The 144,179-nt window shown below is 41.0% G+C and overlaps 4 protein-coding genes across 6 annotated transcripts; 3 read left to right on the top strand and 1 right to left on the bottom strand.

Annotated features, from left to right (window-relative positions):
* The first annotated feature begins 49,810 nt into the window (after positions 1–49,810).
* LOC116266552 (nitrate regulatory gene2 protein-like) lies at positions 49,811–55,074 on the top strand. The gene is made up of 4 exons (XM_031647797.2): positions 49,811–51,863; positions 52,031–52,182; positions 52,781–53,004; positions 53,830–55,074. The coding sequence occupies exons 1-4, from the start codon at positions 50,669–50,671 to the stop codon at positions 54,608–54,610; spliced, it is 2,352 nt and encodes a 783-aa protein (XP_031503657.1). The 5' UTR covers positions 49,811–50,668; the 3' UTR covers positions 54,611–55,074.
* A 12,859-nt stretch (positions 55,075–67,933) lies between these two features.
* On the top strand, positions 67,934–71,147 carry LOC116266824 (pentatricopeptide repeat-containing protein At2g27610-like). 2 transcript variants are annotated; one of them, XM_031648226.2, is made up of 3 exons: positions 67,934–68,418; positions 68,550–68,609; positions 68,891–71,147. In XM_031648226.2, exon 3 carries the CDS (start codon positions 68,972–68,974, stop codon positions 70,487–70,489), a length of 1,518 nt encoding a protein of 505 aa, XP_031504086.1. In that variant the 5' UTR covers positions 67,934–68,418; positions 68,550–68,609; positions 68,891–68,971; the 3' UTR covers positions 70,490–71,147. The 2 variants fall into 2 exon arrangements, with proteins under 2 accessions (XP_031504086.1, XP_031504084.1); XM_031648224.2 differs by having other exon boundaries at positions 68,860–71,147.
* A 21,950-nt stretch (positions 71,148–93,097) lies between these two features.
* LOC116266825 (replication factor C subunit 3) lies at positions 93,098–105,127 on the top strand. The gene is made up of 9 exons (XM_031648227.2): positions 93,098–93,317; positions 93,436–93,652; positions 100,647–100,726; positions 100,809–100,968; positions 101,225–101,306; positions 102,020–102,149; positions 102,263–102,326; positions 102,434–102,502; positions 104,548–105,127. The coding sequence occupies exons 1-9, from the start codon at positions 93,122–93,124 to the stop codon at positions 104,645–104,647; spliced, it is 1,098 nt and encodes a 365-aa protein (XP_031504087.1). The 5' UTR covers positions 93,098–93,121; the 3' UTR covers positions 104,648–105,127.
* Positions 105,128–107,992: 2,865 nt separating this feature from the next.
* Positions 107,993–138,011, bottom strand: LOC116267047 (protein CELLULOSE SYNTHASE INTERACTIVE 3). Of its 2 annotated transcripts, XM_031648595.2 has the most exons (8): positions 137,901–138,011; positions 137,663–137,749; positions 137,166–137,346; positions 133,741–136,825; positions 130,844–133,388; positions 109,430–109,884; positions 108,796–108,912; positions 107,993–108,714 (listed from the first exon to the last, which is right to left on the bottom strand). In XM_031648595.2, exons 3-8 carry the CDS (start codon positions 137,225–137,227, stop codon positions 108,547–108,549), a joined length of 6,432 nt encoding a protein of 2,143 aa, XP_031504455.1. In that variant the 5' UTR covers positions 137,228–137,346; positions 137,663–137,749; positions 137,901–138,011; the 3' UTR covers positions 107,993–108,546. The 2 variants fall into 2 exon arrangements, with proteins under 2 accessions (XP_031504455.1, XP_031504456.1); XM_031648596.2 differs by lacking the exons at positions 137,166–137,346; positions 137,901–138,011 and having other exon boundaries at positions 137,663–137,874.
* Positions 138,012–144,179: the final 6,168 nt, after the last annotated feature.

Here is a 144,179-nt window from a genome sequence, read left to right as displayed (position 1 = left end):
ATCATCTTCTTGACACTGTGAAGATTCAAAGTTCAGCGATCTTCCATTGCAGACATCCACAGATACCAACTTGACATTGTTCTTCCACACACACTCTCTCTCACCCACTCTCTCGTTCCCCCTTCTCTGTGCCCAAAATGCACGGCTCCTGATCTTGTTGCTGACTTTTGCATGTTTGAAGTTGTGCTGATGTCTGCTTGTTTTTGTTGGTCGTTTCTCTGTGTTCCTGTTGTCCCTTTTCTTCGTTCCATGTTCATGCACAAAATGTGTTTTAAGTGTTTCATAAAATGCTTTTGACAATCCTGTTTCAAACTGTAGTTACGTTATCGCAATCTATTTTGTCCGACTCCTTATCGCCTCTTATCGAATGCCTTTTTATCGTTAAATGAGTCCATAATGTGTTGTCATCGTATTTAAAATTTTTGAGTCCTCATCTCATCCTCGCAAACATAATTTTATTTGAGTGTCTCAAAACGAATGCCATAGTTGTGTTATTGCAATTTGTTTTGTCCAAAAATTTATCGCCTCAAAGTAAACACCTTTTTTATTGTAAAGCTTGTCCATGAATAGTCATTGTCACATTTAATTTTTTCGAATGTTTTTGGCATCCTTGTAAACACTATTTTATTTGATTATTTCCTAAAACAAATCCTATAGTTGCGTAATTGCAATCTGTTTCGTCTGACAGCTTATCAACTCTTAATAACTACCTTTCAGTGTAAAACCAGTGTCATTGTCACATTTAATTTTTCAAGTGTTAAACATATCATCATAAACATGATTTTATTTGAGTTTATTTAAAAATAAATCTTGTAGTTGCATTATAGCAATCTGTTTTGTCTAACTACTCATCGCCTCTTAGTAAAAGCCTTTTATCACAAAAGCAGGCCATACACTGTCATTGTCGCTTTTAATTTTTTTGAGTGTTTATCATGTCCTTGTAAGCACGATTTTACTTTAGTTGCATTATTGCATGATTTTTTGTGCTTATTGCATCTTTATAAACAAGATTTTGTTTGAATTTAGCGTAAAATTAATCGTATAGTTGCTTTGTCCCAAAATTTTTGTTTGACTACAAATTACTTCTTGGTAAATGCCTTTTCATCATAAAATCAGTCTATAATGTGTCATCACATTTACATTTTTTGAGTGCATATTGTGTCCTTGGAAACATGAATTTGGAAGGACAAATCCTATATTTATGTTATCACAATTTGTTTAGTCTGACTATTTATACTGTCCATATAGTGGCAATGTTGCATTTAATTTTTCTAAGAGCTTTTAAGACGACCTTGTAAATAAGATTTTGATTTGAGTGCACCCAAAAATGAATCTTGTAGTTGCATTATTGCAATCTGTTTTGTCTAACCCTTCATCACCTATTGGTAAATGCTTTTTTAGCCCAAAAGCAGTCTGTACAGTGTCGTTGTTGCGTTCAATTTTTTCAATGCTTATTGTTTCCGTGAAAACATGACTTTACTTCAGTATATTGTAAAATGAGCCCTACAGTTGCGCTACCGCATGATTTTTTGTTCTTGTCGCATCCTAGTAAACATGATTTTATTTATTGTAAAACGATTCCTACTATTGCACTATCAAAATCTGTGTTCACCTCTTAGTAAATGACTTTTTATAGTAAAACAAATCCATACAGTGTCGTAAACATTATTTTATTTGAGTTTATAAAAAAATGAATCTTGCAGACCCATTATTGCACTATTTGAGTGTATTGTAAAATGAATAATGTAGTTATGTTATCACAATCTATTTTGTCTGGCTGCATGTCCCATCTTAGTAAACAACCTTTTATCATTAAACTAGTCAATACAGTGTCATCATTGCATTTAATTTTTTGAGTGCTTATCTAGGCCTTGTAAACATGATTTTGTTTTAATGTATCGTAAAACAAATCCTGCAGTTGTGTTATCACAATTTGTCCCACTGCTTATCACCTCTTAGTAAATGCCTTTTTAATGTAGAACTACTCCATACAGTGTCATTGCTGCATTTATTTTTTTCAAATGCTTATCGTGACCTCGCAAACATGATTTTACTTTAGTGTATATGTTAAATGAATCCTACAGTTGATTATCACATGACTTTTTGTGCCCATCATGTTCTTGTAAATACAATTTTATTTGAGTATATCATAAAACAATCCTACAGTTGAGTTATCGCAATCTGATAATGTCACCCATTTAATTTTTTTGAGTGCTTATTGCATCCTTGTAAACATGATTTTACTTGAGTGTTTCATAAAACAAATTATATATCTGCATTAATAGAAGTGATAAGCGACAAAGTGTTGTTGTTGTTGGATTATGCCTCTTAATGTCTTTTTAAAGTAAAACCTATTCACAAAGTGTTGTTCATTTGGTTAATTTTTCTTAGTGCTTATCATGTCCATGTAAACATGATTTTACTTGAGTGTGTCGTAAAATGATTCCTATAGTTGCATTATCACATGATTTTTTGTGTTTATTGTGACTATGTAAACATAATTTTATGTGAGTATATCTTAAAACGAATCTTGTAGTCACATAAATGTAATTTGTATTGTCTCATTGCTTATCGCCTTTTAGTAAATTACATTTTATCATTAAACCCATCCATAGAGTGTCGTTGTTGCATTTCATTTTTCCAAGTGTTTATCACATCCTTTTAAGATGGATTTATTGAGTGTATTGTAAGACAAATACTGAAGTTGTGTTATCAGAATCTGTTTTGTCCGACTGCTTATTACCACTTAGTAAACACCTTTTGATTGTAAAATTAGTGCATGCTATGTCATTGCCACATTTACTTTTTTCAAGTTTTCATCACATCCTTGTAAACACGATTCTACGGGAGTGTATCATAAAACAAATCATGAAGTTCGGTTATTGCACAATTTTTAGTGTTTATCATGTCCATGTAAACACAATTTCATTTGAATGTAATGTAAAATGAATCATGTAGTTGTGTTCTAGAAAATTTTTGTGCCTGACTGATTATCGCTTCTCAGTAAACACCTTTTCATCGTAAAGCCACTCCATAAAGTATCGTCGCATTTAATTTTTTAGAGTGCTTATTGCATCCAAGTAAACAAGAATTTATTTGAGTGTATACTTGAAAGAGTCCTGTAGTTGCGTTATCACATGATTTTTTTGTCCAACTGCTTATCGCCTCTTAGTAAATGTCTTTTTATCGTAAAATCAATCCATATAGTGTCATTGTCACATTTACTTTTTTTGAGTGCTCATCATGTCCTTGTAAACATGGTTTTATTGGTGTGTATCATAAAAAGAATCATGAGTTTGTGTTGTTGCAATCTATCTTTTATCAAACTACTTATCACCACTTGGTTGAGGCCTTTTTGTCATAAAATCAATCAATACAGTGTCATTGCATTACATTTTTTAGAGTCTTTATCACACCCTTGTAAAACATGATTTTACTTGAGTGTATCAAAAAAAGAATCAGGGAGTTGCTTTATCGCATGATTTTTAGTGTTTATTGTGCCCTTGTAAACACAATCTCATTTGAGTGTATCATAAAATGAAACCTGTTGTTATGTTATCACATGATTTTTTGTTTGACTGCTTATTGCCTCTAGTAAATGCTTTTTTCTCATAACACTACTCCATATAGCGTCGTTATTGTGGTTAATTTTTTTTTTGTGCTTACCGGATCCTTGTAAACAAGATTTTATTTCACTATATCCTAAAATGAATCCTGCAGTTGTGTTATTGTATGACTTTTTGTCCAACTACTTTTTCCTCTTAGTAAACACCTTTTTATCATAAGACTATTCCATATAGTGTTGTTGTCACATTTAATTTTTTTGAGTGCTTATTGCATCCTTGTAAACATGATTTTACTTGAGTGTGTCATAGAACAAATCCCGGAGTTGTGTTGTCATATAATTTTTTGTGCTTATCATGTCTTTGTAAACAATTTATTTTAGTATATAATAAAATGAATCTTGCATTGCATTATCACAATTTATTTTATCTGACCATTTTTTGCTACTTCGTAAACACCTTTTTAACGCAAAATATGTCCACAAAGTGTCGTCACATTTAATTTTTTTGAATGCTAATCACATCCTTGTAAACACCATTTTACAATACGGTATTGTAAAATGAATCTCTTAGCTGCATTATCACTTTATTTTTTTGTTTAATGTGTCATTGTAAACATAATTTTATTTGAATCTATCATGAACGAATCCTACATTTGCGTTACCACAGTCCATTTTGTCTGACTGCTTATCGCCTCTCAGTGAAGGCCTATTTACCATAAAACCAATCAATAAAGTGTCATTTTCATTGTGTCCTTGTAAACACGATTTTACTTTAGTGTAGAATAAAACCAAGTATGAAGTTGTGTTATCATATGACTTTTAGTGCTTATCAGAGCATTATAAATACTAATTCATTTGAGTTTTTGTAAAACAAATCCTATAGTTGCATTATTGCAATCCGTTTTGTCCAACTGCTTATTGTCTCTTAGTAAACAACATTTTATCTTAAAACCAGTCCATAAAGTGTTATAATAAAATCCTTGTAAACATGTTTTTATTTGAGTTTCATAAAATGAATCTTGCAGTTGCGTTATAATAATCTATTTTGTTTGATTGTTTATCACCTCTTCGTAAACAACCCTTTATCGTCAAACCTTTCCATAAAGTGTTGCCCTATTTTATTTTTTTGAGTGCTTATTGTGTCCTTGTCAACACAATTTTAGTTGAGTGTATCGTAAAACAAATCCTACAGTTGTGTTATTGCAATTTGTTTTGTTCGACTGTGTATCACCTATTAATAAATGCCCTTTTGTTGTAAAACCATGCCATACAGTGACATTGTTGCATTTAATTTTTTTGAATGCTTACGCATCCTTGTAAACATAGTGTCATTTGAGTGTATCATAAAATGAACCCTACAATTGCGTTATCAAAATCTGTTTTGTTTGACTGCTTATAAACTATTAGTAAATACGTTCTTATCATAAAACCAGTCCATATAGTGTCGTTGTCACATTTAACCTTTTTGAGTTCTTATCACAACCTTGTCATCATGATTTTACTTGATTGTATCATTTGTGCTTATCACATACGAATCTATAATAAAACTAGTCCATATAGTGTGCTTATCACATGATTTTTTGTTTGATTGCTCATTTCCTCTTAGTAAATGTCTTTTTATCGTAAAACCAGTCCATACAGTGTCGTTGTCGTACTAAATTTTTTTGAGTGCTTAATGCATCCTTGTAACCTGATGTTATTTGACTGCATCATAAAAAGAATCATGTTGTTGTGTTATCAGAATATGTTTTGTCAGTTTGTTTAATACCTTTTATAGTAAAAGCATTTTCATCATCCAACCAGTCCATATCGTGTTGATGTAAACATGATTCCGTTTGAGTGTATCGTAAAACGAATCTTAGAGTTGCACTATCACAATCTTTTTTTTATGAATTTCACCTCATTGTAAACACCTTTTTTGTCGTAAAACCAGTCCATACAATGCCGCTGTCGGATTTAGGTTTTCCAAGAGCTTAACATATCCTTGTAAACACGATTTTATTTGAGTGTATCATAAAACGAATCTACTTTATAGTAAAAGCATTTTCATCATCCAACCAGTCCATATCGTGTTGATGTACACATGATTTCATTTGAGTGTATCGTAAAATGAATCTTAGAGTTGCACTATCACAATCTTTTTTTTTTTATGCATTTGACCTCATTGTAAACACTTTTTTTGTCGTAAAACCAGTCCATACAATGTCGCTGTCGGATTTAGGTTTTCCTAGAGCTTAACATATCCTTGTAAACACGATTTTATTTGAGTGTATCGTAAAACAAATCTACTTTATTGTTATCGCAATCTATTTTGTCTAACTGCTTATCACCTCTTAGTAAATTCTTTTTTTATCGTAAAAGGAATCCATACAACATAGTAGTCGCATTTCATTTTCTCGGGCGCCTATCGCGTCATTGTAAAGATTATTTTACTTGAGTGTATTATAAAAATGAATCTTGTAGTTGCAAGATCGCACAATTTTTTTGCTTATGCCATCTTTGTAAAGATTATTTCATTTGAGTGTATCATAAAACAAAATCATGTAGTTGCATTATCACAATTTGTTTTGTTCGACTACTTTCATGACTTAGTAAATACCCTTTTATTAGAAAACAAACACATAAAGTGGGGGCATCCTATTTAATTTTTGAGTATATATCATGTCCTTTTAAACACGATTTTACTAGAGTGTATCATAAAATGAATCCTATAATTGTGTTGTCACATTTTGCTTATCATATCCTTCTATTCATTATTTTATTTGAGTGTATCATAAAAGGATTCCAGCAGTTGTGTTGTCACAATTTGATTTGACTGCCTATTGCCTCTTAGAAAATGTCTTTTTATCGTAAAACTAGTCCATATAGTGTCATTGTCACATTTGATTTTTTCAAGTGTTTATCGTAACCTTGTAAACATGATTTTTCTTGCGGGTATCATTTAATTTTTTTGAGTATTTATCACATCATTGTAAACACGATTTTTGTGTTTATCACGTCCTAGTAAACATGATTTTTGTTTTCGTTATCGAGGCCTTGTAAACATGATTTTCTGTGAGTGTATCATAAAATGAATCCTGCAGTTGTGTTATCACAATCTGTTTGGACTAACTCATTGTGGTCTCTTACTAAATAAAATTTTATCATAAAACCAGTTCATACATTGTCGTTATCGCCAAACCAGTTCATACATTGTTATTATCACATTTGGTTTCTTTGATTTTGTTTGGATATACCTAAAACGAGTCCTATGGTTGAATTATTGCAAGCTGCTTTGTATGACTGTTGATTGCCTCTTAGTAAATGCCTTTTTATGGTATAACCCCTCTGCAACAAGTCATTGTCACATTTAATTTTTTCAAGTTCCTAGTAAACATGATTTTATTTGAGTGTTGATAAAACAAATCCTATAATTGTGTAATCACAATCTATTCTGTCTGACTTATTATCGCCTCTTAGTAAACACCTTTTTATCGTAAAACCAGTCCATATAGAGCCATTGTTGCATTTAATTTTTTTGAGTCCTTGTCGCATCCTTGAAAACATGATTTTATTTGAGTGTATCGTAAAACAAATCCTACACTTGCGTCATTGCAATCCATTTTATGCAAATTCTTATCAACTCTAAGAAAATGCCTTTTTCGTCAAACCAGTCCTTACAATATCTTTATTGCATTTAATTTTTTTAAGTGTTTATCGCATCCTTGTCAACACAATCTTATTTGACTGTATCTTAAAACAAATCTTGTAATTGCATTATTGCAATCCGTTTTGTTTGACTATTTTTTGCCTCATAGAACATGCATTTTTTCGTACACTTTTGACACATTCAGTTGTGTTATCACATAACTTTTTGTGCTTATCGCATCCTTGCAAACATGATTTTATTTGAATGCATTGTTAAATGAATATTGCGGTAGCGTTATCATCATCCATTTTGTCCAAGTGCTTATCGCCTTTTAGCATTTGCCTTTTGTTAGAAAACCATTCCATATAGTGTCGTTGTCGTATTTAATTTTTCTGAGTGCTTATCGTGTCCTTGTAAACATGATATTACTTGAGTGTATATCATAAAACAAATCATACAGTTCCATTATCACAATTTGTTTTGTTTGACTACTTATTGGCTCTTAGTAAATGCCTTTTTTTCATATAACAAGTCCATACACTGTCAGTGCCGCATTTAAATTTTTCGAGTGCTTATCACATCCTAGTAAACATGATTTTATTTGAGTGTATCGTAAAATGAATTGTATAGTAGCATTATCACAGTTTTCTTTGTCTAACTACTGATCACCTCCAAGTAAACTCCCTTTTATCATTAAACCAATCCATACCTAGCCAATGTCACATTTAATTTTTTTGAATTCTTATTGCATCCTAGTAAACATGATTTTATTTGATTGTATCATAAAATGAATCCTATAGTTGTGTTATCACATTTTGTTTTGTCTGACTTCTTATCACCACTTAGTAAATGCTTTTTTATCATAGATCTAGTCCATATGGTGGCATTGTCACATTTAATTTCTCCAAGTGCTTATAGAATCCTTGTAATATAATTTTATTGTAGTGTATCGTAAAACAATTCTAGCAATTGCATTATCATAGTCTGTTTTATTTGACTGCTTATCATCTATTAGTAAACCCCATTTTCCATCAAACAAGTGCTTACAGTGTCATTCCCGTAGTTAAATTTTTTGAATGCTTATCAAATCCTTGTAAACAATATTTTATTTGAGTGTATCATTAAATGAATCCTACAGTTGTGTTATCATAGTCTATTTTGTTGGACTACTGATCGCCTCTTAGTAAATGCTTTTTTATCATAAAACCAATCCATACCATGTAATTGTCGCATTTAATTTCTTTGGTGTGCTTATCACGTCCTTGTTAACACGATATGATTTTAGTGTATCCTAAAATGAATCTTGCAGTTATGTTATAATAATTTGTTTTCTTCAACTGCTTCTCACCTCTTAGTAAACCCACTTTTATCATAAAACCAGTCCATACTCATGTCATTCTATCTCTTAATTTTTTGCAGTCCTTATCGCAAACTTGTAAGTCTAATTTTACTTTAGTGTATTGTAAAACGAATCGTGCAGTTGTCGAACCACACCATTTATTATGCTTATTGTGTTTTTTAAAACATGATATTATTTGAGTGCATCATAAAATGAATCCTACTTTTGCGTAATTGCAATCTGTTTTGCCCGACGGCTTATCCCCTCTTAGTAAATGCCTTTTATCATAAAAAAAAGTCCATATAGTGACATCATCACATTTAATTTTTTTGATTGCTTATTAAGTCTTTGTAAACGTGATTTTATTTGAGTGCATCGAAAAACAACCCCTACAGTTGCATTATCACAATTTGTTTTGTCTGAAGTCAATAGAAGGACGTGATAGCACTTGAAAAATTAAATGAGACAACAACATTGTATGGAATGGTTTTACGGTAAAAATAACATGCTTTTTTAAGAATTTTTTTTGTCTCATATCTAATTATCAAGTTGTTATATTGTGGTTAAATGTTGCTTTTATATCATCGTAACTTGTATGCTTATCATTTTTAATTGTTTTTTCATATATTTTTCATTAGTTTTATTAAGTTTATATGCTGTCTTGGTTTGGTCAAGAAGGTCACACTACAGCCCCTCAAGGCTGATGCATCATCTCGCAATAGCCTTTATGCCTTTTTTATCCTCAAAGCCTCTAACAACCTCAATACTAATATGCTAAATGCTAATTATAACAACAATTAGTTAACAAGGGAAAGTCAGTGCATGTTGTAGAATGTTGCTTGAATAATTCGTTACACGTTTTTCAGTACTAACAAGGGAAATTCAGTGCATTTAAGTGATTGACCAACCATGTGTTGGTTTCTTGGTTTAGAACGGAGTAGTCAAAGATCTATATTGATGGTTGTGCTAGTCTTCGGTGACGACAAATACATGTAATAGGCTATTGATATTACAAATGCATTATCATGAGTACTTAAGTTTCAACAAATCTCTAGCAAGTATCTTTTAAATAATAACAATATTTATAATTGCTTGTTCTGTTGTGGCAAGAATATTATCAAAAATATTTTGAAGTTGCAGTTCTTTCAATTCCAAGGTTCCAAAGAAGTTTGACATGATTGCAGGGACAAGTGAAAACATGTGTTTGCATAATGTGAATGAAATAATGACAACATTGGATGGTAATGGTATCATAAAAGATGAAGACATTGATGTGGATGACAAAATTAATGAAGAGGAGAAAACAGATGCCACTGAAAGTGACACAACAAATAATTGTTTCATTGAAAGACTGCATATGAGATAAATTTAGTTCCAAATATTGGCAATGAGTGTCTATCAAAAATTGAAATGAAGTTTGATAGTTATGTTGAAGCTTATCATTTTATAATTTTTATGCTAGCCAAGGTGATTTTTGTGTCAAAGTTTGCTTGTAATTAAGGCAACAAAATTAGCTTGTAAAGAAAATGTTCAAAATTCACGTCCCGATCAACCTAGGCAATAAATACAAGTTTTTTTATGTGCACCTAATAACATTTTTAAACAAGCAAAACATTGTAAACCACTAATTATTTACATTTATGTTACAATATTATTAATCTTCAGCCAACTGAAGTCCTTGTAACTTTGCCAAGCATGTTTAGCTTTATCTTTGTGCACTCAATCATGCATCGCTCTTCGAGGATGGTTTAATTGGTCAATCAAAAGGATTTCATTCTCCTCTTTTACAACATATGAACCATCTTGTTTATGACACCCTTGAAAATGTCTTCGAAACTTCATTGTACCCTAACATAATGACAAAATACATGAATAGATAGCATTCTATATCTTACTTCTAAAAATAATTAATAGGAATTCATGGAAGTCACTTACATAATCTTCATACCCATAGAAGAGTTTTTCCGAATTTGGTCCACATTTTATAACTTTAATTAGTGTTGCATGTCTACATTTACAATGATACAAGTGGTAAATAGAGGAACTTGTCATTTCACGTGTGATGTGAAGCCACTTGTACCCTATTTGCATCCCAAAATTTTCATTGCTTTTGGAGTGCTCCAAAAAAATGAAGTTTTGTTGTGAAATAGGAAAGAAAGTGACTCGCCCGTCGGTACAAGAATTAACCGTTCCTGGCGCCTTTACCATAAGAAATCAACACAAGGGCTATATTTATCATTGATGCATTTCGTTTTAACCTAAACATCTTTTTGATTCTATATGTGGTGTAGAGAAATATTGAAAGTTTGATGTTTCAAACTTTTGAAAAGATTTTTGAAGAGTTGCTTGAGAATATGAAATATTTTAAGAAAAACGAGAATTGGAAAGTCTTTGTAAATATCATTTAGAAAGCTTAGGAAATTGTTTTGAAATCATTTTAGTGTTCTCTTAAGACTTTAAGTAGGTTTGAGGTTTTGCTCTAATTCGGTTACCATCTAGTTAGAGCTTCATCTCATCTTGCTTAAGTTCTTTTACAGATGTGATTGTGCTCATTTGTGATGTGAAGTGGGTGTGCATGCATTAATGCATTGATCCTATATATAGAAGATAATAAGACATTCCTACCATAACATTTATCTATGAGCATTCCTACCATAACATACATCTAAGGTTCTTGTAATAAATATTTATTGTATATAAGAAGGAAAAGTTTTTTGAGAGAGGATTATGATTGTAGACCATCAAGCATGATTTCAATAATGGGTCATTACTTGGTTTGTGGTTTTAATGAAGTCGGTAAATAAAAAGATCATGAGAGGAGAATGTTAAAAAGAATACAAGAAATAAAACACTCTTATGAAAAGAAAGAGAGAGAGATAGAGAAAGACATGCATATAAGTGTCAATACCACCACATATACACATATCAGAAAGTTTAAGAGGAAATGATGTATTAGTTTGAAGAGAAAGAGAGATTTTAGAGCAAAAGAAAAATATACATACGTATATATGGGTATGTATAAGAAATTTTGTAATGGAACATATTTGTCTTGAAAAGAGGAATAAAATATTCGAAAGAAAGAAAATAGAGCACATGTGCATACGCATTCATGCACATATGAATATTTGTAAAATGAAAAGTGAAAGCATAGAGAGAGAAAGATAGGGGGATCACGCATGGATGTATATAACACGTATATACATATGTGCCTTCACAAGATTAGAAATTAAGAAATAACTTAAAATTATCAACTTCAAGTTTAATGTGGGCCAGAGGGAAGCTTGGACCATGCAAGAGTCTAAGCTAAGTCCCAAGGCTGCATTAAAAGATTTCTTTTGAAAATGTGTTGGAAAATATGATTTAAATAAACATAGAATGTTGTTGTTTAGTTTGTTACAAGGGGTACATTTCTCCCACCGTTGGGTATAGAAGAAAAACAAGCAATATAACGAGGCACTCATTAGTGTTCTTAATAGGGTGATTAAGAAGGAAACTAGCGCAAAATTACATGCAAATGCATATTAACATGTACATTTTCGCGAGGGTTTTCCCTGAGTTGGACAAGTCTCAATCTCAAAAACTAATATGAAGACAAAGATAAAGAACCCCAAACCACACTCTCATTCTCACTATACATTTACATATAAATAGAAAACCAAGCAACTATGCATTGATAGTATATAGATGATATTCAAGGAAAGAAAGAGAGAGAGAGAGAGAGTGATGATGATGGAGAGAGAAAGGTTCAACTAGGAGAGAGGACATGATGTAACTATAAAATGATATACCATCTCATCTTCCTATGCACCTGGTGCACTTGAGCATAGCCTCTTGACTTTAAAATAGAGATTGAGACCTATCTCCTTTGACCATGGAGAAATGAAGAAGAGAGAAAAATAGGAGGAAGTAAAAGAACAACAATTCTATATTCAATAAAAGAGAAAATATGATTCAATCATGAGATGAAAGATCACATCATCTTTCGATGCTCCCGGTACACTTGAGCATAGCCTCTTGTCTCTAAAAAGAGATTGAGTGCTATCTCCTTCACATCATCTTTCGATGCTCCCGGTACACTTGAGCATAGCCTCTTGTCTCTAAAAAGAGATTGAGTGCTATCTCCTTTGGCCATGGGGAGATGAAGATGAGAAGAAAATGAAGAAGAAAGACAATGCTATATTCAATAAAAGAGAAAACATGATTTAATCATGAGATGAAAGATCATCTCATCTTTGCATGTTCCCGGTGCACTAGAGCATAGCCTATTCTCTCTAAAAAGAGATTGAGTGCTATGTCACACTGGTGCGGATATGGGGATACGGTTGCAGATACGGCAAGTTTCATAATTTTCGGATACGCGAACACGACAAATATAATATTCTCAAAAAATTATAAATTGAAAAAACAAACAAACAAAACATTGTTTATCACATGTATCCGTGTGACTTAGCTCAAAGCCTATGGTTTAAGGACTCGTTTTCTCCCTAGAAATGAAAATTTTGATACAATCTGAATGATTCTCTTTTGTCTCGCCTTAAACCGATGAACCAACAAAGAAGAGGCTGGACTCGTTTTCTCTTTTGTCTCCTTTGTCTTTGTTTATGTGTTCATTTATTTAGTAGATCTTGTCTCCATGATGATTGTGTTAACTTCGTTCAGAAAAAAATGTCTTCATATATATATCAAAGTTGTATATTGAGAGGGAGGGAGAGATGGCCAACTTTAGTCCTATATCGAAAATATCTAAAACAGTTAAATGGGATATAATCTTGCTGCCCGCTTCACATAACAGAGAACACCTCCCGCTTTGGCAGTGGGAGACCTCGATGGGTGAAAGTGAGAAGAGCTCAATCAGTTTTAAAATCGGGTTTTTTGGGTTCGGATCGCATTTGACCCACACCCTGATCCAAAACGTATCTATGTCGTATCCATGTCTGAATTCTCGTATCGGCGTATCGATATGGATACGTGGGCTAAACCGATGTATCTGTGTGACTTAGATTGAGTGCCATCTCCTTTAGCCATGGGGAGATGAAGATGAGAAGAAAATGGAGAAAGAAGGACAGTGCTATATCCAATAAAAGAGAAAACAAAATTCAATCATAATATAAAAGATCATCTCATCTTTTCTTGCTCCCGGTGCACTTGAGCACAGCCTCTTGTCTCAAAAGATATTGAGTGCTATCTCCTTTGTCTGTGGAGAGATGAAGATGAGAAGAAAAGAAAATAGGAGACAAATGAGACGGATGATAATGACATACCTCTAAATGAGAAATGACTTAGTGAAAATGAAAAAAAACCTTGCTTGAAATAATCTTGGACTCACATGGAAAGAATCTCCAAGATGAAGAGGATATCTCCAGGAGAGTTATAGCTTGCTCCAAGTTGAAGAGGAAAAAGAGAAATGGAAAGAGCGAGAGGGAGAGAGAGAGCTAAGGGAGAAACTCTAAGTCTTCAAGCGAGAATACACTAGAGTTTCTTCAAGGGCTAACTCTTGCCCAAGATGGAGGAAAGTAAGGGGTATTTATAGAGAATTTTGGAGCCAAAACCCAAAATTCAAATTTTTTGAAATTTAATAATATTTTCATCCGAATTTCAACTAATTTTGACTTATTTTCAATTTTTTTGTAAAAGAAATAGGCTTGAAATAGATGGGATTAGCCATTAGGCCTGCAAGAAACATTAGGGCTGTTGCCCACCCAAAAAGACTAAAATCACCTCTTGGAGGGTCTTTTTTTGTCAAAAAGGAGGGGGGAAATGGGCAAATAACAACGCCGGAACGCAACAACGCCGGGTGCTATCCTGCCCAACCATGGCATGGGCAATCGTGCTTGCCAACGCGCGACCGCAACAGCTCGTGCTCGTGGTCGCACAATGTTAAATCAAATAAAATTCAGTAAAATCTTATAAAATGAATATGAAATAAGAATATTGTTTAAACGTTCATTTTTATTTAAAATATGCAAAAAAAGTTCGTTGTTAAAGAAAAATGGGTGGTTGATTCCATTTTGAGCGACTCTGAACTCGCTCCAAATCTGATTTTGGTTTAACCGGCTGTCGACTCGTTCAAGCGTGTGACTTGGGTTTAAAACTCATTTTGGTGTGAGAAAGGAGTTTTTTTAAAACAAAGGGAAGGTCTGTGCGTGCGCGACGCTCAAATTTTGTCGTTTCGAATGTGATTCGAATTTTGGGTCTGAAATGCTCGATTTGGATCTGAACTTAGGTTTTTTCTAAAAATTGAATTTTGTGTTTTTATAAAAGGGCGTATCATTTTGAAAAAAATTGGGGTGATTATAGATGTCCCTCTTTGTTGCTAAGCCGGTGTTAGTCATGCTTAGTGACAAAGATAAGCACCACAAATTTTTCAAACAAAACATGTGCAGAGTAACGTTTCAGGCTTACCCCCTCACCTCAAAGGGTTGTTTGGGCTTAAATTTGCAGGTTTGACCTCTTAACTGCGCGGGTTTGCCGATTTCAAATTCAGGTTTAACACCCCTTGAATGAGTTGCCATGACTTGCATCACAAATTGAACCCTTTAACTGTGTAGGTTGCTTTGGCTAGTAGCACAGGTTTAACCCCTTTACCTGTATGGGTTGCTTCGGCTAGCATTGCAGGTTTAACCCCTTGCCTGCATGGGTTACCTTCATATTTGCATGTTTAACCTTTTACCTGCATGGGTTGCTCTCAAGTCTTGAGCGATAATAATAAAAAACTGCCCCAATGTAATTGTCATGTTTTACGACTGGGAAGAATCTACATTGAATGGTAGATGTGGAAACACAAATACTTGACATTGATTGGAAAACAAATACAAGAGGACTAGGCATCAAATTTATTGAGGTGAAGGGCATTAACAGGATCGGCAAGTTCCACCCATCAGCATTAATCAGTCGATATGAATTACGGGGTAAGACTTCCTGAATGACATATGGGTCTTCCCAGTTCGGCACCCACTTGCCTCATGGTCGTCCTCCGAGGTATGCCACTGATCATAGAACTAAGTCATTCACTTTGAACTGTCTCTCAATAACTGATTTGGCAAACTGTCTGGCTACGCTTTGGTGATAAGCTTCAGTGTGTTTGGCTACTTTTAGCCTCTTTTCATCTAGCAGATCGAGCTGCATTAGTCTTTTCGACTCATATTGATTTAGATGAAGCTCTATAAGAGAAACGAACGTCAAAGCAGGTTTTAGCACATGTAGTGATAAAACTACTTCTGTTCCATTGACTAGCTCTGCTGGAGTAGCATTAGTTTGAGTTCTCATAGTGGTGCGATATGCCCATAAAGCGTTATGCATCTTTTCATGCTAGTTCTTCCAGTTTCCACTGTTCGTTCCAAGATGTGGATCAGGATTTTGTTGGTAGCCTCTGCTTGTCCATTGCCTTGGGCGTACTAAGGAGCTGAAAAATGGTGCTTGATGTGGTATTTGCTGCACAACTGTCTCATCTTTTCATTCTTAAAATGGGTCCCATTCTCAGATACTATATCATGAGGGACTCCAAATCTGTAAAGAAAATTTTTGTGAATGACTACATGATGTCCTTCCACTGTTCTGAGTGTGATAACTTCTACCAACTTGGTAAAATAATCCATTGGAGCCAAAAAATACTTATGGCCATTAGAAGCTGTAGGGGATATAGGTCCGACAACATCAAAGGCCCACATAGAAAATGGCCAAGGCGATGTCATGGAATGCAATTGAGAGGCTGGTGCATGAATCACTGGAGCATGCAGTTGGCATTCTTTGCACCTTTTGACAAATTGGTAACAATCCTTTTGCATAGTAGGCCAATAATATCCTACTCAAATTATCTGTTTGGTGAGGGTTTGGTAACCAACAAGGCCTCCACAGTCTCCTTGATGTGACTCTTCGATGACTTCCTTTGCCTCATCTTCATCAACGCACTGTGAATATTCAGTGCTAAATCCACGTCTGTATAATAACCCTGCAATAATAAACTACCTTGCTGACATACGTTGGATTGCTTTTGTTCATTTTTGGCCATTTTAGTCGAGAATTCTCTGCTTTCAAAGTACCTTTTGATGTCATGGTACCAAGGCGTATTCCCCTCTTGGATATGATGAACATGCATCTTTGTTTCAAAAGCAGGGTGTTCTAATCTTCTAATCTCAAAAGAACGAATCACTTCAATTGTTCGAAAAGTGATGGTGGATCCTAGGCTAGCGAGGCCATCTGCAATAGGGTTACCTTCTCTCTTTATGTGAGCCAGTTGTACTTCTTCAAACTGACGGATTAAGGAGGTAGCGATCTATTAATATGGCACCAACTTTTTGGTCTTGGACTTGCCATTCTCCGTTCACTTAGTTTATAATAAGCTTAGAGTCTCCAAAGGCATGCACCCTTTTCACTTGAAAACTCAATAAATAACAAAGCCCTTGTAAGGGGGCTTCATATTCAGCCATGTTATGGGTACATGAAAAATGGAGTTTCAAAGAATACGAGATCATTTCATCTTTCGAAGTGATGACTAAGATGTCTATGTCTGCTCCCATCACATTTTTGGACTCATCAAAGTACATCTTCCATGTCAGAATCGTCTCCAATCTTAGAGCATGTTCATCTGAAAACTCATCGTTTGTTTGGATTTTCTCGTATTAGGGAAAGTCTGCTAACTGATCCGTAATTGTTTGTCCTTTGATTGATTTTTGTGACACATATTCAAGATCATATTGCATTAGCAGATCTTACCATTTGGCGATGCGTCCATTAAGGAAAGACCATTCCAAGATATACTTGAGAGGATTAAGCTTGGAGAGGATCTTGACTTCACAAGCTAGTAAATAATGTCTTACCTTTTGACACATCCAAACCAATGTTAGACAAGTTTTTTTTATTGGAGAGTACTTCTTTTCGTACTGCACAAAAGCTTTGCTAATGTAATAGATTGCATGCTCGATGTGACTTCTTTCCTCATATTATGCCAAAAAGCCACCACATGTTGACTCATTTACCGTGATATAAAGCAGTAATGGTCTACCGAACACCGAGGGTTTTAGAATTGGTGGATTCAGAAGGTATTTCTTGATCCTTTTGAATGACTATTGGCATTCAAAATCTCATTCAAACTTGATGCCTTTCCTCAGAAGCTGGTTCAATGATTTGCATCTCATGTCTAAATTGGAAATAAATCATCTGATGGACTGGATTCACCCTTGCAAACTTCGCAACTCCTTGTTATTGGTAGGTGGTGGCATATCGATGATTGTTTTAGCCTTGGTAAGATCCATTTTGATCCCCTTCTTACTGATCATGAAACCCAAGAGCTTGCCTAACTCAACCCCAAACAGACACTTTTGAGGATTCAAGCAAAGCTTGTACTATAAAAGTCTCTTGAATACTTGGGCAAGAGTTTCGATATGATATTCTCTCATCTTCGATTTAATCAATATGTCATCGATATACGCATCCATGATTTTGTGCATGCGGTCTTAGGTTGATCTTTGACTGCTAATTTGATCTGATTATATTTGAATATCCATCCATGAAAGAGAACATTGTATGACCTACACTACTGTCTAGCAACAGATCAATGTTTGGAAGAAGATAATCATCCTTCAGTGTGCTTTGTTCAAGTCTTGAAAGTCGATGCACAACCTAACTTTGCCATTTTTCTTGGGGACCACCACGATGTTCACCAACCATTCGGGGTAATCGATGGAACAAATGAATTTGCCTTTAATAGGTCCTGTTGCTAGACTGCAAGCCAGTTAAGCAAAGGAAAAAATTAGATGAAATTAAAATTGACAACAAAAGATTATTTGCATTGTGTATAAAAAAGAAGTTCTTAGTTCATAGAAGGGGTCCTCTCATGAGACCAGACAAAAAAGAAGTTTAAGATTACAAAATTCATGAAATGATTTGAAACAAAAGTGAATACTATCAGCTCTGGTGTTCATCTGAAAAGACATATGGATTGGCTCTAGGATGCCATCTTTGTTCTTCTCGATGGCCAGTGAATGGATGGTAGCCATCTTTCAGAAGCAACTGAAATCCCTTAGGGTTTTTCATGAAATGAACATACAATGGGTGTTTTTTGTAACTTGCATGACTGCTTGAAACAGTATGGGTACTTCCAGATGATTCACCTATCTTTATGTTCTGCATCCATTCTTCCAAATGTCTATCTTTTGTTGTTATTATGTTGGATACATCCACCGACTCAATCGACCTAAGGAGCATTAGTTGTACTAACCTTTCAATCGGATCCTCAGCACGTATGGTGATGACCGATGGGCCGGAATTCTATTTGAGGCACTGATAAAGAGTGGATGGGATTCCTTAACCTTGACGGATCTAAGGTCGTCCTAGAAGCAAGTTATATGATGGTGGTACATCCACCACATGGAACACAATGCAATGACTGGTGTTCTCAATGATCACGTTCATGTCGAGGGTACCTTTGTTGTTCATGCCTCAGCCATCATATCCGTAGATTTTGATATTATCAAAGCGGTATTTGTCTTCACGAAACCCCAATGCTTTGGCCGTGAGATCAGGATAAATATTCAGGCCACTTTCTCCATCAATCAACACATATGGCACAGTCATCCCATTGATCTGAACGACGATGTAAAGAGCATTTTCACAGTAATATCCCTATTTTGAGAGGTCCTTCTCTGAAAAGGTAATTGATTAGTCTTTATAGGGTCGAATCCATGCTCCCTCAACCATACGCTCTTTCAAGGGGAGAACATTCAAGTAGCATGGATCTCCATCCGAGGAGTCATCTGATGATTCATCGCCTTGTAAGATAAAAGTCTTTGAAATCATGGGAAGTTTCTTAGGTGAACTTTATGTCATGTCGTTCATCATAGCAATGAAATCCAAAGGATTTTTACCTCGATCTGTCACCATGACTTGGTGTGAACTGCTTCCATTGCAAGGTCAGATGTGCTCTTGTGGATGATATGGGAGTGGAGTGCCTTTGGTGATTGTAGCTACTGCCGCCTTCCCGTGATGAGGAAATAGATTTCTTAATATCTCAGGGGTGCTATCATCACAAATCTTGAGATTTTTGTTGATGAAGTCTTGAATAACATTTTTGAGGACAAAACAATCATCGGTGTCATGACCAGGGATACGATGAAACTTACATAGTTTCTCTTTATTTCCTTCCATCATTTTCGGAGGCTCTGAGACTTTCGGCAAGATGATAGTTCCTTTGGCGAGGAGGTATTTCAGGATCTTCTCACGAGAATGACTAAGAGGAGTGAATTTCTGGTCATAGCCCCAACCTGGGTGCTTGTTTTTCCTTTCATCGTCGCCTTTGGGAAACTGTGTGTTCTTCTTGTGAGTAACTTCTTTGTCATGCTTATAGCTATTACCATGGTTCTTTCTAATGCCAGCATTGGCTATGAAGTATGCAAGCAACTGTGTCATTCCTTCTTTCTTTTCATCTTCTTTGTACTTAGGAGCAATAATGCCATCAAAATCTCCTTCCTCAATTCTTTCTATTGAGTTTGCTTGTTCAATTAACTCAGCAAAAGTCTTGATCGGGGCATTGCGGATAAGACTTTTCAAGGGCTGGGCAAGATTTTTCCTGATGAGTGACAAGCCTTGTGTTTTAGAAATGGGCTCCTTCATCATGTTGCACTGAATTCTTCATTTTTTGACCAATTCTCGAGCTTTTCTCCCTATTTCTTACGGACACTGCAAATAGTACTGAGGATTGGAGCCATAGGAGCATTTTGTTCAAATCTTTTGACAAACATGTTAATCAATTTATCAAATTCCTTCAGCTCGACTGGGTTGACATTTTCTTTGTAGCATTGTGCGGCGATGCCTTCAAGACTTCTTGAAAAATATCGAAACAAAGCTCTGTTATTTGTCCGAATTTTGTAGCAATCATTGAAAAAGTTTGAAAGATGAATGTGTGGGCAAGTGGTTTCATCATATTGGACGAACTCTCTGGGCAAACTTCTTTCTCTCATTCAAAACCGTGCATGAGACTTTCATCTCACCTTTCACGTCTTCGTCCCTTTCAATGCCAAGGTAGTAGTCCTCACATGAGTATGAACATTTTCCTCTTCCCCTAAGCTCAAGATTGTTCATTCTTTTCTCCATTTCATAGAATCTGCGCTTAGTCGGACTTTCATAATTACTTGATTCGACCAATTCTGGCTTGGCCTTTTTCTTCTTGCCCTTCACCTCCTTTACTTTCTCTTTAGAACTCTCATTGTTTGATCTACTATTAGAGATGTGCTTCTTGGTCTTTTTGCCTTTCTTGGTAGGCTTTCTCTTCCTTTTGGGTTTATCTTCCAAACTTTCAATGGTGATAGGGCTATGTGAACTGCTTTCTGTCATAATTTCTTTTTCCTTTTTGCTTTTCTTTGTTGTCTTTTTCTTTGAAGAAGAAACAGTTCGGGTTTTTCCTCCTTACTAGTTATTGAATCTGAGCCCATATGATTCTTATCTCGATCTGTAGGAGAAGATTTGTTGTGTTTTTTCTTTCTCTTCTGCTTGGAAGCTTTTTCTTTTTCTGGTTCTGGAGTAATCATCAAGGCCATTTGTTCTTCTTGCTCCCTCATGAATCACTTCATGAACAACCGGAACATATAATAACCTTCTGCATCGATTGCTGGGAGGCCAAGTGTTTCTGGGCTAAGCTTGAAAGGTGAAGCCCCATTCTGAGGAGCCTGTTTAGCTTGCGATCTGGTTTCAACCATCTTGTTGGCTTTCAAGTATTCACCTTGTGAGACAGGAAAATGATGAGTCATTGGAAGGAATTGATGACAAAATGAAGGTTCATATTGCATTAAGAGTTTTTAAAAGTTACATCCAAAGAAAATACTTACAAAAATGACAATGACCGATAATGACATAAGGAATACAAGATTGACAATGTAAACTTTTAAGGAAGTATGGATGGTGGTCGGTTGGCATCCCACCACTCGGCGTATTCCTTCTTTACCATTAGGCATGCGAACCAATTTTATGATATTTGTGTCTTCTATTCTTGTCGAGCCACTGCGAACAATGCCACCCATTGAGAAGTGCTGAGGTCAAATTCCGGAATAGCTCCAATTAATGTATGTACGGAGACCATCTTCTGCCTTTGAGAGAACTGTCTCATGCATCTATCAGCACAATAATTAGTTATGAAATAAAGGCCCAAGAGTACAGTACGCCCATGAGGATGGTGAGTGTAACGAGGTGGACTCTCACGACGATCACGATAGTCCCAAATGATCTCATCTCCATATAATCGTTCAATCAGACAGCATTCTAAGACTGAATGCTCCATCAACGTTTCTAAATAGACTGGCTTGGGATCCCGCATGCTTGAGAAACCATAATTGCAAAGTCTATGTGCATCCTTCTACGAAGTCAATATCTCCAATGGTGAAACGGGTGAGTCCTTGATAAAAGAAGGCTAAGGCTGTCATTGCTACTAACAACTTTCGGGTCTCACTATGCCCCCATACCCAAAAAAGTTGGGCAATAAAAACATCTATGAGGTCATTTCCATTGGTGAAAATGGTCACTCCCACTGTGCAAAGCATCATACAATATTTGATTTTTTTATGGCTTTTCGAAGTAAAGTGGAAGGTTCAACATAGGCTCCTAATTCTTCATACAAATTTTTCAGGTTGATGCTTTGATTTTCATGGTTTTCGACTGAAGGTCAAGTTTTTTCACCCAATAAAGTGAGCAATTAGGTCATTTGGATCACAAGTTGGGGTATGGAGGTCTAGTATTTCAGCAAATTCATCTAGTAATACTGTCATTTCTCTCCATGAAAACCAAAAAGAGGAGGTCCTTGGGTTCCAATGCTCGGCGATTGCATGTACCAAATTTTCATCAACTGACTACATTCCTCCAGTTACCACTGTATCGAGCCCACATTCTTCAAAGTAAGAAAGAAACATTCGAGAGAAGGTAGAATGCCAAGACTGATATCATTCAGGAACCAAAGGTTTATACTCAAGAAAGATGTACATAGATCGTTCAGATCCTTCCCCGAAGAGAATATGATCATAAGGGAATGTGACGCCACGTTGGAAGGAATACATCTTAGAGGATGACTCTAAAGGATACAGATTTAGATTAGAAAAAAATTGACTAGGTTGACAAAGACAATATGAAGCAGAGGTACACAATGAGTTTGTAAAACATCACACAAGGTTTTATGCACATCCATATGTCATTTAAAATAATTTTTGTAGAAAAATGGGTATAGGGACCTAATTGAGATAATTTTATGTCACGATGGTCCAATGTCAAGTTATGTTTGCGTACCTTAGCAAAATATCTTAGTACTAGCATAGGTTCTTCTTTAGGCAGCTAAAGGTAGTGTTTATCAACTTCTTCTTAGACAGTCATCGATATACCACAAGTTACCACTCATGGTACTAACGAGGGTCTTTCCCGCTAAGGTGTGGTTCAGTTGTAAGGCTTAGTCTTGTGCTACTACCTAAGACCAAGCCCCGCAACATGATGACCAGGACAAATAGGTATGAGGAATTTTTAAATATAAGAAATCATGCAAAATCAGTTGTCTCTAATGCAATGTTGCCTAAGATGATGATTAAAACAAATAGAAGAGCAAACATTGTCTTTAAACAACTCTTAAATTGAGGAGGGTTTAATTTGATACTAAATCTAAGTGAACATAATTGATCCTCCTCAATTAGTCTTATATGTAAGAAATCAAATACAATCACCAAAAAAATGTAATGAAATGCAAATGGGGTTAAGGCCAAAGTAGGGAACATGCTCCATCATCGACAATATAGAAGATGTTCAAGTTAGTGAAAAATGCATCAACTATCATCATTGCCAAACGATTATGGGTCCCATCACGGTCGCCATCTGTTTGCATCCCAAAATTTTCATTGGTTTTGGAGTGCTCCAAAAAAATGAGGTTTTGTTGTGAAATAGGAAAGAAAGGGACTCGCCCGTCGGTACGAGAATTGACCATTCTAAGCGCCTTTACTAGGGAAAATCAACCCAAGGGCTATATTTATCATTAATGCATTTCATTTTAACTTAAATATCTTTTTGATTCTATATGCAGTGTAGACAAATATTGGAAGTTTGATGTTTCAAACTTTTCAAAAGATTTTTGAAGAGTTGCTTGAGAATATGAAATATTTTAGGAAAAACTATAATTGGAAAGTCTTTGTAAATATCATTTGGAAAGCGTAGGAAATTGTTTTGAAATCATTTTAGTGTTCTCTTAAGACTTTAAGTAGGTTTGAGGTTCTGCTCTAATTCGGTTACCACCTACTTAGAGTTTCATCTAATTATACTTAAGTTCCTTTAGAGATGTGATTGTGCTCATTTGTAATGTTAAGTGGGTGTGCATGCATGAATGCATTGATCCTATATGTAGAAGATAATAAGACATCATACCATAACATTCATCTATGAGCATTCTTATCATAACATACATATAAGATTCTTGTAAATATTTATTATATATAAGAAGAAAAAGTTTTTTGAGAGAGGAATGAGATTGTAGACCATCAAGCCTGATTTCAATATTGAGTCATAATTTGGTTTGTGGTATTAATGAAGTCGGTAAATAAAAAGATCATGAGAGGAGAATGTTAAAAAGAATACAAGAGATAAAGCACTCTTATGAAAAGAAAGAGAAAGAGATAGAGAAAGACATGCATATATGTGTACATACCATCACATATACATATATATATATAAGCTTAAGAGGAAAATATGTATTGGTTTGAAGAGAAAGAGAGGTTTTAGAGGAAAAGAAAATATACATACGTATGTATAAGAAATTTTGTAAGGAGAGGTATTTGTCTTGAAAAGATGAATAAAATATTCGAAGAGAAGAAATAGAACACATGAACATACACATTCATGCACATATTGAAATTTGAAAAACAAAAAGTGAAAGCATAGAGAAAGAAAGATGGGGGGTCATCATGTGTACATATATGTATATAACATGTATATACATGCGTGCTTTCACAAGATTAAAAATCAAGAAATAACTTAAAATTATCAACTTCAAGTTTAATATGGGCCAGAAAAGAGCTTGGACTCATGCAAAAGTCTAAGCTAAGTCCCAAAGGCCGTATTAGAAGGTTTCTTTTGAAAATGTTTTGGAAAATATGATTTATATAAACATAGAATATTGTTATTTAGTTTGTTACAAGAGGTACATTTCTTCCACCGCTAGGTATGGAAGAAAAACAATCCATATAACGAGGCATGCATTAGGGTTCCTAATGGGGTGATTAGGAAGAAAATTAGCGCAAAATGACTTGCAAATGCATATTAATATGTACATTTTCGTGAGGGTTTTCTTCGGGTTGGACAAGTCTCAACCTCAAAAATTAATATGAAGGCAAAGGTAAAGAACCTCAAACCACACTCTCATTCCCATCATACATTTACATATAAATATAAAACCAAACAACTATGCATTGATAGTAAGGAAGGAAAAAGAGAGAGAGAGAGAGAGAGAGAAAGAGAGGATGATGGAGAGAGAAATGTTCAACTAGGAGAGAGGGCATGATGTAACTATGAAATGATATGTCATCTTATCTTTCCATGTTCCCGGTGCACTTGAGCATAGCCTCTGAACTCTAAAATAGAGATTAAGAGCTATCTCCTTAAAATGAATAAAGAAGGACAATGTTATATTGAATAAAAGAGAAAACATGATTCAATCATGAGGCATAGCCTTTTGTCTCTAAAAAGATATTGAGTATTATCTCCTTTGGCCATGGGGGATGAAGATGAGAAGAAAAGAAAATAAGAGAGAAATGAGAGGGATGATGATGACATACCTCTAAATGAGAAATGACTTAGTGAAAATATAAAAAAAATGCTTGAAATAATCTTGGACTTACCTTGAAAGAATCTCCATGATGATGAAGAGGATATCTCCAAGAGAGTTGTAGTTTACTCCAAGTTGGGAGAAAAAAGTGAAATAGAAAGAGGAATATTGAGAGAGAGACCTAAGGAAGGAACTCAAAGTCATCAAGTGAGAATACACTAGAGTTTCTCCAAAGGCTAACTTTTACCCAAAAGGGAGGAAAGTGGGGGGTATTTATAAACAATTTTGGAGCCAAAACCCAAAATTCAAATTTTTTGAAATTTAATAATATTTCAATCCGAACTTAAACTAATTTTGACTTATTTTCAATTTTTTCGTAAAAGTATAGGCATGAAATAGATGGGATTGGCCATTAGGCCTGCAAGAAAATATTTTTTGATGTGGGAGGGCTGTTGCCCACCCAAAAAGGCTAAAACTGCCCCTTGGAGGGTGTTTTTTTGTCAAAAAGGAGGAGGGAAATGGGCAAATAACAGTGTCGGACGCAACAGCTCCGGGCACTATCCCGCGTGACCACGGCCTGGGCGGTCGCGCGCGATGCAACAGCTCGCGCACGCAGTCACCTGCGTGTCGCAATGCACGGTCGCAGGACTGCGCGTTCGGGACGAGCGAGAACTCAAACATTTTTTTTAAATCAAATGAAATTTTAATAAAATCTAATAAAATAAATATGAAATAAAAATATTGTTTAAAAATTCATTTTTATTTAAAATATGTAAAAAAAAGTTCTTTGCTAAAGAAAAATGAGCGGTCGACTCCATTTTGAGCAACTCCAAACTCGCTCCAAATCCGATTTTGGTTTAATCGGTTGTCGACTCGCTCAAGCGTGTGACTTGTGTTAAAACTCATTTTGGCGTGAGAAATGAGTTTTTTTAAAACAAAGGGAAGGTCTGTGCATGCGCTGCGCTCAAATTTTGTCATTTCGGACACGAATCGAATTTTGAGTCTGAAATGCTCGATTTGGATCTGAATTTATGTTTTTTTCGAAAATTGGATTTTATGTTTTGATAAAAGGGCATATCATTTTGGGAAAATTTTTGGTTGATTACATACCCATAACTCCTCAAAAAAGAAAAAGTTTTACAATAAAATGAAGGATTTCATATGCGAACAACCTGCCATGCGTCAATTTGTAAAAGCCATTTACTTTCATGCAAAAATTGATCCTCCAGGGATAAAATAGCCTCTGATCAGCATCTTCCTCCTCAAAAGCAGAGGACTATGCTCATTAGCAATATGTAAGAACCATAATCAACCATCCCATCAAGCTAGTTTGTTCTTCAAATTATAGAATAATTGAGATGTCTAAATGACAAAAATGGTGATTGAGGTCTTTTGGTGGATGATCGCAAAATCATAATGAACATTCAGTATTCATTAACAATAATATGATAATTACATAAGAGAAAAAAAATAATGTTTAATAAACTAGTTGTTTAGCCAATTACTCATGATCTCAACTTTGGCTTACTGAACAAGTGTTGAGTCCAAAAAGTACTAACTCCAAAATTCTAACTCCAAGCTACCCAAATAAACATGCAAACTAACCCATATTCAATCTACAATCGGAAATCCTCCAAATATATATTGTTACAACATGCAGAGATCGAGTTCATTATTACCACCAAGGTCAGGTAATTTGTCGTTGAATGAAGTTTCTAGTTTTTTCTGTTGTCTTTTGAACAATTTTTTGTTGCCCACTTTTGAAAATTTGTAGAGGCATGTCATATACATCGGACAGCCAAGGTCGATCTCAAGGAACATCAAATGTTGATTGTTTTTGAAAATCTAGCATTATTACCACCAAGGTCGTTTAATTGTAGAGTCACTGTTCAGGGAATATATATATATATATATATATATATATATATATATATATATATATATATATATATATATATATATATATATATATTACATATTTCGATGTCGTTGCTGCATGTATGAAATGTACGGATGGATGGATTGTTGGAGGACGAAATTTGAAATCCATCACTAAAAATCTTTCGTTGCCATAAAGTCATTAGCAATTGCTGATAATATAGTGAAAGTTTTCGTCGATTATAGTGCTTTTGGCACAATTTTAATGTCAACTTGTCCCATAACATCCAGCCTGTTGATTCAATTCCTCTATATGTAGGTGTGTCTTTGACTTTACAGGAAGGAGGACTATGAGTTACAAGGACATGAAATTTGGATTCTTACATTTCTGGGACCTAAGTATTGTGTCTGTGTATATCTCTTCGTTTATTCTAATAAATCATAGTTAATAAGGAGTGAACATTCAATGAAGTAAATGAATTATAGAAGTCAATTATCTCAATAATTAGTCATTAGAGTTTTTTTTTCTATTTTTTCTTTAATATTTATACTTTTTTCTTATTAAAAAGATAAAAAAAAATGGGCGTGAATCATTGATGGTAACCATGTTTTGTTCTAGAGTCAGCGATTTGACCTCTTAGCTGAAGTCACGCAAGAGATGATGCTTCCTTCGATCGATGGGATTCTCTCTCTAACTAACTCAAGATAACAAATTATTAGAAGAAACTAAATGACATTTTCCATATGTTTCCTCATTAAATAGTTAAAAAGTAACCATTAATGGGAATTAACAAGAAAATTGGGTATAAGTTTTCAAGTTGGGTGACTGTTAGGACCACACCGGCAGGGCTAGAACAATCCGACCAGTGCGACCCTAAACCTCCCAGAATCTTCTTGAGGCCTAATCTAAAAACCGAAAAACCTAGGCAAATTACACAAGAGATCTACCCGGCCGGACAGGACCCCGGCGCAATCCCAAATAGGTAGAGGTGTACAAGTGTAGGTTACCCTTTTTCCCAAAAATCCTAACTATGGTCTGCCTACTACACAAAGCTAGAAGGGTTTTGAGGCCTTACAATTCGCGAGCGATACAAGAATTACTCTCAATCTCACTCTCAAACCACACTAACGCGCAAACCACACCCAACAGGAATAAATAGGTGGTCTCGCTCCTTGTGGTCGTGTCTCGGGCGCAGTGCCCTCGAGGTACCTCAATGGGGAGCTAGGCCGAAGCCAAGGCTAAAGCAATAACTGAAATAAACTATGATGCTTCCTAATGCTTGAAGTAAAATCCCACTCGAAGCTACAAGGGGGTAAGAGAAACGATACCGGCCAAGGTTTACCCTTGGCGTAGCCGGATAAGCGTCTCGGGGCGAGAACCAGCCCCCGAGCACTGCAGCTTACGGATCAGGAAAACCAGCTGAGGAGAGCCTTCTCGTAGCCTGCTGCTCGGACTGGACGGCTGAGGGATGGGCGCTGGCGGGCGGCCGCGCGCTGGAGGACTGGTCGACAGCCGAGGCCTGAACGCTGCTCGCTGGCTGTGGCCGCTGCGCGATTGCGGCTAGATGGTCTGCTCGAGCGGGCGCGGCCGTCGGAAGAGTCCTGCTGACAGACGCTGAGCAGAGCTGGAGAATGCGCACTGAGAACGAAGGCTGCGGCCGACGGGCTGCTGCGGTCGCTGCCGGCGACGTTCGCTGAAGGGCGCTCGCCTGTGGTCGGGAACGAGAGGGCGCCGATCGGGTGGAGGCCGAATATCACCAGTCTGCGTCCGGTTGCCGCTGTGCGCTGAAGACGAAGGAATCGGGCCGGAAGGGTCGCCCGGAAAGCTGAGGGGGGTTGCTGTCACAGCGACAGCGCCTACCTGCCTGTCTCCGGTGTGTGGCTCGGCCACGTACGCCGGTAGGTGCCGACGGAGGAGGAGTGGCCACTGCAAGGGCCGGGCTGGGTCGGCAGGGCTCTAATAGGAGGTCGGTCTAGTCAAACAGGCTCGGGTTGAGGTAGGTTGAGTAAAAGAGGGCTTAGGTGTAGGAGAGGGTTGACCTAGCTATAGGAGGTCCGCTTGGGGTAGGCTAGGGTCGAGCCTAGGCTCGCGGGTGAAGGTCAACATTGACCAAGAGTGGTATGGTTGACTAAGTGGGTAGTTGACTAAGTGGGCCTAGCTCAGTGGGTCCGGGTCAATTAGGTCAAGGGTCACTCGAGGTAGGCTCGAGTCACTAAGGGGGGTTGCCAAAGAAGTGGGCTCGGTAGGTCGCACCTAGAGTCGGCTAAGGTGAAGAATAAGATGGCGGCTTAGGACAAGGGCGAGGGAAATGGGGAACCTCGGTAAGGAGGCGGCGCGTGAGGGTTCCTAACTCGGTGGGGTATGGCTTGGTCGGTCAAACCAAGAGGGGCCGCTGATTCTTGCCACGTGGCAAGATGAAGGGACCGAGACAGAATTAGCTAGGAAGTGGCTAGCTATTAGGAAAAGATTCGAACTCATTCCTAAATGATAGGGAGGAGCTCGACAAAGAAGGAGAGGGAGATTGTGGCGAAGGGCCAGGTGTCACTCTCGGGTGAACTCGGGCTACTCCAGGGCTGAGATGGGGACACGTGGAGGAGATCAATGGCTGAGAGGGAGTGCGGATTAGGTCAATGGGGATAGGAGATTTGCGGCTGAGGAGAAATAGGAAAGGTGGCAAGGTGGCGATGCTTTCCTAAAACTAAGGAATGAAGATCCAGAAAGGTAGGCAAGGGGGGATCTCGCAGGGCCTATCCGGCTGACACGTGGTGGAAGGCGGGATCAGGGCGAGGAGCTGGAGGGCGAGCTGGCAGGTGAGGTGGCGGATGGCTGAGCAAGATCTTGACACGTGTATGGATGAACACGTGAAGATCAATGCGAGTTAGGGTTGACGCGGTGGGGGGATGCGACCAAAGGGGAGAGACGCGGCTGTGCGATGAGGTTTCCTAATCTGATGGAGCAGGGGATACCGAGGGGATCTCGGTCTGGGACAGGTGGCAGCTGATGGCGGAAGGTCTGGGGAAGGCTGCTGGATGGATGACAGACGTCCAAATGGAGGGCTGAGATCGAACGAGAGAGGACTTACCAGATTCGGACGTGCGACCGAGGAGGAATCTCCAACTTAGCACCGGCGGCTAGGGGTTGGTCCGAACGTCCAATTGACCAGTGTGCCCCTATCGAATTTAACTAAAAACGGTAGGGAATGAAGGGCAAAACGGTCTTCCTGCCGGAATCAATGGTGACCACCGGAACTTGCAGCGGTGGCCGGATTAATACCTTTTTCCGGCGGAATTCGATCTTTACTTTCTAGCCGTCGAATCTTACCCAAATTATATTATTTTGAAGAGCTCGATTGGGCGATTCTTCTGAGCTAGTCCTCTGCCTCAGATCTAGGCCAGAACCTTGATTTCTTATGATTTTTAGGCTTCTGGACCGAGAGCTCGAGAGGAAGATTCCAAGGCCGAGAGTTAATTCTTTTACGATTTTGATTTCTCTCTCTCGGCCGAATTCCTACTAAGGCCAAGACTAACGATTTCCAACGTGCGACCAGAAGTGTAAGCTGCGGTTTAGATGCAGCTTCACCCACGCCCGTAACTCCACTCTCGGGTACGCCGAGGGAGGAGCTAGAGGAAGGTGATTCTGAGTCTAAACCCGAGCAACACAGATCCCATAGCAAGAAGAAGATCGGAATCTTGCCCTCTTCGGTGTCGTATTGAAGCCGGCGGTAGAACACGCGCCTTCAATCTTCCCTACACCAGAATTAGCCTCTCGATTCCCTCGTGATCAGGGAATAGGCACTAATTCCAGATTTGCAAAAGAAACGGAAGGGGTACTTACGTGAGCAGAGGAGGGATCGCCGCCGGTGGAGGAGATCCGCCTAAGTCTTCAATCCTTATGCCGGTGTCATAGGGACGGTAGCTCCTCAAGGATCTTCTGGAATTGGAGGCGCCGTGGTGGTAGAGGACGCGAGGAGGGAGGAGACGCCTGGCTCACGGGTTGAGCAAGGTGGGAGACGAGAAGGGAGAAGCCTCGAGAGAGGAGAGAGAGTGAAAACGCCAAAATGGCCAATCTCATTCAATTTTTTTTGCATCCCCTGTACATTGTTTTACAAAATATTTATACTAACCCTAATGCGAGCCCTAATTACATCCTAACCTAGCTCGCTAACCCGCCCCATTACAAAAATGCGCAAGGCACAACCCGCCTTGCTAGGTCTCTTATTCAAAACCTGCTATCAACATGAAATGAAAGACGCATAATATAAATCGGGCCTAGCGCCCAGCACATAAGTCAAATGTGGAAATCCCTAAGTCTTGTGGACTTAGGGCGGGGACCTTGTGTGGGTTGCCGCCCACACTTCAGGTGTTGGTGCACGGGTCAAGTCCAAGTGACTTAGACCTGAACCTAAGCTGTTCGGCTTTAGAGAGGCTCAAGCGTTCGGGGGATTTGGACTCACGCTCGGATTGGTCTGGTCAAGCTCGGTGAGCCTCGCAATGGGTTCTAGAACGTCTAGAGTTCCACCTGGTTCGAGCACTCTTCTGGACCTAGCTGCTCCTTCCACTCCACCCTCTGCAACTGGTTCGGGTGCCGACTTAGCCTCGCTTGGGACTTCTTCATGCTGCCTTAGCGACTGAGCCCATAAGTCCGAGGCTTTATGCCTTGGCCGACTGGTTTCGGCCTGCTCGTGCCTTGTTGGGTCTGGACCTACAAACTGGTCCGTATCAGATTCCCCCTCCCTAGAATGCGCTTGTCCTCGAGCGCTAGAGGAGGGAAAGCGATGAGCCACTGACCCAAACTCTTCCCAAGAGGTTCCTCTGTCTGGCCCTTCCCATTCCACTAGTACCTCATGCCTTGTCATCCCTTGTCTCTGAACATAACGATGTTTGAGAATGCGATAGGGAGTGGGCAGGTTATCTTGTTCCGGTATTTGCTCTATAATCGTAGGAATATCACCATGATGAGGCTTGAGCCTGGTGATATGAAAAACGGGATGTACCATAGCTTCATGTGGAAGACCCAGTCGGTACGCTGTTTTTCCTACCTTCTGTAAAACCGGGAACGGACCATAATACCTTGGTAGTAGTTTAGAATAGGGTTGGCCCATTAAGGATCTTTGTTTGAGGGGCAACCTCTTTAACCACACGTAATCACCCACTTCAAATTCACGATCTTTACGCCCTTTGTTGTAGACCTGTCTCATTCTATTCTGAGATTTGGCAATATTTTGCTTGAGGGAGTCTAGCACTTCCTCACGAGTGCGTAACTCGCAGTCTACATTATCATCGCCTGCTGTGCCTCCTTCATATCTAGGGATAGTTGGAGGAGGGGTCCCATATACACCTTCATAAGGTGTCATCCCTGTAGATGAATGTGGACTGGTTTTGTATGACCACTCTGCCCAAGGTAAAAACTTTACCCAAGTGTGTGGTCGCTCCCCTGCGAAACATCTCAGATAGGTCTCTAGAGATCGATTGACAATTTCACTCTGCCCGTCTGTTTGTGGGTGATGGGCTGTACTAAAATTAAGCGTGGTACCCATGAGCTTCATGTACTCCTGCCAAAATGCACTGAGGAAGATCGAATCCCTGTCACAAACGACTGACTGTGGCATCCCGTGGAGCTTTCCTACATACTCTTGGTACACGCTGGCCACCATTGGCCCTTGATATGATCGAGGCAAGGGAGCGAAGTGGCTGTATTTTGTCAGACGGTCCACTACCACTAGCACAGCTTCCTTGCCTTCTGAGCGGGGCATTGCATCTATAAAATCCATGGTTACATCGGTCCATGGTTTGGTTGGTATGGGGAGGGGAACCAAGTGTCCCGGAGGTCTAATGGCCTCGTATTTTTCCCTTTGGCATACCAGGCAAGTCCGTATGTACCTCTGTACCTCTGCTTTAATGCCTCGCCACCAAAACTGGGCTTTAATCCTGCTAAGGGTTTTGGAAACCCCCTCATGACCAGCGGCAGGTGTGTCATGGAAATGACGCAGGAGTTCCTGCTTAAGCCCTGATTCTGGAGGAACCACTGCACGGTTCTTCCTGTAGAGAATATTCCCTCTGACTGTATAGAAGGGAATGGATCCTGGATGTTGCTCTGTTGACGCTCTGATTAGCCTCATAGACTGATCCGCTTGTTGTTCTTGTGCTAATATATCCCAAACATCAGTTTCCACTACCGAAAGAGTCATGAATTGCTCAGTCAAACGAGAGATAGAATCGGCCGCTGTATTTTCCGAACCTTTCTTATATTCAATTTCGAAATCGTATCCAAGCAGCTTCGCCAGCCAACGTTGTTGGGTCGGCGTGGATACTCTCTGTTTCAACATATACTTAAGAGAATTCTGGTCCGTTTTAACTACAAATCTGCACCCTATAAGATAAGGCCGCCACTTCTCAACTGCCAATACTATCGCCAAAAGTTCTTTCTCATAAGTAGAAAGAGGCTTCGCTCTACTCGTGAGTGCCTTAGACATATATGCGATATGGTGGCCTCCTTGGCTGAGAACAGCCCCAATTCCAACCTCACAAGCATCTGTTTCAATGGTGAATTGTTGATTGAAATCCGGAAGTGTAAGAACAGGCGCTGACATAAGGGCTGATTTTAATTTTTCAAAGGCCGCCCTAGCCTTGTCCGACCACTGAAAGGCTCCTTTTTTAAGCATCTGGGTCAAGGGCTGAGCAATAAGTCCATAACCCTGGATGAAACGCCTATAGTATCCAGTTAGGCCAAGGAATCCTCGAAGTCCTTTCAGGTCCATGGGCAGTGGCCACTTCTGCATGGCTTCTAATTTTTCGGGGTCTGCCCGAACCCCTTGTTGACACACTATGTGCCCTAGATAACCAATGGAAGGTTGTCCAAAGCTGCATTTGGACATCTTTGCGTATAATTGGTTATCCCTTAAAACTTGAAGAGCAACCGAAAGATGCTTTTGATGAAGTTCTTCAGACTGGCTATATATCAAGACGTCATCGAAGAAGACCAAGATGAAATCACAGAGGTATTGTCTGAAGACGTTGTTCATGCACCTCTGAAAAGTTGCTGGTGCGTTAGTCAGACCAAATGGCATGACGAGGAACTCGTAGTGCCCGTCATGTGTCCGAAAAGCGGTCTTGGGGACGTCGTCCTTGCACATTCGAATCTGATGATAGCCGGGCTCGTAAATCGATCTTGGAAAAGATTGTTGCCCCGGCTAATTCATCCAATAACTCATCTATAACCGGTATGGGGTGTCGGTCCTTCACGGTGGCTTCGTTCAAGGCGCGGTAGTCTACACAGAAGCGCCAAGTGTTGTCCTTCTTCTTCACTAGTAACACTAGGGAAGAGAAAGGACTGCTACTCGGTTGCACAATGCCACTCTCCAACATCTCTTTAACCAGACGCTCAATCTCAACCTTCTGGTTATACCCGTACCGATAGGAACGTACATTAACTGGTTCGGCCCCCTGAGTCATTATAATTCTATGGTCATAAGACCTTTGTGGCGGGAGACCCTTAAGCTCCTCAAAGACGTCCTCGAAACGGTCCAGCACCATTTGTATTCTTTCTGGCACTATCTCTTTCTGCTCTTCCTTTTCTGGCACATCCGTTGCGAGTGCCATCACCCAACAAGCAGGCTGCTCGGCCTCAATTGCACGTAATGCAGCCTTGGGACGAGTAGTGCTGGTTAACCCCTGTAGTGTCATGGGGTCTTCGTCGCCGTCGGGAGTGAAGGTCATACTGAAGTTCTTCACATCCCAAGAGATGATGCCAAGCGTGAAAAACTATGGCATGCCAAGAATAAGGTCTACTCCATCTAAGGGAATGACTAAGAAGTCAATCTTGAAGGGTTTCTTCTTTATCACCACTTCCACGTCTTTCCCTTCATTGTGGCATTTCAATCTCATGCCCCCTCCCACGATTATGGTTTGGGGGTTGCTTGACTCCAGAGCAACATTACATCTCCTTGCCGCTTCCTCGGTTAGGAAGTTCTTTGTCGCCCCGTTGTCTAGCAATATCAAGACCTTGTGGCCGTTTATTTTCCCAAATACCTGGAATGAGTTGGGTTTGTTGGGATCCTGCATAGAATGTAGAGACTCGGCCTCAGTGGGCTTCTCCTCTTTGGTGGGAGTCTCTTCTGAACGGCTCTCTTTCTTCTTCTCGGTAGACTTGGCTCTCTTCTTCGCAATTACTTCCTCATCCGACGAGGATGAACTAGTTTCATACGGCGTTGTTGAAGAATCACTACACGAGCTGGATTCATCATCACTCACCACCTGTACCCTGTAATATGTTGGGCACTGATGGTTCTTATACCATTTACCCTCGCATCTGTAACACAGGCCCTTGCGCCTGAACTCTTCAATCTGCTTTGGCGTTAGGTAACGGGTGGGTGGTTTTCGGCCCTGCCCTTGATTTGGGCCTTGTTGGGGCCTATAGTCACTCCCTCTTCTGAAGGGAGTCAGTTCCTTCCCTCTAAAACGAGAACCAGAGGAATAGGAAGGCTTCCTCCTCTGCTTATCCATCTTGTGAGCCTTTTTCTCGGCTCTTTTCTCCTCTATTTGTTCCTCATAGAGTCAGGCCATGGCAAAACATTCTTCAAGCCTGTCAAAACGGTGGATTTTCAATTCTCTTTTTATCTCGCTTTTAAGGCCGCCCTTGAACGCTCTGATGAGGGCCTTTTCTGGCCACTGGACCATGCTGGCTAACCTCTCAAACTGACGTTGATAAGCAGCCACGGTAGTAGTTTGGACCAGATTTTTGAGGTCCTCATCATAGTCTATGAATGTGGAGTCCCGAAATTGGAGTTGGAGACTTGCTTTGTATTTCTCCCAGGTAGAGTCTGCCGTCTTATGATCAAACCACAAGTAATGGGTTGTGGCCTCTCTTGTCATGTTCGCTGTGGCAATCTCGATCCATTCGTCCTGGGGTACGTGATGACATAAGAATACCTTTCGGCAATGAAAAGCCATTCCCGTAAGTGTTCCCCATTGAATTTGGGAAACTCATATCGAACTGTGGGAGTTCGCCTTTCCCCTTGGGGATTCCGTTGTGCTCTTCTTGGGTGTAGAGGAGATTCGTCCTGTTCCCCTTCTGAATCGTAGTATGTGCGATTCATCCTGCTACTAGCAAACCTTTGAACTCGAGGAGTCCTGTAGTATTCGCTAGTGGGCTCAAGTGGCTGCCGCTTTGGCGAGGGACCCATCTGCAAGAGTCTGCCCCCGTCCGTGCTCGTACCGATGTGGGAGAGGTTATTCGGGTCAATCTCAGTATCGGTGGGGTAGGTATGCGCACCTAACACACCTTTTCCTTTATTCGGACCCTGAGTGGTCCTTTCCCCCCTGGGGCTTGGTTGGCAGTCAGCTGCCTAAGAAGTGCCCGAATTTCTTCCACCTCCTTTTGCCGCTCTTGATTTTGTCTATCCAGATCTCTTTTGCGGAATTGTTCCATTTTATTCATGTCACTGCGCATCTGCAGCAGCTCTTTCTCTATATTCAAAATCCTGCCCATGGCGTAATTGGGAACGGATCCCGTTTGAGTGCCCGGAGCCTCTTCCTGCTAGTCGGTGAGGTGTTCCTCAACGACGGGCTCGTCGGGATTAAACTGTTTCTTTGACTTGCCCATTAGTACGATTTGGGCCGGTGTACGTCAAAGAAATATACGAAAAGGGAAGTCCTAACTAAAATCCAAAAACTGAACAAGCTGCCACTCTTAAGTGAGGTGTCGCTGTTCGCCCTAAACTGCCGACTGATTTCCTGCCCGAAGACTCCGATCTGCCGACTGACACTGACCTGAAAAACCCAAACTGCCTAGCTGTCCTACGCTGCCGCTGCCTTAGCTGCCGGTAGCGAGTTTAAAGGCAAGGGAGGCAGGTTGGCCCGCCTAGTGCCGCGCTTCACCTAAGCGCCTCGGCATTCCCACTTCGCCCTCGGCCGGGCTTTTTCAAGCCTAAATCACCGCACCCTCCTGGTGCCTCGGTGACATACCGAGAGCTCGGCTGCCCTCGGGTGCACGGAATGTACAGCCCTTTACTTGCTAAGGAGCAAGCAAAGCCCTAAACTACGCACGATATTGGAAGCCGTGGGGACTTCAAATCTGAATTCTGCCACTAAGAAAACCGTAGACACGCTGACTCGAAAACCAAAAGAAACCACTGCCAAAGCTGAAAACCCTCTAGAAAAAACCGTCTGCACTGCCGTTGATGAAGACTCTTCAAAGGTCCAAGTGCTCAAACCGACGGTGTTCCTCAAGATTCGCTCTGATACCAATTGTTAGGACCACACCGGCAGAGCTAGAACAATCCGACCAGTGCGACCCTAAACCTCCCAGAATCTTCTTGAGGCCTAATCTAAAAACCGAAAAACCTAGGCAAATTACACAAGAGATCTACACGGCCGGACAGGACCCCGGCGCAATCCCAAATAGGTAGAGGTGTACAAGTGTAGGTTACCCTTTTTCCCAAAAATCCTAACTATGGTCTGCCTACTACACAAAGCTAGAAGGGTTGTGAGGCCTTACAATTCGCGAGCGATACAAGAATTACTCTCAATCTCACTCTCAAACCACACTAATGCGCAAACCACACACAACAGGAATAAATAGGTGGTCTCGCTCCTTGTGGTCGTGTTTCGGGCGCAGTGCCCTCGAGGTACCTCAATGGGGAGCTAGGCCGAAGGCAAGGCTAAAGCAATAACTAAAATAAACTATGATGCTTCCTAATGCTTGAAGTAAAATCCCACCCGAAGCTACAAGGGGGTAAGAGAAATGATACCGGCCAAGGTTTACCCTTGGCGTAGCCGGATAAGCGTCTCGGGGTGAGAACCAGCCCCCGAGCACTGCAGCTTACGGATCAGGAAAACCAACTGAGGAGAGCCTCCTCGTAGCCTACTGCTTGGACTGGACGGCTGACGGATGGGCGCTGGCGGGCGGCCGCGCGCTGGAGGACTGGTCGACAACCGAGGCCTGAACGCTGCTCGCTGGCTGTGGCCGCTGCGCGATTGCGGCTAGATGGTCTGCTCGAGCAGGCGCAGGCGTCCGAAGTGTCCTGCTGACAGACGCTGAGCAGAGCTGGAGAATGCGCGCCGAGGACGAAGGCTGCGGCCGACGGGCTGCTGCGGTCACTGCCGGTGACGTTCGCTGAAGGGCGCTCGCCTGTGGTCGGGAACGAGAGGGCGCCGATCGGGTGGAGGCCGACTATCACCAGTCTGCGTCTGGTTGCCGCTGTGCGCTGAAGACGAAGGAATCGAGCCAGAAGGGTCGCCTGGAAAGCCGAGGGGGGCTGCTGTCACAGCGACAGCGCCTACCTGCCTGTCTCCGGTGTGTGGCTCGGCCACGTACGCTGGTAGGTGCCGACGGAGGAGGAGTGGCCGTTGCAAGGGCCGGGCTGGGCCGGCAGAACCTAGACCTAACTAAGGCTGGGTTGACTGGGTTCAGCAGGGCTCTAATAGGAGGTCGGTCTAGTCAAACAGGCTCGGGTTGAGGTAGGTTGAGTAAAAGAGGGCTTAGGTGCAAGAGAGGGTTGACCTAGCTATAGGAGGTCCGCTTGGGGTAGGCTAGGGTCGAGCCTAGGCTCACGGGTGAAGGTCAACGTTGACCAAGAGTGGTATGGTTGACTAAGTGGGTAGTTGACTAAGTGGGCCTAGCTCAGTGGGTCCGGGTCAATTAGGTCAAGGGTCACTCGAGGTAGGCTCGAGTCACTAAGGGGGGTTGCCAAAGAAGTGGGCTCGGTAGGTCGCACCTAGAGTCGGCTAAGGTGAAGAATAAGATGGTGGCTTAGGACAAGGGCGAGGGAAATGGGGAACCTCGGTAAGGAGGCGGCGCGTGAGGGTTCCTAACTCGGTGGGGTATGGCTTGGTCGGTCAAACCAAGAGGGGCCGTTGATTCTTGCCACGTGGCAAGATGAAGGGACCGAGACAGAATTAGCTAGGAAGTGGCTAGCTATTAGGAAAAGATTCGAACTCTTTCCTAAGTGGTAGGGAGGAGCTCAACAAAGAAGGAGAGGGAGATTGTGGCGAAGGGCCAGGTGTCACTCTCAAGTGAACTCGGGCTACTCCAGGGCTGAGATGGGGACACGTGGAGGAGATCAATGGCTGAGAGGGAGTGCGGATTAGGTCAATGGGGATAGGAGATTTGTGGCTGAGGAGAAATAGGAAAGGTGGCGAGGTGGCGATGCTTTCCTAAAACTAAGGAATGAAGATCCAGAAAGGTAGGCAAGGGGGGATCTCGCAGGGCCTATCCGGGTGACACGTGGTGGAAGGCGGGATCAAGGCGAGGAGCTGGAGGGTGAGCTGGCAGGTGAGGTGGCGGATGGCTGAGCAAGATCTTGACACGTGTATGGATGAACGCGTGAAGATCAATGCGAGTTAGGGTTGACGCGGTGGGGGGATGCGACCAAAGGGGAGAGATGCGGCTGCGCGATGAGGTTTCCTAATCTGGTGGAGCAGGGGATACCGAGGGGATCTCGGTCTGGGACAGGTGGCAGCTGATGGCGGAAGGTCATGGGAAGGTGGCAGGATGGATGACAGGCGTCCAAATGGAGGGCTGAGATCGAACGAGAGAGGACTTACCAGATTCGGACGTGCGACCGAGGAGGAATCTCCAACTTAGCAACGGCGGCTAGGGGTTGGTCCGAACGTCCAATTGACCAGTGTGCCCCTATCGAATTTAACTAAAAACAATAGGGAATGAAGGGCAAAACGGTCTTCCTGCCGGAATCAATGGCGACCACCGGAACTTGCAGCGGTGGCCGGATTAATGCCTTTTTCCGGCGGAATTCGATCTTTACATTCTAGCCGTCGAATCTTACCCAAATTATATTATTTTGAAGAGCTCGATTGGGCGATTCTTCTGAGCTAGTCCTCTGTCTCAGATCTAGGCCAGAACCTTGATTTCTTATGATTTTTAGGCTTCTGGACCGAGAGCTCGAGAGGAAGATTCCAAGGCCGAGAGTTAATTCTTTTACGATTTTGATTTCTCTCTCTCGGCCGAATTCCTACTAAGGCCAAGACTAACGATTTCCAACGTGCGACCAGAAGTGTAAGCTGCGGTTTAGATGCAGCTTCACCCCCGCCCGTAACTCCACTCTCGGGCATGCCGAGGGAGGAACTAGAGGAAGGTGATTCCGAGTCTAAACCCGAGCAACACAGATCCCGTAGCAAGAAGAAGATCGGAATCTTGCCCTCTTCGGTGTCGTATTGAAGCCGGCGGTAGAACCCGCGCCTTCAATCTTCCCTACACCAGAATTAGCCTCTCGATTCCCTCGTGATCAGGGAATAGGCACTAATTCCAGATTTGCAAAAGAAACAAAAGGGGTACTTACGTGAGCAAAGGAGGGATCGCCGCCGGTGGAGGAGATCCGCCTAAGTCTTCAATCCTTATGCCGGTGTCCTAGGGACGGTAGCTCTTCAAGGATCTTCTGGAATTGGAGGCGCCGTGGTGGTAGAGGATGCGAGGAGGGAGGAGACGCCTGGCTCACGGGTTGAGCAAGGTGGGAGACGAGAAGGGAGAAGCCTCGAGAGAGGAGAGAGAGTGAAAACGCCAAAATGGCCAATCTCATTCAATTTTTTTTGCATCCCCTGTACATTGTTTTACAAAATATTTATACTAACCCTAATGCGAGCCCTAATTACATCCTAACCTAGCTCGCTAACCCGCCCCATTACAAAATTGTGCAAGGCACAACCCGCCTTGCTAGGTCTCTTATTCAAAACCTGCTATCAACATGAAATGAAAGACGCCTAATACAAATCGGGCCTAGCGCCCAGCACATAAGTCAAATGTGGAAATCCCTAAGTCTTGTGGACTTAGGGCGGGGACCTTGTGTGGGTTGCCGCCCACACTTCTGGTGTTGGTGCACGGGTCAAGTCCGAGTGACTTAGACCTGAACCTAAGCCGTTCGGATTTAGAGAGGCTCAAGCGTTCGGGGGATTTGGACTCACGCTCGGATTGGTCTGGTCAAGCTCGGTGAGCCTCGCAATGGGTTCTAGAACGTCTTGAGTTCCACCTGGTTCGAGCACTCTTTCGGACCTAGCTGCTCCTCCCACTCCGCCCTCTGCAACTGGTTCGGGTGCCGACTTAGCCTCGCTTAGGACTTCTTCATGCTGCCTTAGCGACTGAGCCCATAAGTCCGAGGCTTTATGCCTTGGCCGACTGGTTTCAGCCTGCTCGTGCCTTGTTGGGTCTGGACCTACAAACTGGTCTGTAACAGTGACCTAGCGATTTTTATCTTTTCACACACACAAGTTATATTAACACACTTCGCCTGTCCACTAGTTTTCAATCATTACGGATGTGTTTGGTAGCTGCGGATTTAAGACCTGCAGTGATTTCTAAGAATCTCATATCCGCAGACCTAATATATTTTGACCCCCTTCCTCTTTAGACTTCATATATTGGCCTTTTATTGAGATCTTCTGCTTGTTTAAACAGTAGATCTCATGTATCGTAGATTCTATGTGTCTTAAGCAGTAGATCTCATGTATCGTAGATTTTATGTCAGTCTGGATATGAGGTCCGAGGCTAGCAAATACCAATTAAGAGTACTCTAAGGTTGAAATTTTGACAAGATAACTGTAAAAATGATTTCATGTCTATGATAATTGACTGTCCCATAGGTTGATCAAATTGGAAGCCACTGTTTTTCATCATTTCAGTCAAACCTTTGGTGGGGGAAGGCGTTATCTTGCCAAAGAAGGCTGCATGTCCGGTGTCCCGCTGATGTTTCACACAAATATTGATGCATTTGCTTGGAAGGGTTTGAAAGGGAACCCTTGTCTCAACCTTCCATAGGTTGTCCTCTAGGCATCGTCTTATATATTAGTATTGAACAATGGCTAATAGCTTCATGCAAGCAAAGTCTCCACCACCTCGGGTTTTTGCACAAATGAAATTTTCAAACCGTGGTTGTCAAAATCAATTCAGAAGCCAAATCGGTGAGGCTGTCACTTGGATAAATAATAATAAAAAATCATCCTTAGAAAATAAATAAACTTAAAAGATCGATAAGAAAATTTTTGAAATATTAAAGATTATACATGTAACGCACTTGAATCGACCACGGACTTGAAACAATTTTCTGCCAATTCGATCATAATTAACCGATTCAAGCTGATTATAATACCTTTCATTCAAACATTTAGGAAAAGAAAAAAAAAAAAAAAAAACTTAAAATATCAGGCCGCGCTACAGTGAAATCTTGACCAACTGTGTATACAGTACGTTCTACGTCAAAGAATAATGGCGCACATATTGCTCTTGGTGAGAACGGCCCCAGTATACTTTACCGGGCAATGCGTTTGGTCCCGTGACGTTTAATAACTTTAGGACTTTACCGTGCTCAAGAGACGTGGTCCGCACCCACTAGTTATGGCGGTTCTATTGCCGAGGCTTTTGCTGCCTTTCTTTCGCTTTTTTTCAGTTTACGCTCTCCATTCATTTTTTTTATTGGTCCTCTCTGTAATTTACATTGGCTGTCTCCACTGTTCCTCACTATCTTGTTCTTGCTTCCTTTTCCATTTTTTTTTTCTCTCAATTTTCTTGTTTGTGTACGTGATTGTCGCTCTGAATTTCATATTTGAATTTTATAGAATGCTCACCGACACGGGATTCCCATTTCCTTTACAGTAGAATTTATGAATTCCCCACCAAGCCAATTTTCTCGTGGTCGAAATTCCTGCACCATTCTCAATTGAGATTACATAAATTTCAGAGGAATTGGCTTCACCACTTCCTGTTTCTGAAGCCGGTAGCAGATGCCACAGAAGTTGTGGTCGAGATGGTTTGTGGATTCCGGCTATAGCAGCTAAACCTAATAAAATAGAAGTTACAACTCATAGCCAAAAATGTACCTAGTGCCCCATAGCCAAAAATTTCTGGCTCCGCCACTGCACTAGACACAGGCCGGTCAATAGTCTAATCGATGGGCCCCTAGTCTACTGGCCAACATATGGCTACAGTTTCTAAATGCAGGTAAAAAAGTCCCAACACGGCGCGGTGTTGTTTTTGGAAGCTGTGGCTTTCTTAGGATTTGCTCCTCAAGTGAACAATGGGCCCATTGAGCAGTCAAGTCCTTAGACTTTAAAGTCCTCTTTATTCTTTATAATCGTGATGCATATACATAGTTTTCTACTCTGTAGTGTCTATATTAGTTTAGCTTTTTGAACTCTAAGCTTCCAAAATTAAGTACTAGTTTCATTAGAGACATACCCATGAGCCATGGTATTTCTCGTAAACTAGTACTCATGCAGCATATAGATAAAGAAGAAACCATAAGGTTGCATTTGGTAGCTTTATATCTTAGACTTGAGGCTGCATAAAAATGTGGGTTTGAGGGATTTTCAGTTTGAGTAGCATGGATTTTAAATTCATGTATCTTAAATGCATGTACCCTAAATTCTAGGGATCTCATATCACCTCAGATCTGAGATCTGTGGTAAAACAAACACAACTTAGCGGAGTTTGGTATCAGTAACAAGTTGTTGTTGTCTCACGACTTTGTTCCCAAAGACTAATGGAACTTGTTATAGTGTTCTATAAATCTTTCCTACATAGCAAAAGTGTTACTGTTGCCAAATAGCTCCTAATTCCCACTTAATTAACTTATCTTGGAAGAAGAAATTGGAAAAGGACTTCCTTTTTGCCCCAAGCCTGGTGGTGCTTGCGCTTGGGTTAGGTTTGAGGAACCGAGCTAATTGCCCAGTTGAGTTTGACTTGAGCTTGTGGAAAGTTCAATATTAGAACCAAAGCATATTCTTAAGTTCGCCTTATTACTACTTGCTGGTGCCAGTTGCATGATCCGCTGAACCTACGGCTAGTAGCAGAGCAAAAAAAATTTTGGCTAAGGAGTTCTAATTCAAATTCAAGCTAAACCCTTCAAATGCATGATGAAATAATTGAAAGGCACTAAATAAATGAATCAGGGCCACTAATGTATGAATAAGCAAATTATAGATAGAGACAACCAAGATGTAAATAAATAAACTTTGTGGGACTGTGTGGGCAACTGCCTCACACATGCCCACTGACGCTCTGTCTTCCTACAGCAGTCGTGTCTTCAGTTGAGCTTCCAAAATGAATTTTGCTTTTGAACCTGCATGAGAACAACAGCATCAAAATCCTTCAAGCCTTTCCAACTCCCGGAGGTACGTTTAGCTTTTGGCTCCCATAAAAGGCACTCACCGGGTCAGGTGTGGGCTCGTGTACGCAGTTGCCCACATGGAGCTGCATAATCTAGTTTATGTACAAATAGGTGCTTTCACTTAGTTTAGTTTATTAAGTATTGGTACCCTTCAAATATATTTAAAATTAAGTCATTGTATATTAGTCTCCCTGCCTTAATTTTCTAGCTCCTCTGATAAGAGGCGAAGCCCATGAGAACCGACCTCATTTAGTAACTACGACTACTACCCCAAAGAAATTTGGTGGTACGTGCTTTGCTCTCCATTTTTATTTCAAACCCAGCAACTCTGAGATAGCATATTGGGGTAATTAGGAGGTGTTGCTTGGGGACTTGAAAATTTCATAAATGTAAGTATGAACTAAGTTTCATTTAATTAGTTGGATTATTAAACTCTAATATTAGCTGTATGTTTCCTTTCTTTTGGATGAAAGAGCTTTTTAAGTGTTAAGGTGGTCTCAATAGAGTGCAGTAAACGTGCATCTACCAAGTTAGCAGGTCTTGCAGATGACAAAGAAAAAAGTCACTGATTTTCATCTCTCACCTAAAATAGAAGAAGACATTCAAAACTTTACTATATGAATGTTGGAGCGCTTCAAAATTGTTTTCTTTTAGTACTGCGAGATTTTTTTGGGCATATATAAGTCTTTCCATTCTTTGCCAGTCTTCGAAATGTTGGAGCGCTTCAACCAAGGTTTTAAATTAGTTTTGAAAACATTGTTCTTTTGTTTGGGTGATACATCCAAAACCTGGCTTTGAATAACTTAAAGAAAACCAGGTTTTTTTTTTTTTTTTTTACAAAACCAGGTTTTTTTTTTTTTTTTTTACAAAACCAGGTTTTGTCAAAACTGGGTCTGAAGATGGCACACAAACTTTCAGAAAACTTGAAGGGTCACCCAAACATTTCCATATAAGTTTCAAGCTGATGAAAAGATGCATTCTATAATAAAGGAAAGCCACCCAATGGGTGGTGGTAAGAAGACGCAAGAAAGTTGTACACGACGTAGAATGCTCTACCAAGTGAGGATCTATGAGGGATTTGAACAAAAAGCAAGAAGGAAGAGAATAGGCTTGGCAGAGAATTTTGATGTCCCGTACTACTTTCTTGAGTCTTCTTACCACCACCCATTGGGTGGCTTCCTTTTAGAATGCATCTTTGGATCAACTTGAAACTTATTGGGAAATGTTTGGGTGACACTTCCAAACCAGTTTTAGAGTGTTTGTGTGCCATCAAAACTAGTTTTGACAAAACCTGATTTTGTAAAAAAAAAATGTGAAAATCCTGGTTTCCTTTAGGTTATTCAAAATCAGGTTTTGGATGTTTCACCCAAACAAAAGAACAAAGTTTTTAAAACTCATTAAAACTTGTTTTCTATAAAACCTATTTTTTAGAATGCTCAGTTAGAGGAGGGTGTCATAGTGAAAAAAGTGGTCCGCTTTAGGTTATTTGAAACTAGGTTTTAGATAAAACCAGGTTTTGGATGTGCCACCCAAACAAACCAAAAAAAAGGTTTTTAAAACTCATTAATAAAACTTGGTTGGCATACAAACGCCCCCTAAAAGTAAAAACCTAGTCCTTTTTAGGATATTCAAAAGTTCATACTAACAAACGTAAAAAGAAACTAGAACTGAAATTTCATTTTTTTTTTTAGATGGAATTTTGTTCATAGAATTTTAATTAGAGAATCAAAATTATTCAATGTCATCAAATGCCCTCTAAAGGAAAAAGTATAATTAAAAGAAATAAGTCCCTATAAGAAAGAAAACAAAGAACATGGGTTCCCGATTAACACTTAAACCGCCTAATGATCTCATCACTGAGTCCCAAACGTGAAAGCTTCCCAAAAATATATTTTATAATACGTGTTTGGTTAAAAGGTTGAGAAACAAACCAAGTAGCGTCAGCCTTGGGAAGGTGCTTTAGGTATATATATATATATATATATATATATATATATATATATATATATATATATATATATATATATATATATACTATTAAACATGAAAGAAACCTAGAACTGAAATTTCCTTGGGGGCGTTTGTTACGCTGGAAAAACACTGTAGTAAAGGGAAAAAATTTCAAATTTTTAAATTTTTTTCATTCCATTCTATCAAACGTGGATAAATTTTTTTGACCGTTGGAGGTGATTCCGAAAATATATTTTCGGAAAAATTTTTCCAACCAAAGGTGTGGAAAAGTTTTTTCAGAATTTTTTTTTTTACGGTTGGAGGAAGGAGGAAGAATGGACCGGGAAGAAGACGAAGGGAGGAAGGGAAGGGGGAGGAGGAAGAAGGGAAGGGAAGAGGAGGAAGAAGGGAAGGAAGGAGGAGGAGGAGGGAGGAAAGAGGAAGGGAAGGAGGGAGGAGGAAGAAGAAGGGAAGAAGGGAAAAAGGGAACGAGGGATTTTGGAACCCTCGGCATTTCCTGCCAAGGGTTTCAGCAGAGGGTTTCACCAGCACAGGAAGAACGAAGGGGAAAGAGGAAGAAGAAGGGAAGGAAGGAAGGAGGAGGAAGAAGGGAAGGAGGGAGGAAAGAAGAAGGGAAGGAAGGAGGGAGAGAGAAGAGGTGGAAGGAGAGGGCTACACAAAGGAGGAGGGTGAGACAGAGAGAAGGAGTGGGTGGGATACAAAGAGAGAGAGACGGAGAAAGAGGGTGAGGACGAAAGAGAGAGCGACGGAAAGAGGGCGAGACAATAGAGAAGGGAGGAAGAGACAGAGGGAGATAGGGCCGAACCTTAGAGTTGAGAGCTGCTCCTTAGCTGACGATGCAAAGAACCTCCCTTCTCTTCCCTTCTTCTTCCTCCTTCTTCCTCTTCCTCCCTTCTTCCTCCTTCCTCCCTTCTTCCTCCTTCCTCCCTCACTCCCTTCTTCCTCCTTCTTTCTCACCATTTCCACCAAACGAAGAAATTTTTTTCTAGAAAAATAATTTCTTCATAACAAACAGAAGCTGGTTTTGGAAAAACGAAAATTTTTTTTTATTTCATCAATTCCAAAAAAATTATTTCTGAAAATTTCAGAAATAAATTTCTGCCTTCAAACGGCCACTAAGTAGAATTTTGTTTGTAGAATTTTAATTCTAAAATCAAAATTGAATGTCATGAAATGCCTCCTAGAGAAAAAAAAAAGTGTAATTCGAAGAAATAAGTCCCTATAAAAAAGAAAAGAACGAACATGAGTTCCCGGTTAACACGTAAATCGGCCTAGTGATCTCACTTCCTTTCAAATTATAAGCAAACACAGAGTCCCAAACGTGAAAGCTTCCCAAAAATATATTTCACAGTACATGTTTGGTTAAATGGCTGAGGAACAAACCAAGTAGCGTCAGCCTTGTGAATTGAAGCTTTGTCCTATACATATGTTTATATATATATATATATATATATATATATATATATATATATATATATATATATATATTCTTGATTACGCTTGAACAGTACCAATTTGGTCAGTTCCGACCGTTCTGATTGTTAACCAGCCCGCATCTAATTAAAAAAAATAATTTTTTGGTGGCCCGCGCCTTTTAGGCAAACTACCAACCAACTGCCTCTTAAACAAAACCAGAGGATGACCATAGGATATGTCATCCTTGAAATAACATTATTTGAAATTTCCAAAGAGCATGCTCAAATTTTATGGGCTAAAGATAAAAATGAGAATATGAGGCCAACTTCCGTGTCATGGCCTTTCCTGTCGGATGTGAAATGAACGGTCCCTTTTTAATGCAATACATGCCATAGTTAGCAAATTCACCGGGTGATGTGGGAATAACTCAAGTCAGCCAGATTGCCAACAAATTCAGTTATAAGTTAAGGTTTAGTTTGACTTGGCCTTGACTCACCCTTAACTCGACCCGACTCACCCTTGACTCAATCCCACTCAGTTTTGGCTTGCTTTTGCCTCATTTTTATGCACTCAATTTAGCAGACATAATTTACATTATGGTTATTTGGATACTCAACTAAGTCGATGAGTCAACTTGTTAGCCCAGTGATGGCGTAGTCAGATGGTGACTGGTAGCATGCCAATATCTTAAAAGTTTTTTATTTTTAAATAGAAATATATATATATATAAGTGCCCACCAAATTTGAGTATTTTTAAACGAGTACCCTTTCAACCAATTTTCCTGACTCCACCACTACGGATCATCTATCTATGTGATTTCTAGTTCCGAGTTTTACCAACTATAATGTCTCCCAATGTTTGGAGTTTTACCAACTATAATTTTTCCCAATTAAACGCTCAGAAGCCTTCTCGCTGAATATGTTATGTTAAGAGAAATTAAAATTTTAAACGGCGTTTGATCTTTGTAAATAATAGTTCAAATATTTTTACACAAGTAGCGCAAGAGTAGGGATGCCTTTATTTGCAACTAGTGCGAAAATGGTGGCAGCGCAGAAGTAAACGATGAGGTGCTGCGTGGAAACGATAATGCACGCGGGAGGTTGGAACAGGGATACAAACAAGCACGGTGGTTGAAGGAAAAGCACGAGCCGTTTGCTTTCCCTTTCACATTTAAGAAAAACATTTATTTTAGAGCCAACCAACCTTTTGCCTTTCATCTGCACGAACTTTTACGACTACTTTTTTTTTTTCTTACATCCATTAGATTCGGAGATTTTCAGCTTAGATTTTTTTTTTTCAAAATTCAAAACTGTAGTTACAGTTTTGTTCACGGTACCCCATAAAGAATAATAAAATTAAGAATAAATGCAGAAAATTTGATTAAATCTCATGTTTCTAAGTTTTTTCAAAAAATAGCAGGGAAACCACTTTTGGACTACGCTTCTAATTTTCTTCTCATTGATAGAAACCAAAATTTTTTACACTTGTTCTTTTAATTAATTTTGCTTTGCAGCCTTCTAAATTCTAAAACATGATTGAATGAAGAGAACAGCGACGTTTTTATAGTCTTTAATTCTTGTTTCAAATAAGATAGGAACAAAATTGACCTCGATCAATGCTCCCCATTTCATAAAATAACGGACCGCACTTGCGCGACCCGGCCCGACTCGATAAGCGCTGCCGGTTTGAATTCAGCCACCAATTTAGTCAGAATTACAGGACCGAAGCCCGTGACCACATTCGGAGTTGGATGAAATGTTTTTTTATTGGATCTGTTGGGTTCGAATAAGACCCAAAACAAATTGCACTGTGAAAATTTGGTTTTTTTTTTTCTTTTCTTTTTAAAAAAAAGTTTTGATGCATCCGAAATCAAAAGGTCCGATTAAGAGTCCCACCGATCTAAACTAGTAGTATCAAATATCCGATCTATGTAACTGCGACTAGCAATGTCGTGAACTGGTGAGGTGGTACTTTGCCTTGGGTGGGAAAACGGAAGCTGCGGGACCCGCTGGATTTGGGTAAGCCCACTTTCTGACTTCGAGTTTTCTACGTCGGGGAAGTTGCAGACTTGGCGTTGCATCTGGGGGCGGAAGAGAGAGGGACAGAACGAGGGAGAGGGGGAGAGAGAGAGAGATGGCGGGAGGGAGGAGTGCTGATAAGAAGGGCGAAGGGCGAAGGGCGAAGGGCGGTTCGCCAGAGAAAGAGAGAGACACAGTTGGAACAATTTTGGTTTGGACTGGAGTGCCAAACAGGAGACAATTCTTCTTCTTCTTCGTCTTCTTCTTCCGTTCTTGTCGCAAAGCCTTCTTTTTTTTTTCCTACCACTTTCTGTCATCGGTTTTTCGTTTTGTGGAAGTTTGGGTTCTTTTCTGAAGGGCAATCGTCTAAGAGTGGGAGCTTTTGTTGGTATTTGTTGGTGCCTTGGGTTCAGGTAAGAGTTGCTCCTGCTACTGCTACCAAGCATATGAGATGATATTGGAGCGACATGGAGTTGGTTTTAGGATCAAACTGACTGGCCTTCGAACGTTGGGCGGAGAGAAATTTTCCTTTACTGCGTCAATAACAAGATGGTTCGCCACAAGATTTTGAAGATGATTCCGGCTATTCAATTTCCTTTTATGATCCCCCGGATTAATAATAATTGAACGCAGAGAGAAAATTTTCCACCATGGTATTGTTTTCTTGCCGGTTTTGTTAAAGAAATCATATGTTTCCTCCTCTGCATCCTCACAGATTTTGTGGGTGTGTGTGTGTGTTTGTGTGTGTTGCCGTCTCTGGTATCTTTATGGTTGAGCATTTCAGAGAATTCTGTTTGAACTTTTTACCACTTTTTCCGGATTATACCGCATGAATTGTGTGAAAATCAGTTTTCCTTTTTCCTTTTTGTTTGACGAATCGCGCGAACTTAGGATCTGGTTTGGGGTTTCTAACGGGGAATTAGGATTTCCGAGGAGAGTGTGGATCCGAGATTAGGGATTCTCTATAATGGGCTGCGGACAATCGAAGCTGGAGGAGACAGACCTGGTGAGGCTCTGCAGGGAACGGAGGCAGTTCATTCTCTCCGCAGTCGACGAGCGGTACGCTCTCGCCGCAGCGCATTCCGCCTACATTCAGTGTCTGGTGAGAGTTGGCGAGTTGGTGCACCTGTTCGTGAACGAGAGGTTCGTTCCTGTCGACCCGAGCTCGTCGCCCGTCCTGACGATTCCCGACGACGGTAAGAAGGTGTCGCGCAAGAGCTGCTCGGCTTCGACCTCGCTTTCTCACTCGTTGTCGCACCGTTCCTCTCAGGCGTCTCACCTGAATTTCAATTCGGACGAGTCGGATGCTGAGACGGATTCACTTCTGCATAGTCCCGTGGTTGTCTCCGACCACCGGAGCTCGCCCGTTCATGAATCCCCGGCTCGAAGCCTTCAGGCTACGGTGAACCACATGAAGTCAAGTGCGATCCCTTCCGTGGTCTTTGTGGAGCAAATGCCTCCGTATGATCCGGAGACGGTGATGTGGGGAGGCTCCGACTGGGCTTTCTCAGAGCCGGCGAAAGATCCGGCGGTGCAATCACCATCCCTGAAGCCGCAGCCCCCTCCTTCGCCTCCGAAAACCTCTCACTGGGATTTCTTCAATCCATTCACAGGGTACGAGAACATGTACGAGTACTACGCTGGAAACCAAAATTCAAATGGCAGTAGCCCCGACTTGAGTGAGGTGAGATTGAAGGAAGGGATTCCTGATTTGGAAGACGAATTGGAGGTCGGAGACGTAAAAGAAGTGGCCAAAGACCAAAAGCCAGGTGTGGTCACAAAGAAGGAACTGAGTGGTAATAAGGGCTCGGAAAGTGGGCATATTTTGATGGTTGAAGAGGATGATGAAAGCGATCACAGTCACCATCTTCTGGCGGAGAAAGAAGACGCTGTTCCTCCGGCGGCTGGCGGGGAACTGAAAACTGCTGCAGCTTCTGCGAATCATCAGAGAGGAGTGAGTTTAACTGAAGCGGCTTTGGAAGGGGATGGTGAGTCGACGAAGGTAATTGTCATGTCAACGACACAGTGCACAAAGGGTATATTGGATGCCATTGCTGAAATTAAGGCTCAGTTCATGGATGCTTCTCAGTCGGCCTCAGAGGTTTCAGTGATACTTGAGGTGGGAAAGCTGCCTTATCGTCCGAAAAACATTATTGTTAAAGGTAAAATCTTCACGTCTGTGAAATTTTGAGAATTTCTGCAGGGTTTTGAACTTGGTTTTCTTATATTAATTTATCCTTTTCCTTTGATAGGAGAATGCAATAAGAGTTATTTTTCATGGCAGTCTGGATTTAATAATTTTCTTCTGTGTCATGCCATCATTCATTAGCCAAGACGCCACAGTTCTCCTTCAACCTACTAAGCAACTCTCCTTCCGACGTCGTTGATTCTGGTGAAGATTTTCCGATGAAGTCCGACAAGCTTTCAGCAGTTCTAGAAGAGATATGCACATGGGAGAATAAACTATACAGAGAAGTTAAGGTATCATTCAGATATATCTTTTAATAGTTTGACATGTGGGCATGCAAACTTTTAATGGCGAAATATACAGATGCCTATTTCTAATGTCTATAATCTTGAGTTTTACGGCAATCGCAATGCCCTGTTCTTATTGCATTTTATAGTTGACTGAGGATATCATGAAATCCGTTTGACGCTTTTTTACGTTATGGTCAGAAAAAGAAAAAAAAAACATTTTATGATATTATCACCATATTTTGCATTTTTACAAAATTTATTATGTCAGCTTTAAGTATAGTAATCTTAAAAACCATCCATGTTTGTCCTTTTATGTTTCTGGAAGAAAAATTAAAAGAATAAATTATTCTTCTTGGTTTTTCTGTCATCCTTTGTTGATTTTATATTTTAAGACCTCCAAATTTTTCCCAAGAAAAAAATGACATTTTGAAAGAGCTCCTGAAGGAAAATTTTCTGAGAAATTCCTGAATTGTTCTTTACATGTTTGGCACACAAAGACTTAGAAAGCAGAAATTGCCTGCTTTTGGAGCTTGCCTGAATAAAAGCAATCCATGAGGCTTTTTCCTGAAAATCTTTGTGCATGTCTGTGCTTTTGTCTCAGGTCGAAGAGAAAATGCGACTTAATTATGAGAACAATCTCAAGCGATTGAGACATCTGGAGAGTAAAGGTGCAGAACCTCAAAAGCTTTTTGCTATTCAGGCAACAATACGGAAACATCTCACGAGGATTAGCATCAGCATGAAAGCCATTGATTCCACATCGGCAAAGCTTCATAAGCTTAGAGACTACGAGCTGCAAGACCAACTTACTAGACTGATTGAAGGGTACAAAAATATCTTTTCCTCAAGCTTCTTTCATTTGATAACCTTATATGCATGTGTTCCTTTCGTGGTTCTGTTATACCTTACATCGTAACCTTTTTCTCAAGAAAACGCCAAAATAGATGCAAGCATATGTACTTGCTTGGTCTACATTAAATTAATTAGTGTTCTTTTTTCTGGATGATTCACAGGATGGGCCAGTGTTCTTTTTTCTGGATGATTCACAGGATGGGCTTTGAACTCAATATGATTTGTTTATAGATCCCACTTTTCCGAAAAAGAACAACGGCGTATAATCATGCTTTAGATTTTTGTTGGTTCAGGTTGTAAGATTAAATGGACCTCAAAAACTGATCGCTGCATGCAGCTTTAGCTTAGTGCAGTGTTGTAGGAATAGAACCATTATCATTATCAAAACTGATTGTGTATCTCCTTCGCTTTCTATTTTAGACAGGAATACCTATTGGGATATCTTGCATAAAACCTCCCTTGATATCACAAGCCCTGCGATTATATATCAAGGATATTGATGCAGAAGTAAGATAGGAAAGAAGTTATGTCTCTTGCTTAGATGCTGTAGAAATCTTGTCGCTTTGATAGTATCTCCAAGTTGAAGACATATATCGGCACAAATTTAACCAGAAGCATATCAATGTCATGGTGTTTTGCACATTTAAATAAATTGTTAATTTTGTATATTCTAACCAGTAATTGGGAAGTTCTTGGTTTGTTTGGTAATGTGACTGATCTCTGGTGATGTCACACTTGATGGCGGTGATTTCTACTCTATCTTCCTGCATCTTGATTACATCTTGATAATCAACACAGGATGACAAAAATGTGGAAAGCCATGTTACTCTCTCATCAAAAGCAACTACAAGCTATTTCAGAAGGCAAAACGAGCAGCATCATGTGGAGAAGTATGTCAAGGGACGCAATTATGAAAGGAATAATGGAGTTGGAAAAAGAAGCTTCACACTGGTGTTCCAGTTTCATCGACTGGATGAATGCTCAGAGAGTATATATCGAGTCCCTGAACAATTGGTTATTGAGATGCATGCATCAGGAACAGGAAGTGACAGCAGATGGAATTGTGCCCTTCTCTCCAGGCAGAATGGGAGCACCACCAGTGTTTGTCATCTGCAACGATTGGTATCACATGACTAAAGGCATTTCAGTGGACCAAGTTGTAGCAGCTATGCATGCATTTGCAGAAAACATGCATAAACTATTGGAACAGCTGGGGGAGGAGCAACGCCAGAGTATGAAGACCGACTTTCTCTCAAGTGACCTAAAAAAAAGACAGAGATTATTGCAGGAGGAGGAGAACAAGATGCAGGGGAGCAATGGTGTAACAGATAAGCTGGCTATTTCGGTAAAGAAAAATAATAGAATTCCCTTGGCTGATAGGAAGATGGCCCTTGATGCAATGATGAAGAGATTGGAGGAACAGAAACTAAAGCACGTAGAGGTGGCGAAGGAAATTCAGGACGGCATCTTGGATACCTTAAGGACGGGCTTATCTCAGATCTTTGAGGCTATGAGAGATTTGGCTTCCTCAATCGTCAAGGGCTACGAGGAGATCAGAATTCCAAAAGTAGGTCAGTAGGTCTTAAAGTGTTCGGCCAAGTCAGTCATGTAGACGAGATCACAGGAGCTCGGTTGCTGCAGAATTTGATGACAGCCCTTCTTTGAGAATGACACAGCAGGGAGGAGATGGATTTAGGGCACACCCTTTTTTAAACGACTGAGCCAGTTTGAGCTTGGGATGCAGGTTACGTGGTTCAGGTTTTCTGTTCTTGACATACAGGATATACGCTCAGCCTACGCAATAAATAGCAGTACTTAATTCTTTCATTAAATTATTCTTCGTCTTCTCAGTTAGGTCACCAACGCTGGTTGGTTGAAAAATACCTGACATAAAAAATGTACAACCAGAATTTTGATACAATAGGCTGTACATTCTAGCATCTACCATGACCGCCAATGTTCGCCTGGCCCTGTATCACATCCTGCAGTCGTGTAGCTACATATTCTTCAACTTTTACTTTTACTAATAATTTCAATACAAAATGTCTCTGTTTGTGTGGTTGTGTGTGTGTGTAGAGAGAGAGAGAGAGAGAGAGAGATTATTCAAAGTACAAAGACAGACGGTAATTTTGTGGATGGGAAGTGTTTTGTGTAACAAAGTTTTCTTTATCTGGTTAGGGCATGGACAGACTCGACTACGAAAGTAAGACTTCTGGATCCAGATCTAGATCCAGATCATTTTCCTTTCATATGGAAAGAAGAATCACACCTAAGGGTGTGCTAATTGCTAAACCCAACCTGCGCCTGGACCCCGTACCGAGCTGGGCTCGCTTGAACCTGACACGGGCTTGATCAAAAACTTGAATGACTAGCTTTTGGCTCCACCCAGGCTGACAAGCTGATTTTGCCACACTGGTCAGTAACAGAAGCTGCCACTCCTAACTTAGTGTCCCACTGCCAGGAGGCCCACCTCTGTTAGGGGAAAGCGATGGCAGTTTGGCACCCATCCTCCCCCAAAGTCTCTGTTTTAATCTAAATCGACAAGCACTTCTTTGGCCTCCCCTCTATAGGAAGAGTTTGCAAATGTGCTATACACATGTCCCAAACCCATTGGGCGACATATTTAAATCTTTATCGTCAGACTGCCGTGTCTCTACTCGCTCCCAGATGATATGTACAACAAGAATTCTACATTCCTTCGGCCCACCTCTCAGCTCGAGCCAGAACCTGAAAGCATCACTAAACTCGAGATACGCGAATCTGAAGCACCCAAAATGGCCAAGTAGCTTTCTCCAGATTTGTCTAGAGACTCCGCAGTGTAAGAAGAGGTAAGGAATAGATTCACGAGCTCTGCTATATACGGAGCTGCAGGAAGCTAGCAAGACGCCCCTATGTTGCAGCCTGTCCTCCACAAGAAGTTTGTTGTTGCAGGCTAAAAGCATGGTCCAACAAGCCCTAGAGGGAGTCCACCAAAGCCAGATTTGTTGTCTCCATCTAATGCGGTCTTTCCTTTTATCCGATGGACAGCCAAATAGTTCTATAGGAGATGGGGACCGACTCTTGATGCTGCCACACCAGCCAAGCTTGCCGTGCTTGCTGAAGCTCCTCTCTGGATGGGATTTGGGCATCAGGAACGATGGTTCTAAACAGGCCTTGGACTACATCTATTTTGGTAAAAATCGCCGCCCTCACAAAAATAAAGTCCCCAAGATTGAGGTGTTGTCTTAGCTCCTCCGAAATCTGCCGTCCCAAAGGAACCCCAAGCCACAGGTCCAGCTAGAATTTTAACGACTTGCCATCGCAGGTTTTCCACTTAATCTTCCACTTCAACACACTCCAGGCCTTGAAAATGGCTCTCCGTCAGCTAGAACTTTTGGAAACAGTTCTATTAACCCATAAGCTGCAAGTGGAGACTGGAGAGGTATTCTTTCTGACACAGTTGCTCCACTCTAATGGCTCGTTGCCGCCCTATACACCAAAAAGCCCAACCTCTCCTGTTAGCATCAGTCTGGTTCTTCAAACCTATTCCCCCTTCAGCTTTGGGAAAACGTAGATCCCAACTGACGATGGGTCTTCATCGCACATGCTCTGAGCTTCCCTAGGTAAATTTGTTGGAGAAAAGCAGCAGAACAGCGTCTCAAGCTCCTCAACTGGTTCACCACCAGAGACTTATGCTTCAAGTGACTAACAACGACAGTCCCCTGTGTGGGGAGAAGAAGAAGAAGAGCAGAGTTTTGTTTTAAGGGTTTGCTTTTAAGAAGATCTTTACGGTAATCAGTTCAGTAACCCTAAAACAAAGAGATGATGGGCTTAAATAACCAGCTCCTTAGGTTTTCCCATAGCCGAGCAAGTGGTTCTAGGGGAGAGATTTTAGGAGAAAAAAATTGTTAGAGATAATGCTTCCACATTAATCTTGTAACTGCAGGGCAATTACTAGATATCAGATATGGTTCAATGACCACTATCCAACATCTCTCACTTGTCCATGAGACTACCAGTTTGCTTCCTATATATGTGGGTTTTTTTCATTTAACTAGTTACAAGGTTTTTTATAATTGGTTTATTCATCGTAACACAAACTTTATTCAAGGTTTACAACGAGGTTTTCTATTCAGTGGTTTTTCCTACGCAACCTTTCAAATATATCTTAACCACATATGGGCTACATGTTTTTAAAACAAGTCTTTAGATATTTCCTTAGTTAAGGGATCAACTACCATATCATTGGTATTGGTAGGCAAATAATCAACCGAGATTTCATTTTTTTCAATCATTTCATGAACATAATGCTATTTCACCATTATATATTTACTCTTTGAGCTAACTGCTCTATTCTTCATAAGAGATGTTGCTGCCTTATTATCACACTACAGTTGAACTGGTTCATGATCAAGATATAATTTCAAGAACCGATTTATCCATACATCAAAGGCAGTTTACATGCTACATACTCTGCTTCTTGAGTCTGCTGAGCAACACATCCTTGTTTCTTACAGGACCAAGCTATCGCTCTACCTCCAAAAAGGAAAACATACTCCGAAATAGACTTACTGTCATTTTTGCATCCTGCAAATTCTGCATCGAAATAGCCAATTAAAGTTAGCTCATCTGTTTGATAAAACAATTTCAGTCCTTTCATTTCTTTAATGTAACGAAAAATCTTTTTAACTGTTTACTAGTGAGGCCATTCATGATTACTTTGATAACGAGTCACCAGACCAATAAGAAAGCTTATGTCTGGTATGATACAAAGCATTAAATACACGAGACTGTCAATCGCTTGTGCATATAGAATATTTAATTTTTGTTTTCCTTCACCAGGACAATCACTCATACTTAAGTTTGCTCCTTTAGCTATAGGAGTTCCAATTGGTTTGCAGTCTAATATACGAAATTTCTTTAAGATATAATCAATATATCGTTGTTGGCTTAAACTCAAAATTCTTGAGTTTCTCTTGAGTGATATTTATTTCTAATATATAGGATGTTTTACCCAAGTCCTTCATTTCAAAGTTCTTGTTCAGCCAAGTCTTCATTTTAAATATCATGTCGTTATCATTTTCTGTTAGTAATATGTCATCAACATATAATGATAGGATACAGAAGGGGCTCTCACTCTTCTAGGCATATACACAGTGGTCTAGTTGGTTTGCAACGAACCCAAGTTTTGTAATTGCTTTGTGAAAAACAAAAAACCACTGTCTAGGCGACTGTTTCAATCCGTACAATGATTTATTCAGCTTGTACACTTTGTCTTCTTTTTCCTTGATGACATACACATGTGGTTGAGTCATATATATAGTTTCCTTCAACTTACCATTCAGGAAAGCAGTTTTCACATCCATCTGACAAATATCCAAGTCATAGAATGCTGCAATAGCCAAAATTATTCTAATTGATGCAAACTTTGCAACCGGCGAATAGGTTTCTCAGTAATCAATTCCTTCCTTTTGGAAAAACCTTTCACCACTAGTCTAGCTTTGAATTTCTCAACTGATCCGTCAGCTTTATACTTCTTCCTTAGCACCTATTTGCATTTAATGAATTTTCTATCATTAGGAATATCTACTAATTCTCAGATTTTATTTTTTTCTGTGGATTCAATTTCTTCATTCATAGCATTCGTCCAATCCGACGATTCATGCGAGCTTATGGCTTCGTCATATGTCAGATTGTCAGATATTTCGTTAATATCTGCTAAATAGCATAACTGCTCTGCCAGATTTACATAATAATCATTCAAATATGAAAGAGGAGCTCTAGGTATTTATGACCTGATAACGTCTGAGATGACAAATTACTCGGATCAGTTGGTTCATTACATAACTGATCTTCAGTTAGTTCATTACCTGACTGTTTCTCAAACGATTCCAGCTCAGTTGGTTCATTGCCTAACTGACCTCCAGTCGGTTCATTACCAAACTTGGTTGGGACTGCTTTGTAGGACATTCGATTTATTGTATACATAGATGTTAACACAACTTCACCTCAAAAAACTTTTGATAATTGTGCACCTGCCAACATGGATCTCACCATGTTCAAGAGGGTTTTGTTACACTTCTCAGCCACACCATTTTGTTGTGGTGTCTTAGACATTGTCTTTTGCCTATTAATTTCAAGGTCTTTACAGTATTCAAGGAATTCATTAGACGTGTATTCTCCTCTTCGATCAGACCTTAAAACTTTGATATATCTTCCAAGTTGTCTCTCGACTTCATATTTATATTCCTTGAATTTCTCAAATGTTTTTTACTTGAACTTAATCAAATAAATATAGTCAAATCTTAAGAAGTCGTCAATAAATGTTAAGAAGTATAACTTGCCACTATGACTTTAGACTCTAAAAGGTCCACAGATATCAATATGAATTATTTTCAATAATTAAGTGGCCCGAATTACTTCAGACGGAAATGGTTTCCTTGTCAATTTTTCGTATACACACGACTCGCATTTCACAAAATCATTTATATTTATGTCAGGTATTAAACCTTGTTGTGCTAGATTCTTCATCTTTTTTATGCTTATATGGCTTAATCTTTCATGCCATGAGTTTACATGCATACTCATTGCACAGTCGAAATAAGCAGAACTAAAAGCTTCATTCATATCATTAAGTTTGAACATACCATGTTCTTTTACAAATTTTTCATTGAACATGGATCTTTCATGTTTTTCCACGGTTACTTTTCCTAAAATAAAACAAACGTCAAAACTTTTCTCAATAAGTGCGAGACACTAGATTCCTCCTCATAGAAGGGACATACAAAACCTCGTTAAGTATGACACTAGTACCCCCAACATTTAGTCCATATGCCCCAATTCCCATGACACCACAATATAAGTTGTTTTCCATGTAGACCTTGTTTGTTCCTGGACTCAGTTCTTCCATGTGAATCATGCATTCCTTCGTCTTCGCAATGTGACGAATAGCTCCTGAATCAACTTACCAACCAGTCAAATCTCCATCTCCAAACAAACATTCTGACACGACATAGATGACTTCTCTGTCGGAGTCCCCTTGCGGCTTCCTCCTGTTGTTGTTCTGACCATTTTTATCTTTCATATTCGGGAATTTTGCGCTGCAGTTCTTTCTGATATGTCCAGGCTTTCCGTGTAGCATTTCACTACAATTCCTTGAGATTTCTTAGTACCTACAAAATTACCCTTGAACTTGCCATCGTTTCGATTTTTAAATTGTTTGGGTCTTATAGAGACATGACTACTAGCAGATTTTTCCTGGACTGTCATCAGTTCTGCATTCCTTCTCTTGACCAGACGTTGTTGCTGTAGAACTAACTGTATAGGAATCTTTTCTAAAGTAAGATTATCAAATTGGAGACTCAATGCAGTAACTGCCACATCCCAGGAAGGAGGTAGACTGTTCATGATTGTGTTAATCTGCATGTTGTCAGATATGACATTCCCTACTATGGCTAGATCTTTTGTCATGACCAACATCTTATTAACATGGTCCATAACACTGTCTGACTCTTTCATCCTATAAGAATTATATTATTATAACAGTAACTGTACATGCATCGCAGTAGTGGTGTTATATTTGGAAAAAATAGTATCAAACATTTCCTTGGCCTTTGGACAATCCTCAAATACCCTGACCTGATCATCTTCCATGAAGGCTAACATGATGGTTTTAACTATGAGGTCATCAGTGATAAAGGACTCATGTGTCTTTCTTTTCTCATATGTAGATTTATCTTCTAAGATAGGAAAAGGCTGGTTGATCACATAAACAAGTTTTTCCAAAGTCAAGACCAATATAATCCTACGTTTCCATGCATGGAAGTTTGTCCCATTTAATTTCTCAGTCTTGGTTAATTCAGAGGCTCCCACATGTCATTTCTAAATTAATTTTGATGACAAGTAAGAAACAACAAATAAACAGAAAATATCACAATGAATATTACATCAAGAGATCTCATAGAACATTCTAAAATAATATTTAGAACAAAAGAGCTTACAATAAACTTAGAATAAGCATTTCTCTTTTCAAAGTTGGTTTAAGAACCCTCTTACTATCATTTTTAATAAGTTTGAGGGTGCCTATGTGAAATTATCCATAAAACCGCAGTTTTTTGCTGAAATTGCAAAACAATTTTTCGGGAACCCTCTTTTAGAAATTTGTAAAAACTCTGAGGGTACCCCAAAATAATTGCTTATAAAATTCTTGGATTCTGATCAAAATAACTTTCGCGGGCCTTTTTTGAATTGTGGCTTTAATTTATCAAAAATGTAACAACATTTTTGAAAATAATACCTAAAGGGTGGACTGTTTTTGTAATTTCTAACTTTTAACTATAAAAGCCCTTTGCAAACGATTTTTCCTCATTTTGGATTTCGTTCTCTCTCTCCTCTCGAGAGCTCCTCTCTCTTCTGCGACCGGTTTCGCCCGCAGTGCCTTCGCCGCTGCTCGTCGTCTGGCCATTTTCCGCCATTACCGAGAGGAGGACGCTTGTACCACTCAAAGAGCGGCCGGAGCTCCTCCTGACAAGCAGCGAGCATACGAAACCCCTTTTTTTTCAGATTGGGTTTTGGGTGGTCGCTAAAGAAACAGGGAGAACTACCAAGAAAGACGCAGCAAAGAAAACAAGAAGACTCCGGCTGCACGAGTGACGACAACCGTCTGCTCACCAGGAGAGAAGAATTTCAGAGATTCTCCCGATTTCGACTCTGCCTAGGCTTCTCCTTCTGTCACCAACGATATGCAAAAAGAAGAAAGAAAGCAAAGCTAGGCAACAAGGACGAAGCAGGTTGATTTCTGATTTGGGTTCTTCGAAAAGAAGCAGTGGTGGGTTTTCCGGCTGCCATAGAGGGTCCGTTGAAGAGAAAAAACTCGGTCAAGGTATATTCTCTGCCCTAATTTCGCACATAAGGTTTTCCATCCAATCCCATTTTAAAAGTGTCAATCAAGGTTGAAACAAGGTTCAGAGCGGTCGTTAGCGCTGATTGTCACCAGAGGGTTCTGGTCTATGGTGCCATAGACCAGAAACCCTTTGTCCTCTAGAAACAGAGCCATAGAAGTACGTACGCATGGAAAAAAAAAATCATGACAAAAAAAAATTCCTTGGCAGAGTATATTAGAACGCCTTTACCTTCTAAAATTACAATGCACGGAGATTGTTTCAAGAGAACTACAGACGACATGCTTCATACATTCAGATTAACTAGCAATTTAGCATGCATCTGATATCATTCCATGTGTGCAGCAAATGCAAATTACTTAGTCTAGCATACTTTATGTATAGAACATAACTTTGAATATAGCATGCTTTAGTCATTTGAGTTACTACTCTGTACTATATCACCAGAAGACAACTTACATGTTTTGAACGTTGATCTCCTGGGCTCTGATACCACTGTTGGAGAGAAGGCAGTGGAACAGCGTCTCAAGCTCTTTAACTAGTTCACCACCGCATGCTCTCTCAAGCTCTTCAACTGCGTCTCAAGCTCTTTAACTAGTTCACCACCGGATGCTCCAGACTTACGCTTCAAGTGACTAACAGCGACAGTCCCCTATGGAAAACAGCAGAACAAGAGGAAGAGGAAGAAGAAGAAGTAGAGTTTTGTTTTACAGGTTTGCTTCTAAGGAGCTCTTTAGGGTAATCAGTTCCGTAACCCTAAAACAAAGAGATGCTGGGCTTAAATAACCAGCTCCTTAGGTTTTCCTGTAGCCCAACAGGCGGTTCTAGGGGAGAGACTTTAGGAGAAAAAAACTATTAGAGATAATGCTTCTACATTAATATCGTAACTGCAGGGTAGTTATGAGATATCAGGATATGGCTCAATGGCCATTATCCAACAAAATTAAGACCATATTTGGTCTAAGAGCAGAAAAATGGACCACCATACCCCAATAGCTAGGAATGGTAGTAAGAACTTGTTTAACTAGGCACATCCTACCCATGAAAGATATTGTTTTCTTCCATTCCATGAACTTGCTCTCCATTCTCAACATTACTTGAATTACTGTTGTATGTGAACAAACCGAGTGAGTGGACCTTTTTCCTGATTTCAGGTGATAAGCATTTAGCAATGTTTCCTGCTTCAAAGATCAAGAGTGTGGATGCAGCCAGTGAGTCTGGAGTTTGGATACGAGCAAGCTCATTGAAACTCTGAAGCCACATTCTTGAAGTTTATGAGTATCCCTCTATTTCTCTGCATCCGTAAAATGTTTTCATTGATAACACTAAACTTTAAGAAGTGATGCTTTGTCCGGATGCAGTTCATTTTAACTGTTAATCAATTGCTTCATTGCTTGGGGAGCATTGATAATGTAGAGGTCACATGTTTCATTCTGTTCAGCTAAGAAAAAAATAGGATTACTTGCAGTATCGTTTATGTTCACTATTTATGGAATAAAAGAGAAATGCAACTGTTTGATAACTGCATCCAGTTGATAAGTGAAGCTTAGGTCTCTTTTTGTCAATTTTCATTGTGCAGTACTGATCTTTTCAGTCATCTAAGGCATCGATTCTATGAAGTTCACTTTTGCATCTTCCAGAAGCTTGATGGAATTTAGAAAGCTATTTCCAGTTTCATTAACTGCAATGCTTCATACAATCCCAATCGTTCTCGTTTCTTTATAACTTAATTCCTTCCATGTGTTTTTAGTTTCAAACTCACCAGCTTTTCTCTTATGAAAGTGGCGACTCCTGATTCTGTTCTCTTGTGTAACTGACTGATTTTTCTGCCAATATACTTTTAAGGCATTTTTGTCTTCAGTGGAACAATCTTATTTGTGTTTCGTCATTGATGATAGAGCTTTTGCTTGTTACTCTTGTTTATGTGCGCTAGATCAATCTTTCTCTTCCTAGAAAATCTGGAAATATGTTTCTTTTATCAAACTAAGAAATAATTTTCTGGAAATATGGAAATATGTTTCTTTTTCATCAAACACAAAAATAAATTTCCCGAAATTTATTTCTCAGTCATCACACACACATCAAAATGAGAATCGGAAAGTTTTTTATCATTCCACATTTCCAGCACATCAACCGGGCCCTTTAAGAAACCAAAAAGTTATCCAACGGTCATTGTGTTTAGAATTATTTGCTTTCCTTAACATGTAAATCGAGGCAATCTTCCAAACTCCCGCCCACACACTCTCTCCCTTTCCTCTCGATTAAACCTCTCAGCCACAGGCTCTTCCCCTGCGTCGCCTCTCTTCTTCTTCAACTGCCATGCAACCCGTCTCCCTCCGAGCACCCGCTCGTCTTCAAGGTATGCATTAAACCTTCTTTCTCCATTACCTCTCCCTTTCTCTCGCTCAATCTAGGTTCTGAGTAGGCCATGGCCGACACAAAACGCCTTTCTCTACTTAGATACTCATTATTTGTCTCTGGTTTACAGCCCTGACCAGCGGAACGAAGGTGGTCCAGCCCTAATCGCTGGTGGGTATTCTCATATGAGGTTGTTTCTGAAACATCTAGGTTAACTTGTTCTCTCTCTCTCTCTCTCTGGCTAAGGCTTTGCGTTTGCCATGGCTGACGCAGCTTTTGTATGTTATCTTTTCCTGTCTCTCTCACTCATTTGTTGTCTTCAATGTGCTAGTCCTCCAGTCTGTCTGCAGCTATACATTTTTCTGATTGATTCTGAATTAGTTGTTGACTGATTTGAAGATTTGTGTCAGTACCAATTGCTGTGGCAATTAGAAGACTGGTTGCATATGTTACAGTTTTTTGACAACAAGTAGATTGAATCTTGCTGCTGCTGATTAGGCTGAGAGGATTGAGCTGTCAATTGTCATGTTTGTTTTTCATTTCTAGTGTGTTATATCTCTTCAATAATCTGAGTTAATTTATTCTATATGAAATGGAACTATGGAAGGCAAAGAGTACCTTTTCCTCCGACCATTCCTCAAAGTTGCACCTACAAATTATGTGTCGTGGGCTATGGAATCCATCCTTTCATCTTATCAACCTTCGACTTTCGCCTCAGCTTTGGAAGTGGTGTTTTAGTTGGATAGGAGTGCTGGAATTAACTTTTTCGCCTAGTCATTTTTTTCCCTTTTTCTCAAGGAACCCTTTTAATAGGAGAAGTATGAGGAATTCATCTTGTTATGAACCCTTCCACCACGGCAGTTCAAGGGGAATGATTTCTTGGGATGTCTAGTTTGCAAAAACCAACCTAGTCAGTTTTCTACTTCCAACCATAGGTCACTTGGTGTTAACAACGTACTCATTTTGAAGGAAAAGGGAAAACAATCTAGGTAATATATCACTTGACGTCAATAATTTTTTAATAAACTTTACCAACTATTTTGAAAAGGAATTTTGCTGCACTACGATGTACCTTCGCTTTGTCTTAGATATTCCTTTGAGGGTAAAGGAGGAAGTTTCAAGCCCTTGCTATCAGTCAATTGAAGGAGAAGACTGGAAAGATTCTTTGTGTGAGCTATGAAGATGGGTTCAGAGATGTCGAGGAACTCAAGGATTAGGAAATGCTATTCGCCTTTGCAATCAAACATCTACAAGAATCAAACATGAAAGTGTGATGAGGTGGAAGCCCGAGTGTTCTTTGAAACCTTGGCATGTAGCAAAATTAGTGTTGAGAGATGGGCTCGGGGCGAGTGTAGTTGTTCCTCTAGGTTAATAATCGAGAGTATTGGGTATGCATAAAGGTGATTTATGTGTATTCCATGAAGATAGCAATCTATGAACATTTTGTCTCGTTGAAACTCACAAGTTGAAGTGGGTATGACACGTGACAAAGCTACACAAAACCATCAAAGAGATGGCGTTTTGTAGTAGCCTTTGGGGTGGTGAGGTGTTTCCCTCAAAGGTGAAGGTCGGCCTAAAAAAAAAAATCAAAACGACAAAGAAGGCAAGCAAAAAAAAAAAAGAAGCAAGAAAAGAAAAAAGAAAATCAATGACAAAAGAAAGCAGGAAAAAAAAAAGTGCCTGCCAAGGGATGAAGGACATGAAGGCTGAAGTCTCTAGCAATGATTGTAGATCCTTTGTGGGCAAATGATTCAAGGTTAATATCCGCTCCTTTCCTTTGGTTTCCTATGAAGCTGAGAACAATTTCTTTATTCTCATACCTTGAAAATGGAAAGAAATCCCTTCATGAGATTTGATAGCATCAGTGCGATTCCAAATCCTATTACTTCATCGAATACTTTAGGTAAAAGAAAGTTATGTCTTTTGCACGCAACATGCACTAAAAGCCTATGGTGAAAACTTTTGCAAAGAATAAGCCATTTCAAAGTTCAATTCTTTGCAAAGAAAACTTGACGTCTTTTGCTATATTCCTAATTGGTGAGTATACGAGGCAATACTGTTTTAGTTGAGGTTTGGTCTTATTGTTGAATGTCAACCTGGTTTAGAGTCATTAGACTTTGAGACCCATGTTCAATATTTATTTATGGTCATGCTTATTTATGGCAATACTGTTTTAGTTGAAGTACTTATTGTGTATACTCTAGCATAGTAGGGACATGGGTTAAAGTAGTGTTGTGGTTCCATGCTTGTTTGGATCTTAATTATAGTAGTTCTTGTTTGATTGTTAACTGTCGTGTTCTTTTCATTGAGCATTTGATTCTGTTTAAAACCATGTAGCTAAGTTGCACATGTCCTAGCTATACCGAGGTATGGTTCAGAAGAACTGTGAATGTTGGAGTTGTTAAACCTTGGTATTGATTTAATGTGTTTGTTGGTTTCACTAGGATTGTCAGAAGTTAGAGCATATGCTTATTGATTGTATTTTTTAAGGCCTGAACCAAGTTAGTTAGCTACTTAGCTGAATTATTTTTTCATCACTTGTTCACTGAACTTATGTATGTATTTATGTTCTTAAGGTGTTGCTGGTTTTGATAGTCTGGTTTGTAGTTTAAGATAGTTCAAATTTTTTATTGAACTTAGTATTATACTTTGCCAAGTTGAGTTGTCTAATAGTGCTTTTGATCGGTTTGGTTTCAAATTTTATAGAAAGTTAGTTTCTAAACCATCATGAAGCATCTCTTGTTTGAACTTTGCCTGAAGAGAATTTATTTTCTGTTTGCCTTTTTTGGGGTGTGTACTAACTACTAAGTGCTCAGTTACTGTTTATCACTTTATTGTTCTTGGGTAATAGGTTAGTCTTGTTGATGGAATAACATTGAGAGTTGCAAGATCCTGGTGATATGATTGAGCAAGTTAAGGGATTTTCCTATTCTGCTTCTTCTCTTCTTGGCACAAATCTTTGCTTTCCTCTTCTGGCTGCTGATGATGAATATGGAAAACATAATACTGCGGAAAACCGACAGAGTGCTAGTCCAGAAAAAAAATCATGGTGGCAGATCTCACTGGCATCACCTAGAGTTCGTGGTCTTGATGTACTGAGGTAGTCTTATATTTATATGTTTGTTTCTTGTAGTTGCTCGCTACATTTTGCTAGTCGGAGAATTTATTGGAACTATAGGCACCACAACAACTATTCATATTTGTTGATTATGCAACACTATTGGTGTTTTTGTAAGTTGTATCTGCATGTTTGCAAGGTTGTGATACGCTTGGGTGGTTTTTGGATGCCACCCAAAACCTGGTCTTGGTAAAAAATCAGGTTGTAGGCGTCAATGATGATCGGATTACCCAACTGGAAAATAAAATGGTTGGAATGGACACTAAGTTAGACCGTCTAATAAACCTCATGGCAAACGTAGATAGCGTCAGCCAGCAACTTAACCGTCGGGTAGAACAGGTAGAAAAGACGACCCAAAGTGTCCTAGCCCGTGAGACTAAGAGGTCGTTTGATGGTTACAGGACACGCGAAACAGGACATGTGTGTCCTGTCTAATCGATTTTACCATCAAACAATGTCCACTAGACACGCTGGACAGAACGGACAACTGGAGGAGAGTATAAATTACTTCCTGTCCTAAACTGTTCCGAGCTAACCCATGGAACAGGCTAGACAGGACACCATCTCCTGCCCCGAGCTCCCACCCCCGACCTCTCGAGTTGCCCTCGCATCGAGCTCCTTCTCCCCCCTTCTCTCTTCTGAGTCTGCCCTTGCCCCTGTCTCTCTCCCTTCTCTCTTCTGAGTCTGCCCCTTGCCATGAGTCTGCCCTTGCCCCTGTCTCTCTCCCTTCTCTCTTTTGAGTCTGCCCGTTGCCCCCGTCTCTCCCCCTTCTCTTTTCCGAGTCTCCCTCTCGCTCCCGCAGAAGAAATGGCGGCAAGAGCCAGAGGAGGAGGGGGTGTTAGGGTTGTTGAAATGCTGGCGAGGAGGATCCGGGAGGCGAGCCCCAAGAGGACGAAGGTCTGGATGGAGAAGAGGGCGCCGAGGCAGGAGCGTGGGGTTCTGGTGCTTTACTACCTCTGCAGGAACGGTCAGCTCGAGCATCTGCATTTCATGGAGTTCCTCTGTATTCCGTCGAGGGGCTGTACCTTAGAGGTGAGATTCTCTGAGAACCTTCCGTCCTTCTTCCTATTCGCTGTTTGTTTCCGTGTTTTTCTCTTTTGTTTTTGTTGCTTTCGTTTCTTCCCACTTCCTGAAATCGACCCCGATGGTTCTTATTCTTACAGACATGACGAGCCGTCTAAACTTCCTCAGGGGAAAGGGAATCACTTATATGTACTCAAGCAGTATGGATCCTCTATTTTCTCCTTGCTTCTGGCTCGACTTTTTGTTTCCTTCTTGTCTTAATTTTTTTGCTGAAGTTACTGTGTCTTACTCAACTTTCGTATTTTTTAAACTTACTGAGCATTTTTAGACTTTTTTTTACAGTTGCTTCGTTGATCATTGTGTATCTTCCTGATTCTTAGTCTGTACCATAGCATTTGTTTCTTTTTCTCAAATTTTAAGTTTTTATCCTTTAATGATTAATTTCTGCAGCACAAATGGTTTTTGATGGACTGTCGAACAGGAGTTCTATTTCTTGGAATGCTATGCTCACTGGACTCGTACAGAATGGGTTTCATGCGGAAGCTTGGAGATTTTCCATCAGATGAGAATGGACGGCGTACAGCTCACTCAGGCAACATTCACAACGCTCATAAAAGCTTGCGCTGACAACAGAGAATTAGGTTTCACAAGACAGCTGCATTCATGTGCATTTAAAACTGGATTTGCTTCAGATACCAGCACCTTAACTGGACTCGTGATTGCTTCTGCTAACTGCAAGCAAATGGAGGTTGCCCATGGATTGTTCTCCCTGGTGCCCGAAGTACATACTGTGGTTTCATGGACTGCAATGGTTGGTGGCTATTTGGAAAATGGCATGACTGAGCAAGCACTGCATGGCTTCAGAAATATGTGGAGAGAAGATATCAAGCCAAATGAGTTCACATTCTCCACGATTCTTACCGCTGCCCCTGTTTTGCCACCTTCTCAGTTTCATGCGCAAGCCATCAAAGCCGGTTATGAGAGCTCGCCAAAAGTGGGGACTGCGTTATTGACTGTGTATGTAAAGCTACGTTGCATGGAGGAGGCAGCAAAAATTTTCAGTTTAATGGATGAAAAGGATACAGTTTCTTGGTCAGCAATGCTTACGGGTTATGGACAAATAGGGGATTCAGAAGGTGCTGCAAGGCTTTTCCGCAGAATGACCCAACAAGGATTAGAACCAAATGAGTTCACGTTTTCCGGCGTGCTTAATGCATGTAGCAGCCCAACTGCAGCAGTGGAACAGGGCAAACAGCTTCATGGACTTCTGATCAAATCTTGCTTTGATAATGCCATTTGCGTGAGCAGTGCCTTAGTTACCATGTATGCAAGACGTGGGGACATTGACCATGCCTTCAAGTTGTTCGTGAGGCACACTGAAAGGGACATAGTTTCGTGGAATTCAATGATTTCATGTTATGCTCAACATGGGCGCGGTAAGAAAGCCCTTGAGGTCTTCTCTGAATTAGAGAATGAAGGCTTGCAGTTGGATGGAATCACCTTTGTTGGCGTCCTCACTGCATGTAATCATGCAGGTCTTGTAGACGAAGGTTCTCGTTATTTCAAGTCCATGACCAGCATCTACCATGTCCAACCAACAATGGAACATTATGCTTGCATGGTCGACCTGTACAGTCGAGCAGGTCAACTTGAAAGTGCCATGAGTTTTATAAATGAAATGCCTTTCCCAGCAGGTCCTACTGTTTGGCGGACACTCTTAGGTGGCTGCAGAATACATCGTAATCTGAAACTAGGAGAACTAGCAGCCGATAAACTCATGTCACTTGAGCCTCACGACTCTGCTGCATACGTCCTGTTATCGAATATGTATGCTGCAGCAGGAAGATGGAACCAGAACCATAACCAGAACCTGAACCTGAACCTGATGCTGAATGAGAGATACATCCAGATGATGTACAACAGGTCTTCTCTCACCCCACTTGCTACCACTTCCTACTACAACTATCAGCCACAATCACAGATAGCAGAGTATGCTACCTATTTGTTCAGTGATGATAACACCAGCAGTTGTGCCATCGTGCGAAGGGGAAGGGAAAAAAAATATCTCATGTTCTACTGATGAAATGTTTGATCTATGGGACTCTTTTGACAAAAAAATATCTCATGATCTTGCTGTGATTTTTTTTGAAAATTTTAGATTCATAATGTTGGTCCTTGATGAATGATTAAAATCTCACTCTGTAAAATCAGTTCCTGTAAAATCAGTTCCTGTCCATGCGAAGGAAGGAATTTTTATCACTCCAACTGTGCCTATAAAGCGAAGAAGCAAAATCAGTCAGTTGCCACTCTTGGCTTTCACTCTGCAGACATCTTAGATTTCCGTCACACCAGGCAATACCACATTATCATGGACCAATTTCAGAAAGGAGGTTTAGAAGCTCCCCTTGAGTCCTTTCCACCAAAGAAGGGAAAAGTGAAGGCAAACATTTGAAAGAAAGCTCAAGGAGATTCATGATTCCATGGCTGCTGTAAAGTATTCTGGGTTGCCATCGTCATCTTTGAAGGGTAAAAGTGGACAGATATTGAGAGAAAAACTATAAAATACTATGTTCTTTATTTTTTCTTTTGAATGCAGTCCGTATGGAATCTTAGTGAAAATTTGGTGATAAACCAACAAAAATTGTGTAACGCGTGCTTTTGTACTGTGCCTTATACTCTGGATTCTTGTAAAAAGGGCATGACTTCGTTCAAGTCTCAGCAGATCATTGTTTTTGTTTATTATGTGAACAAACGTCAGGACGAACAGAACAGACAGAACAGACGCCGGACAAAAGGAACATTGTAACAAACGCCGGACAAAAGGAACATTGTGTTTTGTACCTAAAGTCATCAAACGGTGGACAAGGAACACCATTGTCTAAGAGGACAGGACAGTAGTGTAATGGACAGGACGTCCTGTCCTGTATCAAACGACCTCTAAGGGGACAAATGGCTCAAACTCTCCAAGCACTTCTTATGATGCAGGTAAGGAGCAAGTAGACACAGAAATCAGAATGTAGACACAGAAATCAGAATGTTTTGGACTGAAGATTGTTGAACCAACCACAACCTCAACTGGAAGCTCAAGTTGAAATGAGACGGAATGATGCAAGACAAACCACGGCTAATAATCGAAACCAACGTGAAAGACCAAACCAGATTCCCGAGGCCTATATACAAGATTCCCGAGGCCTATTTACATGATTTGGACAACATGGAAGATGATCAAAGGCAATTGAACGGCCGCCCAAACCTTTCACCCCACAAACTCACTATATCACCCAGCAAGAAAGGGAGGACCGAATTAAGAAAGGCATCTGTTTCTATTGTGATGATAAATGGCAGAAAGAACACAAATGCAAAACCTTGAAGATGTTTGTGTTTAAGGATGAGGATGAAGAAAACGAACAGCCATCTAGAGCTACCAGCTGAAGAGGACAAGTCTTGCCATTCCTTAACCGATCCTACTAAGCCCAAGGCTATGCAAATGGTAGGGTACGTGAACAAGCAAAGACGGTTGGTTCTCCACTCGGAGACACACAATTTCATGAGCCTAAAAGCAGCTCGAAAATTGGGATGTTCAATCAATCCCCAAAACCCCTTTCCAGTAAGGTTGGTGACGGATCAAGACTTTCATGTGTGCGGGGTTATGCAAGGACATCAAGTTAGTGATGCAAAGGGTTCCGTTCAATTCAAGGTGGACCTTTTTGTGCTACCCATTGGAGGTGTTGACATCGTTCTCGACGTGCAATGGCTTGAGACCTTGGGGGTGATTGAGTGGGACTTTGCAAACCTCTGGACGAGCTTTCCTAAGGAGGTAAGGAGGGTGGCACTGACCGCATTACCTTATCAGCAGTTAGTTCTAACGTTGAACCCAAGGCAGCTCTAAAAGCGCTTACTGCCCAACAACCAGCGTGGTGGCTGGTCGCTATCGCCATTGAAGTGCCAGCAGTTGAGAAGTCTGAAGAAGTCGTTCCCATGAAAATTCAGCAGGTTTTGAATGTCTATGTCAATATCTTTGGGGAACCGAAAGGGTTGCCTCCAAGGCGGTCCCTTGATCACCAAATCAACTTGTCAAATAGGTCGAAGCCTGTCAATGTCAGACCATATAGATATGGATTTGCCCAGAAGGAAATAGAAAGGTTGGTTGAAGAAACTGATGGGTGTTGAAAATGTGCTGATTTGGGACTCAGCAGGCCCTAAGTATTTTTGTAGTCATACATTTGCAAGGTAAATATATGCAATTCCGGACCCTTAAATCCAATCTTCATTATCTGCCCAACATGTTCGGAAAGACGATATAAAGTTTCACTGAAAGGCATGTGTTTCTATTGTGATGATAAATGGCAGAAAGGACATAAATGCAAAACCTTGAAGATGTTTGTGTTTAAGGATGAGGATGAAGAAAACGAACAGCCGTCTAGAGCTACCAACGGAAGAGGACAAGTCTTGCCATTCCTTAACCGATCCTACTAAGCCCAAGGCTATGCGAATGGTAGGGTATGGTAGGGTATGTGAACAAGCAAAGAGTGTTGGTTCTCCTTGACTCGGAGACTCACACAATTTCATGATCCTAGAAGCAGCTCAAAAATTGGGATGTTCAATCAATCCCCAAAACCCCTTTCCGGTAAGGTTGGTGACGGATCAAGACTTTCTTGTGCGCGGGGTTATGAAAGGACATCAAGTTAGTGATGCAAAGGGTTCCGTTCAATTCAAGGTGGACCTTTTTCTGCTACCCATTGGAGGTGTTGACATCGTTCTCGACGTGCAATGGCTTGAGACCTTGGGGGTGATTGAGTGGGACTTTGCAAACCTCTGGACGAGCTTTCCTAAGGAGGTAAGGAGGGTGGCACTGACCGCATTACCTTATCAGCCGTTAGTTCTAACGTTGAACCCAAGGCAGCTCTAAAAGCGCACTGCTCAACAACCAGCATGGTGGCTGGTCGCTATGGCCATTGAAGTGCCAGCAGTTGAGAAGTCTGAAGAAGTCATTCCCATGAAAATTCAGCAGGTTTTGAATGACTATGCCGATATCTTTGGGGAACCGAAAGGGTTGCCTCCAAGGCGGTCCCTTGATCACCAAATCAACTTGTCAAATAGGTCGAAGCCGGTCAATGTCAGACTATATATATGGATTTGCCCAGAAGGAAATAGAAAGGTTGGTGAAAGAAATGTTGGAGAGTGGGATAATTAGGTCAAGTAACGGCCCGTTTTCCTCTCCCATTCTTCTTGTAAAGAAGAAGGATAGTACTTGACACTTTTGCATTGATTATCGGGCCAATATGAAGCAACTGTCAAAGACGGACATCCCATCCCGGTTATCAACGAACTTCTAGATGAGTTAACGGGGTCATCCATCTTCTCCAAACTTGATTACACGCCAGATATCATCCAATAAGGATGAAGGAAATGGATGTACCGGCGTTTAGGACTCATGATGGACACTATGAGTTCCTAGTGATGCCGTTTGGCCTCATGAATGCACTAGCTACTTTTCAGCGGTGTATGAATGATATTTTCCAGCAGCACCTATGGGATTTTGTCTTAGTGTTTTTTGACATCCTTGTTTACAGTAAGAGCATTGAGGAGCACGCATCACACTTAAGGCAGGTCTTGCAGATTTTGAGGGTCCATACGTTATATGCTAAGAGGTCTAAATGCAACTTTCGGTAGACCTCTATCGGCTATTTTGGTCATATTGTGTATGAGGAGGGAAAAAAAGCTGATCTCAAAAAGCTTCAAGCGATGAAGAAATGGCCATTGCCTAAAGACCCGAGAGTACTTCAAGGCTTCCTAGGCCTAACGGGTTACCATAGGCAATTTATTCAAGGTTATGGCCTGATTGCCTCACCTCTGACCCGTATGTTGAAGAAAGAGGCTCGTTTTCATGGACGGAAGAAAGACTCGTTTTCATGGACGGAGCAGTCACGAAAGGCATTTGATCAGCTGAAGACAGCCATGCTATCAGCTCCAGTATTAGGCCTTCTCGATTTCACCAAGGAATTTGTGGTAGAAACCGACGCTAGCGACACGGGTGTTGGTGTTGTCCTTCGTCAGTCCTGCCATCCCATAGCCTTCATGTCTAAAGCCCTTACTTGCAGAGCCAAGCTTCTGTCAACATATGAAAAGGAGTTATTGGCGATAGTGTTGGCATTAGAGAAATGGTGTCCTTACTTGATCAGTAGGAAATTCACAATGAGAACCAATCACAATAGCCTGTGCTACATGCTAAAACAACGGGTTTCAACTCCTACTCAGCAAAGGTGGCTAGCCAAGCTACTTGGCTTTGATTTTAGCATTGAATATAAGCGTGGGCCTGAAAATACAGCAGTTGATTCGCTGTCACGCCTAAACGAGCAGTTGATGACATTTTCAGTCTTGGAGACCGATGTATGGAGTCGGATTTTAGCTGCACTTCCAATATATGGAGTCGGATTTTAACTGCACAAAACGAACGAAAGTTTGAGATTATTGATAGTTTCCTTGCTCCAAAACCCAAGATCTATACCCCATTACAGCTTGAAGGGCGAGTTATTGCAGCACAAAAAATGAGTTGTTATACCTAAGGGATCACCCTTGAGGCATGAACTTTGCACACTTCCATGCTTCGGCAGCCGCGGGCCATGAGGGTATGGCCAAGACCTTCAGCCGCATCAAGGCACAATTCTGGTGGGAAGGCTTCAAATCGGATATACGTGAGATGGTGAGACAGTGCCAAGTCTGTCAAAGGGAGAACAAAGGGAGAAATATGAGACAGTCAAGCCTCCCGAATTATTGAATCCCTTAGCTATACCGACTAGGCCTTGGGTAGACGTCCCGATGGATTTTATAGACGCCTTGCCTAAGTCGGAATACAAGGAAGCCATGCTTGTAGTCGTGGATTGTTTAACCAAGTATAGTCGCTTTGCTCCGTTGCCCAAGCATTATCATGGGCCTATGGTGGCTGAGGTATACCAAGATTACATTGGGAAGTGGCATGGATGCCACACACTATTGTGTGCGATCGTGATTCCATTTTTCTGAGTGAGATCGTCCATCGCACTCTAGAGACATGGCTGAGATGCTATGCAGTGGATAGGATAGACCGAACACGTGGGTTTGGTATCACTTTTGGGCTGAGTGGTCATACAACACCAGCCAACACTTCAGGACATGGGTAACCCCATATGAGGCTTCGTCCACCGATGATCACGAGGTATGAAGGAGGCACGGCAGTAGATGATGAGATCGATAGCAACCTGCGTACCCACGATGAGGTATTGGCTTCTTTGAAACAAAACATCTGCAACATTGGATGAAACAGGCCTACGACCGAGGCGGGAAGGATGAGGAGTTTGCAGTCGGCAGTTGCGGGAAGGATAGGGAGTTTGCAGTAGTCCGCAGTTACGTTTGGTTAAAGAGGCTTCCAATGAGACAAAAGTCCCTCTTAGGCCAGCCATATTCCAAACTCCTCCCACAATATTATGGACCATATCTTGTGCTTCAGATAGTCGGCAAGGCTGCCCATAGATTGGCTTTACCTCAATCAGCCATGGTGCACCCTGTATTTCATGTCACTAGGCTGAAACCACATTATGGCCAGCTACCGGGTGAGGTTGAGCCAGTGCCCAACCAGCAGCCGACACCATACCGCATCCTACGCCACAGGCATGTACATCATGATGGTCGACCAAGGCACGAGGTGCTGGTAGAGTGGGAAGGACCTGACAGCGGGACCTCATGGGAAGAAATGGATCAGATTTGTCTCCAATTTCCGGATGCGCGAGCATGGGGACAAGCTCTTTCTAAGGAGGGTGAATTTGTTACAAGACCACCTAGGACTATGCCGAGAGAGGCCAACGAGTGCCGAGAGCGAGTACCGCAAGTAGGCAAGGCCAAGGGCACCGCAGTGCGTTGGAACGAGGATGTGGGTAAGGTCTACAACGGGCAGACTGCGGAGAGCGCGACACCAACAACAGGAGATAGCAGCATGGAGTGTCCAGGGGGCAGTGAGGCTAACAAGGCTGCAGGTTCAGCCGAGGTGCGGGGCCGAACACATTGTGAGGCTATAGTGCAACAGGTGGCAATAGTCGCCTACGCCGCGAATCAAAGTGAAGTTATACGGGAGCATGAGCACCCAGCAGCCTTAGTAGCGACAGTCCAAGGTGCAGGGGGGTTGAGTCAAGAGCACAACGAGATAGTAGTCAACAGCAGGTCAACGAAAACCAGACCGCCGAAAATGGGTTCAAGTCAGCGGAAGACTCTGGCAGCCTAGGGCGAACCTAGGCAAGTGGCGAGCCTTGTGCTCACACGTTCAGCGAAGACCAGTCCGAGGCACGGACTCAGCAGGACATAGAATAAAACAAACCGGCTCGGTCGGTCCGGTACGGTTGTAAATGATTTACTTTGAGTTTTGGTTCCTTCTTTCCTTGTATCGTCTCGGAATGAGGCACGGGCTTGACCCAGAAGGACGTAGCACTATAAAAGCTATAGTTGATGTAATAACCTAATCATCTTTTAATCATAATGAAGTTTTGAGTTCGTTTTCTCCCGCGGGAGTTCTCCCCTCTTGGTGGCAAGCTTGGCGCCAGCCTCACCCTCGTCGGAATCCCATTTCCGTGAGGAGAGATTGGCTGAAAAACCAGAGGGGCGACGCCAGACATCGCCACATCGCCACCAGAATCTCAGGCAGCGTCTTTTCCCCGATTTCGCTTAGAAATTGGGTTTTGAATGCGATATGGTGACTTGTTCTACTATCCCTTGATGTTAATTGATGATCTGAACTGTTATTAACTGATTTTGTAATCGATTCGGGAGAAATCCCCAAATTCTGCTGAAGAAGGATGAGAATCGTCACGGGAGCTCTCTGTTCGTCATCGGGCAGAGACTGTTGTTTGAGGCAGGAGTTTTTCTGCACATGATTCTTCTGGAGAGCTAACCTGAAGCTGAGCTTTGGGGTGTCTAGTCCTCATCACTTCGGCAAGCTACTGTCCAAATTTCAGAAGCAACGGTGCAGGGATTGAATTTATAAAATTCGGAGAGGATCTACGATCGAACACCCTGCGAGGGGGGATCCTCGCTTGCGCCCCCATTCTATAATCTGTTTGGGTAATCTTTGAAATCTGGTGATTGTTAAGACGTGTTTATACTCAGTATTAGGCTTGAGAGGGCACTTGTGTAATAATGTTTCTTTTTAATGACTTTCTTGTAACTTATCCCTCTCCTCTAGTCTATATAAAGAGGAGTTAGGGATTCTTTCGATGTGAAACAAAGTTTAGCTCTCTTAAATTCATCATGGTATCAGAGCCCCAGCCGTCTCCTCCTCAGCGAGTTGTCGCCGACTGAGCGGCGGCAGCTGACGCCGATCTCCTCCTCAGCGAGTTGTCGCCGACTGAGCGGCGCCGGCCGCCGCCTGATCGGCGTCAGCTGCCGCCGCCCTGCCCATTGCCGCCCTGTCCATTGTCGCCCGACCCCGCCCGACCCAGCCCTGCTGCCCCTCGTCGCCCTACCCATTGTCCGCCTGCGCCGCCTCCGCTTGCGCCCGTCCGCCTGCACCGCCGCCGCGTGTGCACTCTACCGTTGCTCCGCCCAGCAGACTGAACGCCTGCGCCCGTTGCTGCTTCGCCTGTCATCTTCGCCGTCGCCTCAACGCTGATTTTCCTCTCAGCGTCTTTCCGCTGCTACTGCTCCGCCGCTGCTTTGCACGCTGCTCCTCCGCTGCACGCTGCTCCTCCGTTGCACGCTGCTCCGCCGCTGTTCCGCCGCTGCTCTGCCCGAGGTTCTGCACGCTGATTTTCTTCTCAGCGCCGTCTCTGGTATCTCTCTTCGTTCAGCTCTGCTGTTGCCTCTTCCCGCCGATCAGACTTCTGGATTGCTACATGCGTTAACTGCATATTGCTTCATGATCAGCATGTTGTCTTTCGATATGTGATTGTATTCTTTTTGCCTGCACTTCCTATTCCGTGGCTCGGTTTCCTCCTTGTGTTGAAGGATGTCTGAAATTAGTAGTGGCGCTAATCCCTCTTCCTTTGTATCGTCGGGAGAGATGAAGAGTTCCCCATTTTCCAGCATTATCACCAAAATGGATGGGGGTAATTACGAGATGTGGGCCATGCAAGTAAAAAGAACCTTGATCGCTCATGAGAAGGAACATCTCATATTGGAGCCCGAGCCCGTACAGAAGGTAGGAAAATATACTACTTGGTTTAAAGATAATTCGTTGGTTATGGTATGGATTGTTGGTACTCTCTCTCAAGAAATTGCAAATGAAGTCTTGCACAAGGACAGTGCAAAGGATATGTGGGATTCCCTTGCTGCCACGTATTCACAGGCGAGAAATGAAACGCGCATAATGCAGCTTCATCATGATATTCATCAGATGCGACAAGATGGCCGACCTCTTCACACTTATTATTCTAGTCTCAAATCCATGTTTGAGAGACTGAATAGCTACTTTCCCGCATGCAAGTGTGAACAACAAAAGGCATACAGAGATATGCTTATGGTAGGAGTCTTTCTTTCTGGTTTAGACTCTGTTTATGAATCCGCAAAGAACCAAATGCTTACTAGTCTCTCGATTCCTCCTATTGATGAGGCTTACAGTAGGCTCAGCAGAATTTCGATCTCTGCATCGACTGTTCCTGATACCACTTTTGCTATGCTTGCTACTCGTGGCAGAGGTGGACCCTTTTTTGCCAGAGGACGAGGGGGCCGTGGCCGTGGCAATACCCCTTCACGCCCTGTATGTCAGTTTTGTCACCGCATTGGTCATACTGTGGATAAGTGTTGGCAGAAACATGGTCGTCCAGCTTTTGCAAATCAGACTGTATCTACTGATTCTTCTGAGCAGCCTAAGCCTCAGCACACTGCCTCCTCCAGTGAGCTGCATGTAGATGACATTCTCTCTCAGTTGAGGCACTTGATTGGCGACAGCGCCCATCAAGCCCCTGGTCCGACCACTTCTACTGTTCCTACCGCTGTGAGTGCTTCTTCATCTGGTATGTATTCTGCCTGTACAGTCTGCTCTGCTCCTGACACTACAGATTGGCTTATTGATTCTGGTGCATCGACACATCTCTGTGGGGATAAGACGCAATTCACCTCTTACGTCCCTACTCCACCGGGTCATTCGGTTATTCTAGCAGATGGAAAATATTCACCAGTTGTTGGACATGGAGAGGTCCAACTTACTTCATCATTGCCGCTGCAGCACGTTCTTCATGCACCAGAATTCCCCCATAGCCTACTTTCTATCAGTCAGATTACCAGAGAATTAAATTGTCGTGCTATATTTGACTCTTCCTCTCTTGTGTTTCAGGATATACTGACGGGCAGGGTGATTGGCAGTGGCTGTGAACAGGGAGGTCTCTACAGGCTAGTGCATTCCTTTCCCTTTGCTGGATCTACCTCGTCGGGGTCGTCCTCATCCTCGGCTTATACTTGGCATTTACGTTTTGGACATCTCCCGTTTCAGAAACTGCTGCATGTTCTCCCTCAGCTGTCTCATAAGTCGTTTTTTCAATGTGAGTCTTGTCAGTTAGGCAAACACCATCGGTCATCCTTTCCTCCGCGGTCCAGTAGAAGCAGCCACTCTTTGTTTGAGTTACTTCATTTTGATGTTTGGGGCCCGAGTCGTACTCCTGACCTTCAGGGTCATCGGTATTATCTTGTTGCTGTTGATGATTACAGTCGTGTTAGTTGGGTTTTTCTTATGAAACACAAATCTGAAGCGGGTCATGTAATCAAAAATTTTATCAATGAAATTCTGACTCAGTTTGATACTTGTGTCAAGATTGTGTGCTCTGACAATGCTCTTGAGTTCTGTGCTTCCTCTTTAAAACAATTTTTCAGGGATAAGGGTATCATTCACCAAACTTCTTGTGCCTATACCTCTCAACAAAACGGGGTTGCTGAGAGAAAACACCGCCATATTCTTGATGTCGCCAGAACCATTATCATACACAGCCATGTTCCCCATTCTTATTGGGGAGATGCTGTTCGCATGCCGTCATCTGTGTTGGGAGATCTTATTCCTTTCTCTGTTCTTTTTCCTGACAGAAAATTGTTTTCTGTTGCACCTCGTATTTTTGGATGTGTTGCCTTTGTTCAGTTGCTTGGTCCTGGGAGAGATAAGTTATCCCCTCGGGCTATCAAAACGATCTTTGTTGGTTATTCCCGCACTCAAAAGGGATATCGTTGTTATGATCCTTCTACTCGTCGATATTATGTGAGTGCTGATGTTACATTTTTTGAGTCCACCTCTTATTTCTCTCCAAATGGAACTCAATTAAGGGTGCCTGAATTTAGTGATGAAGTCCACATTCCTTTACCTCTCATGAGTTATCCACAACCCGTTGCTTCGCGTTTTGGGGCTATCTACCAACGTCGCACTAAACCTGTTCAACCTGCCCCCTGTGCTCCTGTGCCTTCACCCAGCATGCCCAAGGTACTTCCTGAACACACAAATCCTGCTGACCATTCTTTATGTGATGATGACACAGGGGACTCTCCAGAGCATGCTCTTGGTCCTCATATTAATGAACTTGATATGCCCATTGCTCAAAGGAAATGCAAACGCAGTTGCACTTTGCATCCTCTCTCTGGTCATTTGTCCATGGCTAGACTCACTCCTACTTACCGACAGTTTGTCAAGGGACTGTCGGCTGTAGCTCTTCCACAGACTCCCATGGACGCTCTTTCTGATCCCAAATGGGCCGCAGCTATGCAAGAAGAGATGGATGCCCTTCAGTCTAGAGGCACCTGGACACTAGTTACTCCTTCATCTGATGCAGCTATTGTTGGTTGTCGATGGGTATTTACTGTTAAATACAGAGCAGATGGCAGCATTGAGAGATATAAGGCTCGCCTGGTTGCTAAAGGCTATACTCAGACTTATGGGGTTGATTATTATGATACCTTCTCTCCTGTGGCACGACATGCTTCTTTACGGGTTCTTCTCGCTGTTGCCGTCAGCAAGAATTGGTCTCTATCACAGCTTGATGTCAAAAATGCCTTTCTGTATGGTGACCTACATGAAGAAGTGTATATGCAGCAACCACCAGGGTTTGTTGCTGAGGGGGAGTGTCAGAAAGTGTGTAGATTGAGAAAGGCAATTTATGGTCTGAAACAAAGTCCTCGAGCTTGGTTCCAAAAATTATCAGAGAATATTGAGAATGAGGGCTTCAGACGTTCTTCGGCTGATCATTCCCTTTTTGTCAAGAAAACTTCTACAGGTACAGTGATAGTTCTTGTCTATGTTGATGATATCATTGTTACAGGGGATGATATTCAGGGGATTTCCAACATCAAGGGCGTCCTTGGACGACACTTTGTCACCAAGGATCTTGGTGAGCTACGCTATTTCTTAGGTATTGAGTTTGCCAGAAATCAGAAGGGTCTTATCATGTGCCAAAGGAAATACGTTACTGATGTTTTGCAAGAGACAGGTATGCTAGGATGTCGACCTGCCTCTACACCCATGGACATCAATACTCGCTTGTATGATGATGATACTGAAGATGTTGATGTTAGACAATATAGAGGGATTGTTGGGAAGCTCCTATATATCACTGTTACTCGACCTGATATTGCCTATGCTGTCAGCAGAGTGAGTCAATTTATGGATAAGCCCAAGAAAGTCCATTGGGATGCTGCCATGATGATTCTCAGGTATCTAAAAAATTCACCAAGAATGGGACTCTTCTTTCAAAATGGTACATCTCTCACTATATCTGTGTATGTTGATGCTGATTATGCGGGATGTCACCTTGACAGAAAATCCACTACTGGGTTTTGTGTGTTTATTGGATCCAACTTGGTCACATGGAAGAGTAAGAAGCAGACAGTGGTTGCCAGATCAAGTGCAGAATCTGAGTATAGAGCTATGGCTCAGGCTACTGCTGAAGTTATGTGGCTTACTGTGGAAGTGCCTCTTCCTATGCAATTGTTAGGTGATAACAAAGCTGCTCTGTTTATTGCTAATAATCCTGCTTTCCATGAGAGAACCAAGCATGTTGAAGTAGATTGTCACTATACCAGAGACATGATTCAAAAGGGGTTTGTAAGTACCTCCCATATTTCAACTACAGGGCAAACTGCTGATATTTTTACTAAAGCTCTTGCAAGAGGACCATTCCAAAGTTGTTGTTCCAAGTTGAGCTTGTTTGACATATACGCTCCAACTTGAGGGGGAGTGTTAAGACGTGTTTATACTCAGTATTAGGCTTGAGAGGGCACTTGTGTAATAATGTTTCTTTTTAATGACTTTCTTGTAACTTATCCCTCTCCTCTAGTCTATATAAAGAGGAGTTAGGGATTCTTTCGATGTGAATCAAAGTTTAGCTCTCTTAAATTCATCAGTGATGACCCTAGCTTCTGAGCATTTCATTTCTATTACATTGTTTGGATTTGATGTTGTTATGTTTTGGATGCTGAACCTATCCGAGAGGAGTGCTGAAGAAGAGGACGAGCGCTGCACTGGACCTGAAGATGGAGAATATGCGCTCGCCGGTGCTACCGGCAGTTGCCACGCCCCAATTCCGAAATCTCCTGGGGTTCTTTACTATCTCTGGTGACGTATTTGTTGATTAAATTGCCTAACTTATTGTAATCAGTAGTGACTTCTCTGCTCATTGTTTTGGGAGAATCCTGCGGCTGTTCAGGAGCAGGGAGCTTGGCCAAGTCGTGGGACTGCAGCTGCATTGTGTGGAGATCGCAGCGTTCGCCGGCGCTTCCGGCAATTGCCTGTTAGAATTTAAAGATTAGACATTATGTAAGTATACATATGTATATTTCATATATACTGTCATACATCTAGTTTCATGTATGATTTGTATATATGAATATCTATGTATGCATAGGTGTTTATGTATTTTATTTTATTTGTTTCTTTTTCTTTTTTTATGTACCTTTTTTATTTCTTTTCTTTTTCTATTTTTACTTTTTCTTGTTTTGTAAAGGGGAGCTAGCTGTTGGGCCAGCTTCCAACGGCTAGATTTCTAGCCGTTGGAACTGGCCCAACAGCCAACTCCTCCTTCTTCTCTCCCTTACATTGTACTATAAATAAGGGACTATTGTCCCTTGTTTTGTTAAGGCTTTTAGGCCTCAGTTGTGTTCTCCTCTTGAGATGAATATATTTATCTTCTCCTCAAGTTTGTGGTTTGGTTGTGCATTTACCTATTGAAGGTGTTGGGATCTTCAAGAGTGTATTTCTTGAAGTGTTTGCATTCTCAAGATTGGGACTGATTTACATGGTATCAGAGCAAGGTTTTGGCTCTTGGTCTTGCTGTCTTTCAAGCTTGAAGATCCCCGGTATTTCTGTTCCGTTGGAGCCGTGAAGCACTCCAAGTGTTCGATATATTGCTGCTTTGAGTTGACACAAGAAGGTGTTGTTATTTTACTGGCCTCTTTTGGTGATATTTATGACAGGATAAAGCTCCCTTGGTGGTGAAGATTGTGGCAGTCTTTGACGCGTCAAAAGCTTCATTTTGTGTGGTTGTTTTTCATCCTAGCACTACCTCAACTTCTCCTTTACAAGGTACACATTATGGATGAAAGAACTTCTTCTACTCTTCTTCCTAAATTAACTTCATCAAATTATGTTTCTTGGGCAAAAACTATGGAACATTTTATTAGAAGTAAAGGCTTATGGGGACTTGTTGATGGGTCTAAAGGTGAGCCTCAATTAGTCCTCACCAAGACCATAGATGGTAAAGCCCAAGAACTAGATGGAGTTGAAAAAGACAAGGTTATGAATGAATATGAGAAAAAATGGGAAGAGTGGAAGATAGGACACCACAAGATTATCACTTGGATTATTGCTTGTGTTGATACTACAACCATGGGCCAAATAGCAAAACATAATTTTGCTGATGAAGCTTGGGAATTCCTCAAGAAAACCCACACTATGAAGGATGTGGCCTACATGTGCAATCTTCAAATGAAGATTGCAAGTCTCCAACAAGGGGATAAGTCTATTAAAGAATACGTTGGAGAAATGGAGCAATTATGGGACAAACTTGCTCTATTTGAACCCGAATGGTATGATCCAAGAGACATTGGTGTTAGAGAAAAACAAATCCAAAGGGAGAAATTTTATAAATTCATTCTTGGTCTTAGATCGAAATATGATGGAGTCAAAACTTCCTTGCTCCATAGGCATAAAGTGCCATCTATATCTATGAATGAAGCCATAAAGGAACTTCAAATGGAGGAGAATAGACTCAATTTTTCCAAAGATAAAAGTGAGAGTGTTCTTGCTACCTCAAGACCCGGTGCTCATATGAGAACTTATAGGTCTCCTTACTTTAATCGAAACTATGAGCATAACAATATTGGCAACAAGAAGATCATATGTTTCCATTGTCAAGAAGAAGGACATACTAAACTTAGATGTCCTAAATTGAGGAGATTTGATAAAAAGACAAGTGTGGCTGGGGCAATGTATGAAGAAAACAATCGATTTGACCTAGACAAACTTGTAAGTGCCCTCCAACCAAAGCTTATTGATGCTCTTCAACCGCTTTTCAAAGGAGGAGGGACTTCTCCAATCTCCGGAGCAACGGTGGCATCTACATCATCAAGTAATTACTCTTGGATTCTTGATTCCGGAGCTTCATTTCATATGACCCCTTGTAGTTCTTTACTTACCGAATGCACTAAGGAAGAAACTTGCCCATTTGTTAAAACCACCGATGGAACTCCTCTTGAAATCAAATGTGTTGGGAATATTGATCAAAATTTTAATTCAAAAGTTTTTAAAATACCAAAAGTTAGATTTATTCTCAAACTTAACTTAAATCTCTTGTCGGTTTCTCAAATAACAAATCATGGATGTGATATTATCTTCTCACAAAATAAATTTTTGATACAGGACCATCTTTCCAAGAAGACGATTGGGGAAGGTTCTAGGAAAAATGATCTTGATTTTTTGGATCTTTCCAACCCTACTTGCAATGTAGTCAAGAAGAGTGACATTCAAGTTTGGCATCAAAGACTTGGGCATTCAAGTTTAGGAAAAATGTCTTGGATCCATTTTTTGAAAGAGAAATGTAAAGAAATGATCTATTGTGATGATTGTATTAAAGCCAAAATTAAGGCTTTACCTTTTGGAAATAGAAATTTTGTTGCAAAGGCACCTTTTGAATTAGTGCATTCGGATGTATGGGGTCCCGCTCCTATTATGTCTAAAGGTGGTTTGCTTTATTATGTCATTTTTGTGGATGATTACTCTCGATATGCTTGGGTTTACTTTCTTAAACGTAAATCGGAAGTCTTTATGAATTTTAAAAACTTTTACAACATGATCAAAACTCAATTTGATGCAAAACTTAAAATTTTTAGAAGTGATTCCGGGGGAGAATTCATTTCCAATGAATTTGAAGAATTCCTAAAGGAAAAAGGAGTTATACACCAAAAGTCTTGTCCCAAAACCCCTCAACAAAATGGAGTTGCCGAAAGAAAACATAGACATATTCTTGAAACAACAAGAGCTCTTATTATATCAAAAAATGTTCCAAAAATTTTTTGGGCTGAAGTGATTCTAACATCCATTTACTTGATTAATAGAATGCCCTCTAAAGTTTTAGAAAATATTTCACCTTTTCAAAAACTTTTTAATTTGAAGCCAATTTATAAAAGTTTCAAAGTCTTTGGTTGCAAATGTTTCATTTTAAATGACAAACTTTCATATAGGGCTATTCAATGTGTCTTTATTGGCTATTCTGAAACTCAAAAAAGATATAGATGCTATGATATTGAAAAAGATAAAGTGTATGTTTCAAGAAATGTGATATTTTTAGAAGAAGAAAATGGCTTTAATGAAAATAAAACCAAGCATGAAGATGACTATTCTTTTTTATGGATAAATGATGATGATGATGATAATGATGATGATGATGATGATGTTTTGCCTTCTTCACATGATGATGTTTTGCCTTCTTCACATGATGATGCTCTAAATGAGGTTGAGAGTACTCCTTTTAGATCTCCACCAAGAGAAGTTATAGTTTATAAGAGAAGGTCTCAACAAAACATCCAAGAGTCTCAACCTACTCTTAGGAGATCTCAAAGAGTTTTTCATCTACCTCAAAAATTTGTCTTCTACGAGTCTTTTTCCCCAAAACATAGAACTTGCTTATTAGCTATTCACTCTCATGTTGAACCTTTGAAGCCAAAACTAACCCACATTGGATTGAAGCAATGAACAGTGAACTCAGAGCCCTTGAAGACAATAAAACTTGGGACATTGTGTCTCTTCTTATAGGACAATAGGATGTAGGTGGGTATACAAAGTCAAGACTAGAAGTGATGGATCACTTGAAAGGTATAAAGCTAGACTTGTTGCCAAAGGATATGCTCAAGAATATGTGATTGATTACGAAGAAACTTTCGCCCCTGTTGCTCGTATGACCTCTGTTAGAGCTCTTATTGCCATTGCTTCCATTAAACAATGGTCAATATATCAATTGGATGTCAAAAATGCATTTTTGAATGGATACTTAAATGAGGAGGTATACATGGATTCACCCCCTGGGCTTGATTTACCTCAACGAAAAGTTCTTTATCTTAGAAAGGCATTATATGGCTTGAAACAAGCTCCAAAAGCTTGGTTTGACATGTTTAACAATGTTATGTTTAAACAAGGTTTTAAATCATGCTATTCTGACACTGCTATGTTTGTTAAAAATACTGTTGTAGGTATAATTGTGTTACTTTTATATGTAGATGATATGATTATTACAGGTAATGATGCCAACGGAATTATGCAGGTAAAGGATTTTCTAAAGAATGAATTTGAAATGAATTTTCTTGGTATTGAAGTAGCTTATAGTAGAAAATGATACTTACTTTCACAAATGAAGTTTGATAATGACATTATAAACAGATCAAGAATCACTGATGACAAAGTGGTGGACACTCCTGAAGCCTTAGGAGTAAAGATGAAGATTGATGATGGAGAAATTCTAGAAAATCCCACTCCATTTCGTCAATTGGTTGGAGCTCTCACATATTTATCCATCGCAAGGCCTGACATATCACATGCTGTACATGTCATAAGTCAGTTTCAACAAAGACCCACTTCTGTACACATGGGAGCCGCATTGAGGATTGTTCGATATGCCAAACACACAATCACTAAAGGACTTTTTCTATCCTCCTCATCAAACTTGAATATGATTGCCTATACTGATGCTGATTGGGGTGGAGATCCTAATAATAGGCATTCCACCACCAGTTTTTGTGTTTTTCTAGGTGACTCTCTTATTTCGTGGAGGTGCAAAAAACAAAATAAGGTCTCTCTATCATCAACTGAAGCAGAGTATCGAGCCATGGCCACCACCACCATGGAGATTGTATGGTTAAAAAGCTTATTGAAGGACATTGGAATTGACTTAAATGAAACAACCAAGCTCTGTTGTGACAATAAAAGTGCCATCTACATTGCTAGCAATCATACTTTTCATGAAAGGACAAAGCATATTGAAATGGATTGTCACTATGTGAGAGAAGAATATCTTAGCCGAACAATCGATATGTCCTTTGTCCCTTCCGAATTTCAACTTGGAGATTTCTTCACCAAGGCACTTGCTTCAGCACGATTTCAGTTTCTTCTTGGCAAACTTTCGGTGATCACACCGTAAGTTTGAGGGGGGGCGTTAGAATTTAAAGATTAGACATTATGTAAGTATACATATGTATATTTCATATATAATGTCATACATCTAGTTTCATGTATGATTTGTACATATGAATATATGTATGCATAGGTGTTTATGTATTTTATTTTATTTGTTTCTTTTTCTTTTTTATGTACCTTTTTTATTTCTTTTCTTTTTCTATTTTTACTTTTTCTTATTTTGCAAAGGGGAACTAGCTGTTGGGCCAGCTTCCAACGGCTAGATTTCTAGCCGTTGGAGCTGGCCCAACAGCCAACTCCTCCTTCTTCTTTCCCTTACATTGTACTATAAATAAGGGACTGTTGTCCCTTGTTTTGTTAAGGCTTTTAGGCCTCGCTTGTATTCTCTTCTCTTGAGATTAATATATTTATCTTCTCCTCAAGTTTGAGGTTTGGTTGTGCATTTACCTATTGAAGGTGTTGGGATCTTCAAGAGTGTATCTCTTGAAGTGTTTGCATTCTCAAGATTGGGACTGATTTACATTGCCTCCCCTGGATCAACACTTGACTGGGGTTCAATCAGTCACACGGTGACGATCTCCACTACTGAGGTTCATCCTTTGTCATTCTACCAAACAGTGACTTGCTGTGTTCTTCAAGCGACAGCCATTGCAGCAAGCGAAGGGAAAGCTGCTGGCGGTAGCCATGAACCGGTTGTGGCAGAGAGAAGGAAGGGCATCCGCCGGCGCCATACCAGCGCCCGCTTCCCCCAAAACGTTAATCAATTTGGGGCAAACTGGACGGTAGTGAAGTGCATACCCTTCTCTCTCCCATAGTAACTTGTCAAACAGTAACTATTTGCTCCTCTTGTGCTAATCAAGGACCTGCGGCAGCACTGCCCGATTGTAGCCGAGAGCAATCAATGCCGAGGAGAGAGGATTTTGCTGGATACCAAGGAACAGCTCGTGCTGTGGACTTTCTTCCTTGGTGGCGTCGCCGGACTAGCTCCGGCAGGTGAGCTCTAAGACACCCTATAGCTGCGGGGTGGGAGTTATTTGATTTCAGCTTGCCTTCTTGCCTTTTAGCCAGGCCGGCAGGGTTCCCTCCAAAGCTATACACGAATCCGAGCTACTTTGACCTTCTTTGAGCACTTGGTGATGGGTTACACGCACTAGGGATTGTATAGCAGGATTTATGTGTGTGGACGGAATGCATGGGAGTGAGCTGAGTGATATTTAGTAAACGTTCGCACTTGTAAAGCCTTGCAAACACCAGCTCTTGTAGTAGGTTGAGACCCGGTTTTGGGAAAACCCTTCTTGTATCTCTCACCTACGGGCTTCATTTGGCTGGGATTGCTGTCCAACTGGGTAGAAAATAGCCGTCTTAGCGTCCCACTCCAAGAGATCTTGTGCAGGAGTGCAGTCTTTGGTGTCATTTTTGGCAGCTACAAGGCGACACCCTAACAGTATTTCACCATGAAGATGAACTCCTCCTGGATGGTACTGTCGCAAAACCCAGCTAGCGGTTGGGCGAGTGAGAGATTAGTGGAGAAGTAAAAAAAGGTAATGTTAATCTTTGTTTATCAAATAAGATGTTCATTTGAAAACAGTTTTCATGTTGATCTCTTAACTGTGAGTGGGCCCCCTCATAGTTACGAGATGAGAAGGGTAGGGCTTAGGGCCACTATCCAACAGCGTACAATCATCTTCTTGGAGGAAATGTAGAAAATGGCTGCTCTAACTTGAGCAATGACCCATTCTATTGGTGGTCAATCTCAATAGAGAAGATAGTTGAACCAAAGTGGAAAAAAAAGTTGCTTTAACTGATATTGTAAAGAATGGGTCGATTTTGAAACTTTTTTTATTTTAGAAATTGGGGATTTCAAACACCTTTGCCCTTTTCTCTTCCCATTTCATGAGACACCGAGAGTGGGGAAGAGGGAAAACGTGAGGAAGGAAAGGGAGAAGGAGAGAGAACACAAGGAGTGGGGAGAGAGAGAGAGAGAGAGAGAGTTTGGGGTTGAATTTGGTAATACAAAATTTTCTCTTCATTCCTTTTTAATTTTCTTTGATTTTTCTTGTTAATCATCTTATTAGATTGAGTGGCTTATAGATTGTGACAGAAAATTTCTATTGTATTAAGCATAAGTAGAGCATTTAGGATTTATGGTTTGTGTTATTTTCTTTAATTATAAAAAAACTTATATGTTTAGAAAATTAGAGGGTTTAATTCTAAATTTGTGTGAATTAATTAGAAAATAATAATTAATAATGATGACGGTTTTGATTTCAATTTCCTATTGGTAGTATGACTTTATTATGTAAAAGAATGTTTTAAGGGTAAATGTGCTTTTTGGAGCATCTTAATTGAGGCTGAATTACGTGAATTGGGAACATAGAGTTAATTAGGAGGGAAAATATGATTTTAGCATGTTGGAATGATACTTATGTCTTGTGAAAGGGTTGTTACATTTGGGGAATCTTCATTAGAATCAATTTTCTTCTTATTTATGGTGGATGAGATATAATAGAACAATACCTTATTAAAATCTGATTTCGTGTGGGAATGGAGCGAATAAGGGCATTCTTTAACTCACGAGATTAAGGCTCCTGAAAGTTTATAAAGTTAGAATGGTTAAATGGATTATAAAAGTTCAAAAGAAAGATGGTATAGATTTGTAGACTTGAGAGAGAATTCTCAAGGTAAAATTTGTGTTAAACTTACAAGGTTGACATGTATAGGTGGATCGGCGCATGCAGGCATAGGCGAAGACATGCCCAAACATCCTATTGAGTAGAAAAGCTTATTTTTGTTGAGCAGAATATTAAAATAATTGGTTCTATCTAGTGATCTTAAATTTCTAAATTGATGATTTGATTTATGAAGTTGAATGTTGGTAGCAGATCTTGTATAATTAGAATATTTATTATGTATAAGTCCTCCTGTGGATAATTAGCAAGTCATTACATAAGAGGAATCTATTCCTGAGTTGATGGAACTTCTTATACTATTTGAGTTGTAGTTCACTGCTAAGGAAGAGGAATTAAAGATTGCAATAGGTTCTCATGGATAGAGTTGAGTTGAATATCTAAGCGAGTAGATTTAGTGTAACTAAACCTATTGCTCATTATGAAATTGTTAAATCATATGATTGACTTACTATAATTCTTGATTATTTATAATCAACCTTAATTGGTGAAGTTACCTTGTTATACATATAAGTTACATCAGAAAGATGATTATGAAAGAAGTTATTTTAATTTTCCAAGTTACATATTTCAGCAGCAATTATCATGTTAGAGAGTAAATGTATAATAAGAGAAATGAGAATTTTAAATAGCAACAACAATTGGAAGTTGATTAAACCTCCTAACATTCCTCTGCAGTCTAAAATTGGAGGTGAATGATTGATAAACCTTATAATATTCCTTGGAAGCATAAAAACTAAAGATATACCGGTATTATGCCTCTTAACACTTCCCTGAATTAGAGGTATATGAATGTGAAAACCTCTTAATATTCCTTGGAGTCTAAAAACTAGTGATGGATGAATATGAGTCATCCTGACAGTCCTTGGAGTTTAGAAGTTAGTGGTGAATGGGTCTTATGCCAAGGGAATGTACCTTTCAAAGATGACAATTCCATATGGACAAGTGAATTGTTCTTGTGCTAATATAATAACTAAATGAAATCATAAGGTAACCTAAGATAACAAGGTTTCTGCCAATGAGAGATTATGAAGGTCGATAGCATAATACAAGCTTGTTCATGTTATACTTGCATTCTTCTGCATAGTGTGTCCGTTCCTTGTTTAGATTGTGTTATGTGTGTTTGAAGCTATGTTCGTCTGTGAACTACTCACTGGGTCATGATGACTCATGGACCCATGGTTTATGCATTTCCCCTTTTTAATGGAACGTGGTAGGATGCTGGGTAGGGCTCCGGCACACTTACCGCCATCTGAGTTTCATCTCCTTGGTTTCGATAGATTAACGATTTTGCAGTCTTTTTTTTTTTTTTTTTTACGTGGCATGTAAAGGAACAAATACGTTCTCTTTGTATGAGGAAAGGGCTGGTTGTAAATGCAAACTTCTTTTTGGTAGATGAATGCAAAATGATTGTTATATGTTGACTTTTCTATTCTTGTTACCATTATAGTTTGAAATTTTGTTTACACTTACCAAATTTGTATTGAAGGCTCAGTCGGTAATCTGGTGAATATAACTGAGAGTCCTGTCCACATCCACTCCGGCTCCTGGAAGATGGTTGATGATACCTGAAATGCATCATATCTTCATTTCATTTTTCATGCATTCGACCATGTTTTTGTACTAAAAGCCGTGTTTACATTGCTTTTGTTAATAAGAACTTATGTTTGAAATTTCACGTAAAACAAGCTAAAACTGAGACCTGGCGGCGATACAGGTCTTCAATTCACATTGCCTTACCTTAAAGAATGTCTTCCGTTATCGAAACCCTTGACTTTATCCATCGCATCCCACCATTTCCGGATGCCCAACTTCCGAGTCTCATCGTTAGGGAAACTGGGAAAGGGTCCTCAGTGTTGGCGGCCCCCTGCCATGGCTGATGGCCCCCTCACCAGAGGCCCAAAGCTTCCTGTCTCCGTCCTTCATATCTTGTCTCTCAGTTTATTATGATAAGAAAATTAAGATGTAAATTGTTAAATTATTGAGTAAGCACATATTTTATGTCACTTAACCAAACGTGAACCATGCGAATCTTGAAACCAGTTGTAGGTTATGGATCCGATTTGGATTCGATGTGGCAATTATTATATGGATCTTTTACGTTGTTGTTCAATTTGATTCCAAACCAGATCCACATATGAATACCAAAAACACAAAACTGTATGGGAATTTTACAGCGAGCTGGATATCTATAAAAACCAGATATTTGGTAAGATTCGGTGAGAAAAATCTTAACTACTGTCTGCATCCGATTGCCAATGGGATGTGAAATTTCTTACTGGATCCAATTGCTTGACTGGAAACACTGACATCCCTTTGTCGACAGAATCGGTTCGCATGGACCCGGGTCCACTAGTGCACCCTTTATATAAAGTTGGGGAGGGAGTGCTTGAGCGAGGGAGGGAGAGAGATGGCGGGAAATGGGGAGTCTGCCATGGAAGTGGAGGAACCCGAGCCTCAGCCGAAGTCCGCCGCACCGATGGAGAAGGGCAAGGCCGTGGTCGTGCCCGCCGGCCTTCCTCTGCACAAGGACACGCCTTGGGTGGAGAAGTACCGTCCCCAATCTCTCGCTGATGTTGCTGCCCATCGCGACATCGTCGACACTAGTAAGGGCTCTTATTCTCTTATTCCCTTTGTACTTCTTCTTCTTCTTCGTCTTTTCCCTCCTGGGCTATTGGAGTGATGTTTGTGGTCGGGTGTCTTTGTGGTGCTTCGGGGGGGAAGTCGATCGGCTGACGAGCGAGAACAAGCTTCCCCACCTGCTACTCTACGGGCCGCCGGGGACAGGTAAAACCTCTACAATCCTTGCCGTTGCTCGAAAGATCTACGGTTCCCAGTACCAGAACATGATTCTTGAGCTCAACGCGTCCGACGATAGAGGGATTGACGTTGTCCGCCAGCAGATTCAGGACTTTGCTAGCACTCAGAGCTTCAGTTTCAGGTGAATCCTCTCTCTCTCCATTTGTAGGTGTGCATTTAGATATCATAGTATCCTTGTTAGTGCATTCCTGGACGACAGTTTGCTTGCTTTGGCCGAGCGGTCATTGGGCATGCTCTGTATCCTTTTAGTTTCCGAAAATTAGTAGGAATGCATTGAAAATGTTTGGTATAATGTAAGTGTCCATGCTGGAGCTGCTGCAGACGTGATTCTCCCTGTCTTTGATGCCTTTTGTATGCATTTAGATACCATAGTGTCCTTGTTAGCGCATTCTTTTGGGAGGACAGGTTGCTTGCTTTGCCCGAGCCGGCATTGGCGATGCTCTGTATCTTTTTAGTTTTCGAAGTAGAAGGAAGGTATTGAAAATGTTCGGTATAATGAAAGTCTCCACCGAAAGTCACCATGCTAAAGCTGCTGCAGACGTGCTTCTCCTTGTGTTTGTTGCCACCCCAGACGGAGTTCTAAGTTAGGGTCTGAAATACTTGAAACATAGTGCGCACTTTTTCGTCAAATTATACAAGATTCTAGTTTGCATCTAAAGTCGATTATGCATTAGTCTGTGCACGTTATTCTTGATTTCTGGTTTAGAAAACGAAATGTTGTTTTTTTTTTTCCGTTCACTCTTGAGTAGTCTTGATATTATGGAGCATTCTGATTTTTTCTATTGAACAACGGATGAGATCTAGAGTTGATCATGAAAAAGTACTCTTGCCAAACTTTGGTTGGAACCAGAGCCCTTTCTTGCGGTGTCAAAACTTTGAAGCGATTAACTGCGAGCCTTAAGCCCGTTGGCCTTTCTCTACCTTGTTGTCTACACGATTGATCACGTAACCCAAAATTAGTATGATAAAACTGTCCACGCATATGGTGGTTTCCTTAGTTTCATGATAGACGCTCGGCTACCTGGAGTCTTAGCTTAGATTTGATCAACTTAATTCCTTGCAGCTTTCAGCTGCAACCTCAGCCATGTTTATGCTTTACTGTTGCTCTTAGTTTATTTTTGTTCAATCTGCAGGAACTGTGATGTTAGGCTTTTTTTATAGTCTTTAACTGTTAGTTTCATGATTTGTCTGTTTCACCTTATCTTGTTTTTGTTCGTTCTCACACTTTCTCTCTAGATTTTCCTTTTTTTAATTTAATGAGGAAATCATTTGCTCTTTGTTGATGATATTTGGACATAACCTGAAGTATCTGGCTCAGGCCATGTTTTTGATAATCATTCATTCAGATGGATTAGAGTGTGTTGCACAAACGTTTTATATTATAGAACAGTTGTGTTATGTAATGTAATTATTAGAAAATGATAAGATGCATTCCTAAAATTACTTTCATGGGTATAACTATATCATATTGGATGTAACTTAAGACACACCTCTATACCCAATTTTATGGTTGAATACGAGGTATGTCTTGCATTACCTCTTCGAAACATAAAAAGTAATGCAAAAGATTTCCTTTCTTTTAACTTTTACCTAAATTTCTTATGCCTTAAATATTAAGCTCATTATAAAAGGATTTTTTGTGCATTTAATGTAAATTTCCTTTCACAGTTTTTTCAAGAGCCTATATTCATCCTCCAGAATTTAAAAACTCAAGTTGTATGGCTATTATTTTTTTTAAAGACTCCAGAAAGAGTCATACACAGTAAAACTTATTTTATTTTGATGCACATCTAAGTATTGACTATTGAGAGTAATTTTCCTGGTCAATTTTAGATACTGCATGTAGAAATACGAACAAGGAGAGGAAGAGGAACAACGATCACGATGTAACGTGGAAAACCCTCAACACGAGGGAGAAAAAACCACGAATGAGGAGGAGTCGGTGCCCACTAGCAGCCAGGCTCTCTCTCTTTAGATTATCATTAACTCATAAGGATTAGGGTTACATGACTTAAGTAGTGCCCAACACGGGCGACAAGATGGGTCGGGTATGGATCCGGACCTGAAACATACGATCTATCAACACTCCCCCTCAAGTTGGGCATACATATCAAACATGCCCAACTTGGATACATTCCTCTCAAATGAAGCTGAAGGAAGAGCTTTCGTCAGAACATCAGCAGTTTGGTCTTCAGACTTCATGTAAGGTAAGATCAACTCTTTCGCATCAATTCTTTCCCGAATGAAGTGACGATCAATTTCAACATGCTTTGTTCTGTGGTGAAGAACAGGATTGTTGGCTAAGTTGATTGCAGACTTGTTATCACAATACATCTTCATAGGTCCTTCAATCTTTATTCCAATGTCAGTCACCAATATCTTCAACCATAGTAATTCTGACACTCCCATAGCAACTGCCCTATATTCTGCCTCTGCACTAGATCTAGAGCAAACATCCTGTCTCTTGCTTCTCCATACAACAAGGTTTCCTCCCAAGTAGACACAGTACCCTGTAGTAGATCGTCTGGTATCACCACAACCTGCCCAATCCGCATCAGAATAGCCCTCGATTTCCACAGTCTCTTGTTTCACATACAGGAGTCCCTTGCCAGGATTTTTCTTCAGGTAGCATAGTACTCTGTCCACAACCTTTAGATGTGCATCGGTTGGTGCATGCATGAATTGACTCAAAACATTCACCGCAAAGGTGATATCAGGTCTCGTGAGGGTAAGATAAATCAACTTCCCAACCAGATGTTGATATCTTCCCTTGTCTTCTTCACAGAGAGGCTCTCCATCTCTAAGACTCAACTTGTGCCCAGTGTCAAATGGGGTAGGAGTAGGTCTACATCCCAATACTACATCCCAATTTACCAGTTTCTTCCAGCAGATGTAATGTGTATTTCCTTTGGTTTAATACAAGGCCAGTGCTAGACCTAGCAACCTCCATACCAAGAAAATACCTTAGCTTCCTCCATACCAAGAAAATACCTTAGCTTGTCAAGATCTTTGAGATCGAATTCTGTAGCCAGTAACCCTTTTAGCTTGATAATCTCCTCCTCATCATCTCCTGTGACAATCATGTCATCTACGTAGACCAGCAGGAAAGTAACCCTGCTCTCTTTCTTCTTCACAAACAGAGTGTGATCTCCATTTCCTTGTTTGTATCCATGACGTATCATCACTCTTCTCAGTCGTTCGAACCACGCTCTGGGCGATTGCTTAAGGCCATATAAGGCCTTTTTTAGCTTACAACATTTTTCTGGTTCTTCATATCCTGCAGGCATGTGCATATATACTTCTTCTTCGAGGTCACCATTGAGGAATGCATTCTTAACATCTAGTTGATACATCTTCCACTCCTTCATCACAGCTAGGGATATAACCACTCTCACTGTCTTCATTTTCGCAACAGGAGCAAAGGTTTCCAGTAATCAATTCCATATTTCTGGCTAAATCCCTTGGCCACAAGTCGAGTTTTATATCTTTCAACACTCCCATCTGGTTTGTACTTGATGGTATACACCCATTTGGATCCAACTAAGTGAGCGGCTTCAGGAATCTTCACTTCCCATGTCATATTTCTTCTCAGGGCATCTATTTCTTCTTTCATTGCATCAGCCCACTTGGAGTCACTTTGAGCTTCAGCAACAGTCCTGGGGATCACAGCCAAAGAAAGAGTAGAAACAAAACACTTGTAATCTTTTTCAAGTTTGGAATAAGATACAAAATTACCAATGGGGTGTTGAGTACATGACCTGACACCCTTTCTCAGGACAATGGAAAGATTTTCATTATTCTTTTCAACCTCGTCATGAGTCTCCACAGTCTCCACGGTAGGATTTGGTTCATCCAGGGAAGAAGTAGCATTGGGATTGAAAGTAGATCTAGCATCACAAGGCATCATCTTTGTCCGAGTACCTCGTCTAGAGTAGAACTGTCCAAACAACCGAGGGCCTTCCTTCTTAATGCTAGTGTCACACCTTTCCTCCTTCTCAGGCACATCAACAGCAGTAAGCGATTCTGCTTTCTTGTAGTCCAAAAAATCTGTAAACTGAAGTTCCTGTTTCTGAGAATACTCTTCCCTGCCCACAGACTGCTCCCCCTGAAGAGGATTCTCACCAAAGTAAGAGGCATGTTCCAAGAAGGTAACATCCCTCGTAACATAAACTCGACCAGTAATAGGATCAATACATTTGTATCCTTTTTGCGTAGGAGAGTATCCAACAAAGACACCTTTGATAGACCTAGGATCAAGTTTCTTGACATTTGGACTGTGATCATGGATAAAACATACACAACCAAAAACACGAGGAGGAAGTAGGAATGGTGGACGACTGCCAGGAAGTAACGAGTGGGGAGTCCTACCATTCAAAACACGACTGGGCATGCGGTTAATAAGATAGGCACTAGTAAGAACTGCATCACCCCAATAGTGTTTAGGAAGATTTCTCTGAAACAAAAGAGCCCTGGTGACATTAAGAATTTGACGATTTTTCCTTTCAGCTACTCCATTTTGAGGGGGGGTGTAACTACAAGATGTCTCATGAACAATCCCCCTTTGTCTAAGAAACTCCTCAACAGACTGACACATGTATTCACGGGCATTATCGGACCGGAAAGTTTTAACATTCGCACCATATTGGGTATGCACAAGAAGAATGAATGTCTCGATGATACGAGGAACCTCACTGCGGTCTTTTAACAGGTACACAAATGTAGCACGAGAGAAATCATCAATGAAAGTGATAAAATATTGAAAACCTTGACGGGTATGAATTCCCAAAGGTCCCCATATATCAGAGTGAATCAGGGAAAAAGCTTTATTAACACAACTAGTAGAAAGAGGGTATGAAGCCCTCACATGTTAGGCAAACTGACAAACATCACAAGAAATGGAAGACAAATCAAAGGAGGAACACAAGTCTGGAAACAAATGTTTCAAAATCCCAAAAGGTAAATGTCCAAAACGTTCATGCCAGTACATAAAGGACTGAAGACAATCTTCTCTTCTCTTATCTGCAAGAGAAACACGTTCCCTTCCCGAGGACAACATATACTCATGAAACAATTTTGGATTACCTGTCATGTGATGAGTAGCACCACTATCGACAATCCATTCCCCCACAGAAGAGTTACCTTTATCGCCAATAACTGCAAGAGCATGATTAGTTTTAGTTTCCTCTGATATCTCGATCTTGTTGACATCGATCCTGCTCAAATAAGCCCTTAGTTCACGAAGCTGATCAGCCGAAATAGAGAGTTTTTCCCCACTGGATTTGGGCGCCTCAGGCACAGGTGTCTTCCCACTAGAAGACCTTCCTCTATTTTCTTTCTTGTCTGGATGGAGATCCCAACAGTAATCGACGGTGTGACCCGTCTTCTTGCAGTGTGTGCATCGGCGAGGGGGTCTAGCCAAGCCTCCAGGTCCACGGCTCACAAGGGCTGATCTCTCATGAGAGAGACCAGGATCCCTCTGGCTTTCATTGATGACCAGCCTTCTCTGTTCTTCTGCTTCAACAACCGAGTATACATCTTCAATACTAGACACCTCTCCAGAATTCAGAATCTGGCTCCGAACACCTTCAAACTCATCATTTAAGCCAGCTAGAAAGAGGAACACTCTGTTTTCCCATACCTGGGCAATGTGAAGTGCCTGATCTTGGGGACAGTGCCATGGAATATCAGAGTGATAGTCAAGTTCTTCTCACTTGGCTTTCAACGCCCCATAGTATTCTGCAACAGAAGAGGTCCCTTGGCGGAGGTTATAAACAGTTTTCATTACTTGATAAGTGCGAATGGTCGTCTTCTTCTGGCCATACATTTGCTCAAGGACCACTCACATGTCCCGTGCAGTCTTCTTCCGAAGGATAAGAGGCTGAATCTCAGCGGAGACAGAGTTGACAATCCACGTTTTTACTTGATTGTCCTCAAGGAACCAAGTGGGCCACACACCACTTGTTCTTGCTGGTTCAGGGTTGCTCCTGTCGATATAGGCCATCCGACCACGGCCAGCAATCCCCATAGTCATAGCCGGCGACCACGAGAAATAGTTCTCCTTTGTGAGGCGAAAAGTAATAACCTGCACAGGAACGTTCTCGGGTCTCACAGTTCCGATTTCAGTTTGACTGACCATCGACGAGGAAGAAGAGGCTGCTATAATGACAGACTCACACAACGAAGAGAGCAACAAGGGCAGGGAGCAACTGCAGCGTGGAAGACGGCGGTGTCGGCAGAAGGGCGGAGCGTGAGGCGCTTGGCGGCAGCGGGAGCAGAAAAATGGCGGCGGGAGCAGAGAGCAGCGCAGAAGCCCTTGGCGACGCAAGAGCAGAGGGCGGCGCTTGGAGGCGCTCGCCGAGCACAGGAGGACAGACGACGGGAGGGCGGACGGTGGCAGACGGCGGACGTCTTGGCGTCGGACAGCGGCGATGAGCAGTGACTCCGTCGGACGATAAACAGTGCAGGGCGCCTCCTCCAACATGTTAATGCCGGAACTTCACGGCTCTGATACCATGTAAAAATACGAACAAGGAGAGGAAGAGGAACAACAATCATGATGTAACGTAGAAAACCCTCAACACGAGGGTGCTAGTGGGCAGCCAGACTCTCTCTCTCCTTAGATTATGGGGTTACATGACTTAAGTAGTGTCCAACACGGGCTACAAGACGGGTCGGGTATGGATCCGGACCCGAAACATACGATCTATCAACACTGCAAATGAAGGTGGCATGTTTTATGTAGCACATTCTTGTTATTTTGTTAGGTTTAAGCAAGTTATGTTTTTCCATTGGGAGAATTTTTTCCATTTTTTTAATTCTTTCCATTACATATGTATCTAACTTTGGATGCAATTTTGATGGATTATGTTCCATGTTTTACAACACTGGATTAGACAGCCGGACCTTGGAATTTTTTGGTGTTTGCAGTTGGATTTTATTGTACCCTTGTATCCTTCCAATTGTCTTTTAACTTGTAAGTAATGAGTTATCAGCCTGACCATGTCTCTACCTAACTGCTACATTTTGGGTTATAGCACTAAGTATATTCTATCTCGTTTTGCATATTTTTCATGTGATAACTCATGTTCTCACTAACGACACATTTTCTTCTCTAGTTCAAAATCCTCTGTGAAGCTGGTACTCTTAGACGAGGCTGATGCTATGACAAAGGATGCACAATTTGCACTGCGAAGAGGTAAAACTTGTTCATGTTCTTGCCTTTATGCTCTCTTTAATTATCATGCTAACAGCTTCCTTGTTACTTCTGTTGTCTGTAGTGATTGAGAAGTACACAAAAAGCACTAGATTTGCTCTTATCTGTAATCATGTTAACAAGATTATCCCAGCATTACAATCCCGGTGTACACGGTTTCGTTTTGCTCCTCTTAATGCTGCTCATATTACAGAACGTGTACAGTTCATTATAAAAGCGGAGGGGTAGGTAATTTCTCAATTGAATAACTGCCATAGATCTTCCTAACAGAACTTTTCTCTGTTCTAGTAAGAAATACTTTACATACCATTTGCACTGTTCCTTCTGAAATTGATAATGCCAAAAGCTGCAGCCTCCAGTAGTTTTCTTGTTTAGCAAGAATTATACAGGGAACAATGTTATCCACCTCATTTATTTGCCTTTCGTGTTTGTATGTGTGATTTTCTAATTTTTTCTTAGTGGCTTCTGATTGTTGGGCAGGATTGATGTAACAGATAGTGGCTTGGCTGCGATTGTGAGGTTGAGCAACGGTGATATGAGAAAGGCTTTGAACATTTTACAGGTTCTAATATCTTTCTAGATCATGTTCTTTCAACTTCTTTTGCTTACGAGAATAACAGGAAAGTGGTTTGAACTGTTCGCATGTTCTTTCTGAGAGCACTTCATTGGAAAACTTGGCCATTTTATCACTGACTGCATGGTGATACTGTTTCGCTGCATATATGAACTCATCGTAGTAATAATATCAGTCTGGTAGAATGGGACATCACCAGTTTGGTTCCTTCTTGATGCCTCGTGATCCTTATGTAGACCGAGCTTGTCCTGCCAATGTTTTTGAGCCAATAATCAGATAAGGACTATAGATTCTTCTAGCTTATCTTCCTTTTGGCTGGCGAGTTAGCTTAGCTTGAAGTTGTAAGCCGAGATGATTCAACTGACACCAGAGAGAAGCTAATTATTTAGGTTTGTATATTGGATGAGAAAGAACCTTGATAAAATTAAAGTCAAAGCCATCTGAATCAGGATCTAAAACAAGTGATTGATATACTGTGAAGGAGAATTAAGGTCATATTCATACCAAATTGCATCCTCCCTTATGGAAATCCATTTTGTGAGATAACTAGGAGGCAGAGAATATCACATGATATGGGATCGTGCCATTGCATTTACTTCTATTATTGCAAGTGTTGTTGTGTGTTCATTATTCCCCGCTGGTAAGCTGGTGCATCCTTGTGTTTGTTCTAAATTCTAATGGTTAATCTGCTTTTCTTGTAGTCCACGCACATGGCTTCTCCGCGTATTACTGAGGATGCTGTTTACTTGTGTACTGGGAATCCAATGCCTAAAGACATTGAGCAGATTTGCTTTTGGCTTCTAAATGAAGCATTTGCAGCCTCTTTTAGACGTATCCTCACATTTTAATTTTTTTTTTCTTTGACTTTCCTCTATACATGTAAAATTTGTAACTTTTATTATATATGACAAATTTTATTAGTTGTATTCTTAGCTTTTCTCTAGGTATATCTGAACTTAAAACCAAGAAAGGCTTGGCATTGATAGATATTGTGAGAGAGGTGACCGTGTAAGTAAAATTCATCGGAAAATTTATCAGTTAGCAGTGCCATGATTTGCATCTTTCCTTTTCGTTGCTTCAATTTTGTTCCTTTGTTTTCCTCCCCTTGTCCACAGGTTTATTTTTAAGATAAAAATGCCATCAGATGTACGAGTACAATTGATCAATGATCTAGCAGATATCGAGTATGTATTATCTGCCATTTTTTTCCTTTTGATTTGTCTTTGATGGCTGAGTCATGTCCTTAATTTTGTGGGTCTGAGTTGTTTATGATGAGAATGACATGCATCTCGACTTTCATTTGAAACTCATATGTTTTATACTTATTTAGACTCTTAAAGTAAGGTGGTTGGAAATTAATGAATTCTCATATGTGCCTGGAGATTCATGGGTAGGTTTTATTTCTTCTAGTGATTTCACTTGTACATTGAGAATGAGGTACCACCATGAAACTGAACCACAGTGATTGGATTGAGACCAGGATCCAGCCAGTAGGGCCTTTCTATGGACTTTTCTTGGTTGATGGCTCTTGGTGGACTGCTCAAAGTGGCCAAGTGATGGCATTTTGATGCAGCTAGAACCTGCATCCCTTGTAAAAATGTGAGAAAAAGCAGTTTAAAATGTGCCTATTTTCCAGCTTCTGAACATGGTGTGACTAGACTAGAGGCTGGACAGGGTTATGCAGTTTTGTCTCATTATTTTAGCAATTTGGTTGTAGAATAAGAAATTCTAGTTATTTAGTGAAAATTACGTCTATTTTCTGTGGTGGCTGATTTAGAGACATATGGACAATGTTGTAAAAGGTATATCATAACGCTTATTAGTCAAGCCAACATATACGCAATATCGGTCAGGCCGACCTATACGGTGTGTCGTAATGTAATGAAAATGTAGCATAGCGTATCATAAAATTAATTCTTTAATTCAAAAAATAGAGAAAAATTCAATAAAAAGAAAAAAAGTGTTCCATATAAAAATCTCATCTCACATAAAGAACATTCATGATTCATAATCATTCATAAGCCATGATAATAGATCAACAACACATTCAGAAATGAGAAATCCTAGATTCAAAATAACATAATAAACATCTATCACAAGTTTAAAACGTTTTAGATTATATAACAAGTTCACAACATATAAATTGTTCACTGTCAAGTGCCAAATATCATGTTTATCATCAATCAACGATAATCTTCATCATCTTCATATTCATCCTCGTTTTCTTCATTAATTGTTTCAATGCCTTCAAATGGAAGATTTTCACCAACATATGGTCGATTTTTTAGAAAACTAGTAAAACCTCCCCCTTCCGTGGCTCTTAGAGATGTTTAAGAAGCCGAAGGCAGGACCTATTTTAAAAAGAAGCACGAAAGAATGGGTCTCGCCCCTTTTTTCATTTTGTCCATGTGAGATAGGGGCCATATCACCCTAGCGTATGATACAGGCTCCATGTCGCACGATACGGGTATGCCTATGATACACACGTGTATCGCAGGCATCTCGCATAGGTTTCTCGAACCTATGCATGATTTGGGCCCATGTCATGCGATACAAATAACACTGCATATGGGATTGGTGTACAGAAGGAGGCAGAGGATACTGATGGATCAGTGTAATAATTTCTTCAAGTGCTTGTCATTGCATGGTGGGGAAGTCAAAGCATTTCTTGGATTGGATCTCCTTTGTTCAGTTTCTCCAATTTGTAATTTTGTAGATATTCTTGTGTACCACTTCATCTGTTTTCTGGTGATATCTTATGCCTTGGAAAAATATAAGTAAATTGAGGTATTTTTCCACTAGCTTCTTATATGTTTGTAAAAAAGCCCTGATGTGGTGATGCTGCAGACAAGGGAAAGACTAATATTAAGACATTAAGATGGGAAGGTGAGTTTTGTTTGTAATGAACTTCCTCGCTTGTCGGTGTGCAACGAGTGGGGTTGAAATCTTTAGAGAGGGATGGCACAAGCAGCTGAGACAGGGATAGATAGAGAGGGAGAGAGAGAGAAGTACGGCATACATCTTTCTTATAGATACAGATATAGGTACATAAGGTACAACCTCCACACTCTAAAAGCTGGGGCATAGGAAACTTCTCTTGACAAGATGGCAAAATATTTGCCATTCGGTGTTGGCTCATTTATTACTTTATACTTAGTTTGTGAAGGAAAAGTTTATTCTTATACACTTTTGCTTGATTTGTGATGGAAAATTTAATGATTTGATGCAGATATAGGTTGAGTTTTGGATGCAATGATAAGCTGCAGCTTGGTTCCCTTATCAGTTCTTTTACACATGCAAGAAGTGCAATGGTTGCAGCTGCAAAATAGAAGTCACTTTGGGTATCGTGCAAGGTTTAAATGCTGCCTTTTGTTTAAGTTCTTCTTATGTAGCTTTTATCAATTCTAAGATGAAGCTCAGGCTATTCTGAGGGGCATATGCTTCAGTGGAGTAAAGGGAACATGAAGCAAGCAGATCACTCCTGCTTAGATTCCAAAAATCTATTCGCTCCTTAAATGGTAGATGACTTCCCAAAGCTGCGTTTGAGTTTAGATGTTTTTTTTTATCTGCAATGTGAATCGTTGTATACGGTTTCCGTGTAAATCCTTTGTTCCCTAATTTTTGCTAGTTAAACCTTGTTTGTCATAGTTTTTCCCCATTTTGTCTTTTTTTTTTTGTTACTCCTGTAAATGGTCTCGTATTGCCGTTTTTTTTCTAAATCACAGTATTGAATTGTCTGCCTCTGCCTGAAAACAGCTGATACAAAACCCATCCAATTGACAGCCTGCATGCGCATTGTTTTTTTTTTTTTTTGTTACTCCTGTAAATGGTCTCGTATTGCCCTTTTTTTCTAATTCACAGTATTGAATTGTCTGCTTCTGCCTGAAAACAACTGATACAAAACCCATCCAATTGACAGCCCGCATACGCAGCATTTGGAGATTTTGTAAATCTTGGGTTTGGTGCGTTCCCATTTTTCTTAAACGATGTGCACGCCGATTGAGCAAGCTGTACCGAAAGCTCGTCTTCCTTGAGGGTCTGAAACCTATTCTCCGTTTCGTCGATGTTTCGACTGGTTTGCTGAGTTCGAGTCCTTCTCTTCGACATCTTAACCGATGCTCCATTCACTTTCCTTTTGAATCATTCTCTTCACTATGTCACATGATGACGAGAAAGTGGCTCGTTGAGCCACAGGAGGCGCAGTACCGCACCTTCGACTCAATCCCGATGGCCTAGGCAACTCTTCGCACCTCCGCCACTTCGAACTCAACTTCGCTGATTGAGATGAAACCTAGCGGTCGTTGCATATCCCAGTCTCTCCGCCCCGCCAGTGAAATGATCCACATCTACAGGTCTTCCCAATGATGGAAGCTAAAGATCGAGAAGGCACGAACTCCACATTTCAAATGAAAGAGGTCTGGGAGACAAACCCAGATCCTTAAGCTAGTCACCTTTAGTTCATTTGTAGGCTGCCGCCACCATATTTCCATGCGCCTGGTTGAAGGATGAATTTCCCATTGATAAAAGTCCAATATCCTTGTAGAGCTCCACATTTTGCTCAAAGCTTCAAAAATGTAAGTAATCCAAACGATCTCGACCAGCATCTCTCGCTAACGCGGCAATTGCATGATACTGGAAGGGATTAAACATGGCTTGAGAAGCAGACTGGAGGATGACCAACCTTCTCTTACCATTAACGATTTTGGCTTCCAACAGAGGGAAGTTATGAGTTGGGTCAGCGATCTTCGCCACCCAACTTCTGATGCTTGCCATCCCATCCAAGTTTCTAAAGACCTTACCAAGAAGAGGGCTGGTATTTGTCTCTTCCGTCCACAGTGATCTGGAGTTCTCTCGCATATACACTGGGGGATCTCTCTGCATCCACCCTAATTCATCTTGAACGTCCGCTTCAATCTCCATTGCCCCCCTTCCCCAACAACGGGCGATGCTCGCATTGCCCACCTCCAAAACTCTAACTCTCGAGACCAGAGATTTTCTCTCCTCGCCAATGAAGGTAATAGCTACGTCTTTGAATTACATGCAAACCACAATCTTCCATGAGAAAAACAAAACACTGGTTGCTTCACCAGAACATTGTCAAGCAAGCAATTGCTACCTGCAATCAAGTCTATTGGAAACGCTAGACATTCTTACGACATCCTTGTTAAGGACATATGCTTTTCTTGTCATGTGGACATGACGGTGTTGGAGATTGTTCTTATCTTTCTCTTGGTATAAAACGGAAAAGCCCAAAAGGATTGTCCAAGAATTTCTCTTCCAACGGGTGATGTTTCTTAGTGCAGCTAGGATTATGCATGCCTGTTATCGGACTGGTTCTTAGGAACTTTGTGTTAAAGGGAAAAATCAGCTTCTGGTACGATAATTGGGCTGGAGTTTGTTTAGCAAACATTCTCACGGCCGAGGAATTCATATGGTGTGAGAAGTGGCTGAGGTTATCCATTAAATAAATTTTGGACTGAGACTTAATTTTGAGACCTAAATTCAATCACATTCTTCAGCGTGTGGGGACAGAGACCTTATATTTCTACCTCGCCTGACAAAGTCAGATTCATGAGCGAAGCAACAAAAGAGTTGGACACCCCTTTCTTATGGGAGTACATTTGTTCTAAACGGCCTCAACAGAATGGGGGAATACATTTCGCTTGGGCGCCTTAATCCTAGAGCTCAGTGGTTCACTTACCTGGCAGTCAATGGACTTTTCCCACTCTTGATAGATAGGAAAAAAGAGGATAGATAGGAAAAAAGAGGGATCGCGCTTGCAAGTCGATGATATATTTGCCACCAAGACAGAAATCGTAGACCACCTGTTTTTCAAATGCAATCTGGCTGAGCAGATAGGGCAGTGGGCTATGGCCAGGATTCAAGAGGACACAGTTACCTCAGCAAGGTTTAGTACAAGAATTGAACAAAGAGGTTTTGCACCAGTTTCAAACGAGGATGGCTTACCCGCAGTTGGAGATTATACTTCGGAACCATCATTTGGGGCATCTGGACTCCCGAAAAAGTTCATGATGGAAAGCGTGAATCGTTCGATCATGCAAGAAAACAGTGGACCATTAAGAATTGCAAGGACTGTTCGTTGGCTGCCTGCAGGAATGAAAGAGAAAGGAAATGCCTCGTTTTTGTCTTTCTAATTTCCTGCTTTATGATTAATTGAATATGTATTTCTTCTCCTAAACTGGAAGTTTGGAATTCTTTGATCTGCCTTATGAGATTGGTGATGAAAAAACAATGTTTTGTTTGAGACATTCTTTCGTATGATTTATGAGATTGTAAGAATGAATTATTAATTGCATGTTTTTTTATTATCATTTTTAATTTTTTTGAATATCCTAAAATTTTGAAAATTGCTGCTTACCTGTACCCATATCTCTGTGACATAGGCCATCTGCTTTGCTTTCTGATATCTGCTGACCAACCAAAACCACCACAGACGGGCTTATCGACGGCATGTTCAATTGGCTATCATCGTCGAGCTAAAAAGGAAAAGAACAGAAGCTGCTTGTATTTGCGCAAGTAACCATTTTAACAGCAGACAGATCGCTGGTCCATCTTTTTCCTTTTACATTTCATCCCATTTGCAGATGGTTCTTGTTTCTCTTTTTTCGGTCGATATAGATACGGTACTGATTTTTTGAGTTACGTGATCAATCTGGTGAAAATACTTCAGTTAAACCATGTAAAATGCGCCATCAGGCACATAGACAACTCTGTACAACGGTTCCAATCGTGTTAACAAATGCTGAGGCTGCATAGAAAAGGTCAACCCCTCACCGCCTTGCAAAGATGCATCCTATGGATTTTGTACATCAAACTAGACGCTTAACTAGCTTCTCAGAGAAGCTTCGACAGCACAACGTCAAAAAAAGTGATAATCACTCCCCAACAGCCATTCCTCCCGCCTCTTATTGTACATCAATTACAAATCCTAATAAAGAGCTAGGTAAATCCGTCCCGTCAACTTCTGGCAGATCCTCTTTCGCCAAAACAAATACAGCAGATCTCGGCCTTCATAGTTGCAGGAATGAAAAACCCCTTAATCTATGGAAACACCAACTTTGGACATGTACACTGCTGCCACTTCAGCAAACAGCATTTGCCGCTCTGCAGAACTGGACTTGAACAGAATCGAGCAAACTAAGTAAATGCAGACTAAGCCCCCAAATAGTTCAGGGGGATCACCAACCTCTGCCACTCACATAAACATCTATAAACTGTCGTTAGGTCTCTCCCGGTTAGACCATAGGATCTCAATTTCGAGCTTCCTCCCTGATGAACCATCACGATTGGCATCATGGTTTAGATTGAAAAAACCACTGAATATTCCTTCAGTTACTACCTTGTCTATCTGGATTGTCACCCTACCAAGAGTCGTCTGCAATCCAGTCACATTGATCAATCACACAACCAAAACGGTGTAAGCCATAAAAGAAAAGACAACTAAGACTGTTCATACCTTCCCAAATGTGCTCTTGCTTTTGCAAAGAATGTGGAGCTTCTGACCTTTCGGGGGCACATCAAATGCCCATTTAAATGCTTCTTCCCATTCAGGACAGGTACTATGATTTACCACCTAATAGTCAAAAAGAATATTTACTATCAGAACAATTTCTAATTTGATTACAATTTACACCCTAAACATCACGAAACCTACATGTTTAGATTAGCAATAACAGATGAAGATATTACACCAGGAACGATTACATGCTCTTACAGTGGGGGGAAAAGCAAAATGCTACAGTAGGAAAGGAAATGCAAAGAAAATGTAAACAAAAGCAATGTTGTTCCTGTTGGTCCCTAATGTGGGATGCGGGCCTTTGATGATGATAAAACCTTTCTTAGGTATACCTGGATATTACACCAGGAACGATTACATGCTCTTACAGTGGGGGGAAAAGCAAAATGCTACAGTAGGAAAGGAAATGCAAAGAAAATGTAAACAAAAGCAATGTTGTTCCTGTTGGTCCCTAATGTGGGATGCGGGCCTTTGATGATGATAAAACCTTTCTTAGGTATACCTGCAATGAGGGCCATAAGGTGGTCTCCATCTGATTAAGAATTATTGGAGGCATTTAACAGCCGTAGTTTACCTTTGTTTGACGTGGAGGACCATTTCCAATTGTCAATCGGCAAAAAGCATTTGTACTTCCCATGGTCAGCTTTAGGTTATTCCCACGTTTAATAGTGACAGTCAAACAACCAGGCAAGCAGTGCAGCAAGCTGTCCGCTCTATCATGAAAGCTCGGTGGACATGTTTTCATAAGCATCTGCAGTACAGGAATTGCTTCTGAGGCAATTATTGCTTGAGCTTTGGCGATATCTATTGGCATGGTTGACCACGATTGCTTTAACAAGCAGAGTGTGTCCAAGACACTCTCCTGGGCGGCTTCAGGTCCAGCTTTGAGGGCACCAATCAAGTGTGGTATACAAAGTGTAGCGGCTTCGGAAATATGGAGCTTAGAGAAGTTGGTGAATATCATATTTATAGCCCTCAGGATTTCTACATTGATAGTTTCTCTTGACAACAACTCCTTCCCCAAAGCAGCTGCAAGCAATATGACAGTAAGAACACCATCTTAGATTACAAAGCAAACTAGCAAAGTGTCAATGAGAAACACTGCACCAATGTTGTAAAAAGCGTATCGTAAGTCGCATCAGTCTGACTTTAAGATACACTGTATTGTAAAATATTGTAACGTATCGTAATCGTATCGTTTTTCTTTTAATAAATCAGAAAAAAATAGGAAAAAAATTCAAAAATTTCATAAAAAATCAGTAAAAATCAAGAATAATATGTTCTTCATAAAAAACACATAGATTCATAAATCATAAGGTCCATAAGTCTACGAGATACCACATCAAAAAACAAGTTTTAGATGTTATGTACTACACCACAAGATGATAATGAAATTGTGAAAATGTTCAATGTCAATACATATAAAAAAAAAGCACTCTCGAATCTCATTCATAATCTTCATCATATTCATTCTCATCCTCATCTCCATCTTCTTCTTCATTTTCATCTTCACGATTTAAAAAAACCTTTTTCCTTCCAACGGGAATCAGCCACTCACGCACAAATCCATGGTTTAATCGATGATTTTATTTTGAAAATCGATGATATAACAATGAAAATCGATGATGTCCCTCAAAGGCAGCACAATCTCCAGGTTAAAAATGAAGAAGGGTAGGGTTTTTTTAAAAAACAAAAAACACGAAAAAGGGGGATTCCAACCTCCCTTTTTTGAAATCAACCCGTATTGTACGATACGGGGCATATCACACCGTATCATAAGATACAGGCACGATACACCCCTATTTATGATACAGGGAGTGTATCGTATCGTATTTTGTAAAAGATACGACCCCGTATCGTACATACGACCCCGTATCGTACGTATCGTACAACACTGCACTGCACACATAGTTTGAGATGCATTATTCTGTAATATTTACATACTCCAATATCAAAAAGCCCAAACACCAAAAAATGGAACAAGACAACCTGCTACTAAGAACGGTTATTATAAATACATGTTCCCACTGCTTGGAATTACGGATTCTCCACACAGGCCATACTTATGCATGTATTGTGTGTGTGCATGTGTATGTCTCACATACACAGAGAGAGGGAGAGAAAGAGAGGGAGAGTCCACCAATGTTGGACATATTGATGATTTGACTTTTAATAGCAAAGTTCTGAATTCTTGCAGAAGGATAATCAAAACCCTGAAGCAGAGAACCAAAATATTTTCATCTTTCTGAAAGACAGGAAACTCCGTTGGAGAATAAAAAGCTTCCCTTTCTTGACAAAGAACTGATGATCTTGCTGTTAGAAACGTGATTTTCAAGGACACGATTTTCAGAAAACGATCTTTACCATTATGTGGGACAACAAAAGAAGCATTTTCATTATGGTCAACCATGACAATAAAGCATGCCACCGAAATAAGCCTACTAAATATATTGCCTAATTTTATACATTTTTCCAAAATGTTAACAACACAGATGCAAAATGTTGGAAGATATAATAAAAAAGTCACAAAATCAATACCTAGGTCAGATTTTATAAGCTAAGAAAGCCAAACTGTTAACGATAAAATGCTTATAAAATCTTATTTACACATTGGAATTTCATGATTTTTCTTTTGAACAAGCATTCTACATTTGGATTTATAAAAACCAGAAAAAAAAAATGGCTGAACCAGGAAGATAGCCAGAATATGGTCAACATGATCCATGGGATATATATGAAATATAATTAAAGTTTAAAAATAAAAACAGAGCTAAACTGAAACTGAAAGCATATGTTATGCAATAAACCATCAACATAACCAGAAAAAGAAAGGTAAAATTAATCAACAATAGTCAACTGCACCAGACACATTGTGCAATGTCCATAAAATATCAAGCATGTCAGAGAATTATGTCATGTCAATGTTAGATAGTGATGTTAAGTGAAATGTCCAAGAGCCGTAGGTTTAATATTAGTTTCATAAATAGGTACTCTAAGATTTGAAGGAAGAACCCAAGAAGGGCCATATAGACCAATTTTCTCACTCTCACGCAGATGGAACACAATCTGAAAGCTGGCCAACAGATTCACAGATCCTCACATAACCACTTCTCCATATTTAGCTATCCGTACAACAAGACAAACATGTCTATATGTCTATACATATTCATCCGTTCATCCATTCAAGATGAGATTATGTTCATCCTAAGTCCACTGATAAAAGTTAACTAAAATCTGGCAATCTATCACTGATGGAGCGGTGATCTCATGAAGAGCATGTTAAGAGTCAAGGTGTTTGTGTATTCTGAGTCTGGACCCAGATCCAATTCCTTGTTGTAGACTATTCATGTATTACAGAAAACCATAGTCCCACATATCATTTTTAGGTTTTAAACAGCGAGGTTTTTCTCGGGGATAATACGGCGAGCTTGAAAAAAATAGGAAAGAAAGGGAAAAGTTACTGTAAATTTTTTAAAAATTTAAAAATTTAAAAATTCCTAAAAATAGAGAAAAATAGAATAAATGAGAAACCAATAAGACAACATCAAAAAATAAGTAGACAAGCAACAAATAAAAATTAGAAAATGGAAACAAGTAGTCTGGCATTAAGAAATGTGAAAAAAAATGCCTAAAATGAAAAAAGGGGGAAAAACACAAAAAAAACATTTTTTTTCGTTTTGGCATTTTTTTTAAAAAAGGTTTTTTTGCCGCTTTTCTGATTGACCTATTTTTTGTGTTTTTAACGTATTTAAAAAAAACGCGTTTTTTGTGACTATGCCGCAAATACCCATTAAGCATAAGGTATTACACTAATTTTTTTGTTTAAGGGTACAACCCTATTACTAATACTAAACACCCTACCATCCACGTTATTGAACACGCAGTTTTGTAGCTCACATTCTCTTCCTTCTGTTTTCCTCTTGTTGAAGCATATTCTGCAGTTTCCTGATCATCAAGTTTTAAATAAAGTTATGATACGATAGCATTGATACAAGGCCTGTCCTATTGCAAAAGGTTTAACCTTTAACACAAGTATTTGGGTAGAATCATGATGAAATTTTCAGTATGATTGTGAAGATGGAACTATTCGACTTGTTCTATTACTGGTTGTTATCATGGCTGGCAGATAAATGAACTGGATGTCAAAAATACATTTCTTCATGAGAACTTAAAGGGGGAACTATGCAATGAACAGCCAACAGGATACTTAGAAGGGGTTTTACAATGGTGTTTTTGTCAATTACAAAGGACAATCTAGATCATAGTTTAAAAGTTTTCCATTGAAATTCGAAGTTACACAGTCACAATTGGGTTATTCTTTATTTATATTTTGGGGCCATGGAATAATTATACTTTCGTTAATAATGTTAATAATGTTTTTTATTACCTAAAATGATGAGGAACATATTCAAAAGACAAAAGACTTTTGAGCCACATATTCAAGATGAAAAATCTTGGGAGCCTGAGATACTTTCTTGGAGTTGAGGTGGATGAACAAAATGGTACTTTTTACTTTTACATAGCATAATACATTGGGTTATATGCATGATGATAAGCCACCTGCAACCCCGAGTGTTCTTAATCAGAAGTTGACTTAAGATGATGGAGAATTGGAGATGTGACCCTACAAAATATTGTAGTATAGTATGAATGCTCCAATGCCTTAATTTAGCTCGCAGTAATACTACAATTTCAGTTAATCAAGTTTCTCAGTTTACGCATGCCCCAAAACCAAGACATGGATGTAGTAAAAAGGAGTTTGTGGAACTTGAACGGTACTAGTGGAGATGGACTTTTATAAACTTAAGGAGATTCCAAATGTATGCTTCATGATCTTGCTGTCAACTTTGATGATGATTGGGTTGAGAATCCGGATGATAGGAAATTGGTATTGGGATATTGCATCTTCATTAGATCTAATCTTGTCTCTTAGAGCAATAGGAAGCAAAAGGTTGTGGCTAAATCTAGTATAGATGTAGAACGTAGAGCTAAGGCTACTGCTATTGCAGAAGTTGTTAGGATTAAACACTTACTGCATGAGCTTCAAGAACCAAGTTTTGAATATCTATTCATGGATGAGAACCAGAGTCCAGTTCAAATTTTACTCAAATCGTATTCATCACAGCAAGACTAAATAGATTGAGATTGACCAACACTTCATTAGGCAGAAAATTGAAGGCAAGGAGATTATATCTCGATTGATTCGTTCAAGTGATCAAGTTGCACATGTATTCACAAAAGGGCTTGTAAGATTTTCCAGAAATTTGTCTCTCTGGCCTGAAACAAGAGTGATTGAGTAGAGAAGGTAGAAGCTAATGGAAGAGAAGGTGCAGTTGGTGTGTAAAACCACACTGCAATCCTTAATCACTGTTATTAAGATAACCTAATCAGATTACAACAGTTTGTACAAAAATATGTAAAAAATTACAAGTATGCCACCACCTAGTATATTTGGGCGTGTGGATATAAAAGAATTGGATCGGGTCGTCTGGACAGACCCGATCATGGGCACGCAAACTTAACAACCCCCCTCAAGTTGTGCATGAGATTTGATCATGCATAACTTGTTCTTCAATTCCCAGAAGTGCTGTCCTGTGAGTCCTTTGGTGAAGAGGTCAGCTACTTGTTCACTGGTGGGTACATAAGTAGGCAAGATCTCGGCTTCTTCAACTTTCTGACGGATGAAGTGTTGATCAATCTCTATGTGTTTGGTGCGATTATGTAGAACGGAGTTGAAGGCAATTTTTATCGCACTTTGGTTGTCACATAGTAACGATGACTGAACAATAGGAAGGTTGAGTTCTCCAAGCAAATGGCGTAACCATGACGCTTCAGCTGTCCCAGCAGCCATTGCTCTATATTCTGCCTCAGTGCTAGGTCGAGCAACCGTGTGCTGCTTCTTACTGCTCCAACAAATGATATTAGAATAAAGAAAAAGACAGAAACCTGAAACTGATCGTCGATCATCGGGATCTCCTGCCCAGTCTGCGTCGGTATAGGTATAAATGCGATGTCCAAGCGTAACATTGTGTTACGATCCATATAGGGATCGTGGGGGGGCAGTAGTAGTTTATTTCTATTAAGTCTTGCTATTTCATGTTTTCAGTATGGATCTGATTTCAGTACGAGTCGGTCCAGTCCGGACCCGTTATTAATTGTACTTAAGCTTGAGATTTACCCTAATTAAGCATGCTTGTTGATTGCCTTTCTCTCTCTCGTTCCTTTCTCCCTTCTCCTTCCTCCCTCTCGACTTCTATTAGCCGACGGCTAACAAATGGTATCAGAGCCAGGCATGGCCGCGCCGCCGCCGCCGCCGACACTGCCGCCGGCGTCCGATGAGCAAGACGCAACCGTCTTCCACAACGCCGCCCTAGCAGCGGTGGAAGCGCATCGCGCCTGGATGGAAGAAACGATTATCGAAGTGAACCGCAGGCTATAGACCATGGAACGAGTGCAAGCCGAGGCTGAGGCTCGTCTCCACACCGCCATCGCAGCGGATTTTCGCGATTTGCTCTAGCAAACCCCCACCCTTGGCAGCACTCCGCTCGGCGACCCCTATTCCAGCAACCGCTCACCAGCCCATGCGGCCCTCACCAGCTCGCCGACACTCACGGCGCTAGGCTCCCCCCACGCGCCCAATACAAGCTTGTCGGGGCAGGATCAGCGTACGTCGCCGGTCAGCGCCATACCTTTTTTTCAACCGGCCATCGCGACTTTACCTCTACCGCAGCCTCCGATCAGTGCAGGCATCGCATTTGGGTCTTTTGGATCGACCGTGCCCACTCCCAACATGCTGCCCACCGTTATGTTGAACTCCGTTACCGACGGCACTAACAACGTGGCACTCTCGGGCCGCAGCAACAGTCGAACGGACACCCCTGCGGGATTCCTTCCGACCTCCTCTACCAGCTTTTATGGAGGTATTGATCCGGCGCGCCTCAAGCACGCCAAGATGGACTTTCCCCGATTCAGCGGAGAAGATTTACACAGCTGGATATTTAAAGTCGAGCAGTTCTTCGAGTGCCATGGGATCTTGGAGACGATGAAGGTGTCTTATGCTGCCATGAACTTCGAAGGGAAAGTCATTCGTTGGTACTGATGGCTGATTGATCAACACGGACGGCCAGATTGGAGGACCTTGATCTCAGCCATGGCGGCGGGTTTCGGACCTTCAATTTATGTTGATTACAATCAAGAACTCTCCAAAATACGTCAGACGGGGTCGATTGAAGACTACCAAGAGCGTTGCAAGAACTTAGCAATATGGTTCGAGGATGGCCAATAGAAGCTTTGATTGGTACCTTTGTTAGGGGACTCAAAAAGGAAATCCATATTGAGGTGCAAAGCATGCGACCCCTCAATTTGCATGACTGTTTTGCGATAGCCCGTGTGGTGGAGGAAAAACAGCAGCGATATCAGAGTCTCGGGAGAGGGGCAGCCGGTGTTCGTCCTCACGGGGCATCAACTACGAATTCGGAAATACAACCCGGCCTGGCGAACTTAACCAAACCAGCAAACCGCACTTTTATTCGCCGTCTGACCCCGAAACAAATAAGGAAAAAACAGCGTCAAAATATTTGCTTCCATTGTGATCAACCGTGGACACCGGGCCACGCATGTAGACGCTTTCATATGTACCTAGTTGAAGAAGAAGGGGAGGACGCCCCGACGGAGACTATTGGGGAACAGAGACAAGTTGAAGAAGAGTTTGCCCAGTCACCCAAAATATCTCTCCATACCCTATCGGGACATGAAGTGCCTCAATTGATGCGAGTTCAGGGCCGACTCCGCGGTCAGAAGGTCAGTGTACTTGTGGATACAGGGTCCACGCATAACTTCATCTGTGAGAAGTCCGCTAGAGCCCTAGGGTGCGAAGTCGACCAGCAGCCAGCTTTCTATGTGGTCGTGGGAGATGGAAGCACCTTAAAATGTAAGGGGCGGTGCACCGACGAGAAACTTGAGATACAGGGCCATGGGTTTTCGGTACAGTTGTATACACTAGCAATGGCCGGGGCAGACCTCGTTTTGGGCATCCACTGGTTGAAAGGGCTGGGCGAGGTCGTATGGGACTTCATTAACATGAGAATGCACTTTTCACAACCGGATGGGAAGCGCCTCACTCTGTCAGCTACTCCAAGACAGCTAGTTCAAGAGACCGCCACCTCCAAAATGTTGCAGGGAGCGGCTACTTCGTACGTGCTTCTCATGACCAGCGCCGAGGGGAAGGAGAGGTCAGAACCCGCCCTCACCAGTGCATGACTACCGGCCCTGTTGGAAGAATTTTCGGATGTGTTCAGCGTCCCTCATGGGTTGCCTCCTTCGCGCGCCTATGACCACCATATAGAGCTACATTCCGGGGCCGATGCAGTGAAAAGGAGACCATACAGGTATAGCCCGACCCAACGTGATACACTAACTCGATTGGTGCAAGAAATGTTGGAACATGGAATTATACAGCCCAGTCGCAGCCCGTTTGCGTCTCCTGCCCTCCTGGTGCGCAAGAAGGATGGAAACTGGCGGTTTTGTGTAGACTACCGCGCCTTGAATGCTCTAACAGTGAAAGATCGTTATCCCCTGCCCATCGTGGAAGATCTCCTTGATGAACTCAGAGGGGCAGCCCTATTTTCGAAGCTGGATCTTCGAGCTGGGTACCATCAGATATGGATCGCGCCACAAGATGTACCGAAGACAGCATTCTTAACCCCAGATGGACATTATGAGTTTCGAGTGATGCCGTTCGGCCTCACCAATGCTCCTGCGACGTTCCAGTCACTCATGAACGATATCTTCCGGCCATACCTGCACAGGTTCGTACTGGTCTTCTTTGATGACATCCTTGTATTTAGTGTAGACGAAGAGGCGCATTTAAATCATCTACGGGAGGTGCTCTCTATGTTGCGACAACACTCCCTTCACGCCAAACTCTCTAAGTGTTCATTCGGCATGAGTGAAGTCACATATCTCGGCCATGTGATTGGCAACGGTAGCGTGAAGATGGAAGAGGCTAAAGTCCTGGCAGTGCGTAATTGGGCCATTCCTCAGTCCGTTTGGGAACTACGCGGGTTCCTAGGACTGGCAGGATACTATCGTAAGTTCGTGCGCAACTTCGAGAGTATCGCAGCGCCCTTGACCTACCTCACAAAACGGGATCAGTTTCGATGGAATGACCAGGCCAAAGTGGCATTCGACCAACTCAAGGAGGCCATCACCACAGCACCAGTTCTACGGATGCCCGATTTCAACATGCAGTTTGAAGTGGAGACAGACGCATCTGACACAGGAGTGGGCGCAGTTTTGAGCCAAGATCGACATCCGATAGCATTCTTTAGTCGCGCCATGGGACCCACGTTCAGCAGCAAATCAGCCTACGAGCGCGAACTCATTGCTATGGTATTGGCGGTTCTTAGATGGCGGCATTATTTGTTGGGTACGAAATTTGTGATGCTCACAGATCATCATAGCTTGCGATACTGCCTACAACAGAAAACATTAGTACCGGCGGTGCAGCGTTGGGTGATGAAACTGCTCAACTTCGATTTTGAGATTAGGCATCGCAGCGGGAAAGAAAACCCGACAGCAGATGGTCTCTCTCGACAGGGGCAGGAGGGGTATGGCTGCTGGACGCTATCAGCCATTCAGTGCAACATTTGGACAGACATTCAGCAGGCCCATCAGTCAGCAGCGTCAGTTCAGAGAATACGAACTGACCTTCTACAGAATCCGACGAGACGGTATGGGTACGAGTGGCGCCCTCCTTACCTCTACTTCCGTAGCCGCGCATTTATCCCGCCCGAGACAAGCTTGCCAGGTATTTTAATCTCACATTATCATGACTCGAAGGACGCAGGCCATGAAGGAGTGGAAGGGACTTATCGGCGTTTAAGGACGGCGTTTTTCTGGCCGGGAATGAAGCGTGCTGTGCGGGATCATGTGCGACAATGTGATGTATGTCAACGCAATAAATATGAGACCACGCGACCTGCTGGCTTCTCACAGCCACTTCCTCTTCCTGACCAAATTTGGGAAGACATATCCATGGACTTCATAGAGGGATTACCCCGCTCTCAGGGAAAATTTGTTATATTGGTGGTAGTAGACAGGCTCTCCAAATATGCTCACTTTGTAGCACTCTCACACCCCTTTTCAGCCAAAACAGTAGCGCAGACCTTTCAAGAGCACGTGGGGAAGCTTCACGGTATGCCACGCTCCATTGTAAGTGACCGTGACTCAATTTTCCTTAGTGCTTTTTGGCAGGAGTAGGAGTATTTCAAACTGCAGGGAACTCAACTTAAGATGAGTACCGCATATCACCCACAAACAGATGGGCAGACAGAGGTCGTAAACCGAAGTCTTGAGACTTATTTGAGATGCTTTGTGTGGGAGCGACCCAAAACCTGGGTCAACTATCTATCATGGGTAGAGTTCGCTTACAATACCAGTTGGCATACATCCACGAACACCACCCCTTTTGAGGTAGTCTATGGGCGCCCTCCTCCGACTATTCGCCGATATTAATTGGGGACAGCACGTGATGAACTGGTTGATACGGAGTTGAGGTGTCGTGATGTGATTCTTAAGGATCTTAAGGAACACCTGTCAGCAACACGGAATCGTATGGTGATCCAGTACAACCATCGCCATCGAGTACTTCAATTTCAAGAAGGGGATTGGGTTTTCCTAAGACGACCTCCCCAACGATTGCTAGGTATGCGAGAGGCAGGCCAAAGTAAGCTGTTGTCAAGGTATGTTGGTCCTTATCAGATTTTAAAGAGGATCGGGAATCTCGCCTACGAATTACAGTTACCATTGGGCAGCACCATACACCCGGTCTTTCATGTTTCCAAACTCAAAGCGTGCCTCAAGCCACCGACAGAAAGTGAAGTTGTAGCTGCCCCCGCCTTGGCGATCCCCTCTAGCATCCAACCCCTACGTCGAGTAGGAGTACGACGACTCAAAGTGAATGGAAAATGAACGGTACAGTGGTTGATTGAGTGGCTCTCTGAGGAGGGGTTATCCGCGTCATGGGAAGATTTGGAGGACATACAGAAGCGGTTTCCATCATTCACACCTTGAGGACAAGGTGTTATTCAAGGGGGGAGTATTTGTTACGATCCATATAGGGATTGTGGGGGGGGCAGTAGTAGTTTATTTCTATTAGGTCTTGCTATTTGATGTTTTCAGTATGGATCTGATTTCAGTACGAGTCGGTCCAGTCCGAACCCGTTATTAATTGTACTTAAGCTTGAGATTTACCCTAATTAAGCATGCTTGTTGATTGTCTTTCTCTCTCTCGTTCCTTTCTCCCTTCTCCTTCCTCCCTCTCGACTTCTGTTAGCCGACGGCTAACACATTGGGGCATCTTGTGTAGACTAGTCCATCTCCAAGAGTAGCTTTGAGATACCATAAGATTCACTTAGTGGCATCCATATGTCCTTTCGTGGGTGCATGCATAAATTGAGAGATCTGATTTATAACATATACTATGTTTGGGTGTGTAAAAGTGAGGTATTGTAACATACTAACAATGCTGCGATAGAATGTAGGATTGAGATATGCAGCCGTTCCATTAAAGGCAGTCAATTTAGTGTTGAGAACACTAGGAGTAGTTATGGGTTTGCAATTAATCATGTCTGCCCTGTCCAAAATATCAAGAGTATACTTATGTTGCGTAAGAGTCAATCTATCGTCTGTCCTGTCAAGTTCAACACCCAAGAAGTACCGTAATTCGCCGAGATCCTTCATCTTGAATTCTTGCTTCAATATATCTTTAACATAAGATATATGTGAAGAAGAATTCACAGTGATAACAATATCATCAACATAGATAAGTAACCAAGTGGTAGCTTCTCCGGTATGGTAGATAAATAAAGAGTGATAGAGAGAGCTTCAGAAAAAACCAACTTGTTGTACATGATGAGAAAACCGATCGAACCATGACCTAGAAGCCTGCTTCAACCCATATAGAGACTTGTGTAACTTACATACCCATTTTTTAGGATCATGTGTAGCATAGCCGAGAGGTTGCTCCATGTATACTTCTTCCTTTAGAATCCCATGAAGGAAAGCATTTTTGACATCCAACTGATAGAGAGTCCATCCATATGAGACTGCAAGAGAAATAATTACGCGGATCGTTCCCATCTTGATGACCGGACTGAATGTTTTATCATAATCTTTCCCGTATTCTTGAGTGAAGCCTCGCACCACAAGGCGAGCTTTATATCGATCAATGTCAGTTTGTAAACCCATTTGGAGCCCACAACATTCTTACCATCTGGACGAGGAACAATCTGCCAAATCTGACACTCATTCAAGGCTGCCATTTCCTCATTCATAGCTTCAACCCAACATTTTTCCTTACTCGCATGTTGATAACATTTTGGTTCCACCTTTTTGCTGACTTCTGTCATAAAAAGCTGAAAATCTAAGGAAAAATTGTTATAGCTTACCCATCTATCAATAGGATGTCGTACGCGTTGTGATTTGTGTGGAGCTGCGGTAGGGACTGACCGCCGAGAATACACCAGGCCTGAGAAGCGGTTATCTATAGGTGGATCATTGGGCTAAGAGGATGAAGGAAGGCTGTCCAAGAAAGTGGTGCTGTCCAAGGAACTATTGACAAATTTTTCGAGCTCATCAACAGCTTGCTCTCTCTGCTCAGGCAACATTTCTGCCCCTTGTCTTAAAATTTCAGCATGTAACCAAGTATCATATACCTCATTTTTATCATTGAGTGTCATAGAAGGCGCCTTTGGATCCTGTAATCTGCTTTCATCAAAAACAACATGCCGTGAAATATGCACACGCCCAGTTTTAGGATTGTAACATCTATAGCCCTTGTAATTTTCTGCATACCCCATAAATCTGCACAAAACAGCACGGTCTTGAAATTTGTTTCTTATGGAAACATCAATATGCACATAGCACACACATCCAAAAACACGCAATTTCTCATAATGTGGTTGTTCCTGATGTAATAGAAAGAATGGTGATTTGCCATCAAGCAAAGCCAATGGCAGCCGGTTTATAACATGGACAGCCGTATGAAAAGCCTCAGTCCACAATGTTATAGGTAAATCTGTGTCATGCATCATGCTGAGCGCACTTTCAACGATATGCCTATGTTTCCTTTCAGCAATTCCGTTTTGCTGAGGTGTATGCGGGCATGAGATTTGTCTAGTGATCCCATGATTTAGTAAGTACTCAGTAAATTCGTTTGAAATAAATTCACCACCACCATCACATTGAAAATGCACAATATCACTGGAGTATTTATTTCGAACCAAGGCATGAAATTGAGTGAACAAGTGAAAAACTTCTGATTTGTGTTTCATGAAATGAATCCAAGTATATCGGGAATATGAATCAATAAAAATGACATAGTATTGGCTCCCGGAAGAAGAAGGAATTGGAGCGAGCCCCCAAACATCATAATATATAGTGTCAAAAACCTTTGAAGCTCTTTTATTGATTAATTGAAAGGGAAGGGCATGGCTCTTACAGATGTGACAACTCGAGCACATGCTGGACTCACTAACTGAATTCAGACTGGACTTATCTAAGAGCTCGTTTGCAACAAGACTTCGAACAAAAGACTGACTACAGTGAGCTAACCGACCGTGCCAAATGGATGACTTATTATACTCTGCGACATTAACTTCACTATGACTTGGAAAAGATGAATCTGAAAGGTAAGGTTTTGACATCTTTGGAGCTTTTTTAAGGACATACATATCTCCTTTGCGAGTGCCCTCAGCAAATGTCTTCTTGGTTCGAGCATCCTTGACATATACAGAAGATGGTGTGAATTCAACAGAGGAATGAGTATCATCAATAAGTTTGGACACTGCGATAATATGTTTCGTGACATTTGCAACAACAAAAACATTCTTTAATGGTATGGAAGAACGACCCATAGATATTTGTGCATTTCCAATGTGCGATATTGTGTGATGGGAACCATCTCCCGTGACAACTGAACCTTGATATAAATAAGGGAAAATACTAGAGAGATTACCTGTGTCACCAGTAACATGGGCTGTTGCTCCAGAGTCCACATACCATTTTCCTTGCTCATTTTGTTTCAAGTGGAGTTTAGATAGGGCTGTCATTAAAAGTTGTAGCACGTCTGCTGAAATATTTGATGTCGCATTTGAGCCGGATGATGAAGAAGCTGACCCTGCTGCTGCCTTGTTCTCACGCCTGATCTGGTTATTTTTGTTCTGAGGATTGTGCCAATATTCTGATTTTACATGCCCCCTTTTGTTGCAATAGAAGCAAGTAGGAACCCTTCTAGGCGTGGTAGATGTAGTTGTTGGAACACGAAGATCAAGAACAAAGGAATAAGTTGAACAAGATGTAACGTGGAAAAACCCTCAACAAGAGGAAAAAAAACCACGGACGAGGAGGAACTGGCGCCCACTAGCGACCAGACTCTCTCTCTCTTAAGATTTCATTAAAAAACTTAAGATTAGGGTTACAATGGTATAAGTATGCCCAAACCAGGACATACTGGATCGAGTCCAGACTCGGACCTATACAACAAGATCTGTCAACACTCCCCCTCAAGTTGGGCATACATATCAAACATGCCCAACTTGGATACATTTCTCTTGAATGAAGTTAAAGATAGAGCTTTCGTCAAAACATCAGCGGTTTGGTCTTCAGACTTCATGTAAGGTAAGATTAATTGTTTAGCATCAATCCTTTCACGAATGAAGTGACGATCAATCTCAACATGCTTTGTTCTGTCGTGTAGTACAGGGTTGTTGGCTAAGTTGATTGCAGACTTGTTGTCACAGTACATCTTCATTGGTCCTTCAACCTCTATTCCGATATCAGTCAACAATATTTTCAGCCATAGTAACTCTGACACTCCCATAACGATAGCTCTATACTCTGCCTCTGCACTAGATCGAGAACACACATCCTGTCCCTTGCTCCTCCAGACAACAAGATTTCCTCCCAAGTAGACACAATACCCTGTGGTAGACCGTCGAGTATCAGCACAACCTGCCCAGTCTGCATCGGAGTACTCCTCAATCTCTACAGTCTCTTGTTTCACATACAAGAGTCTCTTGCCAGGATTTCTCTTCAAATAGCACAATATTCTGTCCACAGCCTTTAGGTGTGTATCAGTAGGTGCATGCATGAATTGACTCAGTACATTTACCGCAAAAGTGATATCTGGTCTCGTAAGGGTAAGATAAATCAACTTTCCAACTAGACGTTGATATCTTCCCTTAGCTTCTTCACAGAGCAGCTCTCCATCTCTAAGGCTTAACTTGTGTCCAGTATCAAGTGGGGTAGAAGCGGGTCTACACCCCAGTTTACCAGTCTCCTTCAACAGATCTAAAGTATATTTCCTTTGGTTTAGCACAAGGCCAGTACTAGATCTAGCAATCTCAATACCAAGAAAATACTTCAGTTTGCCAAGATCCTTGAGATCAAATTCAGCAGCCAATAACACTTTTAACTTGAAGATCTCCTCCTCATCATCTCCCGTGACAATCATGTCATCCACATAGACAAGTAAAAGAGTGACCCTGCCCTCTTTTTTCTTCACAAATAGAGTGTGGTCTCCATTCCCTTGATTGTACCCATGATGTTGCATCACTCATCTGAGACGTTCGAACCATGCTCTAGGCGACTGCTTGAGGTCATATAATGCCTTTTTCAGCTTACAGCATTTCTCTGGTTCTTCATATCCTGGGGGCATACGCATATATACTTCTTCTTCGAGATCACCATTGAGAAAAGCATTCTTAACATCGAGTTGGTACATCCTCCACTCCTTCATCACAGCTAGGGACATAACAACTCTAATTGTCTTCATTTTTGCAACTGGAGCAAAAGTCTCCAAATAATCAATCTCATATTTTTTACTAAACCCCTTGGCCACAAGACGAGCTTTGTATCTTTCAACACTTCCATCGGGTTTGTACTTAATGGTATACACCCACTTGGATCCAACCAAGTGAGCTGCCTCAGGAATCTTCACAACTTCCCATGTCATGTTTCTTCTCAAGGCTTCCATTTCTTCTTTCATAGCATCAGCCCACTTGGAATCACTTTGAGCTTCAGCAACGATCCTGGGAATCACAGCCAAAGAAAAAGAAGATACGAAACACTTGTAATCCTTGCTAAGTCTTGAATAAGATACAAAATTACCAATCGGGTGTTGAGTACATGACCTGACACCCTTTCTCAGGGTAATGGGAAGATCTTCATTTTCTTTTTCAACCTCATCTTGAGTCTTCAAGGTAGGACTTGGTTCATCCAGGGTGGATGAAGGAATGGCATTGGGATTGAAAGTAGATCTAGCACCACAAGTTACCTCCTCTGTCCGAGCACCTCGTCTAGAGTAGACCTGTCCAGACATACGATGACCTTCCTTCTTAGTTCCGGTGCCACACCCTTCCTCCTTCTCAGGCACATCAACAGTTGTGAGAGGTTCTTCTTTCTTGTAGTCCAAAAAATCTGTAAATTGAATCTCCTGACTCTGAGAATACTCTTTCCTAACCACAGACTTCTTCCCCTGAAGAGGATTCTCACAAAAGTAAGAGACATGTTCCAAGAAGGTAACAACCCTTGTAACATAAACACAGCCAGTGGTAGGATCAAGACACCTATATCCTTTCTGAGTAGGAGAATACCCAACAAACACACCCTTGATAGACCGGAGATCAAGTTTCTTAACATTGAGACTGTGATCATGAATAAAACACACACAGCCAAAAACACGAGGGGGGAGGAGAAAAGGTTGACGACTTCCCGAAAATAAAGAGTGGGGAGTCCGACCATTCAGCACACCACTGGGCATGCGGTTGATGAGATACGCACTAGTAAGAACTGCATCACCCCAATAATGCTTGGGAAGATTCCTCTGAAACAAAAGGGCTCTGGTGACATTAAGGAGCTGGCGATTCTTCCTCTCAGCCACCCCGTTTTGTGGGGGAGTATAACTACAGGACGTCTCGTGAACAATCCCCCTTTTTTGAAGGAACTCCTCAACTGATTGACACATATACTCACGGGCATTATCCGATCAAAAGGTTTTAACAGTTCCACCATATTGAGTTTGCACAAGTAAAATGAAGGTCTCTATGATATGAGGTACCTCACTGCGATCCTTTAACAAGTAGACAAAGGTGGTCCGAGAGAAGTCATCAATAAAAGTTATAAAATATTGAAAACCTTGACGGGTATGAATTCCCGAAGGCCCCCACACGTCAGAGTGAACCAAGGAAAAAACTTCATTAACACAACTAGTAGAAATAGGGTACGAAGCCCTCATATGTTTGGCAAACTAACATACATCACAAGAAATCAACGACAAATTCAGATTGGAACACAAATCGGAAAACAACTGTTTCAAAATCCCAAAAGGTAAATGCCCAAGGCATTCATGCCAATACAAAAGGACTGAAGGCAATCTTCTCTTCGCTTTTTTGTCTTGCTGATCGTTGTCATAAGAGCCGTGGCCACGCGTATGGGAAGACGATATAAGCCATCAGATGCCAAACCAATCCCAATCTTCTTCCCTGTCGCCAAGTCTTGCAAAATACAACGAGTTGCAGAAAAGATGAGAGTTCACAATTCAGCTCTTTAGTAAGTTTACTAACTGACAAGAGATTTAAGGGAAGCTGAGGGACATGTAATGCTCCTCGCACATGAAATTTGTCCAACAAGTACAGACTCCCTTCTCCGGCCACAAAGGTAGAGGAACCATCTGCAAGAGATACTCGTTCCCTTCCCGAAGACAACTTATACTCATGAAACAATTTAGGGTTACCCGTCATGTGGTGAGTAGCACCACTGTCCACAATCCATTCCCCTACACAAGAGTTACCTTTATCCCCTACAATGGCAAGAGCATGATTAGCCTTTGTCTCATCTGATGCCTCGATCTGATTGACATCGATCCGACCCAAATAAGCCCTCAGTTCCCGAAGTTGTTCAGCAGAAATAGAGATCTTCCCTCCACTAGATTTTGTCTCCTCAGGCACAGTCGACTTCCCATTAGAAGACTTCCCTTTGTTACCCTTTTTCTCTGGATGAAGATCCCAACAGAAATCCACAGTATGACCATTCTTCTTGCAATGAGTACATCTACGAAGAGATCTAGTAGTGCCTCCAAGACCCCGACTAACAAGAGTAGATCTCTCATTATATGACATGAGATCTCTCTTTCCCCCAGATGTAACCAGCCTCCTCTGTTCTTCAGCTTCAACACGAGAATACACATCTTCAATACTCGACACTTCTCCTGAATTCAGAATCTGGCTTCTAACGCTTTCAAACTCATCATTTAAACCAGCTAAAAAGAGGAACACTCTATTTTCCCACTCTTGAGCAACATAAAGTGTCTGATCTTGAGGACAATGCCAATTAATCAGAATAATAGTCAAGATCCTCCCACTTGGCTTTCAAAGCCCCATAATAATCTGCAACAGATAAGTTCCCTTGCCGAATTCCATAGATAGTCTTCATTAGTTGGTAAGTCCGGATAACTATTTTCTTCTGGCCATACATTTGCTCTAAAATCACCCACATGTCTCTAGCAGTCTTCTTCCGAAGAATAAGGGGTTGGATATCAGCGGAAACAGAGTTGACAATCCAAGTTTTTATTTGATTATCCTCAAGAAACCAAGTGTCTCACACACCACTTATCTCTACCGGTTCAGGTTTCCTTCCATTGATATAGGCAATCTGACCGCGGCCTGCAATCCCCATAGTCATAGCGGCCTGCAATCCCCATAGTCATAGCGGCCGACCACGGGAGATAGTTCTCCTTGGTAAGGCGAATAGTAGTGACTTGAACGGGAACATTCTCAGTTCTATAAGCCCCAATTTCAGATTGATCAGTGTTGACGGTGGACGAGGAAGACGCTGCCATAATTATAAACCAGCCCTACAAAGAGAACAAAAAAGAAACAGCAGCAGCAATACGCTGGCGACAACTCTGGACAGCAACGGCAAAACACCAGACCTCACGGTAGCAGGCAAGGCAAGGTCGGGCGGCCTGGGCAGAGCAGAGGAAGAAGGGGGAAGACGACGGGAGACCAGCAAGGGGCGACGTCGGAACTCCAACGGCGTCGGGCCAAAAAACAAGGACCGAACAGAGTAACGTCGGGCGACGCAGAGAACCGCGGGCGACGCAGCTGGTGGCGGCGGCGGCAACAACGTTCTCAGGTGATGCAGCTGGTGGCGGAGGTGGCAACAGCATTCTCAGGCGATGCAGCTGGTGGCGGCAGCGGCAAGCAGGGCAGAAACAGAGAGTCGCTAGAACTCCAGATGGCGGAGTCCGTCGCCGGGACTCCAGATGGCATCGAGGGACTCCTACGGCGTCGGGCGATGACCACGTCGGGCAGCGAACCGTCGGGCGATGATTGGAATCGTCGAGCAATGATTGGAACCGTCGGGCGATGGGCAATGAACAATACCGGCACGAGTCTTCCTCTCACACTGCCACAACAGAAGCAAAAACTGGAATCAGTCACGCCGGAACTTCACAGCTCTGATACCATGTTGGAACACGAAGATCAAGAACAAAGGAATAAGATGAACACGATGTAACGTGGAAAAACCCTTAACAAGAGGAAAAAAACCACGGACGAGGAGGAACTAGCGCCCACTAGCGACCAAACTCTCTCTCTCTTAAGATTTCATTAAAAAACTTAAGATTAGGGTTACAATGGTATAAGTATGCCCAAACTAGGACATACTGGATCGAGTCTAGACTCGGACCCATACAACAAGATCCGTCAATAGTAGTATTCATGCCTGATGGTGTTGGGAGAATACATCTTCCCATTCCTGCCTGAGGAGTCCAAGGACGGGTGCGATTCCCTTGCAGTGTGTGTGTCCCTGTAATCAGTACATTGTAGCTGCTGGAAGGAATCAAGTTCTGTCGCTGTACACGACTAGCTTCGTGCTGAAATAACTTGGCCTTCAGATCTTCAAAGGATGGGAGGACAGGTAGAACTTCCAAAGTTGTGCAAAATATGTCAAAATTTGTTCCCAGTCCACTTAAAGCTTGCTGCACCTTGTCCTTGTCGCTGACCGGATGTCCAATGACAGCAAGCTGGTCGCTTACATTTTTTATTTCATTCAAATATTCCAAAACTGTACGCGTCCCGCGCTTGATGTCCTGAAACTGCCTTTTTAATTATAGAAATCGTGCTTCTGATACTTGAGAGTACATCGTGGCAAGCATAGACCACAACTCTAGGACTGTTAAATCATCATCAACGCCTCCCAATACTTCCTCTGACAGAGTAGAAGTAATGTAGGCAACAAGAGACTGGTCGTGAGCCAGCCAAACTTCATACTCAGGGTTGTTTTCAGTAAGAGTTTCATAATCAAATCTGATCTCAGTCCCAGCCGAAGTCCCAGTAGCTTGATCTGCCACTACAGTCCTCTTCACTTCACGGTCGATGCACTTTGGAGGTGCTGGGGTGGTGCCATCGATATGTCCATAGAATCGATGGCTCTTAATAAATGGGACTATTTGACGTTTCCAAGTCAAATAGTTGTTGTGATTCAGTTTTTGGGAGATAAGTTGGGAGAGAAAACTGGAGAATAAGAGAGAGGAGTTTTGCTGGTCCATGGCTGAATAATGAGAGCAGAAATCGAAGAGGAATAATGGAACGGGTTAGGTATTCTGTGTAATGGTTTGGTTTGGAGTTTGGACAGAATTAGGACAAAGGAGATTAGGATTATGTGATGTAGAAATTAAATGGAACAGAATTAAGGCAGATAACACAGAGGTAGAATTTAGGGCAAATCACGCCAGAAATAGGATTTAGGGCAAATACTGGAATTAGGGCAAATCACGCCAGGACTGAATCCACTTACCGGAGGACGATGCTCAAGCTAGCTCTAATACCATGTAAGATTTTTCAGAAATCTGTGTCTCTCCGGCCTGAAACAAGAGTGATTGAGTAGAGAAGGTAGAAGCCGATGGAAGAGAAGGTGCAGTTGGCGTGTAAAACCACACTGCAATCCTTAATCACTGTTATTAAGATAACCTAATCAGATTACAACAGTTTGTACAAAAATATGTAAAAAATTACAAGTATGCCACCGCCTAGTATATTTGGGCGTGTGGGTATAAAAGAATTGGATCGGGTTGTCTGGACAGACCCGATCCTGGGCGCACAAACTTAACAGGGCTCACAAAGAATAGGTTTTGGTTCTTGAACAACAAGCTGTCCATGATTCAACATTATGTACAACTTGAGGGAGGATGTTAAGAATTGTGGTATTTTTGTATTTTGGATTTGGACCAAATCCAGTTAGTTGCACATTATTTACCTATTCTGCAAATACCCGTTAAGTACAAGGGTATTATAGTATTTTTTTATTAAGGATAAAACCCTATCTTATTAATGGTTACACCCATTTTTGGACATGAAGCTTTATGCCTCACATTTTCATCCCCTCTTCTTGCAGAAGCAGATTCTGGAGACTTCTAAGAGACTAGACAACTCGAAACTGATATGCTTGTCTTTGCAAATGGCGGCACCTGAATGAAATTGAGGAGACCTTTTGGGTTTCACGTCTGTCAAAAATACATCTGGTGATCATTGGTGAATGTGACAGCAAAAGTTCTTCAGCAAGTGGAATAAAGGTTTTAGTAAGGGTTGGCTGGATTCTCATTGACTTCAAGAATTTTTTGTTGGACTCAGGAAGATAAAACGAATTATCATCCTTGAAAGTCTTTGGCAAAGGATAGATAATTCCACGATTTTCCCTCTTCATTCACGTAAGTGATTAGAAAATACTGACTGCAACTTCTGGATCTCCAGAATTGGGTAGAGGCGTAGAGCAATGTTGTCAAAACTGTAACGAATTACCCCATACTTTATAACACATACACAAAACAAACGCGACAAGAATGCATAACAACCAACAGAATGTCCAGGTAGATGATGCCCAAAAGACAAAAGCAGCAAAACCCAAATCGAACAAGAAAAAGACCTACCTGTCAAGGACCTTATCAACTCATTGGAAACATATTCTTGAAGAGTGTGATTAGAGAAAAGGAACTTAATGAGCAATGCAGCTTGCCCAACAACTTCGTAGTTTGGAGACATGAGCAGCTCTTGTATTACCAATATGCCCCCTGCTTCTGCAACAGATCGCCTATTTGTCCTGCTGTTCATAACCAGATTCTGCAATGCACATACAGCTACCATTTTCATTTCTTCTGTAGGCTGATCTTCTAGCAAACGTATAAATGCATTGCAAGCAGATGCAGCGTCGCTTGCTCTTGCAAGTCCTTCATTCTGAAATAGATCGCCAAGTGCAAGAGCTGCCAATAACCTTGCAGGCTGAGAACTTGTTTGTGGATCCGAAAGGTAGTCAGATAAAGGAGCAATTGCGTATTTTGATACTTTCATTCCTCTCACTCTTGCATTGTTAAAGATAGCTTCAAGTAATCTTCCTGCAGCTTCTTCACACTGATGAGATCTTAGAAGTTCCAATAGTGCGTCTATTGCACCAGCCTCTGCCAAGACTACAGCACTAGATGCATCATTTCTTTCTTGAACAATCAGTGCATTAAGAGCAACAGTAACAGTTTCTTCTAGAGATGAGTGCAACATTCGAACCAAGACTACATGAGAAACTTTGAAATAGTAATGAGAATTAGAACGCAAAACATTTGAGAGAACCAATGCAGATGACTCCCACAAAGCATGTGGTGGTTGAGGATCTTCCTGTATGATAACTTTAGAAAGCTCGAAAATCCCTCCAGCATCTGCAACAGCAGTAGGCCAACTCATAGAAATACTCTCAAGAGCTTTAACTGCTGTTTGCTGTAGATTCAGAATTCCAATCCCAGCAAGCTGTACAAGAGGCACAACTGCACTTTGAGTAGTAATATCCTGTTGGAAATCCTCCTGAGCTAAAAGATGTGAGAGAAGTTCAGTGCCAAGTTGTTGAATGGCTTGGGAAGGAGATTCAAGAAATGATATCAAAGGCCCAACAACCTGGTTGGGTGTGAGCTTCAAAGTGTCAAGGCTTTGAGGCTTCTCCAAAATGTTCACAAGTGCTTGCAAGGCACTGTGTTGACCCCACATGCTAAAATCTGGACGAAGCAAAAGTAAGAAAAGAGGCTCCACCATCATGGCAGCAGTTGAGCTTCTTGCAATTCCACTGTTATTTGTCAATATACGGAGCAATTCTGCAATGGAAGAGCAAAAAGAACTAGGTGCAACAGGAAGTAGCTCAAGGGAACATTCAACAATCCCTGCCTTAACCATGTCAAGTTTACAATGTGGACGATCCTTTCCCAACTTTATAAGAGCACTAATTGCAGTCTCCATAAGTTCATAATTTGATCCAGAAACTAAGCCAACGAGAAGGTCCACCACTTCAAATGAAGCTGCAAGCTCTGCATGTGGTTCGTCTTCCAGCAGCCGCTCGAAAGCATGAACACTTGAGTGTACAACCTCACTCACATTTGAACCCATAAGTGATATAAGAGGAGGCAAACATTCCGTTGCAATTGGCAGTGCTCGAAGTTTAGCATTTCCAAATAGGAGAAAGCAAAGTTCAGCAGCATTCTTTTTCAAGTCCGCAGAACAAGGATTAGACAAAATCTTGTGCAAGCTCTCAAGTGGACTGCCTTCCACTTCCATGAGAGCAAGAGCTTTGGAAGTGTTTCCCGAAAATAATTTGACCAAAGCAATAAGAGCAGCATGTTGCTCCTTCTCAGATCCAGTATCAAGCATGTCAACCAGTGGCTGGACAGATTGCTTTGCTGTTTCCATTTCTCTGATGTTCTCAGCATCAAACAGATTCTGAAGTGCCCTAGCGGAACTATACCTAGCATTTCTTGATCCCAACCTTAGGACCGCAACAAGTTGGTTCAAAGAGTTTTGTGATGCTTCATGATGCAGCAAGTCAGGGCTGCTAAATAAAATTCTGAAAAGGTCAGAAATTGTGGTTTCTGTAGAATCCTGAGGACTCAATGACAAGTATTTGGTCAAAGCTTCCAGAACCCCTACTTCTGACATAGCCAATTTGTTTGTATCACTTCCCTCTGCTAACAGAGCCAAGAGATGCACAGCAATTGGAGGTGCACCAGGCCGATCTGGCATTGGTCTCAGGAGATCCACCAGCAGCGGTATAGATTTACGGGCAGTAGCTCCAACTCTCACATCTTCCATCTCAAAGAGGCGTTCAAGTATAACCTGATCAGGATGATGTGCCAGAGAAAATTCTTCACACAGCGTAAGAAGGTTAAGCATATCTGACTCAATAGTACCAATAAGTGTTATCAGTCCTCCAACAGCACCTGAATTGGCAATAGCAAGAAGTGTTCCTTTATTTCCGTTAGAAACTAGACTTGCAATAGCCTGAGCAGCAAAATATCTGTCGATAACTTCATCAGACTTGAGCAGTGAGGCAAGAGAAGGTATTATCCGCATGATGGCAGGAGAGAGACATACATTCTCATCCTGGAACATTACAGCCAGAAGTAAAGCATTTATCCACACTCCTTCACTATCCTCGACTTGTGCCTACCAAAGAGTACAGTTTCAGCCACGTTAAACTACTTCCAAATAAAGCTAGAGTATACCTATAAACAGACGATATCTTTGGAATCAGTTTGGTACGCATGAAAATAAGGTTCTGGAATGAAAAATTTGTATTTCACAGGAAGCATGAAAGCAAAACCCTCCTCAGATTCATCTTCCATAGATATTTATTTGAACTTTGCCAAAGAAATATAAGAGCACGAAAAGAGATATCAAACGAAAAGGAAAAACAGAACAGAAGGGAGAAAACACTTGCTATCGTTGTACATAAATAATTCTACCAGAAACCATAATCGCATTCAGAATGGATAAGCAAAATAGAAGCAGAACATACTTGTGAGTTCTGTGTAAGACTTGTAAGCTTATCAGACAGGACATCAAGTCCACCAGCCTCCATGATTACAGTTTTACTCTTTAAATGAAATGAAGAAATTAAAGAGAGCAACCACAAAGATACTGTGCCACCCAGAATAATTGCTGGATCAGGAGCCTCAAAGTCATCTCCTTCTCGAAATTGTGCACTTTTATCCATGACAACTCCTGTTGCCCGACCAACTTCAGACTCTGCTCTTCTAAATTGTAATGTGCCTGGAAGTGAGTGGCATTTCACCATTTGAATAAGAGAATAAATTAGCTGTTTCAAGCATCCAGACTCATCAAGTGAATCCACCACATTATTAGTGTGATCCTTTGTGGCACAAATGAGGAGAGAAACCCCACCAACCTGGATTTCCAAACTGGATGATTCCACAATTCTCTCAGCAAGGGAAAACACACACTGTGTACTTCTACCTAATAAATCTCCAAGAAGAGCAAGCTGGTCGCTGCATAGCCTAGAAAGGATTTCAATTGCCTTGTCTTGCACAGGAGGAAGACCAACTGCCAAGCACCGAACTAGTGGCTCCAAACCAGATGGAGATTCTGCTAGAGCTGACCATGGATGGTAAGATGAATTGACACATTGCTTAGTTCTAGCCAGCAAAGCAAGCACGTCAAGTATATCGGATGAATCAGCCCCTTCTACATTGGTTGCAGCTAACAAAGAAACAAGTGCAAAAATTGTAAAACGACATTCAGCAATACTTGTAAGCACATCACCAACAGGGAAATGATGCAGTAATTGGTACAGTGCACGTGAGGCATTCTTTTTTCCTTCCATAGTACCCTCACTGAGAACTTTTATCAAAGGTGATACAATATCTTCAACAATAGCTTCCCCAGCTATTTGTGGGTCCGAAAGAAGATTGGCCAGAGCAGCAACTGCAGTCTCAGCAGCATCTATTGACGAAGTTTTAGCTAGCTTAATTAGCGGATACACATCACCTTCAGCAATGTAGGACATCTTATTTGTGGATTTTGCCGGACGGGAAAGTGCACCCAGTGCTCGAGCTGACTGAGTAGCAATGACCTGGGTCTTGCTTGTCAGAAGCTTGATGCATGGATGAACAATTTCATCAGTTGCAAGATTTCCACAAATATCTTGTCTCATACTGAAGAGATCAGCTAGAACAGAAGCAGCATACTCTTGGGTTTCTTCATTAGAAGAATTCAAAACTTGAACAAGTGTGCGGAGCCCTCTATTAGCAGGAGCACCTTTTTGCACTAGGTCTCTGTGTGAAGCCACAGTAAGTACGTGACCCAACACGGTAATAACATGGGCTTTTGAACTTGGCAGTTCTCCAAGAAGCAATGCTAACAATTGGTTAACAGTCGCTGCATCAGCATATCTTATAAGCTTCGTAAGAGCCATAGCAGAAGCCTGTTGTCCTTTAGGACCAGCACTTTTGAGCAGCCATAAGAGTGATGGAACAGCCCCAGCACTCTCAACACATGCACGGATATCCTCACTGTGGGAGCACAAGTTCCACAATACATGTGCAGCCTCTTCCTTTGCCTTGTGAGATCCAGTTTCCAACAACTGTACAAGTGGAGGAATGCCACCTGCAGCTGTTATAGCCCATTTGCTCTCATCGACCTGAAGGGTCAGGATGGAGAGCAAAGTGACAGCATATTCTTGATGCTGTTCCCCTGATAAACCAAGCAATGATATTAATAATTGTACGCCTTCTCGCTTCCCAAAGGACTCCCAGATACCCATGTCACCGGAGCATAAGTTCGTCAAATAGTGTATGAGGTCCTCCTGCACCTCATCAGCAGCCATAGTAACCAATCCAACAAGCATTTTCTTTGCTTCTGCATGAGTAAGACCCCTCGATAGATAACTGTTGCCATAAAGACTAGCTAATGCCTCAAAAACGCGTTCTTGAACCAACTTTGAGTCTCGAGGCTTCAATAGCTTCATTAAGAGGCTTTCGATCTGCATCACATCAAAAGGTTCTAATTTCCCAGAACTTTCGTCGAAAACCATAAGAGCATATGCAAGGGCACCAATAATATCAGTAAAAGGAGAAGGCATTCGAGATGATATGGACATCTCACCAAGTTGCATTATAAGAGATGGCATCCCACCACAAATGTTTGCCAAGGCATGCACAGAATGATCTTGAAGGATCTGACCCCACCCACCCTGCATGGCTTCTTTAGAAGGAGCCACTATTGCACCAATTAGAACAGGTATGCCATTGGCATCCACCACAGCTTTCTTAGCACTGCTTGATTTACAGGAGAGAGCTTCCAAAGCATCAGATGCGCTAGCACGAACAGATATGTCATTGTCACAACAAAGAAGATGAAGCAAGGACCTAACAGCCCCAGCCTCGATAACCTTAGGAATGCTGTCACTAAAAGCCAACATCAAGCGAGCCAACAGCGAAGCAGCATTGGACTGAGCAACCAGGTTGTCTGAAGAGAGGAGTCCCACAATGATTTCCACCCCGCCAGCCTCAAGTGTAGCCCGCCAATAGTCATCCTTGTCACCACACAAATTTCTTAGAGCTCCAGTTACAAATCCCTCAACCACCTTATCTTGTTTGATCATCGGATCAAGCTGATCCCATAGAGTAGGCACCACCCCCTCTGTTACAAAGATCTTCATGCCAACATGATCATCCGTCAATCCTCCAGAAGAAACCTCGTAGATTGCCTCTGCAGCTGCTTTCCTTGCCTCAGATGCGTCGGATTTCAGCAGTGCAAGTAATGGTGGTATACATCCTCCAAGAAGGACTCTCACTCTCAAGTCATCTTCCTTGCACAATGCACTAAGAGTCAGTGCAACGTTCACTCTGGCAATTGAGGTACCATTCCTCAGCACCGCAATGAACAGAGGCATCGCTTGGGAGTGGGATCCGATGGCGATCCTAGCATCCTTTCTTAACTTAGCAAGACCCAGCAACCTCGAGGTGATCAGTTCTTTCTCGTGTGGTGAGGACATGTTGGCATGTAAATGCTCAATGAGTTCAGCAACTGTGGCGATGGTCCCATCTGGATCCTCCATTCCCGCTGCTGATTCATTCAGGTCCCTAAAAGAGTGAAAACAGATCCAACTCTCATTAGTTCAACACTGCTGCTTCACAAACATCTAAAAATTTTATACGTGGGATAAAGATGTCATTAATTTAGTGCATCAAAACCCACGGAATTGAAAATACTCTTTCTAAAAAATAATTTTCGGGGACCAAAGGAACACCAAAGCCCCAATTTTGAACAGAATGTTAGATCAAGTCCATCGTTTCCCAACTGAAAAAACTAATCAAGAACAGCAAATGTTCATTTCAACGGATCGACATCCAGAAACCGCAAATCCACTTCTAGACTCGTAGTCAAACTAAAGCATTAGAATCAGAGAAGAACTTGAAGTACCTCGGTCGAGAAGTTGGAGTAGATCTGGATTCTTGAGGAGCAGAATTAGGGAGTTTTGACATTTTCTACGACGCAACCAAACCAAATAACAGACATCAAGATCCCAACAATACCATCAGTCGCAATAATCCACGAGAAAACCCCAGATGAAGTAGAGAGCCGACCTTGAAATCCTTCCCACCTGACACAGAGAAAAAACAAATGGGAAAATGCTAAATTCGTCAGCATCCCCGGATCGAGAAAGGAAAGAGCAGAAACAGTGGACATCCTTGACACAGTGAATTGAAGATCCACTAATCAGGAATAAATATCAAGCAAACAGATCTACCCAGAACACAATGCACAACAGTAGGACAGAAAAGGCCCCCAAAAAACCTCAATTGCCCTGGGGTTTTAAATTTTCAACCAGAGAAGACCAAACACAAACGCAGACACACAGAAACTAAAGAAAGGGAAAGAAAAAAGAACAGATGGAGAACGCAAGAGAGGAAGATTACCAGAGGAGAAGTGGCGTCAGATCTTGCTGGGTGGTCCTTTTTCACATTGTTCCGGAGATTGGTAGAGCGCACTCAGGTGGCATTCAACTAGAAAACGCATCAGCCAAAACGGAAATTTGTCAAGAAGGAAAGCAAGGAAAAAAAAAGAGCCTCACAGATCAAAAGAGAGAGGGAGAGGGAGGGAGGGAGAGAGAGAATAAAATAGTGATAGAGTGTCCAAACGGAGTTTAAGACATACATCAAAGGAAAGCACAGCAGTCCTTTTTTCTTTTTATTTCTGAATGCTTGCCTAGAGAGGGCGAGTGAGCTAGCTTCCCAAGTTCCTGTTTGGAATTACCAAAGGTAGGATCACTGAAACGGAGAACGACAAACGAGAAAGAGTGAGAGAAAGAGGACAGTCACTCTGACTGCGGGTCGCAGAGTTAAATTATTATTTTATTTTCCTTTAGTATCCGCAGATTATGATATCCAAACTCGCTGCTCCTTTTATTTGTTCTTGAATCGCCCCTCTCCTCCTCCCACTCCCCCCCCCATCTCGGGCACAGCAAGAACCGTACAAACAACTCACTTTTTCTTAATTTTAATTTACGAATGTTTTTACCATGCTGTATTTGGTATAAGATTTGTAAACTTTTGATAGATTATGCTTTTCAATAAACGGGTATCAATGAATATATCAGCAACTTGTATATAATAAGGGGGAAATGAGTTCTACTATCAAACTATGGGACTTAACTTTCAGCTTTTTTAAGAAATTTGACCGCACACGCCGTGCAGAATGTCGAAAATTGTAAAAAAGATGTTTTTATAAACTCTAATGGCTTTATCAAACTTGATGAAGCAAGGAAGTCTAAGACGGTCAATAGGTCAACATTAAAATCCTTATGTAATCAAATTCACGCATCTGATTCCTTTTAAGCACAGAGATTTCTATATTCTTCAATAATCCCTAGGTTGTCCAAAAGTTGAACCTAAAATGGGTAAAATGGCTGCAGTGATCAATTTGCCACCTTGTAATTTGCCTCCAAAAAATAACCTGACGTGTTTGGATTGCAAAGATTTAGTGTGTATAGAGTTATTTGATCAATTTGGTGTCTCTAAGTTGTCAAATGTAAACTTACTCTTTCAAATGCAACATAGTAATTTGTCAAGCTTTCTGCAAAATAACCTTACATTTGCCACCTTGTAATTATTAAAGTAGTTTTTTTGGCAATCTAACTTTATAGATAGGATCTGAAGAGTGATTTGTTGAGAAACACATATTAAGTGAGTTATTTTTTAAACTTTAATAATGTTTCTTTAATAACTAAAAATGATCAACCCTTATAACATCAAAATTTTGATAGTAGAAGGATCAAATTCTTTTACAAAGTTAAGTTGAACTAAAACTTGAATTATATTAAATTAGTTTCTTTATAAATAGATTAAGAGGTTCACATGTTGTTTAAAACACTTTTTGATTGAATGATGACTTTCGTTAATTTAACCAGGGTCATCAATTTACAAGGAAAAATGTTAATTAAAATAGATGACCAAAATATCTATCAACTTTTTCTTTTGTTTTTCTTTAACTGTCCATTATAACAGATCAAACATCTTTGATTAAATAGTTGGATGACTCTAAAAATTAGTCACCATAAAAGTTTTGTGTGACTCTAAAAAGTAAGTGCCATTCAATTTTCCTTTATTATATATAGAGAGCCGGAATGTATTGCGCTTCCAATGTATCCGAGAACAGAAGCATGCGCCGTCCGATTCGGTCTAATCGAACAGCCTTCATTTATTAGTAAAAAAGGGTGGCATGTCGGTTTTGTTAATGGTGTGAGAGGAAATTTGTGGCACGTCGTTTAAGCGTTCCTGCATTTTTTTGTTATTTGGTTTGTTTGTCACCCGTTTCAGAGCCTAGAATGTTCATTGAGCTAAATGAACTCAACTATATTTGCAACCCTGCCATTTCATTTCTCTGTTCAGTTTCTTCATTAATTCTTTGAGCTATATAGGTTCAGGCATGAGTGCTTCCTACCATTCACTTCGTCAAGCGTCTTGGACTTCCTTTTCAAATTCTTGCAGGACTTTGTGCTGTTTTCAATCAATCCAATCATATGGATGAACCATGCATCGATCTGAAAACCTTGACGTTTTCGTGTGTTACTTGTTATGAATGATAACTAGGTTTTTTTATCGTCAAGTTCTTTATAGTGATATTAGCCATTTATACTTAAATACACATTTTAAGCAGGAAGATATTCAGTTTTTAAATATCGCTACCAAATCAAGAAAAAGGACATACAACCAGCAAAGCTAGCTCATTTGAGCTTAATCAAGCTTAAGGGGGGTAGCTGGAGCTTAGCACTCATTTACTAAAGCAGCATAGTTGGGTTCATGCTGCATTAAGTGCATGGAATATCAACAGGCAACTTCACGATGAAGCAAACAATGAATGCTAAACGATGGTTTGTTATGGAAATGATAGTGCCCTGCTGACCTGTTTATTTTTTTGCAAATACCTGGAGATATGTACCTTAGCACAACCTACACACTGTAGATGATCCTGAAGCTTGGAGTATCTGAACTACGCTATTTTGGATGCTGTATGATCTTTAAGTCAACGGCCTGTTTGAATGTCTACGAACTTATGATGTTCAGTCAATGTGCCTTGATGTGTGGTCAGAGAAGTCAATTGTATGTCCAATTCTTTTTCAATATATGTAAACCTAATTAATACTTCGTTCATGCTTAGTTTCATACTATCCTTGGTGACTGGTTGCTGTTTCGCAAGTAGCGTATTTTTTATTTTTATAATTCTTTCCACATAATTGAGCAACAAGGGCAATGAAAGGGCGAAAAAAGGGTAGGATAATACAAAAATGTATCTGCTAAATTTTGATGTCATGTTTCTGCTAAATGATAATGCATTTGGTAGTTCATGATGTCAATCACAAAGCGAAAATGTAAATTAAAGTGAATAAGCCTTTTTCTGCACGTATATATAAATAAATTAAACACATGTATTTGTTAAGAAACTATGTTTTCAGGTAGCTGCCAATATTCCCTACCAAAAGAAAAAATTATTAACCTATATGCCTACTAAATTAAATCAGCTATTTGTGTTCGGTACTGCAAGCTAACAACCTGTATGTGCCTCCGGTGTATAGCATAAGCTCATCCTGCCTAGTGATCTCATTTTTATCTCTTTACTAAATGGAGCCCAGCTAGTCGGTTCGACACGAGTTCGAATATCACGATAGATGCACGTTTAAGACAATTTTGTTTTTTAGATAGACATCTCAATTCAGCTTCTGCTACCTTCAAGAACATCTCGGCTCACACAAGTTACAGATATCGAACTTAAGTCAGGTTTTGGCAGTTGTATAGAAGGCCATCGTCGATTTTACTATATCATAGAGGAAAAAAAAAAGCAAGACAAGAAAAGATTATGTACAAAATTTTCCCTCGTGTCATCTTTCTTGGTCTTGAATATCCATGAAGGCTTAGTACATCTGAAATACACCCTAACACATACAAAATTGCCATCATGAGATACGTACAACAGACTCATATACTTTTCATTAACCAGGATAGAACATATATATAATAAATATTGTGGTTAAGACGCTTCCTCCAAAGCATTAGCTGATGCTTATGTGTCCCAAAACATCAAACCACCTGCCCAATGATCATCATGAACCTTAAGAAGCTTCCTCCAAAGCATTAGCTTATGATTCTGTTTCTCAAAACAGCAAAGCAACCTGCCCAATGATCATCATGAACTGGAAATTTAATTTCTGCATGTTGCAGTTTATCACAATTGAATTCAGAAAACCAACTAAAATTACGGAAGTTCCGAGATCTTGTAACTCAAAGAAAGCGAGCTTGCCAACAAGCAGGAGCTACCATCACTTTTTTAGTTTCCTTGTTAAATTAATATTTGACACGGCGGATCAATTTAAATATAAGCAAGTAAAGTGCTAGATCACATTTTTCTAAATCCAAAAGAAGAAACATAAGAAAATAGAACTAAAACAAAAATCAAATCCAAATTTTCAGTTACGTTTGTAGTTTCATAATAGAGGTGAAGCGAGTTAACCAGAACCAACATATGTGCAAGGTTCAACATGCTACAGACATCTAGTTTTTCAGCTTGAACCAACATATGGCTGATATTGACATGGTCAAAAGACGAATATAGTATATTCAAAACATCTCTCCCCTTGCAGCCGTTCCTGTAACATGGATGCAGGTTAGCAGGTCTATAAGTATGACAGTATAGAAGTGGCTGCTTCAAGAGAGCCTAGCCCATGACTTAAAACCAAAGCACGTCAAGCAATAATTCATACTGAAGAATGAAATCCATTTTTTCGTTCTCCTTCACATTGAGATGCAAAATATAATCTAGTTACTCTTGTAAACTTAAGCTCAAAACTAGAGTAAAAAGAAATTGATTAGGGTTTTGTACCTATGAGCATCACAAAGAACAAGGGCAGGGAGCGACAAAAGAGAAGAGTAAGGTGTACTTTAGTCCCCCGAGTCCTTCTAGGAGAAGGGATCCAATCTACAGGACAAGTCTAGCTGGTGAGTCCCCAAATACCAAACACCGTTTAGAGACAACCATGAATCCATCTTTCTCGGTGACAATTGTGGTGTGGTTGCTTGTTGTTTGACATCGAGTGTCACTTAACGGGTGAGGCTTTGCTGGGTAATGGTTTTAAGGTGAAAGGGAAGTAAAGGAAGACTAGAGAGAGGAACATACTTTTCTTGTCATCCAGTTCACGTGCAAAAGCCACAGACAGCAGCAAGACAAGGGCAAGAAAGAGGATGGGAAGGGAAACAGATCGCCTCTTTGCGAATACCAACTGCAACATTAACCGATGGAAGAAGACTAGACGAGCGTAGAGCGGCATCTTGTCCACGTTATATTTATAGAGGCGAAATCGGACTCAGCAAGAGAGAGAAAGAGAGAGTGTGTTATTGTCTTTGCTGGTCCACCAACTTTAGTATTTAATTAATTTCTGCCATTAATAATTCAATTGCCAATGCTCAACCATACAGTACACTACCCCATGTAATGGCATCTTGTTATTTAATCCCCCCCCCCCTCTCTCTCTCTCTCTCTCACACTGACACACACACACAGAGCCACATGTAAGCTGAAAAGTAATTAAATTCAAATTTGCCATAAAGAAATACACCTACTTTTGCCCCTTCTTCAATCAAAAGGCTTTGAATTACACGCCTTTGTAGCTGGAGGGGAATTATTGAGATTGATTTGTGTGCACCCTTTTATGTATGAAAATTTTAGTGCATGAATGGGGCCCACTAATTATGTTTTAATGTTGTCCCCAATAAGAAAAAGAAGAATTTATCACTTTGACTTAAATCCTTTTTAGTGCACGGAATAAAAAACATTGAATCAGTTTAAAAAAAAATTTGTCACATTAATTTTTTTTTGTCTAAGTTGAAATAGGACGTCGCTAGGTACTTGTTAACACCCCCAATTTTCACAACGGTAATTTAGAAATTTTACAAAATATTTTAGGCAAAATTTGAAGTAACCAACTTCAATGCCTATCAAAATCAATCTTAGACTTGAATCTAAAAATCAATCACAATTTCAACTCTAATTCAAATTAGAATCTTGAATTGTAAAATCAAATCTCTTAACAAGTTTGAAACAAGATTTCGGATTCAAAACCATATATAAGATAAGTTTCTAGGATCAATCAGGACCAAAGCCAAGAAGTTAAGTCCAAAATTAACACAAAAACAATTTCAACTTGGGTTTGAAATCCTAACTTAAGGTAAGTTAAAAATTTAACTTAGTTAATTTCTCCAATATTGAAATTATGGATTAAAATGTCAATATTAATTATGGATCACAATAACCTTAAATTTAAGGTTATCTCAAGCCAATTTACGTAATTCAGAGTACATGATCGCATGATCCCGCTCAAAAATGTTAAAATAATTTGATTTACTGAGAAATTAAATTGCACTCAGTCAGGATTCAAACTAGAATTACATAAAATTTATACTGAAAAATTATCAAAATTAGAGTCCATCCAAAGTCACAATGCACCTTGATTGAATCTAAACTCATCTTGCCCATGCGTGTGGGCTAGGTAGGTCCCATGAGAACATTGGTTTCACTAAAAAATGAGCCAAATAATTTAGGGAGAACCCCTTTGGCTCTCTCTCTCTCTCTCTCTCTCTCTCTTCCTTCCTTAGAATTATTTCAAGTAATTCTAGTAAAGAATCAAATAATCTAAAACAAAGCAATTCAATAGTAGTTCAGTTTAAAGATATGATTTTAACAAGTTTCTAGACAAACTTAAGAGTTGGTACATTTTTAAAGGGGCCCCCTTGAAGCACAATTCTCTATTGTGAAAAATCTTAAACCAGATTATTAAAGCTCAATTAAAAAGAAGAAAACATTGAATTAGAGCGGCCCATCTTGGGCGTGCTATGCCTATCCTCTTTCAAGATATTTGAAAGATCTCAACTTTTTGAAAACCCAGTC

The sequence above is a fragment of the Nymphaea colorata genome, chromosome 13 (assembly GCF_008831285.2).
Source record: "Nymphaea colorata isolate Beijing-Zhang1983 chromosome 13, ASM883128v2, whole genome shotgun sequence".
In the NCBI taxonomy this organism is placed as follows: Eukaryota; Viridiplantae; Streptophyta; class Magnoliopsida; order Nymphaeales; family Nymphaeaceae; genus Nymphaea; species Nymphaea colorata.
The sequence above is the reverse complement of the archived record's forward strand: the minus strand, read 5'-3'. Positions and strand labels throughout refer to the sequence as shown.

Bases quoted from the DNA above. Each gene is read 5' to 3' on its own strand.
- LOC116266552 (XM_031647797.2), top strand. From the start codon at position 50,669: ATGGGCTGCGGACAATCGAAGCTGGAGGAGACAGACCTGGTGAGGCTC. The intron at 52,183-52,780 runs GTATCATTCAGA...CTTTTGTCTCAG, and splicing joins AACTATACAGAGAAGTTAAG to GTCGAAGAGAAAATGCGACT. The intron at 53,005-53,829 runs GTACAAAAATAT...TAATCAACACAG, and splicing joins CTTACTAGACTGATTGAAGG to GATGACAAAAATGTGGAAAG.
- LOC116266824 (XM_031648226.2), top strand. From the start codon at position 68,972: ATGAGAATGGACGGCGTACAGCTCACTCAGGCAACATTCACAACGCTC.
- LOC116266825 (XM_031648227.2), top strand. From the start codon at position 93,122: ATGGCGGGAAATGGGGAGTCTGCCATGGAAGTGGAGGAACCCGAGCCT. The intron at 93,318-93,435 runs GTAAGGGCTCTT...TCGGGGGGGAAG, and splicing joins TCGCGACATCGTCGACACTA to TCGATCGGCTGACGAGCGAG. The intron at 102,327-102,433 runs GTAAGTAAAATT...CCTTGTCCACAG, and splicing joins ATTGTGAGAGAGGTGACCGT to GTTTATTTTTAAGATAAAAA.
- LOC116267047 (XM_031648595.2), bottom strand. From the start codon at position 137,227: ATGTCAAAACTCCCTAATTCTGCTCCTCAAGAATCCAGATCTACTCCA. The intron at 108,913-109,429 runs GTAAACTACGGC...TTTGACTATTAG, and splicing joins GTCCTCCACGTCAAACAAAG to GTGGTAAATCATAGTACCTG. The intron at 108,715-108,795 runs GTATGAACAGTC...ACTGGATTGCAG, and splicing joins GCAAGAGCACATTTGGGAAG to ACGACTCTTGGTAGGGTGAC.